At 52.5% G+C, this 139591-nt stretch overlaps 3 protein-coding genes and 1 long non-coding RNA gene across 8 annotated transcripts; 1 reads left to right on the forward strand and 3 right to left on the reverse strand.

Annotated features, from left to right (window-relative positions):
- Positions 1 to 681: 681 nt before the first annotated feature.
- Positions 682 to 5197, reverse strand: ZNF414 (zinc finger protein 414). The gene is made up of 8 exons (XM_004059931.4): positions 5059 to 5197; positions 4044 to 4356; positions 3619 to 3726; positions 3404 to 3509; positions 2629 to 2972; positions 2498 to 2548; positions 1836 to 2009; positions 682 to 1749 (listed from the first exon to the last, which is right to left on the reverse strand). The coding sequence occupies exons 1-8, from the start codon at positions 5059 to 5061 to the stop codon at positions 1676 to 1678; spliced, it is 1173 nt and encodes a 390-aa protein (XP_004059979.1). The 5' UTR covers positions 5062 to 5197; the 3' UTR covers positions 682 to 1675.
- A 6594-nt stretch (positions 5198 to 11791) lies between these two features.
- On the reverse strand, positions 11792 to 68787 carry MYO1F (myosin IF). Its single transcript, XM_055371536.2, has 28 exons — positions 68636 to 68787; positions 47120 to 47257; positions 46123 to 46212; positions 45946 to 46040; positions 44830 to 44917; positions 44619 to 44708; positions 43515 to 43646; positions 43222 to 43356; positions 42037 to 42169; positions 41635 to 41831; positions 39728 to 39808; positions 39527 to 39613; positions 37154 to 37240; positions 35809 to 35976; positions 33799 to 33884; positions 31824 to 31905; positions 28810 to 28916; positions 28360 to 28458; positions 28113 to 28257; positions 21694 to 21808; positions 21431 to 21600; positions 18356 to 18501; positions 17808 to 17954; positions 17478 to 17626; positions 16491 to 16574; positions 13640 to 13835; positions 13383 to 13552; positions 11792 to 12599 (listed from the first exon to the last, which is right to left on the reverse strand). Exons 1-28 carry the CDS (start codon positions 68636 to 68638, stop codon positions 12523 to 12525), a joined length of 3297 nt encoding a protein of 1098 aa, XP_055227511.1. The 5' UTR covers positions 68639 to 68787; the 3' UTR covers positions 11792 to 12522.
- On the forward strand, positions 17497 to 41678 carry LOC129528874 (uncharacterized). 2 transcript variants are annotated; one of them, XR_010131889.1, is made up of 4 exons: positions 17497 to 17569; positions 31609 to 31765; positions 37604 to 37701; positions 40461 to 41678. It is a non-coding gene; the product is annotated as an uncharacterized lncRNA (long non-coding RNA). The 2 variants fall into 2 exon arrangements; XR_008674140.2 differs by lacking the exon at positions 40461 to 41678 and adding an exon at positions 39495 to 39542.
- A 2932-nt stretch (positions 68788 to 71719) lies between the features above and the next one.
- On the reverse strand, positions 71720 to 102221 carry ADAMTS10 (ADAM metallopeptidase with thrombospondin type 1 motif 10). 4 transcript variants are annotated; one of them, XM_055371538.1, is made up of 26 exons: positions 102078 to 102149; positions 99589 to 99703; positions 97076 to 97262; positions 96466 to 96812; positions 95194 to 95350; positions 92431 to 92648; positions 88664 to 88747; positions 88414 to 88559; positions 87973 to 88016; positions 87738 to 87843; positions 87504 to 87650; positions 87193 to 87334; positions 84249 to 84356; positions 83426 to 83571; positions 83268 to 83331; positions 81363 to 81465; positions 80926 to 81059; positions 80716 to 80839; positions 78311 to 78391; positions 78053 to 78216; positions 77839 to 77965; positions 77618 to 77747; positions 76969 to 77173; positions 76620 to 76796; positions 76383 to 76542; positions 71720 to 72480 (listed from the first exon to the last, which is right to left on the reverse strand). In XM_055371538.1, exons 3-26 carry the CDS (start codon positions 97161 to 97163, stop codon positions 72371 to 72373), a joined length of 3312 nt encoding a protein of 1103 aa, XP_055227513.1. In that variant the 5' UTR covers positions 97164 to 97262; positions 99589 to 99703; positions 102078 to 102149; the 3' UTR covers positions 71720 to 72370. The 4 variants fall into 4 exon arrangements, with proteins under 4 accessions (XP_055227513.1, XP_055227516.1, XP_055227514.1 ...); XM_055371541.2 differs by lacking the exon at positions 99589 to 99703 and having other exon boundaries at positions 102078 to 102221; XM_055371539.2 differs by lacking the exon at positions 102078 to 102149 and having other exon boundaries at positions 96466 to 96602; positions 99589 to 102027.
- Between the last annotated feature and the right edge of the window lie 37370 nt (positions 102222 to 139591).

Consider the following 139591-nt stretch of genomic DNA (forward strand, 5'->3'; position numbering starts at 1 on the left):
CAGTATGGGCTTCAGGGTCTGGGGGTCTTCAGGCCATCCTGGCCAGTCCCTGCACTTTCTCAGGACCAGCCTCCCAGCCTGTCCCCGAAGCTCCTGGGATTTTTTCTTTTTTTGTCTCCCAGGCTGGGGTTGCAATGGTGTGATGATGGCTCACTGCAGCCTTGAACTGCTGTGCTCGTGATCCTCCTGCCTCAGCCTCCCAGGTAGCCACCACAGCTATTTTTTTTTTTTTTTTTTAAGACAGTTTCACTCTATCACCCAGGCTGGAGTGCAGGGTCTTGATCTCGGCTCACTGCAACCTCCATCCCACCGGGTTCAAGCGATTCTCCTGCCTCAGGCTCCCGAGTAGCTGGGATTATAGGTGCCCACCACCATGCCCGACTAATTTTCATATTTTTAGTAGAGATGGGGTTTCACCATGTTGGCCAGGCTAGTCTCCAACTCCTGACCTCAAGTGATCCACCCACTTCGGCCTCCCAAAGTGCTAGGATTACAAGCATGAGCCACCACGCCCAGCCATGCCTGGCTATTTTTTGTATTTTTTTTGGTGGGGTGGGTAGAGATGCGATCTTGCTAGGTTGCCCAAGCTGGTCTCGAACTCCTGGCCTGAGGCGCCCCTCCTGCCTCAGCTTCCTAAAGCACTGAGACTGCAGACATGAGTCACCTCTCCTGGTTATGGGATTGCTTTTTAATTTTCTTTATTTTTGAGATGGAGTTCCACTCGTATTGCCCAGGCTGGAGTGCAATAGCACAATCTCAGCTCACTGCAACTTCCACCTCCCAGGTTCAAGTGATTCTCCTGCCTCAGCCTCCCAAGTAGCTGGGATTACAGGGGCGCGCCACCACACCTGGCTAATTTTTTGTGTTTAGTAGAGATGGGGTTTTACCATGTAACTCAGGCTGGTCTCGAACTCCTGACCTCAGGTGCTCCACCTGCCCCAGCCTCCCAAAGTGCTGGGATTACAGGCGTGAGCCACTGTGCCCGGCCGGGACTTCTTAAAAGAAAACTGGAGGCCGGGCGTGGTGGCTCACGCCTGTAATTCCAGCACTTTGGGAGTCTGAGGCGGGCAGATCATGAGGTCAGGAGATCGAGACCATCCTGGCTAACGCGGTGAAACCCCATCTCTATTAAAAATACAAAAAATTAGCCGGGCATAGTGGTGGGCGCCTGTAGTCCCAGCTACTTGGGAGGCTGAAGCAGGAGAATGGCGTGAACCCAGGAGGTGGAGCTTGCAGTGAGACGAGATTGCGCCACTGCACTCCGGCCTGGGAGACAGAGCAAGACTGTCTCAAAAAAAAAAAAAAACAAAAAACTGGAGAGTCCCCATCCCATTTGGTTTCTGGACAAGGGAGAACGCTGCCACAGTGGGTACTGGGGACCTCAACCACAGCTGGAGGTGGGGACCTGGGTCCCAGGATTGGGGTGATGGGAAGATAGGACACAGGTGGGCTGTGAGGCCTGCACCTGTGGACCCAGGTAGTCCTCCCAAGATGTGATCGCTCCATGACTGCTGGGCTCGAGCCCACTATGCTTTGGATGGGCAAGGGATGGGAACACAGCATAGGCTGGCTCATGGCGCCTTCTTTATTGTCCACCCCAGCCCCCCTTCCCTGCAGCCCCCTCCAAATGACAAAACTACCCACATCCCATGGCCCATCCCCAAAGCGGCGGGATTCAGAGCTGCGAGAACACTGGAAGCTCCCCCTCTGACAGCAGCGGCGACACCTTGGGTGCAAGCGGGGCCGGATCTGGGTGGGGCAGAGGAGGGGGGCGCCTGAGCCTCAGCGCCTTGGGCCCCCGCCCCCCTCTCCACCCGCGCATTCCTCGGCCTTACCCGCGGGGGCGTCGGGGCGCGGCGGCCCGGGCGCGGGGGCCGCGGGGGCGCCGGGGCGGTGGTCCTCCAGGTGCAGGGTCATGGCGGGCCGCGAGGCCGTGGAGAAGGCGCACTGCATGCACGAGTAGCGGCCGCGTGTGTGCTCCCACACGATGCGGCTCGGGGCCGCGTGCCCTGCGGGCAGGCGGGACCCCGTCAGTCCCGGGCTCCCCCGTCAGTCCCGGGCTCCCCCAGCCCAGAAGACCCGTGCGCCAAGGATGGAGGACACCGGCGAGGGTGGGTGGGTGCGTGGGACTTTTTCCCGCCCCCCATCAGCTTCCGGGCGCCTAGTTCAGTTTCTCCCGGGTCTGTCTGCCCCTAGAGTTGGGGGCACCCAACTTGGCTTCTCCGCGTCCCCTACTATCATCCCCAGATTCACTGTTGGGGAGAAGCCCGCTCCGAGGTGAACCGTGAAAGGGGCGCAAGGTTTATACGGGAACGCCGGCGCAGATGAAGGCGCAGGTGCCAGTCATTTTTAAGGCAAAAATCCTGTATTTCGGGACGGTGGCATTTGTGCCCCCTGGGAAGGGGATGGGCACTGCTGCCTCCTGGTATCCACCGGACCCCGCAGGGCGCAGGAAAGAAAGCCCCTCCACCCCTCCCTGGTGGTCACCTGCACGCACCTGAGGGCGCGTCGGAGCCGCCCTGGGGTCTTCGGGGGCTGCTGCCAGCACCTGCGGTAAAGGGGCGGGTCCAGTTCAGAGTCAGGGCGAGCCCAGCCCGCCCTCCTGGAGGCCCCCGACCCCACACTCACCTTGGCCCTTTTTCCAGACGGCGGCGCTGGAAGCCGGCGGCCCGGGTGCAGCGGCCAGGAAGGGGCGCAGGCGCGGGGGGCTTAGGCCAAAGGGCGCAGGGTTCAAGTAGGGCAGGAACGGTCCGGTGGGGGCAGGGGCGGGGGTCGTGAAGGGTTCCAGCAGCGGGAACGGCAGGCCCGGCGCTGATGCGGGGTCAACCTCCGGGGGGCGCTCCGGCGCGGGCGGCTCTCGGTCCAGGGCCGGGGGTGGCGGCGGGGCTGGGCTCTGCGCATGCTCCGCGCAAACATGCAGGTGCTTGAAGAGCGAGCGGTGCGTGCGGAAGCGCAGGAGGCAGTTCTCACACCTGGAGGTGGGCAGAGGGCTGGGCTGGGCTGGGCTGGGCCTCCAGGGGGACCAGGGAGAGTGTCCTGTGCAATGCCACCCGCCCTTCGAGCGTGCGAACGGAGCCTGGGCACTAATCACCTCCCCGCTCCTGTACAACTGTGGCAGCGACCCTTCCTGACCACTTCGGGTGGGAACCTGGGGAAACCCGGAAAGAAGTCTCAATTTTAAGTTAGGCGGCCGGTTTTCCACTTGGGAGGTAAAGCCTGGCTGGGTGGGGCCACGCCCACGCATGCCCCGCCCCATCCAGGGAGTTGAGGGCGGGGCTTCCCCAAAGGCCCACCCACATCAAGTCCCGCCCTCCAACACCCTGACCAGGAAGGGAGGAAGGCCTGGAGCCCACACACAGGGTGAGGCTAGGGCAGGGCGGAGCTCAAGAGGTCAGGGTCTCACTTGAAGTAGCGATTGGGTTTGTAGTGCAGTTTGCTGTGAGCCACCAGCTCCTGCATGCTGGGGAAGGTCTCGGTGCAGCTCAGGGCTGAGCAGCGGAAGAGCTTGCCTGGTAGGGATGAAGGACAGAGAAGTGGAGACAGGTGGCCAAGGCTGGCTCCGAGGGGCCGCCTGTTTCCCACCCTAACCTGCCTCCCCATTACCGGTCCTGGCCCTACCTTCCAGGGACTGTGTGGGCGGGCAGTGGGTTCGCAGATGCTGTGCCAGGTCACGGACGCTGGGAAAACTGAGGCAGCAGCCAGGGCTGGAGCAAGGGATTTGCTTCCCTGCAGGACGCACAGAACAGTGGTCACTGGTCCCTTCCTCACTAGTGCTGTCCCTGACCCCAGGGTTCTGCCCCAGAGAAGCAAATATGATGTGCTGGGGCCTTTACTTTCTGCCTACCACAACAGACTGGTCTGCCACAGTGCAGGGGCTGGACTGGCCAGGCTCACCATTGGAGCCACAGCCCGGCATCCACCGGCTGCTCCGTAAAATGATGAGTGGCATCCCTCTAGAAAGGCCCTGAGGTTAGAGATTCTCTACGTCTCGCTTCTATTGTTTCAGGGACTGTGATTCCCCAGAAGACCCCATCACAGATCACCTGGAGGTGGGCGTCGTCTGGGAGGCCGCAGGTCCTCGCTGGTCCCGGAGACTATGCTGGTCAGGCCAGGGCTGGGTCCGGGGCCAGGCTGGCAGCTGTCTGGAGCTGGGGAGGAGCCCTGCTGCATCCCTCCAGCCCGTCCACGTTCCCACACTGGCGGTGTGGCTGCCTGCTCAGGGCCTGGCTCCTCTGACATGGAGGAGGAGGGGGCTGCAGCTGGCACAGCCGGGGACAACACCTCCTTGTCGGTCTCACTGGAGCTGGGCTCTGCAGTGGCCAGCATGTCCGGGATGGGCCCTGAGGGTTTCTCCTCCTGGAGGAAGGAAGAGGCGGAGAGAACCCTTCTGGGCTCTGGGTCAACCCAGTCGGCCCCCATCCTAAGGAATCGCCAGCAGGAGAGGATAGGGGAATACGTAAGGGTGGACTAAGCTCTTTTTTTCTTTTTATAAAGATGGGGTCTCGCCATGTTGCCCTCGCTGGTCTTGAACCCCTGGTCTCAAGTGATCCTCCTGCCTCAGCCTCCCAAAGTGCTGGGATTAGAGTCGTCAGCCACTGCACTGGCCCGGATTGAGCTCCTTATGCATATGGGAGAAACATCTGCTCTCCTCAACTAGGATAGGTGGGAGCCCCAGTATGCACACAAGCGTGGCCTAGAGGGAGTGGGCGGGGCCAAGGCTACGGAGACGGGGCTATGGGCAGGCATGGACTGGGAAGATGCTAGAGGAGCTAGACATGGATTGTCTGAGGACCGAGACCGGCCGGCCTCGAGCAGTGTGGACAATCTTGGAGGTGCTGGGGGCCCGGATGTAAGAAGTTTAGGGGCGGAGTCCTAGCCTGACGGGCGTGGTCCATTCCGGGCCGGGCCCGGAAGTAGGGCGCTCTCCGAGTGACAGCCAGCGGCGGACGGGTGCCCGGATGTGGGGGCGGGGTCGGCCGGAGGCTGTAGGCGCGACAGGGCCGCTCCCCGCCAGTCCCCGCAGCTGCGCCGCGCCCGCGACCCCGGTGCCGCGCTCACCATCTTCGACACGGCTCGGCCTCTTGTTTCTGCGGCTCCGGCGGCCGCAGCTTAGGCGGCGGCCACCCTCTGGGCAGTGCGAGCTCGCGCTCACGTCAGCGCCATTTTCCGCCTCTCAGCTCTCGCGAGACTGGGGGCGGGGCCTGCGCAGGGCGTTCGGAGAGGGGGCGGGGCCTGAGGGCAGAGTCATCCTGGAGCTCAGGTCGGACGCTGGTGCAATCTTGCTATCCCCGGGCAGTCAGCGCGCACTTCAGCAGACTCCGTGCACGGAGATCCGGGATGACCTCGCTGTCCTAGTCTTCAAAGTGGGCACCTTCATCCCTCTAGTCTTGTCCCAAGATCAGCCCTGGACAGGCGATAAACAGCAGTTCTTCTTTCTTTATATTTTTTATTTTTTTGAGACGGAGTTTCGCTCTTGTTGCTCAGGCTGGAGTGCAATGGCGCGATCTCGGCTCACTGCAACCTCCGCCTCCTGGGTTCAAGCGATTCTTCTGCCTCAGCCTCCCAAGTGGCTGGGATTACGGGCGCCCACGACCACGTCTGGCTAATTTTTTGTATTTTTAGTAGAGACTGGGTTTTACCATGTTGTCCAGGCTGGTCGTGAACTCCTGACCTCAGGTGATCCACCCGCCTCCGCCTCCCAAAGTACTGGGATTACAGGCGTGAGCCACCGCGCCCGGCCAGTTCTTTATTTTTTATAGTGTTGAGACAGGGTCTTGCTCTGTCGCCCAGGCTGGAGTGCAGTGATGCGATCATAGCTCGCTACAGCCTTGACCTCCTGGGTTCAGGCGATCCTCCCATCTCAGCCTCCCGAGTAGCTGGGATCACTGGCGTGCGCCACCGTGCCCAGCTAATTTTTAAATTCTTTTTAGAGACAGGGTCTCTCTGTGTGTTGCCCAGGCCGGTCTCAAACTCCTGGGCTCAAGCGATCCTCCCGCCTTGGCCTCCCAAGTGTTAGGATTGCAGGCGTGAGCCACCTCGCCTCCCCTTGCACTCACATTTTAAAATGGGGAAACAGCATCGCTCGAGCCAGGGACGTCGAGGCTGCAGTGAGCGTGATGGCACCACTGCACTCCTGCCTGGTCGAAAAAGCGAGATCCCCATCTCTAAAAGTTAAATAAAAATGGGGAAATAGTAAATCAACAAGTGCAAAAACAATCTTTTGTCTTATTCAGAGCAATGAAGGATACAATGAAATGTCGAAGTGATGGGTCAGGGAAGCCACTCTGAGGAGGTGACTTCGGAGCTGTCTCCAGATGATCAAGGAGTGAGCTGGTGGAAAGCCCGAGGAGCAGGGGGCTCTACCGGATAGCTGGTGGTGATGTCCTGGAGTGGGGCAGGACGGGCTTATTTTGGTCAAAGAGCAGCGAGGTGGCCAGGGCACCACTGGAGCAGAGTGGAGGCGGGGTGTGGAGGTCAGAAAGCGAATATGGTGCGCGGCAGGTCATGCAGGGCCATGGGAGTGGTGCAGAGAGAGGAGTGTGGTTTATGTTGTAACCACTGATGAATTTTTAGCAGGGGGAGGCGCATCATCTGATTCCTGGCAGTCACTTGGAGGAGGATGGGCTGTTGAGAGGGCGGTAAGGTAGATCTAACATCTTAGATCTCTCTGCTGCCATCTCATCTAAGATGAGATCATCTTAGATCTCATCATGCTGCCATTCAAGAGGTGTTCGTTGGGTTCTAGGCAACTGTAGGGTTTTTTTTTTTTTTTTTTTGGACGACGTCTTGCACTGCACCCAGGCTGGAGTGCAGTGGCGCGATCTCGGCTCACTGCAACCTCCGCCTCCTGGGTTCAAGCGATTCTCCTGCCTCAGCCTCCCAAGTTAGCAGGGATTACAGGCATGTGCCACCATGCCAGGCTAATTTTGTATTTTCAGTAGAGATGGGGTTTCTCCATATTGGTCAGGCTGGTCTCAACTCCCGACCTCAGGTGATCCGCCTGCCTCAGCCTCCCAAAGTGTTGGGATTACAGGCATGAGCCACTGCACCTGGCCACAATTGTAGGTTTTATGTGCAGTGTATTTCCATCTGCAAAGCAAGTTGTACCTATGCACTTTTTTTTTTTTTTTTGAGACAGAGTCTCACTCTGTCCCCCAGGCCGCAGTGCAGTGGCATGATCTTGCAAGCTCCGCCTCCTGGGTTCAAGCAATTCTCGTGCCTCAGCCTCCCAAGTAGCTGGGACTACAGGCTTGTGCCGCCACGCTCAGCTAATTTTTTTTTGTATTTTTAGTAGAGACGGGGTTTTGCCATGTTGGCTAGGCTAGTCTTGAACTCTTGGCCTCAGAGATCCACCTGCCTTGGGCTTACAAAGTACTGGGATTACAGGCATGAGCTACTGCATCTGGCCTTTTTGTTTGTTTGTTTTTTTGAGACACAGTCACACTCTGTTGCTCAGGCTAGAGTGCAGTGATGTGATCACAGCTCACTGCAGCCTCAACCTCCCTGGGCTCAGGTGATCCTCCTACCTCAGCCTCCCTAGTAGCTGGTACTAAAGGTGTGTGCCACCACACCCAGCTAGTTTTTATATGTTTTGTAGAGATGGGGTTTTGTCACATTGCCCAGGATGTTCTAGAACTCCTGGGCTCAAGTGATCTATCCGCCTCAGCCTCCCGAAGTGTTGGGATTTCAGGTGTGAGCTACTGTATCCAGCCCTCTGTGGGCTTTTATATGCAGAGAATACCTTTAGGAGATATTTAAAAACTGGGGAGAGGAACAGGGATGTTTGAGTGGGAGAGAGACTGAGTTTTCACTTTTGTGTTTTTTGAATTATTATTATTTTTTTCTGTCCAGGCATGGTGTCTCAAGCCTGCAATCCCAGCACTTTGGGAGGCTGAAGTGGGAGGATCACTTGAGGCCAGGGGTTTGAGACTAGCCTGGGCAACAGAGCAGGATGCCATCTCTACAGAAAATAAAAAGATTAGCTGGGTGTAGTGGCACATGCCTGTAGTCTCAGCTTCTTGGGAGGCTGAGGTGGGAGGATTGCTTGAGACCAGAATTCAGAGGCTGCAGTGAGCTGTGTTCATGCCACTGCACTCCATCCTGGGCAACAGAGCAAGACCATGTCTCTAAGAAAATAAAACAAAAGGCCAGGCACGGTGGCTCACGCCTGTAATCCCAGCACTTTGGGAGGCTGAGGCGGGCGGATTACGAGGTTAGGAGTTCGAGACCAGCCTGACCAACATAGTGAAACCCCCATCTCTACTAAAAATACAAAAATTAGCCAGGCATGGTGGCACGTGCCTGTAATCCCAGCTACTCGGGAGGCTGAGGCAGGAGAATCGCTTGAACCCAGGAGGCAGAGGTTGCGGTGAGCCGAGATCATGCCACTGCACTCTAGTCTGGGCAACAGAGCGAGACTCAGTCTCAAAAATAAATACATACATACATGCAAAAATAAAAAATAAAACAAAAACAAATTAAAAATTTTTCTTTTAATTATTCATTCAGTTAAAAAATCATTTGCTTTAAAAAACAAAGATCATTTTAATGCAGGGTAAGGATGTGTGTGTGTGTGTGTGTGTGTGTGTGTGCAGGGGAGGCTAGTGCAATCTGGGGAAGGATGGGGTGAGGTGGCAGAAGGGACAAGGACCCAAGGAAGGAAGGGAGAGGAGGGACTGGACTTAAGAAATTTTGTAAAAGAGTCAACAGGATGTGGGGGTGAGCAGCAGGCGGGGCACACATGACTGAGGTCTGCAGTCTGAAGATGCCTGTAACCTAGATAGGAGATGATATCTTTTAGCATATGCTAAACCTTTAAGATAATGGCCCATGGTGCCGTGCACAGTGGCTCACACCTGTAATCATGGCACTTTGGGAGGGTGATGCGGGATCATGATTTGATTCTGGGAATCCAAGGCTGCAGTGAGCTATGATCATACCACTGCATTCCAGTCTGGGACAACAGAGTGAAACCCTGTCTCAAAACAACAGCAACAAGAATCAGATGCTGGAGTGCAGTGGTGTGTGCCTGTAATCTCAGCTACTGCGGGAAGGCTGAAGTGGGAGGATCGCAGGAGCCCAGGTGGTTGAGACCAGCCTGGGCAACACAGTGAGACCCCATCTTCAAAAAAAGAAAAGGAAATTCAGAGACGGAAAGCACCAGGGCCATTCAAGAGATTGCTAAATGCTTTTGTGTCATCATTGAGCAATAAAAGGGCCCTTGAGACCCGGTTGCAGCCTTGAGAATTTTTTCCAGCCATGCTCAGCTTCCCAAGACAGGCACAGAAGGGAGAATAGATTCTGCAGAAGGTTCTGCTGGCCATTCTTGCTGTCTCTGTGTGTGTGTGTGTGTGTGTGTGTGTGTGTGTGTGTGAGACAGTCTTGTTCTGTTGTCCAGACTGGAGTGCAGTGGCACAACCTCGGCTCACTGCAACCTCCACCTCCCGGGCTCAAGTGATTCTCCTGCCTCAGCCTCCCGAGTAGCTGGGACTATAGTCGTGCGTATCTTGTCCAGCTAATTTTTGTATTTTTAGTAGAGATGGGGTTTCACCACGTTGACCAGGCTGGTCTCGAACTCCTTACTTCAAGTGATCTGCCCACCTCAGCTTCCCAAAGCCCTGGGATTACAGGCATGAGCCACCGTGCCCGGCTGCTAGTCTTGCTTTGATTCCTGGCTCTACTGGGGATTCCCGATGCCCCATTCTTCCGTTGGGTAGGTATTCTGTGCCCGAAGTTCGCTCATCACAGCTTAGATCACTCTGTGCAGTGCTTGTCAACCAAATCTGCTGAGACCGACCCTCTCCCACCTTCCTGGCTCCTGCTGCAACGCCTATTCCACCTCTGAATTCCCCTCGCTTCTGTGGGCCAGTCCTCACCTCACCAGTTAGCCCCATCTCTACTGGACTGGCTTCTCTTTGAGGGGCTGAGCACAGAGCGGGTGTCCATATTAGAAAGCTAGAATTAATTAATTATTATTATTATTATTATTATTATTAGAGAGAGACAGGGTTAACTCTGTTGCCCAGGCTGGAGTACAATGTTGCAATCAGCTCACTGCAGCCTCGACCTGCTGGGCTCAAGTGATCCTCCCATCTCAGCCTCCTGAGTATCTGGGAATACAGGCACGACACTAGCTTTTTTTTTTTTTTTGAGATGGAGTCTCACTCTGTCACCCAGGCTGGGGTGCAGTGGCGCCATCTCGGCTCACTGCAACCTCTGCCTCCCAGGTTCAAGCAATTCTCCTGCCTCAGCCTCCCGAGTAGCTGGGAGCACGGGCGCGCACCATCACGCCGGGCTAATTTTTTGTATTTTTAGCAGAGATGGGGTTTCACTGTGTTAGCCAGGATGGTCTCGATCTCCTGACCTTGTGATCTGCCCGCCTTGGCCTCCCAAAGTGCTGGGATTACAAGTGTGACCCACCGCGCCTGGCCAATTTTAAAATTTTTTTGTAGAGACAGGGTATTAGTAGGTTGCCTAGGGTGGTCAAACCTTAAGTGATCCTCCTGCCTTGGCCTCCCAAAGTGCTGGGATTACAGCTGTGAGGCACCATGCTTGGCCAGGATTTGGTTTATTTTAGTATTAGAGACAGGGTCTTGCTGAGTTGCCCAGGCTGGAGTGCAGTGACGCGATCATAGCTCACTTCAGCCTTGAACTCCTGGGATCAAGTGATCCTCCAGCCTCGGCCTCACAAAGTGCTGGGACTACAGGCATGCACCACCACTCCCAAAATTCAGGAATTTTTTTTTTTTTTTTGAGACAGAGTCTCACTCTATTGCTCAGGCTGGAGTTCCATGGTGCAGTCTTGGCTCACTGCAGCCTCCACCTCCTGCCTCAGCCTCTCAAGTATCAGGGACTACAGGCACGTGCCACCATGCCCAGCTAATTTTTGTATTTTTAGTAGAGACAGGGTTTCACCATGTTGGCGAGGCTGGTCTGGAACTCCTGACCTCAGATAATCCGCCCGCCTTGGCCTCCCAAAGTGCTGGGATTACAGGCATGAGCCACTGCGCCCAGCCCAAAATTCAGGATCTTTAGGCTCAGACCATAGCAGGACTCCAGTCTTAGTCCCAGTTAGGTGAAGACTAAGAGGGCACAGAAATGGGATTGGGGTGCAGGGGGCAGGAGTGACCCAGAGTGCATTGAGGGTGGGAGCATGTGGCATGTGGGACCTGCCTCTCTCCATAGGTCCCAGATGGGTTTGGCGGCTGTAGCTTCAAGACTAACAGGACCTGCTGGACCATTTGGGATGCAGATTTTGGAAGGGAAACTGAGACAAATTCTTTATTTTCTTTTCTTTCTTTCTTTTTTTTTTTTTGAGATGGAGTCTCGCTCTGTTGCCCAGGCTGAAGGGCAGTGGCGCGATCTCGGCTCACTGCAAGCTCCTTCTCCCAGGTTCATGCCATTTTCCTGCCTCAGCCTCCCGAGTAGCTGGGACTACAGGCGCCCGCCACCACGCCGGGCTACTTTTTTGTATTTTTAGTAGAGACAAGGTTTCCCCATGTTAGCCATGATGGTCTCGATCTCCTGACCTTGTGATCTGCCCGCCTCGGCCTCCCAAAGTGCTAGGATTACAGGTGTGAGGCACCGCGCCCACCTCCTCCCTCCCTCCCTCCCTTCCTTTCTTTTCTTCTGAGACAGGGTCTTGCTCTGTTGCCCAGGCTGGAGTGCAGTGGCATGATCTCGGCTTACGGCAGCCTCTGCCTCCCGGGTTCAAGTGATTCTCCTGCTTCAGCCTTCCCAGTAGCTGGGATTACAGGCAGGCACCACCACACCCGGCTTTTTTTTTTTTTTTAATTTTTAGTAGAAACAGGGTTTTGCTGTGTTATCCAGGCTGGTCTTGAACTCCTGGTCTCACGTGATCTGCCCGCCTCAGCCTCCCAAAGTGCTGGGATTACAGGCGTGAGCCACTGCGCCCAGCCCAAACTGGGACAAATTCAAGCTTTGTGGTCACATATGAATGCAAGGCATGGCTCTGTGCAGTCTTGGGTCAGTGAACCTCTCTGAACCTCCATTGTTCCACCTGTAAGATGGGGTCCTTCACAGCTCCTACCTCACAGGGCTGTGAAAACATCGTCCTTGTTGGGCACTTAGTAAGTCAACTCGTGCTTTCACCTGGCAAAGGTTTATTGCCTTAGTGATGACAGAATGAGCAAAGTCACACTTGTCAAGGACCCCCCCCCTCCCCAACTGTGCCTGGCACTTTGCCAACAGCACAGGACTCAAGACCCATTTCTTAATCACATGGCAGTTGGGAGGTAGATTCTGCTGTTAGTCCCCTTTGACACACACAGAAATGGAGAATGGGCAGCAGGTGTGATGTTGGAGGAAGACCAGGGCCCAGGGGCGGGGGCTGCAGCAGTGACCTGGTGACCCAGGGCCTGGGCAGGACTGGAGGCCACAGGACTGGACTTTTAGGCCATTGCAGCCCAGGTAAACGAGGCTCTCATTGGCAGGGCCTGGCTCCCCACCAGGCAGGCAGGCAGACAGGCGGGCGAAAGAGAAGACAGCATCCCAGGGCCCAGCTCAGATCTTCTCCACGTAGTTTCCTGGGAAAAGGCCCTCCTGGCCGTGAAGCCGGCCCTTCCACCAGCCCGAGGGATCTGTGGGAGAGAGGAAAGCTTGAGGTGCCCCTAGCTGGCCCTGGAGAAAGCTCTCATGCCTGGTCTGTCCATCTTGTTCATGGGGACTCCCTATGTTGTCCAGGCTGGTCTTAAACTCCTAGGCTTAAGCCATCGTCCTGCCTCGGCCTCCCAAAGTGCTGGGATTACAGGTGTGAGCCACTGCATCCGGCCATTTCTACTCTTTAAAAGTTTTTTTTTTTGTAAATCTTTTGCAGAGATGGGGTCTTGCTAGGTTGCCCAGGCTTGTCTCAAACTCCTGACCTCAAGTGATCCTCCTGCCTCAGCCACCGAAAGTGCTGGGATTACAGGTATGAGCCACCTCGCCCATCTGTTATCTCTGTTCTCCCGTGGGGAGGGTGTGCAGTGGTGGGGTCTGCCTGGCAATGTCAGTCAGGGTTCTTTTTTTTTTTTTTTTTTTTTTTTTTTGAGATGGAATCTTGCTCTATCGCCCAGGCTGGAGTGTGTTGGCGCAATCTCGGCTCACTGCAAGCTCCGCCTCCCGGGCTCATGCCATTCTCCTGCCTCAGCTTCCCGAGTAGCTGGGACTACAGGCGCCCGCCACCACACCCGGCTAATTTTTTGTATTTTTAGTAGAGACGGGGTTTCACCGTGTTAGCCAGGATGGTCTCGATCTCCTGACCTCATGATCTGCCCGCCTCGGCCTCCCAAAATGCTGGGGTTACAGGCGTGAGCCACCGCGCCCGGCCGATGTCAGGGTTCTTACCACTCCCCTCACCCCAGCTTCTGCCCTGGTACACACACCTTCCATGAGGATCTCGATGACCTCGTTCACGTTGAAGCTCAGCTCGTCCACATCTTGGCCCACGTACTGGTATAGGGCCCGGCACCTGGGACCATGTGTCCGAGGCTGGGGCTTGGGTCGGCCCACACCAGGCACTGGCCGTTGCCCCACGCTGCGCTTCCTCTGCATGCTGTGGGCACAGGGGGTTTGAGTCACAGCCCCAGACACTCCCCTACCCCCTGCCCACCTCCTGGAGCTGCCCTCCCACCCCACCTACCCGGCCATGCCCTGGTCAGGCACGTTGAGGAATTCTGTGTTGTGCTCTGAGGGCGGACGTGCCCGGGGTCGTCTGCTGGCTCCCAGGGATGTGGACGGAGGGCCCCGGGGAGGCCTGTGGGTGCCCCCTCCAGACATGATCTCCAGGGGCAGGGGGCCCCCTCTGGCAGAGGGGGGCACCCCATTGCGATCCATGCCTGTGGCAGGAGCAAGGATGAAGACATGTATTAGGGTGATGCTAGGAGGATTTGAGGAGGACTTGGCTCCAAGTTCTCAGGCTGAGCGAGGAGACTGCGACACTCTCAACCCAGTGTGGTAAGGATTGGGCCAGATGGAGGGACTCCGCCGCTAGGAGGGCCTAGACAGAAGCTTTTTTAAGCATAATTTTAAAATTATTTTTTACTTTTTTTTTTTTTGAGATGGAGTCTTGCTTAGTCGCTCAGGCTGGAGTGCAGTGGCGCGATCTCAGCTCACTGCAAGCTCCGCCTCCTGGGTTCACACCATTCTCCTGCCTCAGCCTCCCGAGTAGCTGGGACTACAGGCACCTGCCACCACGCCTGGATAATTTTTTAAATATTTTTAGTAGAGACGGAGTTTCATCATGTTAGCCAGGATGGTCTCGATCTCCTGACCTCGTGATCCGCCCGCCTTGGCCTCCCAAAGTGCTGGGATTACAGGCGTGAGCCACCGCGCCTGGCCAATTATTTTTTACTTTTATTTGTTTATTTTGAGACATGGTCTCACTCTCGCCCAGGTTGGAGTGCAGTGGTACAATCGTAGCTCACTGCAACTCTGACCTCCTGGGCTCAAGCAATCCTCCCTCCTTAGCCTCCTTTTAAGGGGAGCTGGGACTACAGGTATGCTCCACAATGCCCAGTTGATTTTTATAATTTTTAAAGTAGAGATGGGGTCTCACTATGTTGCTCAGGCTGGTCTCAAACTCCTGGCCTCAAGCAATCCTCCCACTTCGGTCTCCCAACATGCTGGTTTTACAGGCATGAACCACTGTACTTGGCCTTATTTATTTTTTATTTGTTTAGAGACAGGGTTTTGCTCTGTGGCCCAGGATGGAGTGCAGCAGTGAGATCATAGCTCACTGCAGACTCCAACTCTTAGGCTCATGATATTCTCCCCTCTCAGCCTCCCGAATAGCTGGGACTACAGGCACACACCAACATGCCCAGCTAATTTAAAAAGAATTTTTAGGCTAGGCACGGTGGCTCACGCCTGTAATCCTAGCACTTTGGGAGGCTAAGGCGGGCTGATCACGAGGTCTGGAGTTTGAGACAAGCCTGGCCAACATAGTGAAACCCCACCTCTACTAAAAATACAAAAATTAGCCAGGCATGGTGGCGTGTGCCTGTAGTCCCAGCTATTCGGGAGGCTGAGGCAGGAGAATTGCTTCAACCCGGGAGGTGGAGGTTACAGTGAGCCAAGATCACGCCACTGCACTCCAGCCTGGGCAACAGAGCAAGACACCGTCTCAAAAAAAAAAAAAAAAAAAAAAAAAGGCCGGGCACGGTGGCTCACACCTGTAATCCCAGCAGTTTGGGAGGCCGAGGCAGGTGGATCACGAGGTCAGGAGTTCCAGACCAGTCTGGCCAACATGGTGAAACCTTGTCTCTACTAAAGATAAAATTAGCTGGGCATGGTGGTGCATGCCTGTAATCCCAGCTACTGGGGAGGCTGAGGCAGGAGAATCTCTTGAACCCAGAAGGTGGAAGGTTGCAGTGTGCTGAGACCGCACCATTGCACCCCAGCCTGGGCAACAGGGCTAGACTCTGTCTCAAAAAAAAAAAAAAAAAAAAAATCTAGGTGTGGTGGCACACGCCTGTAGTCCCAGCTACTCAGGGGGCTGAGGCAGGAGAATCGCTTGAACCCAGGAGGTGGATGTTGCAGTGAGCCAAGATCATGCCACTGCACTCCAGCCTGGGTGACAGAGCGAGACTGTCTCAAAAAAAAAAAAAAAAAAAAAAGAAAGAATTTTTGGTAGAGACAGGATCTTGCTATGTTGCCCAGGCTGATCTTGAACTCAAGTGATCCTCCTGCCTTGGCCTACCAAGAGTGCTTGGATTACAGGTGTGAGCCATCTTGCCTGGCCAGGAGCAGCTTTGCAGGGGCAAGTTTCCCTCCTCCTATCCTCTGTAGGAGGGCTTCTGTGGGTAAGTCTTGGTGGATAAATAAGAGCTCAACGAATGGAATGGGAATTTGAGAGAGAAGCAGAGAAAACGGCCCAAAGGCCTGGAGGTAAGAATAAATTTGGTGAGTTGGGAAAAGAAGATGTAGTTTGAGGCCAGATGCCGTGGCTCATGCTTGTTAATCCCAGCACTTTGGGAGGCCGAGACGGGCGGGTCACCTGAGGTCAGGAGTTCGAGACCAGCCTGAACAACGTGGTGAAACCCTGTCTCTACTAAAACGATACAAAAATTAGCCGGGCGTGGTGGCGGGTGCCTGTAATCTCAGCTACTCGGGAGGCTGAGGCAGGAGAATCGCTTGAATCCAGGAGGTGAAGGTTGCAGTGAACCGAGATCGCTCCACTGCACCCCAGCCTGGGAGACAGAGTTGGATTCCATCTCGAAAAAAAAAAAAAAAAAAAGATGTAGTTTACAGGGCAGGAGTGTAGGGTAGGAGGAGAGAAGATGTCAGTGGTTAGCTGGGTTTGGGTTTTGAAGGGCTCTGAATGCCACACTAAGTTTAGCCTTTATTCTGCGGGAGATGTGGAGCTATGGAGAGTTCTGGACAGAGAAGTGAATGGTAAACTGTGTTTGTTAGATTTCGTTTGCTGAAGGTCTGGCTTAGGCCATGGGACCCACAACAGACAAGGGAATATAGCAAGGGATGCAGCTCCTCACCTCTCGGAGGCGCAGGGGCGGCCCGGGTAGGTGCCCGGGACGACCTCCGAGGTTTTCCCTTGGCCATTCCCTTCCGCGTAGGCTCTGAAAGAAAGAGTGTCAGGGATTTGAGTGACAGACAGACCACGCTCTTTGCCCCGCCTACAAGTCTAGTCCATTCTGAGGCTCCGCCGCACCCCGCCCCCTCAGGCTCTCCCATTAGCACCGCCCCTTAGGTACAGTTACACTGGCTCCGCCCACTAATTGGCCTCGCCCCCACCAAGGGCCCAACACCTCACTGGCCTTGCTCTTTGGGCCCGCCCACTTTAGGTCACTCCTTCATCACTACCCAGTTCCAGGGTTGCAGCTCTGGCCGCACCCCTCTACATTTCTCGCCCCCGCATTGGTCATGTCTTCTCCTTAACAGTCTTTCTCTCTCTCTAGACCCGCCCCTTCTCTAGACCCGCCCCTTCCTTGCTGTTGCCCACTCTGGTCCAGCCTGTTGGCACCGCCCCACTATTTTGATTGGTTTCCTCCATGGCCACGTCCCTCCTCCACATTTCACGCCTACTAATTGGTTGCGGCCTTTCTTTAAAAGTCTGTCTCTCTGGCCGGGCGCAGTGGCTCACGCCTGTAATCCCAGCACTTTGGGAGGCCGAGGCGGGTGGATCATGAGGTAATGAGTTCAAGACCAGCCTTGCCAAGATGGTGAAACCCCGTCTTTACTAAACTACAAAAATTAGCTGGGCGCGGTGGCAGGCGCCTGTAATCCCAGCTACTCGGGAGGCTGAGGCAGGAGAATCGCTTGAACCCGGGTGGCGGAGGTTGCGGTGAGCCAAGATCGTGCCACAACACTCCAGCCTGGGCGACAGAGTGAGACTCCGTCTTAAAAAAAAAACAAAACTCAAAAGCCTCTCTCTCTGTAGACACTCCCCTTCCTGGCCTCCGTCCACTCTTAACCAGCCTCGCTGGCCCCGCCTCCTCTGCCCTAGTTCCGCGCAGACTCACTGGAGCTCTTGGGCAGCCCATCGCCCACGCTGACCGTGAGAGTCCGACCGCCAACCTTGAGCACGGCCGAGTCGCCGAAGCCGCGGGAGAAGGTGACGCTGCGGGTGCCGCCACCGCCCCAGCCCTCCTTCTTCACCCGAAACTGTAGTCTATGGGGAGAGAAGAAAGCTTGGGGGCGCTGGCTGAGGTCCCCCGCCCCACCCAACTGTCGCTGGTTGGGGCGGGGGCGGGGCCGGGGCCGAAGCGCAGTTCGGCCGGGTCGGTGGGGCGGGAGAGGGTGCGCCGCGCCGAGACCACCCCGAGATGGTGCTGGGGTTGGCGGGTCCGTACGTGTCGCTGAAGGTGAGGGGCAGGGGCCTCCGCGTCGCCTCCTCGAAGCGCTTGCACAGAAGGCTGACAAACTCGGTCTTGAAGACGCTCTCCAGGAAGCTGTCGGCGGCATCCTCTTGGAGGATGAAGAAGTCGTCCTGTCGCGTGCTGGGGAGGGGCGGGTGAGACCGTCAGGTGGGACACAGGTGAGGGCGACAGGTGAGAGAGACAGATGACGGTGGCTGAAGGTGGATTTAGGGAAGGGTCAGCTAAGGGCCAAGTCAGCGGTGACCAGGTAGGAGAAAAAGGGGGATGTGGCAAGGAGTGGAAGAGGTGGTTACAGAAGAGGGCCAGGTGAGGTCTAGTAAGAGGGTAAGGTGCAGGACGGAAGCTTTTGGCATCTAAGGATCATGAGCATAGGGGGCAGGTGAACATGACAGGTGGGGCCAACAGAGGGCTACAGGCATGGCACCAGGTAAGATTGTCAGGGTAACAGACGGAGTACTAGAATGAGGGCAGCCAGGGGACAGGTGAGAGTGACTGTGCGGCAGGTAGGGACCTGGCTTCACCTGAGGGAGACTCCCCGCAGAGCCTGGATGTCCACTTTCTTCTTCAAGACTTCACACACCTGGCCCTTCTCAGGTCCCTTCTTCACTTTCTCTCGCCCAATCACATACACACACTTGGGCGTCAGGATCAAGTCCCGCTTGATGGGCTATGGGGATGCAGGATTAGAGGCTGATACCTGTAGCCTGGCCAGCCTGGCCACAGAGGATCCACCCCAGGCAGAGGGGTGGTGCTGGCAGGTCAGGTGAGGAAGGTGGGAGCCCTCCAGGTGAAGGTGTATGAGTCGTCTGTTTTGTAGACAGGGTCTCACTCTGTCGCTCAGGCTGGAGTGCAGTGGTGCCATCATAGCTCACTGCAACCTCCCCCTCCTGGGCTTGAGTGATCCACCTGCCTCAGCCTCCTGAGTAGCTGGGACCACAGGTGCACACCACCATGCCCAGCTAATTTTGGTATTTTTTGTAGATTCAGGGTTTTGCCCTGTTGCTCAGGCTAGTCTTGAGCTCCTGATCTCAAGCAAACTGTCCTCCTTGGCCTCCCAAAGGGTTGGGATTACAGGTGTGCGCCACCACGCCTGGCCATGAGTTGTTATATAAGAAACAGAAGGAGGGCTGGGTGCCGTGGCTCATGCCTGTAATCCCAGCATTTTGGGAGGCCGAGGCGGGCAGATCATGAGGTCAGGAGTTTGAAACCAGGCTGACCAACATGGTGAAACCCCGTCTCTACTAAAAATACAAAAATTAGTTGGGCGAGGTGGTGGGCACCTGTAGTCCCAGCTACTCAGGAGGCTGAGGCAGGAGAATCGCTTGAACCCAGGAGGCTGAGGTTGCAGTGAGCCGAGATCCTGCCGCTGCACTCCAGCCTGGGTGACAGAGCAAGACCCTGTCTCAAAAACAAACAAACAAAAAATAACAGATCGGGCGCGGTGGCACACGCCTGTAATCCCAGTACTTTGGGAGGCTGAGGTGGGCGGATCACGAGGTCAGAAGATTGAGACCATCCTGGCTAACACCATGAAACCCCATCTCTACTAAAAATACAAAAAATTAGCCAGGCGTGGTGGCACATGCCTGTAGTCCCAGCTACTCGGGAGGCTGAGGCAGGAGAATTGCTTGAGCCTGGGAGGCAGAGGTTGCAGTGAGCCGAGGTTGTGCCACTGCACTCCAGCCTGGGCGACATAACAAGATTCTGACTCAACACACACACACAAAAGAGCAAAACTCTGTCTCAAAAAAACAAAAAACAAAAACAAAAAAAGAAACGAAGTCAGATGGGAATGTGTTGGTTGGTTGGTTGGCTAGAAAAGGGTGTTTGGGTCAGTGAACAGGTGCTGGGTAGGTAAGGCACCTGCTGGACATGGGTTCCCGGGCCAGATGAGAGCACTTAGACCAGGTGAAAGTACTTGGGTCATGTGACTGTAGCCAGCTCAGGTAAAGGTATTATGGTTCAGGTGAGGGTGTACAAGTCAGGTAAATAGGAGTATCTGGATCATGAGAGGAAGTGAGCGGGTGTGTATCTGAACTCTGTGAGTTTGTACAGGAAGGCAGGTGAGGGTGTACCTGGTAGAAGGGTGAATGTGCAAGCCGGTTGAGCTGGCCTGCGGTCAGAGTTCTCTGGGTCTAGTGGGGATACCTGTCTCAGTGAAAACATTTTAGGTGATGGTATACAGGTCACCTGAGAGGGCATACCTGCCACACAGACCTGTCCAAAGCAGGTGGGTGGATCAGGTGAAGGTACCCAATAATGTATGTCTGGTACGTGAAGTTGTACAGATCATGTGAGGAGGCACCTGCCACATAAACTTGTCCAAGGTAGGTGAGGGTATCCAGGCCATATCCAGGTAAAGTTGGTATATAGGTGATCTCAGTGTGTACCTGCCACACATAGGCCTCTCTAAGGTGAGGGTAGGGTGAGTTACTGGGCTAGGTGACTCTCGGACATGAGATATGGGTCAAGTGAGTGTGTACCTGGCCCGCCCAGGTACAGGTGACGGTAAACAGGCCAAGTCTGGGTGTACCTGTGGACAGGAGAGTCCAGGCTAGGTGATTAGAGTACACCTAGGTTCAGGGCTGTCTGGGGCAGAAGAGGATGTGTCTGTTGGTGGAGGTGCCCAGCTGTCTATGCCAAGCATGAATTCACGGGTCAGGTGGTGTATCCCTGTAGACAGCATGTACCTATGGACTAGGCTGCCTGGGCCAGGTGAGAGTGTACCTGTGGACAGGTGTGTCTGGGCCAGGTGAGGTATATCTAATTTCCAGGTTGAAGGTAGAGTGTACCTAATGGATGGGTGTGTCTAGGATAGGAAAGGGTGGCCCCGTGGTTGGGGCTTCTAGACAAGGTGAATGAATGTGTGATTGTTGAGAGATGCATCTGGCCAGGTGAGGGTGTATCTGACAGGTGTGTCTGGGCTACAAGTGCATGTTTGATGGACAGCTGTGTCTGCTATACTTGAGTGTATACCTGTGGGCAGGTGTGTCTGTGCCAGGTAATGATGTACCTGTGATGGAACAGATTGATCTAGGCTGGGGGATAGATACCTGTGGGCAGGTGTGCCTGGGCTAGGTGAGGATATACCTGTGATGGAACAGATGGATCTAGGCTGGGGGATAGATACCTATGGACAGGTGTGTCTGTGCCAGGTGAGGGTGTACCTGTGATAGAACAGATGGCTCTAGGCTGGGGGATTTATGCCTGTGGGCAGGTGCATGTGGGCCAGGTGAGGGTGTACCTGTGATGGAACAGATGGATCTAGGCTGGGGGATAGATACCTATGGACAGGTGTGTCTGTGCCAGGTGAGGGTGTACCTGTGATGGAACAGATGGCTCTAGGCTGGGGGATCTATGCCTGTGGGTAGGTGCATGTGGGCCAGGTGAGGGTGTACCTGTGATGGAACAGATGGATCTAGGCTGGGGGATCTATGCCTGTGGGCAGGTGCATGTGGGCCAGGTGAGGGTGTACCTGTGATGGAACAGATGGATCTAGGCTGGGGGATATCTGGCTGTGGGCAGGTGCATCTGGGCCAGGTGAGGTTGCCAGGCTGTAGCCAGGGTCTTGCTGTGCCCACCCACTAGTGCCTCACCTTGAAGCGGCGGTCGTACTTGGTGACCGAATCGGCGAAGTCCACCCGCTCCCTCTTGCCCAGGAACTGACGCAGCTCGGGCCGCTCCTCCAGCCCCAGGTAGTCCCCGACGAAGTTCCGATTGATGCTGTTGCGCCTCCGCTCCTTCTTGTTCAGCAGGATGTTGGAAGCTGCGGAGACAGAGGGTGGAGGGCAGAGCTCCTGATACAGCTCCTCCAGGTCCTTGTGCCCCCACCCCGCGCCGTTTACCCGAAGCCTCTCACCTTCCTCCCGCATCTCCTCGTACTTCCGGACAGCCACGTGGCGCCGCCAGGCCTTCTGGATGGTTCGGGCAAAGCCATCGAACTTTCGCTCTCGCACCTCCTCCAGGAGGAAAAGCTGGGCGGGGGTTGTGGGGGGCAAGGGTGAGTCCTGGTGTCTCCCCAGGGGCTGCAGTTCCGGGTTTTCCCTGGGCTCACCCTACTCACACGCTTTTGCTCACCCACCCCCACGCATGTGCTAATTTTTTTTAAGAGGTGGGGTCTTTCTAGTGACACTCGTTCATAAAGAAAAGAAGAAAAAGGTGCCGGGCGCAGTGGCTCACGCCTGTAATCCTAGCACTTCGGGAGGCCGAGGCGGGTGGATCACCTGAGATCAGGAGTTTGAGACGAGCCTAACCGACATAGTGAAACCCCATCTCTACTGAAAATACAAAAAGAAATTAGCTGGGCATGGTGGTAGATGCCTGTGATCCCAGCTACTTGGGAGCCTGAGGCAGGAGAATCACTTGAACCCGGGAGGCGGAGGTTGCAGCGAGCTGAGATCGCGCCATTGCACTCCAGCCTGGACAACAAGAGTGAAACTCCATTTCAAAAAAACAAAAAACAAAAACAAAAACAGCTGGTGGCTCATGCCTATAATCCCAGCACTTTGGGAGGCTGAGGCGGGAAGATATCCTGAGGTCGGGAGTTTGAGTCCACCTGATCAACATGGAGAAACCCTGTCTTTACTAAAAACATAAAATTAGCTGGGCATGGTGGCACATGCCTGTAATACCAGCTACTCAGGAGGCTGAGGCAGGAGAATCACTTGAACCTGGGAGTTGGAGGTTGCGGTGAGCCGAGATTGTGCCATTGCACTCCAGCCTGGGCAACAAGAGCAAAACTTCATCTCAAAAAAAGAAAAAGACAGGGTCTCGCTCCGTCGCCCAGACTGGAGTGTGGTGGTGCAGTCATAGCTCACTGCAGCTTCAACCTCTTGGGTTCAAGTGATCCTCCCACCTCTGCCTCCTGAGTAGCTGGGACTACAGCTGTGAGCCACCATGCCCAGCTAATTTTGTGGTGATGTGGTCTTGCCATGTTGCCCAGGCTGGAAAAATCTTTATCTTCCTCCAAATGACTGGACCTCCCTGTGGGTCTCTCCCCATGTGGGGTACACACTTCTGCATTACATGATAACAGTGAGTCACTAGCTTCAGGTCACAGCTGTGCCACTTACTACCTGTGTGCTTTTGCAAGAAACGGTATGACATCATGGTTTCTTACACTGTTACTCTACACTATCCACGAGGTACACTGCCGTGTCAGAGATGGTAGAAATGGGAACCAGTGTGCATCTTGGAAAACCAATAAAATACAGTAAATATGAAAATGTGGCCGGGTGCAGTGGCTCAAGCCTGTAATCCCAGCATTTTGGGAGGCCGAGTTGGGCGGATCACCTGAGGTCAAGAGTTTGAGACCAGCCTGGCCAACATGGTGAAACCCCGTCTCTACTAATAATAATACAAAAGTTAGCCAGGTGTGGTGGCGCATGCCTGTCATCCCAGCTGCTCGGGAGGCTGAGGCAGGAGAATCGCTTGAACTCGGGAGGTGGTGGTTGCAGTGAGCGGAGATCGCACCACTGCACTCCAGCCTGGGCGACAGAGTGAGACTCAGTCCCCCGACCCCTGAAAAAAGGAAAGAATGAAGCTCCATCTCAAAAAAAAAAAAAAAAAGAAAGAAAGAAAGAAAAAGAAAATCTGATGTGTAGGACTGTGATGTGACTAGCAACCATGTGGTTGGGCAGTGTACAACCTGCACAGCCATCCGTGGCAGGCCCAGAAAGGAAGCTTTTGCAGAAAGCAGAGAAAAGGGTTTTCAGTTGTAAAAGTCTAGACCCAGAGGGGACTTAGAGAATGAATTACATTACAGCAAGTCAAAGTACAAAGTCTAAGAGGAATGTCTACTCATTTGTAATAATAGCAGGTGAACAAGGTGAGGAACCTACTGGATATTAAAATACTGTAAATCTATAGTAATAAAAACAATAGCATGCCTGTCAGAGAATAGAATGATTAACTGGAATAGGGCAGATGCTTGAGAAACATCCTAATTCAAAGAGAAACTGTGATCAAAGGGACAATATTGTCAATTAGTGAAGATGGGAAATAATGCAAATATAGGCTGGGTGCGGTGGCTCATGCCTCTAATCCCAGCACTTTGGGAGGCTAAGGTGGGAGCATTGTTGAGCCCAGGAGTTCAAGAGCAGCCTGGGCAACATAGAAAGACCCCGTCTCTACAAAAAATAAACAAAAATTAGCCGAGGGTGATGGCACGCATGTGTAGTCCCAGCTATTCCGGAGGGTGAGGTGGGAGGATTCTTTGAGCCCAGGAGGTTGAGGCTGCAGTGAGCTGTGATTGTGGACTGCACTCCAGCCTGGGAGATAGAGTGAGATCCTGTCTCAGAACAACAACAAAAATATATATAATATATATTTATATATATATAATATATATAATATATGATATACGATATATAATATATATAATATATGATATATGATATATAATATATATAATATATGATATATGATATATAATATATAATATATGATATACGATATATGATATATATAATATATGATATACGATATATGATATATATAATATATGATATACGATATATGATATATGATATACGATATATGATATACGATATACGATATATGATATATATAATATATGATATACGATATATGATATATGATATACGATATATGATATATGATATATAATATATGATATATGATATATGATATATGATATATATTATATATAATATATCACATATGATATATTATATATATTATATATAATACATATAATATACCACATATATAATATATGATATATAATACATATAATATATAATATATATAATATATAATATATAATACATATAATATATAATATATATAATACATATAATATATAATATATATAATATATAATATATATAATACATATAATATATAATATATAATATACATATAATATATAATACATATAATATATAATATATAATATATGTTATATAATATATATATAACATATATACATACACACACATGCACGTGTGCACACACACACACAATTGGGCTTTATTTAGAAAAATTAGCACTTCACCCAGAGTGCTTTCACAAGTCCATAGGTAGCACATTGCTGCTAAGAGCCTTGCTGCCTGCTCTGCTGACCAAAATAGTTTTAATTTTTTCAGAGACAGGGTCTTGCTCTGTTTCCCAGGCTGGAGTGCAGTGGTGCGATCTCGGCTCCCAGGCTCAAGGGATCCTCCCACCTCAGCCGCTCAAGGCTAATTATGGTATTATATATATACATTTTTTTGGTAGAGAGGTAGAGTTGGGGTTTTGCCATGTTGTCCAGACTGGTCTGGAACTCCTGGGCTCAAGGAATCTACCAGCCTTGACCTCCCAAAGTGCTGGGATTACAGGCGCGAGCCAGCGTGCCCAGCCTCAGATTCTTCTTCTTTTTTTTTTTTTTTTGAGACGGAGTCTTGCTCTGTCGCCCAGGCTGGAGTGCAGTGGTGCGATTTCGGCTCACTACAAGCTCCGTCTACTGGATTCACGCCATTCTCCTGCCTCAGCCTCCCGAGTAGCTGGGACTACAGGCGCCCGCCAGCATGCCTGGCTAACTTTTTTGTATTTTTTTAGTAGAGACATGGTTGCGCTGTGTTAGCCAGGGTGGTCTCAATCTCCTGACCTCATGATCCGCCTGCCTTGGCCTCCCAAAGTGCTGGGAATTACAGGCGTGAGCCAGCACGCTCAGCCTCAGATTCTTCTTTAAAACCTTTAGAGAGTATGGCCATGCCAACACCTTGATTTTGGACTTCTGACCTGCGGAACTGTGAGAGAATAAATTGCTGTTGTGTTAAGCCATGGAGTTTGTGGAACTTTGTTTCAGCCGTCCCAGCAGACTATTATAATATACCTGGGATGCTGGGCCACAAAGGCCAACAGGCAGATACAATGTTTGAGGATGGCCCAAACCATGTTCATAAGAAAATCAAAATAGGGGCCGGGCGCGGTGGCTCATGCATATAATCCCAGCACTTTGGGAGGCTGAGGTGGGCGGATCACTTGAGGTCAGGAGACCAGCCTGGCCAACAGGGTGAAAACCCATCTCTACTAAAAACACAAAAATTAGCCTGGTGTGGTGGCGGGTGCCTGTAATTCCAGCTACTTGGGAGGCTGAGGCAGGAGAATTGCTTGAACCAGGAAGGTGGAGGTTGCAGTGGGTCACGATTGCACCATTCCACTTTAGCCTGGGTGACAGAGTGAGACTCTGTCTAAAAAAAAAAAAAATTCATCCCAACATGAATGCATTTTTGGTTGAGAAAGGCTCCAACTCCATTAAGCTAATTTAATTTCTTGATTACTTTTTAAATATGGCACAGTTAAACCGTTGGCTATTTTTCTTTTCTTTTCTTTTCTTTTTTTCAGAGTCTCACTTTGTTCCCCAGGCTGGAGTGCAGTGGCGCAATCTCAGCTCACTGCAACCTCTGCCTCCCAGGTTCAAGCAATTCTCCTGCCTCAGCCTCCCAGGTAGCTGGGATTACAGGCACGTGTCACCATGCCCGGCTTATTTTGTATTTTTAGTAGAGATGGGGTTTCCCCATGTTGGCCAGGCTGGTCTCGAACTTCCAACCTCAAGTGATCCACCACCCTGGCCTCCCAAAGTGCTGGGATTACAGTTGTGAGCCACCGTGCCTGGCCTTTTCTTCTATTTTCATTTTACTAATTTTTTTTTTTTTTTGAGATGGAGTTTCGCTCTGTTGCCCAGGCTAGAGTGCAGTGGTGTGATCTCAGCTCACTGCAACCTCTGCCTCCTGGGTTCCAGTGATTCTCCTGCCTCAGCCTCCTGAGTAGCTGGGATTACAGGTGCGCACCACCACACTCGGCTAATTTTTTGTATTTGTAGTAGAGACGGGGTTTCACCATGTTGGTCGGGCTGGTCTTGAACTCCTGACCTCGTGATCCACTCGCCTCGGCTTCCCAAAGTGTTGAGATTATAGGCGTGAGCCACTGCACCCAGCTTATTTTACTAAAATTAAATTACTGTTGCCCAGGCTAGAGTGCAGTGGCACGATCTTGGCTCACTTCAACCTCTGCCTCCTGGGTTAAAGTGATTCTCCTGCCTCAGTCTCCTGAGTAGCTGGTATTACAGGTGTGCACCACCACGCCCAGCTAATTTTTGTACTTTTAATAGAGAAGAGGTTTCACCATGTTGGCCAGGCTGGTCTTGAACTCCTGACCTCAAGTGATCCATCCACCTCAGCCTCCCAAATTGCTGAGATTACAGGTGTGAGCCACTGCGCCTGGCCAGCAAGATTATTTTCATCAGGATTATTTTCTTTCTTTTATAAATATTCAGTCTGTCTTTGTTGTTGATGTTCTTATAAGATTTTACCACTAAGCATCTGCCGTCGTGAATTTCATTATTTCTACCCCGTCCGTCTTCTCCAAATCAAAATCTATAGACTGAAATTTTTGTCTAAATTAAATTTTACTTTATGTAATCTTTGCTGGTGATAGTTATTTTTCTTTTTTCTTTTTGTCTTTTGTAGAGACAGGGTCTCACTATGTTTCCCAGGCTGGTCTCGAACTCCTGGCTTCAAACCATCCTCCTGCCTCAGCCTCCCAAAGCACTGATATTACAGGCATGCGCTACCACACCTGACTTGGTGCTAGTTTTATTTTGCCTTTTTTCTGTTGTATGTCAAAATTTTTGGTCTGTTTCTTCCAGAGTGTCTCTCTCAGTCTCTCTCAATCTCTCAATCACAGTCTTTCTTTTTTTTTTTTTTTTTGAGATGGAGTCTCGCTCTGTCGCCCAGGCCGGAGTGCAGTGGTGCGATCTCGGCTCACTGCAACCTCTGCCTCCTGGGTTCAAGCCATTCTTCTGCCTCAGCCTCCCGAGTAGCTGGGACCACAGGTGCCCGCCACCATGCCCGGCTAATTTTTTTTTGTATTTTTAGTAGAGATGCGGTTTCACTGTGTTAGCCAGGATGGTCTCGATCTCCTGGCCTTGTGATCCGCCCTCCTCAGCCTCCCAAAGTGCTGGGATTACAGGCATAAGCCACCGCGCCCGGCAATCGCAGTCTTTCTTAATCTCTCGCTCAGTCTCTCTCAGTCTCTTACTTTCAGTCTATTAATCTCTCAGTTGCTTTCTCAATTTCTCTCTCAACCTCTCTCTCAATTTCTCTGTCAATCCCTCTCTCTCAATCTGTTTCTCAATTTCTCAATCTATCAGTCTTTCTCTCAATCTCTGTCTCCCTCTGTCTCTCTCTCTCTCTGTCTCTCTCAGTCCCTCTCTATACCTTTCTCTCTCTTCCCCTCTCCCTCCTTCTCTGCCTGTCCCTCAAACACACTCACCGACTCTGGGTTCTTGACAAAGACCTTGGTGCTCCCCATCTGGTATTGGTCGGGCTCCATGTTGACCGCCCGAAGCAGGTGCTGGACGCCCTGGCGTTCGTCCCCACGCCACCGCGGCCACGTCTCGGGGGTCAGAATGGCATACCTGGGGGCGGAGGGCTGGGGTGTGGGAGTGCTCATAGCAGACAGGCCTGGCTGGGCGTTCTGATGAGGGGGATGGCGAGGGCGGGGGTGGAGGGCTCCTCACCTCTGCAGGAACTTGGCGAACTGGCGGCGGTAGGCGAAGCCGGCTCTGCGCACCCTGATGTTCTCCTTCAGGCCCAGGTATTCCACCTGGTGCTTGACTCTGGTGGGGAGGGTAGGCTGAGTCCCCTCGGGGTGGGGAGTCACCAGTCCTGGGGGTGGGTGGGAGGTGCTGGAGGTGGGGGACCTGGGGGGATCTGGATTCATGCTGAGGGAAGTTTGGGGGATGAGTTCTGTGGTCTGGGGGGACTTCGGGGGTCAGCCTGGGGACTGGGGGGAGGGATCTTGTCCTGATGGTCCCTTCTGGGGTCAGTTCTGCAGGTGGGGGATTGTGGGAGGGGCTGTGCTAGTCCCTGGGTCATTCTACAGGAGGTCAGGGAGGTGTCTCGGTCAGTTCTAGGGTAACTGCAGGGCCAGGGGGGAATGAATCTTGGATTGGTTGGGGGGGGTTCACCTGTTCTCCTCCCAGTCTCGGGGCCTCTTGGTCTCGTTGGGTTTGATGCAGCGGATGTAGTGGGGTGTGCACCTCATCAGTGTGGCCACCAGGTCGTTGGCTTGTTTCTGAGGCAGAAGCGAAGGCAGGGGTGGGTGGGGGGCACAGAGATGGGACCCTCTGGCCCCTCTTTTTTCCACCCTGGATACAGTCCCAAGAGACAGAGACTGGGGGTGGGTGAGGGCTGGTAACAGATAAGCCACAGGGGCCTGATGTCCCTGGTCTGTGTGCACCTCCACTAGTGCACACCACACTAGTGGGACTGATGTGGGGTGTCTGCCTGACCCTCGAACCCAAGACAAGGAACTCTCACGTCTACCGCACTCACCACTTAGCTTGGCACATAGTAAGTGCTCAGTAAATGTTTGTTGACTGAGTAACAGAGCCCTTATGAGAGCATTTCTTTTTGTCCTTTGGGGAGATAGGTACCTTGGGTGTTTGTTTTTTTGTTTTGTTGTGTTTTATTTTGTTTTGAGATGGAATTTTGCTCTGTCACCCAGGCTGGAGCGCAATGGTGCCATCTTGGCTCACTGCAACCTCCACCACCTGGATCCAAGAGATCCTTCTGCCTCAGCCTCCCAAGTAGCTGGGAATACAGGCATGTGCCACCACACCCGGATAATTTTTAGTAGAGACAGGGTTTTGCCATGTTGGTCAGGCTGGTCATGAACTCCTGACCTCAGGTGATCCATCCGCCTCTGGCTCCCAAGGTGTTGGGATTACAGGCATGAGCCACCATGCCTGGCTGGGTGATTTTTTTTTGAGACAGGGTCTCCCTCTGTCATTCAGGCTGGGGTATAGTGGTGCCGTGATAGTTCACTGTAGCCTCAGCCTCCTGTACTCAAGCGATCCACTGCCTCAGCCCCCGGAGTAGCTAGGATTACAGGTCTGAGCCACTGTGCCTGGCTGAGACACGTACTTTGGAGGTAGGGAAACTGTGTGTATGCCTGAGAGGTTTGCCTTGGGTTTTGCATTTTGTTTTATTTTTATTTTTATTTGGAGACAAAATCTCGCTCTGTTGCCAGGCTGGAGTGCAGTGGCATGATCTCGGCTCACTGCAACCTCCGTCTCCCAGGTTCAAGTGATTCTCCCACCTCAGCCTTCCGAGTAGCTGCCACCACACTCAGCTCCTTTTTATATATATATATATATATATATATTTTTAGTAGAGACGGGGTTTCACCATGTTGGCCGGGCTGGTCCTCAACTCCTGACCTCAGGTGATCCACCTGCCTCAGCCTCCCAAAGTCCTGGGATTACAGGCTTGAGCCACTGTGCCTGGCTTGCATTTTTATTTTATTTTATTTTATTATTTATTTATTAATTTATTTGAGACAGGGTCTTGCTCTGTCATCCAGGCTGGAGTGCAGTGGCTCTCGGCTCACTGCAACCTCCACCTCCCAAGTTCAAGCAATTCTCCTGCCTCAGCCTCCTGAGTAGCTGGGATTACAGGCACATGCTGGCTAAATTTTGTATTTTTAGTAGAGATGGGCGTTCACCATGTTGGCCAGGCTGGTCTTGAAATCCTGACTTCAAGTGATCTGCCCGATTCAGCCTCTGAAAGTGCTGGGATTACAGGTGTGAGCCATTGCTCCCGGTCTGATTTTTTCTTTTTTTTTTTTTTAAGAGACAAGGTCTCACTCTGTTCCCAGGCTAAAGTGCCAGGGTATAATCATGGTTCACTGCAGCCTCGACCTCCTGGGCTCAAGTGATCCTCCTGCCTCAGCCTCCCAAGTAGCGGGGACCACAGGTGTGCACTACTATGCTTGGCTAATTTTTAATTTATTTTTTATAGAGACGGGGTCTTGTTTTGTTGCCCAGACTAGAGTTGTCACATTCATAGCGACAGAATGGTGAGTGCCAGGGACTTGGAAAGCAGATAGGCAGTGTTTCCTGGGGACACAGTTTCAGTTTGGGAAGATGAGAAAGTTCTGGAGATGGGTAGTGGTGATGGTTGCACAACCATGTGAATACACTTAATACCACTGAACTGTGACATTAAAACTAGTTAAAATATTATTAGATAGGCTGGGCACAGTGGCTCATGCCTGTAATCCCAGCACTTTGGGAGGCTGAGGCAGGCGGATCACCTGAGGTCAGGAGACCAGCCTGGCCCACATGGTGAAACCCCGTCTCTACTGAAAATGCAAAATTAGGCCGGGCGCGGTGGCTCACACCTGTAATCCCAGCACTTTGGGAGGCTGAGGCAGGCAGATCACCTGAGGTCGGGAGTTCGAGAACAGCCTGGCCAACATGGTGAAACCCTGTCTCTACTAAAAATACAAAATTTGCCGGGCATGGTGGTGCATGCCTGTAATCCCAGCTACTTGGGAGGCTGAGGCAGGAGAATCACTTGAACCCAAGAGGCAGAGGTTGTGGTGAGCCGAGATCACGCCATTGCACTCCAGCCTAGGCAACAAGAGTGAAACTCCGTCTCAAAAAAAAAAAAACAAACCAACAAAAAAACAAAATTAGCTGGGTGTGGTGGCGCATGCTTGTAATCGCAGCTACTTGGGAGGCTGAGGCAGAAGAATAACTTGAACCCAGGAGGCGGAGGTTGCAGAGGGCCCAGATTGTGCCACTGCACTCCATCCTGGGTGACAGAGCAAGACTCTGTCTCAACAACAAAAAAAAATTATTGGATATTATTAAGATGATAAATTTTATGTCATGTATATTTTACCACAAATTTAAAAAATGGTAAATGACTAAAGACCAAACAAAAATGTATTAGAATAATGGTCTACTTCTGCACTGAAGGAGTTGATGGAGACCTCCAAGAAGCTGGTTCAAGCTCCCTAAACCCAGAGCTGGAGGAAGACCCTGCTGAACAGATGACGTCACAGACAGAGGCAGAAGCCCCAGGATTGGTGGACAGACAGACATTGGAATGCGAGAAATGGAGTCCGGACCCCAGGTAGGGTGGAACTCAGCCCTCTGCAGGCCCAGCTCCCCGTTGTACACCCCAGGCCCACCTTGATCTTGGAGCCGGCGGTGGTGGGGCGCCCCTTCTTGTCTCCATCCAGCTTCTCGGGGAAGAGCATCCGGAGGAAGGCCCTGGGTAGGAAAGGGGAGAGGAGGAGTTGGAGGTATGGCTAGACCTTCGGGTACTCCCCTCCAGGGGTGGGGCAGCCTCAATGCCGCAACGCAAAATATGGTTCTCTCAATGTGGAGGGGAGCTGTGATGGGTGAGATGCAGAGGGTTGGTTTTTTGGTTTGTTTTTTGAGGCAGGGCCTCGCTTTGTCCTCCAGGTTGGGGCGTATTGGTGCGGTGATACGTACTGCAGCCTGGAACTCCTGGGCTCAAGCCAACGTGTGAATGTATTGAATGCCACTGAATTGTACATTTTATTTCATTTTATCTTATCTTATTTATTTATTTATTTATTTATTTCCTTTATTTTTTCTTTGTCACAAGAAGGGAACAACACGGATAAATTGTACATTTTAAAATGGTTAATAAGGCCGGGTGCAGTGGTGCATGCCTGTAATCTCAGCACTTTGGGAGGCTGAGGCAGGTGGATCACCTGAAGTCAGGAGTTTGAGACAAGCCTGACCAACATGGTGAAACCCTGTCTCTACTAAAAATACAAAAATTAGCTGGGCATGATGGTGGGTGTCTATAATCCCAGCTACTCGGGAGGCTGAGGCAGGAGAATTGCTTGAACCCAGGAGGTGGAGGTTGCAGTGAGGCGAGATCGTGCCACTGCACTCCAGCCTGGGCGGCAGGGTGAGAGACACTGTCTCAAAAAAAAAAAAAAAAAAAATCGGATTGTGGTGATGGTTGCGCAATTCTGTGAATTTGCTAAACGTCGTTGATTGAGACACTGCTTAAAGTGGGTGGATTTAATGGTAAGTGCTGCTGAAACCCTAATGTGCACATGGATCCTTGGGAGGCATGGGTGCATCCTGGCTTAAAGATCAGATTAGATTCCGATAGTTCTAAACCTGATTGTTCAGATTCTGATAGTTCAGAATCAGATGCAGATTCTGATTCTGGAGGTCTGGGGTGGAGTTTGAGGTTCTGCCTTTTTTTTCCCCTCAGAGATAAGGTCTGTTGTCGAGGCTGGAGTGCAGTGGTGCAATCACGGCTCACTGTAGCCTCCACCTCCTAGGCTCAAGTGATCCTTCTATCTCAGCCTCCCGAGTAGCTGGAACTATAGGCATGTGCCACCACACCCAGCTAATTAATTAATTATTATTATTTTTGCTGGCAGAGTAGACAAGTATTAAAAAAAAAGAATTTTTTTTTAAGAGACAGGGGTCTTGCTATGTTGTCCAGGCTGGTCTTAAACTTGGGACCTCCAATGATCCTTCTGGCTAGGGAGATTCTGCATTGGAAACAAGGTCCAAGGATGCTCAGGTTGCTGGTCTAGGAACCACATGTCAAACACTTTAAGGATTTAAGGATCCCCGTCTTATTACTTTACATCTAATACTACGTTCTTTGTGTGTGTGTGTGTGTTTTTTTTTTGTTTTTTTTTTTTTTTGGAGACAGAGTCTCCCTCTGTCTCCCAGGCTGGAGTGCAGTGGCACAATCTTGGCTCATTGCAACCTCTGCCTCCTGGGTTCAAGCGATTCTTATGCCTCCACCCCCTGAGTAGCTGGAATCACAGGTGCGCGCCACCACGCCTAGGTAATTTTTATAATTTTAGTAGAGACAAAGTTTTGCCATGTTGCCCAGGCTGGTCTCAAACTCTTGGCCTCAAGAGATTTGTCCACTTCGGCCTCCCAAAGTGCTGGGATTATAGGCGTGAGCCACTGCGCCCGGCCTCTGGAGTTACTTTTTACATCAGAACTAGTCCATAGAAACACCATCCTGGCCGCACAGCCACTCGCCTCGAGTTTGTGGCGAGATGGCAGTTCTGGGGAAGATGGGGTGGTGCCCGGTCCTCCCTCCATCCCCTTGGGGGGTTGTAGCCGGAGGTCCCCATGCCTGGGACCACTCACTGCTCACTGGTCTGCATCAGCTCTATGAGGTCGGAGAAGAGAACGTCTCGGTTCCTCTCGCAGAAGCCGCTGACGTCGTAGGAGACCTGGAGGGGACAGTGCTGAGGACAGTGAGGGACTGAGAAACCTGGCTGGGAGGGTGGGTGTGGGGTGCTTACAGCCCAGGTGGTCAAGGCTTTCCTGGGGCCTGCTGTGGGGTGAGAGGATCAGGGAGTGTCTACAGCACTGGCTGGGGGGTATCTACAGTTCAGAATAGGGGATGGGGGGCAGGCTTCCTGGAGAGCTGATGTTCAAGTTGAGGTTAGAGGATCGTGGCTGTATCCCAGGTCAGAGGTAAGGGGAGGTGGGGGTTACAACCTAGATGAGCCAGGAGAGAGCTGCAGCTTGCATCAGAGGCCGGGGGGCGGTGAAGGTTATAGCTCAGATTGGTGGGTGGGGGGCTGCAGACTGGCGGGGGGGTCCCTGGGAGTCAGAGGTTAGATTGGATATCTGTGACCTGGTCAATCAGGGGCCAGTGCAGGGGGCCTGTGTCAGGAGGGTAACAGCCCTGTCTCAGGGATCTCTGGGGGCATTTCAGCCAGGGCTGGGGGCTGGAGCTGCTACCAAAGGTTAGGGCCCTCTGTAGTTCTGAGCAGGGCTTTTGCAACCCTGGCTGAGGGAACATGGGAGCTCCAGCCGTTTTTGTTTTTGTTTGCTTGCTTTTTTTTTTTCTTTTTTTTTTTTTTTTGAGAAAGAGTCTTGCTCTATCACCCAGGCTGGAGTGCAATGACACGATCTCAGCTCACTGCAACCTCTGCCTTCCGGGATCAAGTGATTCTCCTGTCTCAGCCTCCTGATGAGCTGGGATTACAGGCGTGTGCCACCACACCTGGCTGATTTTTTTTTATTTTTAATAGAGACGGGGTTTCACTGTGTTAGCCAGGATGGTCTCGATCTCCTGACCTTGTGATCCGCCCGCCTCAGCCTCCCAAAGTGCTGGGATTATAAGCATGAGCCACTGCACCCGGCCCTGTTTGCTTTTGTTTTGTGAGATGGAGTCTTGCTCTGTTGCCCAGGCTGGATTGCTGTGGCACAATCTTGGCTTACTGCAACCTCCACCTCCTGGGTTCAAGTGATTCTCCTGCCTCAGCCTCCTGAGTAGCTGGGATTACAGGTGCCCACCACCACGCCCAGCTGATTTTTGTATTTTTAGTAGACACTGGGTTTCACCATGTTGGCCAGGCTGGTCTTGAACTCCTGACCTCAGGTGATCCACCTGCCTCGGCCTCCCAAAGTGCTGGGATTACAGGCGTGAGCCACCACTCCCAGCCTCTCCAGCCCATTTTAGGGGCACTCTTAGGAACTTCTGCTCTCATGTTGTGAGATCCTTGGATCACTGCCTGAGAGTCTGTAGTCCTGTCTTTTGGGGAGTGGGGCTGCGGGCATGGTTAGAGTCCAGTGGATTTCTGTAGCCCTCGGTAGGGGTCTGTAGGAGGCTTCAGCACATTTTGAAGGCTGGTGGCTCACAGGAGGGGCCTGGGGGCTTTGGGGATTTCCTCTCCAAATTGGGATCAGAAGGTGGGGGGCTGTGTCCTAGTCGGGGTTATGACTCACATTGGGGCTTATCTGTGAGCATAGGCAGTCTGGTACCCAAGCTGGTGTTAATCGGGGGGAATTCTGTTCCCTCTGTTAGGGGAGTTGATGTGTAAGGGAAGCTGTGGCCTGGATCAGAGGTCAGGGTTTCTGCAGCCCTGGCCCAGGGAACACGGTGGTGGTGGTGGTGGTGGTGGTGATGGTGGTGGTGTCCAGACAAGTTTGGGGCTTAGAGAGTTCCTGGGGGGTCAGCCGGAAGGGTCTGTAGTTCTGGTTAGTAGGGGGTGGATTGAGGCAGGGGGACAGTGGAATTCTACAGCCCTGGATAAGGGTCCTAGCAGGCTCTTTCCAGCCTGGGTGCTGGAGGGTGGGGGCTACAGCCTGGAGCCCTGGGGGTCTGCGAGGAGGCACAGGGTAGGGTAGGGGCAGGGGGCGCACCTTGCCAGCATAGTGGTGGATGACGAAGCCGGCGCTCCAGCTGTTGAAATGCTCGTGGGTCCCCACGGCCGCCTGCAGCTTCTGCAGCAGTGTCTGGTCTGCTCCCCCGCCCGTGGCGTGCATGGTGGCGCACACGTCGTCCAAGACGCTCATGATGCCTGGGGGGCTCTGCGGGGCGAGCGGGAGCCAGCAGCGGCTCAGTTTGGTCTGCCTTGCCTCCCCACAGCTCGTCAGTGCGGAGATTAGGGGAGGGAGGGGGTGGAGGAGTGGAGGGAGCTAGAGCTTTGGGGGTGGGGAGGGCACCAGGGGCTTCCAAATACAAGCACAAAAGGCGTTGCAGGGGTCAGGGATGGAAGGGATAGGGGGGCAAGGGTGTGTGGGGCTACTGTGGAAGCTCGCAGAAGTGGGTGGGGACCCCTCAAGAGATTCAGGCCCCAGACTAGAATCCCTTGGTAGGGGGACCTGCCTTATGTATTTATTTATTTATTTAGAGACGGAGTCTTGCTCTGTTGCCCAGGCTGGAGAGCAGTGGTGTGATCTCAGCTCACTGCAGCCTCCATCTCCCAGGTTCGAGTGATTCTCCTGCTTCAGCCTCCTGAGTAGCTGGGATTACAGGCATGCCACCACCACGCCCGGCTAATTTTTGTATTTTTTAGTAGAGATGGGGTTTCACCATTTGGCCAGGCTGGTTTTGAACTCTTGGCCTCAGGTGATCCACCTGCCTTGGCCTCCCAAAGTGCTGGGATTACAGGCATGAGCCACCATGTCCCGCCTAAATACGTCTTAAATTTAATTTTTTTTGAGACAGGGTCTTGTTCTGTTCCTCAGGCTGGAGTGTGGTGGTGCAATCATAGCTCACTGCACCCTTGACTTCCTGGGCTCAAGTGATCCTCCCGCCTCGGCCTCCCGGGTAGCTGGGATTACAGGCGCCTGCCACCACGCCTGGCTAATTTTTTGTATTTTTAGTAGAGACAGGTTTTCATCATATTGTTCAGGCTGGTCTCGAACTCCTGACCTCAGGTGATCCGCCCACCTTGGCCTCCCAAAGTGCTGGGATTACAGGTGTGAGCCACCGGCATGGAATCTGCAAATTTGACTCTAACTGTGAGCTGGGGTTCCCGGGGGAATGTTTATTGAATGATTAAATGAAAGGTGGACAAGTAGGCGGAACGAATGGCTGAGGGGCGGAAGGGACATTTTGGTTGTGCTCTGTCGCTGGAAGTCCTGAGTGTAGGGTAGAGAAGGGCCTGAGGATGCCATAACATCCTTGGCCGTCCCCCTCATCTTCCAGACTCAGCTCAGGGGCCCAGTGAGACGCCCCCGCCAAAGTTGACCCAGCCCTCACCAGCTTGTTTTCGATGAGGTCACAGACGACCTTGTTGTTGAAGTACTGGATTGGAGTCCAGCGGATGCCTTCCTGCACATACTCCTCCTGGGGTGGAAAAGGGGGTGGATGTGGGGGCCAGTGAAAAAGGTGTGGCCACCCTTCCCCCCATGTCCTCTCCGCTTCTCCATCTCATCACTTAGGACTGTCTCTGGTAACAAAGCCCGTCACTCCTATGTGGGCAAGGCTGGAAGTGCCAGGGAATTACATCTGGTTTCAGCAGTCCTTGACCAGTAATCAACAAGAGTAGGTGGATAAATACCCCAGCTCCCTTGCTTCTCTGCTCTATGAAGCCTCCTCGAGTCCCAGTGCAGTTGCATTCCGGTTGTCCACAGCATAACGTGCTCATTAACACACTATTTTGACTCTTTTTTTTTTTTTTTGAGATGGAGTTTCACTCTTGTTGCCTAGGCTGGAGTGCAATGGCACGATCTTGGCTCATCGCAACCTCCGCCTCCCGAGTTCAAGCGATTCTCCTGCCTCAGCCTCCCGAGAAGCTGGGATTACAGGTATGTGCCACTACGCCCGACTAATTTTGTGTTTTTAGTAGAGATGGGGTTTCTCCATGTTGGTCAGGCTGGTCTTGAACTCCCAACCTCAGGACATCTGCCCACCTTGGCCTCCCAAAGTGCTGGGATTACAGGCATGAGCCACCGCACACAGCTTGCTTTTTTTTTTGAGACCGGGTTTTGCTCTGTTACCCAGGCTGGAGCTCAGCGATGCGATCCTAGCTCACTGCAACCTTGACCTCCAGGGTTCAAGTGATCCTCTCATCTCAGCCTTCTGAGTAGCTGGGACCATAGGAGCACACCACCATGCCTGGCTAATTTTTATGTTTTTTGTAGAGATGGGATCTCACTATGTTGTCCAGGCTGGCTTTGAACCCCCAGGCTCAAGCGATCCTCTTAACTTAGCCTCCTAGATAGCTGGGACTATAGGTGTGAGTGATTGTGTCTGGCTCGGTCTGTCTCTCTCTTTTTTCTTTTCTTTTTTTTTTTCTTTTTTGAGACAGGGTCTCATTCTGCTGTTGCCCAGGCTGGTGTGCAATGGCACAATCTCGACTCACTGCAAGCTCTGCCTCCTGGGTTCAAGCAATTCTCCTGCCTCAGACTCCTGAGTAGCTGGGATTACAGGTGCCCAGCACCACACCTGGCTAAGTTTTATATCTTTAGTAGAGATGGGGTTTCACCATGTTGGCCAGGCTGGTCTCAAACTCCTGACCTCAGGTGATCCCTCCACCTCAGCCTCCCAAAGTGCTGGGATTACAGGCGTGAGCCACTGCGCCCAGCCTCTCTCTCTCTTTTTTAAAAAAATCCCTGTCTCAGGACTGGGCATGTTAACTCATGCCTGTAGTCCCAGCACTTTGGCAGGCCAAGGCAGGAGGATTGCTTGAGGCCAGGAGTTCAAGACCAATCTGGGCAACAAAGTGAAACACCAACTCTACAAAAAAGGTTTAAAATATTAGCCAGGCATGATGGTGTGTGCCTGCGGTCCCAGCTACTTGAGAGGCCGAAGTGGGAGGATTGCTTGAGCCCAGGAGGTGTAGACTGCAGTGACCTGTGATCACACCACTGCACTCCAGCCTGGACAACAGAGCGAGTTCCTGTCTCAAAAAAAAAAAAAAAAAAAAAAAAAAAAGTGGAGAATGGTGGCTCCCACCTGTAATCCCAGCACTTTGGGAGGCTGAGGTGGGTGGATCACGAGGTCAGTCTGGCCAATATGATGAAACCCTGTCTCTACTAAAAATACAAAAATTAGCTGGGCATGGTGGTGGGTGCCTGTAGTCCCAGCTGCTCGGAAGGCTGAGGCAGGAGAATCACTTGAACTCTGGAGGCGGAGGTTGCAGTGAGCCGAGATCATGCCACTGCACTCCAGCCTGGGTGACAGAACGAGACTTTGTCTCAAAAAAAAAAAAAAAAACCCTGACTTACTTCCTCAGTCTCCTCTTGGAGCTTCCTGGGATTGCCTCCCAGAAAAACCATTTGTCTCTGAATCCTTGCCTCAGGCTCTGCTTCTGGGGGAGGGGCAAAATGAAGACAGCAGGGACTATTGCCTTATAGTTCATGGCTGTGTCTCCAAGCACCCTAAACAGTGCCTGGCACACAACAGGTGCTCAATAAATAATTGCTGAATGAATGAACTAAGAGGCACGGTCCTCCCCAAAGCTTTAGAGGCAGAAGGAAGTATCACTATGGAGCCTGGGTAGGTTGGCACAGAGAGGTGGGAACGCGGTGGGGAGGGCTGGGGTGTCCCCTAGTTGCTAAGGGATCCTCATGGTCCTTCCACCCCACCCCCACCCCAGGATCCCCCATCCCTGACTGCTTGGCTGCCCACCTGCTCGGCCTTCAGGGTAAGTTCGATAAAGATTTGCTGCAGCTTCTCATTGACGAAGTTGATGCAAAACTGCTCGAAGCCATTTTTCTGCAGAAGGAGGAAAAGGGTCCTTCCCTCAATGTCCTGGTGCTGGAAGTTCTTGTGGCCACCCTGGGCTGCCCCAGGGAGGACAGGATGTGGGCTGGAGGCAGGGGGCCGTACCTGGAAGATCTCGAAGCCGTAAATGTCCAGCACACCGATGCTGTACTCTTCCTGGGGTTTCTGCATAGCACGGTTGATGGCCTGCGGTGTGGGTGGGGACAGGAAGTCAGTGGGCATCGGTCAGATCTGAAGCCCCTGCCCACCACTCCTTAGACACACGCCTAGCCAACTTCATGGGTGATGTCCCCTCATGCCAGTTTCCCTCCAGCCCTCTTTAGCTCTGCCCTTCCTGGCTCTGTGTACAGTCTCGCCACCCCATAATCAGTCACTCACAGGAGAAACCCAAGTGTCAGTGTATCAGGGTCCCTGACTCCAGAGCTGACTCTGCCCCTGAACCTCTCTGCACCTCTATTTTCTTTTTTTTTCTTTCTTTTTTTTTTTGAGACGGAGTCTCACTCTGTCGCCCAGGCTGGAGGGCAGTGGCATGATCTCGGCTCACTGCAAGCTCCGCCTCCCGGGTTCACACCATTCTCCTGCCTCAGCCTCCCAAGTAGCTGGGACTACAAGGGCCCGCCACCACGCCCAGCTAATTTTTTGTATTTTTAGTAGAGACGGGGTTTCACTGTGGTCTCGATCTCCTGACCTCGTGATCCGCCCGCCTCGGCCTCCCAAAGTGCTGGGATTACAGGAGTGAGCCACTGCACCCGGCCTTGCACCTCTATTTTCTTATCTTTAAAAGGGGTTGATAATAGCAACTACCTTATGGGGCTTTTTCTTTTCTATTTTTTTTGAGATGGAGTCTCATTCTGTTGCCCAGGGTGGAATGCCAGTGGCGCAATCTCGGCTCGCTGAAACCTCCGCCTCCAGGATTCAAGAGATTCTTCTGCCTCAGCCTCCCAAGTAGCTGGGATTACAGGCATGCGCCACCATGCCCGGCTAATTCTTGTATTTTTAGTAGAGACGGGGTTTTGCCATGCTGGCCAGAGCTGATCTCGAACTCCTGACCTCGGGTGATCTGCCCGCTTTGACCTCCCAAAGTGCTGGGATTACAGGCATGAGCCACTGCACCTGACCATACATTTTATACTTTATTTATTTTTATTTTTTATTTTGAGACAGGGTCTCAGTCTGTTGTCCAGGCTGGAGTGTAGTGGCTTGATCATGGCTCACTACAGCCTCAACCTCCTGGGGTCAGGGATTCTTCCACCTCAGCCTCCTGAGTAGCTGGGATTACAGGCACCAGCCACCATGCCCGGCTAATTTTTGTATTTTTGTAGAGACAGGGTTTTGCCATGTTGCCCAGGCTGACTCCATACATTAAAAAAGTTTTTATTTTATATTTATTTATTTCGAGACAGAGTCTCTGTTGCCCAGGCTGGAGTACAATAGCACGATCTCAGCTCACTGCAACCTCCACTTCCCAGGTTCAAGTGATTCTCCTGCCTCAGCCTCCCAAGTAGCTGGGATTAAAGGCATGTGCCACCACTTCCGGGTAATTTTTAGTAGAGAGGGGGTTTCACCATGTTGGCCAGGCTGGTCTCGAACTCCAGACCTCAAGTGATCCGTCCACCTCAGCCTCCCAAAGTGCTGGGATTACAGGCACGAGCCACTGCATCTGGCCAAAAGTTTTTTTTTAGAGACAGGGTCTTGCTCTGTCACCCAGGCTGGAGTACAATAGCACAATCATAGCTCACTGCAGCCCCAACCTCCTGGGTTCAAATGATCCCCCAACCTCAGCCCTCTGAGTAGCTAGAACTACACGTGCACATCACTACACCCAACTAATTTGAAATTTCTGTAGAGATGGGGGTCTTGCTATGTTGCCCAGGCTGGTCTTGAACTTCTGGCCTCAAAGAATGCTCCCAACTCAGCATTGGGATTGCAGCCGTGAGCCACTGCACTCAGCTTCCATAAATGTTTGTGACCCCAGAGCGTCCACTCTGCCTTCCAGCCCCAGCCCCACTCGCCTCCACGAGGAAGTCGAAGAGGCGGGCATAGAGCCCCTTGGCCAGGGCATCACGGGTGTAGGCTGCCTGCTCCACGTTGAGGGTCACATTGATGGACTCGCTGCGCCCACCCCAGCGGCTGTCCATCTTGCGGCTGGTCAGCTTCTCCTGCAGTCGCCCGCTGTCAATGCCCAGCAGGTAGGCGGGAAAGGCCAGGACTACCAGGGCAAAGGTCAGGGCAAAAATGGGACAGTTGGTTGGGCTCTTGTGCCTCCTGCACGGGCCTCCTATTATCCCCATCTTGCCCAGTGACACCCACGTTTTTTTCCTCCTGGGCTCTCAGCTTCCTGGGGGCTGAGCTAGGAGGACGCAGTTCACACGCCCACAGGCCTCCATCCCGCCCTCCCTGATACCCACACTCACGGTCCACACTCTCCACTCGGGCGTAATTCCCGTCTTCACAGAAACTGATGTTCCCCAGGTGCAAGATCCCTGCCACGAGCTGCAGGACCAGCTGCTGGACGCTGGGCGGGATCCCAATGACCTGCATAGCACTCTGTGGGTACAATGGGGGCAGAAACTGTGCCGCGAATCCTGGCCTCCAACCTGCCTCCAGGGGCAGGCTTGAGGGACCACAGCACGGACTCAGGGAGTGAGCACCCTTGGGTCCCTATCCTACCCCTTTCAATCACTTGCTGCGTGACCTTGGGTAAGTGCCTGCACCTCTCTGGGCTTTGTTTTTTATTATATTTTTTATTTTTGAGACAGAGTGTCCCTCTGTTGCCCAGGCTGGAGTGCAGTGGCGTGATCTTGGCTCACTGCAACCTCCTCATCCCAGGTTCAAGCGATTTTCCTGCCTCTGCCTCCCGAGTAGCTGGGATTACAGTCGTGAGCGTCATGTCCGGACTGGGCTTTGGTTTCCTATTTTTTTTTTTTTAGAGTCTCACTCTTTCACCCAGGTGGGAGTGCAGTGGCGCTATCTTGGCTCACTGCAACCTCCACCTCCCGGGTTTAAGCGATTCTCCTGCCTCAGCCTCCGGAGTAGCTGGGACTACAGGCGCATGGCATCACACCCGGCTAATCTTTGTATTCTTAATAAAGACAGGGTTTCACTATGTTGGCCAGGCTGGTCTTGAACTCCTGACCTCAGGTGATCTACTTGCCTCGGCCTCCCAAAGTGCTGGGATTACAGGTGTGTGAGCCACCGTGCCTGGCCTTTTTTTTTTTTTTTTTTTTTTGAGATGGAGTCTCACTCTGTTGCCCAGGCTGGAGTGCAGTGGTGTGATCTCGGCTCACTGCAACTTCCACCTCCCGTTTTCAAGCAATTCTCCTGCCTCTGCCTCCCCAGTAGCTGGGATTACAGTCACACACCACCACACCTGGCTAATTTTTGTATTTTAAGTAGAGACGGGGTTTAACCACGTTGGCCAGGCCGGTCTCAAACTCCTGACCTTAAGTGATCCACCTGCCTCGGCCTCCCAAAGTGCTGGGATTACAGGCTTGAGCCACGTGCCTGGCCTGGGCTTTGGTTTCCTAATTTGTAACTCAGGAGGGTTTCTGGGGCTGAGGTCTGCCTGGCCGGGGACTGGAGTGGAGGCCGGTGCTCACCAGAGTCTCACCAAAGTCGCTTCTGTCGTCTGTGCCGTCCACCTGATAGGTGTCCGATTGGTTGAGGTAGTAATAGTAGTCCGGTGTCATGAGGCCCAGGTTCTGCCTTTGCTCCTGGGAGGCCCCTTCCAGCAGCTGGAGGGTGTGCCATGTTCATGCATCTGGTGCTTGCCTGGCTCAGCCCCTGTGATCCCTCATCTGCCCTGCCATGCCCCCCTAGGTGTTTACCTTCCCATTGTCCACCCCGCTGGGCTCCAGGTGGGGCTCCCTCTCCCCCGGCCCCTTCCCTGCACCTGGTAGTAGATGTGGAAGTTCCTCTCATTTTCATTTTGCATGACCACGCGGGACTTCTCCAGCAAGAAGTTGGAGATCTTGCCCCCATCTGGCTCCCCACCTCGGCTGAACTGGATCTCAAAGTACTTGCCCTGAATCCGAGAGAACCATGTCAGCACCCCAGTATCCTGGGGTGCAGGTGGGGGAAGGATTGGGGATGGGTCTTATGAGCCTTGCCTCTCTTCCCTTCTTCCTTTTTTTTTTGAGACAGGTCTGACTCTGTTGCTCAGGCTGGGGTTCAGTGGCACGATGTCGGCTCACTGCAACATCCATCTCCTGGGTTCAAGTGATTCTCCTGCCTTAGCCTCCTGAGTAGCTGGGACTACAGGCACCCGCCACCATGCCCAGCTAATTTTTGTATTTTTGGTAGAGCTAATTTTTGTATTTTTCATCATGTTGGCCAGGCTGGTCTTGAACTCCAGACCTCAAGTGATCCGCCTGTCTCAGCCTCCCAAAGTGCTGGGATTTCAGATGTGAGCCCCCACTCCCAGCCCAAGGGTATGGAATTTATTAAACCATGTCCATGTGCAGGTGTAATACTGAAGTCTATGAGATGGATATTAACATCGTCCCCATTTTATGGATGAGCAAACAGAGGAAACTCAGGAAGTTGCATAGATTTTTTTCCCCCCAGGCTACACAGCTCACAGTGATAGAATCAAACCATGAATCCAGATCTGTTTACCTATCCTGACTTTCACTGGGCCCAGCGCAGCACCCACACAAAGAACGAGTCCCAGAACTATTGTCGAAAGAAGGAATGAATGAGGGAATAAATTGGACCTGAAATGTGAATGGGAACAATGTAGCATGGCTGCAGCCGGGGGAGCATTTAAGAATGTTACACAGGGGTGTCATGGCCTCCACAGTTCTGCCAATGGGGGACTCTCTTTTGAAAGGGACCATGAGCAGGAAGTGAGTCTCCCCTTCAGGAGTAGGTATTTCTTGCTGGGTTTCCAATGGACTCTTGTCTTGGCAATACGGGTGTGTGTATGTGTGGGTGCGTGTGTAGAAAGGTCAGCACGGAGGGAGCAGCTGCTCCAAGCAGGTCTGCAGAGACTTACAAAGCGGCTGGAATTGTTGTTGCGCACGGTCTTGGCGTTGCCGAAGGCCTCGAGCAGCGGGTTGGACTGCAGGATGATATCTTTGACGTGCTGGGGCAGAGGCAGGTGGAGTGGGAAGAAGTCAGACTGAGGCAGGAGTGCAGATGGGTGGGGCTGCACTACCATGCAGGTGAGGGCGACCCAGCTCATCCTTCTGTTTTCCTCGTCTCACCTGGACCTTCTCGCCTCCACCAGACACCTTGGAGATGTAGCCCATGATATATTTGGCTGCCACTGTCTTCCCAGCTCCACTTTCTCCACTGGGGATGAATGGAGGAATAAATGATCAGTGGATGGGGAAGAGCCCTTTTTAGTGCCTGACCATTCATTCATTGAGCACCTACTGTGTGCCTGCCAGTATTCTGGGTACTGGGGATACCGTAATGAACAAGACAGATAAAATCTCTGCTCTCAGCCGGGCACGGTGGCTCATGCCTGTAATCCCAGCACTTTGGGAGCCTGAGGAGGGCGGATCACTTGAGGTCAAAAGTTTGAGACCAGCCTGGCCAACATGGTGAAACCCAGTCTCTACTAAAATACAAAAATTAGCCGGACATGGTGGTGGGCGCCTGTAATCCCAGCCACTCAGGAGGCTGAGGCGGGAGAATTGCTTGAACCTGGGAGGCAGAGGTTGCAGTGAGCTGAGGTTGTGCCACTGCACTCCAGCCTGGGTGACAGACTGAGACTCTGTCACACACACACACACACACACACACACACACTCTCTCTCTCTCTCTCTCTCTCTCTCTCTGCTCTCATAGAGCTGGCATCGATTGATTGACTGAGATGGGGTCTCACTCTGTTGCCCAGGCTGGAGTGCAATGGTGTGATCATAGCACCTGTTCCTGCCTGGAACTCCTGGGCTCAAGCAATCCTCCCTCCTCAGCCTCTTGAGTAGCTGGGGACTACAGGCGTGCACCACCGTGTCCGGCTAATTATTATCTATACAGAGACAGGATGTTGCCATGTTGCCCAGGCTGGTCTTGAACTCCTAGCCTCAAGAGATCCTCTCGCCTTGGCCTCCCAAAGTGCCAGGATTACAAGCATGAGCCACTACACCTGGCCTGAGGTGACATGTAGAGGGGACAGACAGACAATAGCAGAATGAATCAATAAAATACATCGTGAGTCAGATGGTGACAAGGAAAATAAAACAGAGTGAGGGCCGAGAGGGACAGCAGGGCTCTGTTCAGATTGGGAGTTTCAGGCAAACCTCCCTGGGGGCGGTGATGATGTTTCAGCAGGGGCCCGGGCAGCAGGGTCTGTGGCCCCCCAACTCTGTCCATACCTAATGATGACACACTGGTTCTCACAGTCGATAAGCATGTTCCGGTACATGTTGTCCGTGAGGGCGTAGATGTGTGGGGGATTCTCATACTGGGCCTGGCGGGGGAGGTCAGGTCTCAGCCCCGGGCTGGGGGCCAGGAGTCTCGGGGCTGTGCCTCCCACCCAGCCCCAGCCTCACCGCGCCCTGATAGAGGTCGATCTCACGGTCGGTGAAGTAGGGCATCTGCTTGAAGGGGTTTACAGAGATGAGCACGGAGCCGATGTAGGTCTGAGGGATGGTTAAGGGTCGTGTGGTGTCCTGGTAGGTTTTGTCCTCCCTGTCCCCTCATCCTGCCCCCACCCAGGGCTTCCTAAAACTCCATTGCTTGGAGGTGGAAGAGATGGAGATAATGGATGCACCTCGAGTCTCTTGGAAAAAACAGGGCTGGCCGGGCGCGGTGGCTCATGCCTGTAATCCCAGCACTTTGGAAGGCCGAGGCAGGCGGATCACTTGAGGTCAGGAGTTTGAGACCAGCCTGGCCAACATGGCGAAACCTTGTCTCCACTAATAATACAAAAAATTACCCGGGCATGGTGGTGCGTGCCTGTAATCCCGGCTACTTGGGAGGCTGAGGGAGGAGAATCATTTGAACCTGGGAGGCAGAGGTTGCAGCGAGCTATCGTGCCATTGCACTCCAGGCTGGGCAACAGGAGCCACTCAGTCTCAAAAACAAAACACAAAACACAAAAAGCAAAAACAAAAAAATTAGCCAGGCATGGTGACGCATGCCTATAATCCCAGCTATTTGGGAGGCTGAGGCAGGAGAATCATTTGAATCCGGGAGGTGGAGGTTGCAGTGAGCTGAGATTGTGCCACTACACTCCAGCCTGGAACCTGGGCGACAGAGCAAGACTCCGTCTCAAAAAAAAAAAAAAAAAAGAAAGGAACAAACAGGGTTGGATCCGGAATGGGGGAAATGGAACACGCTGGGGCTGAGCTTCCCCAGGACAGAGGGAGCAGTGGCAGCCACAGCTGCCCCCAACCAGAGCCCTGCTGTCACTCCATCTGTCCTTTGTCTCACCGCCTGGTGCTCTCCGGCCCATTCCTCCCTCTGCTCCTTCACCCTCCTCTCCGTCCATGGCCCAGCCATTCATTCCTTCCCTGCCTGCCCGCCCCCAGCCTTGGCCCAGGGTACGAAGATGTAGTCGTCCATGAAGCGCTTCCGGAGGTTGGCGGCGATGGCGTCTTCGGTGATCTGGGGAAGAAGCACCATGTCATCCACGCCGCTCTGCTTCACGTTGTGGCTCTGCCAGTGGAAGCGCTCCTTGCTGCCCTGGGGGGTGAGAGGGGGGTCGGGGTGAGCCCTTGCATGGGGATGCGGCACCTGGCTCACTGACGCCATCAGCTTCTGGGTTCTGTCCCACCTCCCCCGCCCCACCTCCATTCCTCCTTCCCCATCTCCAGGAGAGGCTGGCAGGGTCCAAGCCAGGCCCCCTGCCCCAGACAGAAGTTGCACTTCTCGGATCCAGTCCTCAGCCCTCTATTTTTTACTTTTTATTTTTATTTATTTATTTATTTTGAGACAGAGTCTCACTTTGTCAGTCAGGCTGGAGTGCAGTGGCGTGATCTCCGCTCACTGCAACATCCACCTCCCGGGTTCAAGCGATTCTGCCTCAGCCTCGCGAGTAGCTGGGATTACAGGTGCCCACCACCATGCCCGGCTAATTTTTAATATTTTTGGTAGAGACGGGGTTTCACCATGTTGGCCAGGCTGGTCTGGAACTCCTGACTTCAAGTGATCCACCCGCCTCAGGCTCCCAAAGTGCTGGGATTACAGGCGTGAGCCACCGCGCCCGGCCTCTTTTTTTTTTTAATTAAAAAATTTTTTAATGCCAGGTGCGGTGGCTCATGCCCGTAATCCCAGCACTTTGGGAGGTCGAGGCAGGAGGATCACTTGAGGCGAGGAGTTCGAGACCAGCCTGGGCAACATAGTGAGGCCCCGTCTCTATAAAAAAAGAAAGGAAGGAAGGAAGGAAGGAAGGAAAGAAAGAAAGAAAAAGAAAGAAAGAAATGAGATCTCAAGCCATGAAAAGACATGGAGGAAACTTAAAGGCATATCACTAAGTCAAAGAAGCCAATCTGGGGCCGGGCACAGTGGCTCATGCCTGTAATCCCAGCACTTTGGGAGGCCAAGACGGGTGGATCACCTGAGGATGAGAGTTCGAGACCAGCCTGATCAATATGGAGAAACCCCGTCTATACTAAAAATACAAAATTAGCCGGGTGTGCTGGCACATGCCTGTTATCCCAGCTACTTGGGAGGCTGAGGCAGGAGAATCGCTTGAACCTGGGAGACAGAGGTTGCAGTGAGCCGAGATTGTGCCATTGCACTCCAGCCTGGGCAACAAGAGTGAAACTCTGTCTCAAAAAAAAAAAAAAAAAAAAGGAAGCCAATCTGAAAAGGCTATATACTGTCTTATTCCAACTATAGGATATTCTGGAAAAGGCAAAACTATGAGGACAGTAAAAGATCAATGGGGCCAGACGCAATGGCTCACACCTGTAATCCCAGCACTTTGGGAGGCCGAGGCGGGAGGACTGCTTAAGGCCAGCAGTTCAAGACCAGCCTGGGCAACATAGTGAGACCCCCATCTCTACAAAAAATAGAAAAATTAGACAAGAGTGGTGGCATGTGTCTGTGGTCCTAGCTACTCTGGAAGCTGAGGTGGGAGGATCACTTGAGCCCAGGATGTGGAGGTTGCAGTGAACTGATATTTCGCCACTACACTCCATCCTGGATGACTCCATCTCAAAACAAACAAACAAAAAACCAAACAAACAACAAAAAAAGTTTTGAGACAGGGTCTCACTCTGTCACCCAGGCTGGAGTGCAGTGGTGTGATCACAGCTCCATGCAGCCTCAACTTCCTGGGCTCAAGCAATCCTTCCACCACACCACAGCCTCCCGGGTAGCTGGGACTACAGACGTACACCACCATGCCTGGATAATTTTTGTATTTTTTTGTAGAGATGGGGTCTTGCTATGTTGCCCCGGCTGGTCTTGAACTCCTGGGCTGAATGGATTATCTGTCTCAGTCCCCCAAAGTGGTGGGATTATAGGCGTGAGCTACTGCGCCCAGCCCCTCAGTCCTCTCCTTTGGTCTCTCTTTCCATCTGTCACTCCACTTAGTACCCCTCACTTCCCATGAAGGATGCCAGGCTTGGCAGGCAGGGCACAGAGTGCTTGGGGTTCTGCAGGCTGTAGGAGCAGAGTGGGGAGACCGGGCGACTTGGTGGGAAGTGGGCGCATCCCAGTTCTCATTTCCTGCCAGCCTCCCAGCCTCTCCCTTTCACATCCCCCATCCCCTCCCCAGGCCCAGGCCAGTCCCTGACTTCTCTGTGGCATTTGACCCACTGCTGCCCGGCCCCTTCCTTCTCCCTCCCACCTCTCCTCTTCTCTTGTGGTCACACATACCAGCTGGTCCCTTTGAGCTCCTCCAGGCCACCATGTGCTGTGACCTCTGCCCTCTGTGCCTGTGTATGACTTTGTTCCTCAGCTCCACCCTCTACTCCCAGCCCTGCCTCCCTGCTGCCCCTGCCGCGGCCTTCTCCTCTGTGTCCCTTCATCTTGCCCCTCAGCAGTGCCAGCACCTTCCTAGGTTGCCATTTTTTTTCTTTTCATTTCCTCTCTCAGTTTTTCTTTTTCTTTTCTTTTTTTATTTTGAGTCAGAGTCTTGTTCTGTCACCCAGGCTGGAGTGCAGTGGTGGGATCATAGCTCACTGTAGCCCTGACCTTCTGGGCTCAAGAGATCTTCCCACCTCAGCCTCCTGAGTAGCTGGGACCACAGGTGTGTGCCACCATGCCCAGCTAATATTTAAATTTTTTTTTGTATTGATGGGGTCTTGCTCTGTTGCTCAGGCTGGTCTTTAACTTCTAGCCTCAAGTGATCCTCCCACCTCAGCCTCCCAAAGTGCTGGAATTTCAGGCATGAGACACCTTGCCTGACCCAGACGACACTTTATTTAGGCCCCATGGAGGAGACTGAGGCACATGCTCTCCAAAATCTCCTCTTCCAGGAAGCCTGCCCTGGTTGCTCTCCTTTTAGCCCGACTGAATTTATCTAGTGCCTTAAACACCCTGGCTTTCTCAGGCTCACTCTGTCTCTATTCAACACATCTCTGCAAAGGAGTAGTCTGACAGACAGTAGTGATGGCAACTTGGAGCTACCCCATTTGGTGAATTGATGGTCAGATAAGATGTCTCTCCTCCTGGAAGCCCCCCATCCCCAGGCCAGGAGCTTCTGGAGACAGAGACTGGGGCTGAGTCTTTTCTCTGTCAAATGAACAGCGGACAAAGGTAAAGAAATAAACCCAGATTCAGAGCAAAAACCACCAGAGCAAACAAAGCTGGGAATTGAAGTATTTTTGTATTTTTGAGATGGGGTCTCACTGCGTTGCCCAGGCTGGATGGAGTGCAGTGGTGAGACCACGGCTCACTGCTACCTCTGCCTGCGGGGCTCAAGCGAGCCTCTCACCTCGGCCTCCTGAGTAGCTGGCACTACAGGCACACACCACTAAGCCCAGCTAATTTTTTGTATTTTTGGTAGAGACGGGGTTTCACTGTGTTGCTCAGGCTGGTCTTGAACTCCTGAGTTCAAGCGACCTTCCTGCCTCGACCTTCCAAACTGCTGGGATTACAGGCATGAGCCACCGCTCCCAGCGCGGGATTGAAGTTTTTAAAGTGGACTGTGTTTGCCAGTGGATTCCAGGGATACAGGCAGGGCACAAGCAGAAGTGTCCACGTGGGCAACTGTAAGGCAGAAGTGGAGCCAGTCTCTCCTGGGGGTACTGGGGAGCCACGGAATGTTCTTGAGGGGTGGGGGGGGCGGGTGGAGGTGCATGATCAGATTCTGGACATACTGACAGTTAGAGGTTGTTGAGGGATGCCCATGGGCATTAAATAAGCCCAGCCTTTGGCATAAGGGTAGATCTGGGTTCTGATCCTGACTGGGCGAACAGATGCTGCTGTGAGTCTCCATCGTCTCATCTATAAAAAGGAAGAGGCAGCTCCACTTCCCAGGGTTGATGAGAGGATGAACTACTCTGGGGGGACAAGGTGGGATGGGAGGCTGGTGCCCCTCCCCAAGCCTGAGTGGTCGTGAGGATAGACCGAGGCTGAGGGGCATTTGAAAGAATTAACATGACCGGGCGCGGTGGCTCACACCTGCAATCCCAGCACTTTGGGAGGCCGAGGCGGGGAGATCATCTAAGGTCGGGAGTTTGAGACCAGCCTGACCAACATGGTGAAACCCCATCTCTATTAAAAATACAAAAATTAGCTGGGCGTGGTGGCGCATGCCTGTAATCCCAGCTACTCGGGAGGCTGAGGCAGGAGAATCGCTAGAACCCAGGAGGCGGAGGTTGCGGTGAGCCCAGATTGTGCCATTGCACTCCAGCTTGGGCAACAAGAGCAAAACTCCATCTCAAAAAAAAAAAAAAAAAGTAAAGAATTAACAGTCACCGAGCACCTATACTGTGCCTGGTTTGGGGGATGTAGATGGTTGATACTGGCAGCCATCATCACACCATCTCAGTGTGGGTAGGCTCCAAGGGAAACGGAGGCTGGAGAAGTATAGCAGCTTCCTTAAGGACACTGGACTAAAGATACAGGTATTGTTTCCAAGGGTGTGGGATTTGAACCTGGGTCTATTCAACAGCAAAGAACAGGTTCTTGGCTGGGCGCGGTGGCTCACGCCTGTAATCCCAGCACTTTGGGAGGCTGAGGCGGGTGGATCACCTGAGGTCAGGAGTTCGAGGCCAGCCTGGCGAACATAATGAAACCCCATCTCTACTAAAAATACAAAAAAGTAGCCAGGTGTGGGGGTGCGCGCCTGTAATCCCAGCTACTCAGGAGGCTGAGGCAGGAGACTCGCTTGATTCTGGGAGGCAGAGGTTGCAGTGAGCCGAGATTGCACCACTGCACTCCAACCTGGGCAAACAGAGCGAGACTTGGTCTTAGAAAAAAAAAAAAAGAACAGGTTCTTGCCTCTATCTACACGCACAGGAGGCTGGGCTGGTGCTGAGAAGGATTTTTTTGTTTTGTTTTGGTTTGGTTTTTGAGACAGGGTCTCACTCTGTCTCCCAGGCTGGAGTGCAGTGGCAAGGTCATGGCTCACTGCAGCCTTGACCTCCTGGGCTCAAGTGATCCTCCTGTCTCAGCCTCCTGTGTAGCTGAGACTACAGGCACATGCCACCACGCCTGGCTAATTTTTTTTTTTTTTTTTGAGACAGAGTCTTGCTCTGTCGCCCAGGCTGGAGCACAGTGGCACGATCTCGGCTCACTGCAAGCTCCGCCTCCTGGGTTCATGCCATTCTCCTGCCTCAGCCTCCCGAGTAGCTGGGACTACAGGCGCCCGCCACCACGGCGGCTAATTTTTTGTATTTTTAGTAGAGACGGGGTTTCACTGTATTAGCCAGGATGGTCTCAATCTCCTGACCTTGTGATCCGCCTGCCTCGGCCTCCCAAAATGCTGGGATTATAGGTGTGAGCCACCGCACCTGGCCACGCCTGGCTAATTTTTAAATATTTCATAGAGACATGGTCTTGCTCTGTTGCTCAGGCTGATGTCTATAACTCCTAGGCTCAAGTGATCCTCCCACCTTGGCCTTCCAAAATGCTGGGATTACAGGTGTGAGCCACTGTGCCTGGCCTGAGAAGGGTTTTGATAAACAGCTGGGAGAAAGGGTGCACCAGCCAGGGTTAACTGTCTGGGGAAAGGTGTGGAGGTGTGGCTGCAGCAGGGACAGAGAATGGAATATGGAATGCAGGGGTAGTCAGGGCTTCAACCCCTCACACTGCTCCTGGCCTGAGTAGTCAGCATGAATTCCCTCCCTCCCTCCCTCCCTCCCTCCCTCCCTTCCTTCCCCCCTTCTTTCCTTCCTTCCTTCTTCCTCCCTCCCTCCCTTCCTTCCTCCCTCTCTCCCTCTCTTTTTCTTTCTTTCTTTCTTCTTTCTTTCTTTCGTTCTCTTTCTTCTCTCTCATTCTTCTCTCTCTTCTTTCTTCCTCTTTCTTTCCCTCCCTCCCTCCTTCCTTCTTTCCCTCCCTCCCTCTCTTCTCTTTTTTCTTTCTCTCTTTCTTTCTTCTTTCTTTCCTTCTTTCCTTCCATTTTTTCTTTCCTTCTTTCTTCCCTTCCCTTTTCCTTCCTTCCTTCCTCCTTTTTTTCTATCTTTTTTTTTGTTTGTTTGAGATGGAGTCTCGCTCTGTTGGCCAGGCTGGAGTGTAGTGGCGCGATCTTGGCTCACTGCAAAATCTACCTCCCAGGTTCAAACGATTCTTCTGCCTCAGCCTCCCGGGCAGCTGGGACTATAGGCGCGCACCACCACACCCGGCTAATTTTTGTATTTTTAGTAGAGATAAGGTTTCACCGTATTGGCCAGGCTGGTCTTGAACTCCTGACCTCGTGATCCACCCATGTCGGCCTCCCAAAGTGCTGGGATTACAGGCATGAGCCACTGCACCCGGCCCTTCCTTCCTTTTTCTTTTGTTTTTTTTTGAGATGGAGTCTTGCTCTGTCGCCCAGGCTGGAGGGCAGTGGCACAATCTCGGCTCAATGCAAGCCTCGCCTCCAGGGTTCACGCCATTCTCCTGCCCGGCTAATTTTTTTTTTTTTTTTTTTGTATTTTTAGTGGAGACGAGGTTTCACCGTGTTAGCCAGGATGGTCTTGATCTCCTGACCTCGTTATCCGCCCGCCTTGGCCTCACAAAGCACTGGGATTATAGGCATGAGCCACCGCACCGGCCCTTTCTTTCTTTTTCTTGTCTTTTTTGAGACAAGGTCTCACTCTGTCACCCAGGCTGGAGTGCACTGGTGCGATCATACCTCACTGCGGCCTCGAACTCCTGGGCCCAAGCAATCCTCCTGCCTTGACCTCCTGAGTAGCTGGGCCTGTGGGTGGAAGCCACTGGGCCCAGCTGGGAGATTTTAGTTTTGTTCAGTGTGCTAAGAGCTCAACACTTTGTTTATTTTAAAAATTTATTTACTTATTTATTTTTTTGAGGCAGGGTCTTGCTCTGTTGCCCAGGCTGGAGTGCAGTGGTGTAATCATAGCTAACTATAACCTTGACGTCCAGGCTCAAGTGATCCTCCCACCCCAGCCTCCTGAGTAGCTGGGACCACAGGCAAGTACCACTGTGCCCAGCTACTTAAATTATTTTTTTACAGATGGGATCTCCCTATGTTGCCCAGGCTGGTCTCTAACTCTTGGCTCAAGCAATCCTCCTGCCTCAGTCTCCCAGAGTGCCGGGATTACAGGCATGAGCCATGGTGCCTGGCCAAGTTAAACATTTTGGAAGCTCACTTCGTTGAAAGTCATGCCGGTGGTGGCGTTAAAAATGACCTGTAGGTGGGACTGTCATACTTGTTTACAGGTGGGAGCACCTGGTGGCTCTCCTGGGACTTCTTGGACCGCTGACCTTAGCACCTTCTTTCCTTCTTTCCTTTTTTTGTTTTGATACCGAGTCTCACTCTGTCGCCCAGGCTGGAGTGCAGTGGTGTGATCGCAGCTCACTGTAACCTCTGCCTCCCGGGTCCAAGTGATTGTCCTGTCTCAGCCTCCCGAGCAGCTGGGACTACAGGCACCTGCCACCATGCCTGGCTAATTTTTTGTATTTTTAGTATGGATGGGGTTTCACCATGTTGGTCAGGCTGGTCTCGAACTCCTGACCTCAGGTGATCCACCCGCCTCGGCCTCCCAAAGTGCTGGGATTATAGGCGTGAGCCACTGTGCCTGGCCACTTTTTTTTTTTTTTGAGACACAGTCTTGCTCTATCGCCCAGGCTGGAGTGCAGTGGTGAGATCTCAGCTCACTGCAACCTCTGCTTCCCGGATTCAAGCGATTCTCGTGCCTCAGCCTCCTGAGTACCTGGGATTATAGGCGTGCACCACCACGCCCAACTAACGTTTTGTAATTTTAGTAGAGACAGGATTTTTCTTTTTCTTTCTTTCTTTCTTTTTTTTTTGAGATGGAGTGTCTCTCTTGTTATCCGGGCTGGAGTGCAATGATGTGATCTCAGCTCACTGCAACCTTCGCCTCCCGGGTTCAAGCGATTTTCCTGCCTCAGCCTCCCTAGTAGCTGGGGTTACAGGAGCCCATCAACACGCCCAGCTAATTTTTTTGTATGTTTAGTAGAGATGGGGTTTCACTATGTTGGTCAGGCTGGTCTGGAACTCCTGACCTCAAGCGATCCACCTGCCTCAGCCTCCCAAAGTGCTGGGATTACAGGCGTGAGCCACCGCGCCTGGCTTGAGACAGGGTTTTTCTATGTTGGCCAGGCTGGTCTCAATCTCCTAGCCTCAGGTGATCCACCTGCCTTGGCTTCTCAAAGTGCTGAGATTATAGGCATGAGCCACTGCGCTTTGGCCTGACCCTAGCACTCTCATATTTGGACACACATTTTATTGTAAGGTCTTCATTACAGGCAATCACATTGATTCTTTTTGAAACTATGGGAGTTGAGTGTGTCCATTGTCTGAGGTTAATGTCGGGATTTAAAGGAGGCCTAATTAGGTGTTTTTATAAGAAGTGGGTGCTGGCCGGGCATGGTGGCTCATGCCTATAATCCCAGCACTTTGGGAGGCCAAGGTGGATGGATCACTTGAGGTCAGGAGTTCGAGACCAGTCTGGCCAACATGGTGAAACCCCGTCTCTACTAAAAATACAAAAATTAGCCAGGCGTGGTGTCAGGCGCCTGTAATCCCAGCTACTCGGGAGGCTGAGGCAGGAGAATCGCTTGAACCCAGGAGGCAGAGGTTGCTGTGAGCCAAGATTGTGCCATTGCACTTCAGCCTGGGCGACAGGAGTGAAACCCTGTCTTGAAAACAACAAAAAAAGAAGGAGGTGCTGACTGGGATGCACTGAGAGTCACTGGGGTGCGTCGGGAGATGACAGAATCCTGGGGAGCAGTGGCGTGGAGGGGTTGAAGTTGACACCCACCACAGACTGGCTGAGTAGGAACTGCCAGGGAAGTCAGAGGCAAAACCCGGACCAGGCGGGGGAGGCCCAGATGGGACGAGGGTGGGTTAGGAGCCATCGACTCAACCCTGAAGAGCGTCTGAGCTCACTGGAGACTAAGAGGGGCCCCAGGGTCAGAAGCAGGATTGGGAGGTTAGGAGGTATAGACAGGAATGAGGATATGGCTGAGAAGGGGAAGAGGGAGAGAGGCTGTGGGGGAGAAGTGGGGTCAGGGGAGCCTGTGTTTCCTGTTTTTCTTTTGTTGTTGTTGTTTTGAGACAGAGTCTCGCTCTGTCACCCAGGCTGGAGTGCAGTGGTATGATTTCGGCTTACTGCAACCTCCGCCTCCCAGGTTCAAGTGATTCTCCTGCCTCAGCCTCCCAAGTAACTGGAATTACAGGCGCCTGCCACCAAGCCAGGCTGATTTTTGTGTTTTTAGTAGAGACGGGATTTCACCATGTTGGACACGCTCATCTCGAACTCCCAACCTCAGGTGATCCGCCCACCTCAGCCTCCCACAGTGCTGGGATTACAGGCATGAGCCACCGCGTCCGGCCAGAGACAGGGATTTCACCATGTTGGCCAGGCTGGTCTGTAACTCCTGACCTCAAGTTCAAGTGATCCACCCACCTCAGCCTCCCAAAGTGCTGGGAGTACAGGCGTGAGCCACCACGCCCGGCTCATTTCATTTTCAAGATGGGGAGACCAGATGGTTGATGAGAAGAGACAATAAAAATTGTGGGCAGGTTGGGTGCAGTAGCTCACGCCTGTAATCCCAGCACTTTGGAAGGTTGACTCGGGCAGATCAACTGAGGTTGGGAGTTTGAGACCAGCCTGACCAACGTGGGGAAACCCTGTCTCCACTAAAAATACAACATTAGCCAGGTGTGGTGGCGGGCGCCTGTAATCCCAGCTACTCAGGAGGCTGAGGCAGGAGAATAGCTTGAACCTGGGAGGCAGAGGTTGTAGTGAGCCAAGATTGTGCCATTGCAAGCTAGCCTGGGCAACAAGTGCGAAACTCTGTCTCGAAATAATAATAATAATAAAAATTAAAAAATAAATAATTGTGGGCAAAGTGGCATCATTCATGGGCCTAGTGGGGCAGGAGCAGGGTCGTGAGTGGTGAGGGTCTGTTCTTTTTCTAAACAGGTATTTGGGGAGAGGCTGGGGACAGGCACAGCTGTGTCAGTGGGTGGGGACACGAGAAGTGCATTTTGTCTCTGAAGAGCTTAAGGGTGGAGATTGGATGGAAATAACAACAATAGAAAACAATGACAACAGTTAACACCTGGCCGGGTGGTGGCTCACACCTGTCATCCCAGCATTTTGGGAGGCTGAGGTGGAAGGATCACTTGAGGCCAGGTGTTTGAGACCAGCCTGGGCAACATAGTGAGACCCCCATCTCTGCAAAAAAATAAATAAATAAATAAAAATTAGCCAGGCATGGTGGTATGCGCCTGTAGTCCCAGCCACTCAGGAGGCTGAGGCAGGAGGATCACTTGAGCCCAGGAGCTCGGAGTTACAGTGAGCTGTGATTGTGGCAGCACTCCAGCCTGGATGACAGACGAAGACCCAGAAAAAAAACCCAAACACCAAACTAGCACTTATTCTGTGTACCAGGCTCCAGTCTATGTCTTTTTTTTTTTTTTTTTTTTTTTTTTGAGACGGAGTCTTGCTTTCTCGCCCAGGCTGGAGTGCAGTGGCATGATCTCGGCTCACTGCAAGCTCCGCCTCCCGGGTTCACGCCATTCTCCTGCCTCAGCCTCCCATGTAGCTGGGACTACAGGCTCCCACGGCCATGCCCAGCTAATTTTTTGTATTTTTAGTAGAGATGGGCTTTCACTGTGTTAGCCAGGATGGTCTTGAGCTCCTGATCTCATGATCCGCCCGCCTCGGCCTCCCAAAGTGCTGGGATTACAGGCATGAGCCACCGCACCCGGCCTGGTCTATGCTTTTTTAAAAAAATTTTATTTTTATTTATTTAATTTAATTAATTAATTAATTTTTGAAACAGAGTGTTGCTCTTTCGCCCCGGCTGGAGTGCAGTGGCATGATCTTGGCTCACTGCAACCTCTGCCTCCCTGGCTCAAGCGATTCTCCTGCCTCAGTTTCCCAAGTAGCTGGGATTACAGGTGCATGCCACCATGCCCAGGTAATATTTGTATTTTTTTGTAGAGACGGGGTTTCACCATGTTGCCATGTTGACCAAGCTGGTTTCGAACTCCTGACCTCAAGTGATCCACCCACCTCGGCCTCCCAAAGTGCTGGGATTACAAGCATGAGCCACCATAACTGGCCTTTATTTATTTATTTTAATATATATATTAAATAATATATGTTTACAAACAGAGATAGAGTCTCGCTATGTTGCCCAGGCTGGTCTTGAACTCCTGAATTTCAAGTAATCCTCTTGCTTCAGCCTATGAAAGTGCTAGGATTACAGGCGTAAGCCACCAGGCCGAGCCTGGTCTAAGCTTTTTATGTGAATTACTTCATCTTATCCTTTCAACACACGCTGGCTGAGGTCAGTCCTATCACTGGGTCCAATTTTTTTTTTTGAGATTGAGTCTTGCTCTGTCGCCCAGGCTGGAATGCAGTGGTACGACTTTGGCTCACTGCAACCTCCGTCTCCCAGGTTCAAGCAATTCCAGTTCTTTGCCTCAGCCTCTCAAGTAGCTGGGATTATAGGCACCCACCACTAAGCCTGCTAATTTTTGTATTTTTAGTAGAGATGGGGGTTTCACCATCTTGGCCAGGCTGGTCTTGAACTCCTGACCTTGTGATCCACCTGCCTCGGCCTCCCAAAGTGCTGGGATTACAGGCATGAGCCACCGCGCCCGGCCCACTGGGTCTATTTTTTTTTTTGAGACAGAGTCTTGCTCTGTTGCACCCAGGCTGGAGCGCAGTGGCACGATCTCAGCTCACTGCAACCTCCACCTCCTGGGTTCAAGCGATTCTCCTGCCTCAACCTCTTGAGTAGCTGGGATTACAGGCGCCTGGCTGATTTTTGTATTTTGAGTAGAGACAAGGTTTTACCACGTTGGGCACGCTCATCTCGAACTCCCAACCTCAGGTGATCCTCCCACCTCGGCCTCCCAAAGTGCTGGGATTATAGGCGTGAGCCACCGCACCCATCCTGGGTCCATTTTATAGAAGAGAAAACTACAGCACAGAGAGGTTAAGCGTCCTCTTCAAGCACACACAGCAGTGCAGAGAGGACCTTGGGGAGGACCCACGAAGCTGTCGTTCCCCAGGCCGGTCTGTATCAGAGATCGCCGGGGTTGCTGCTGAGGTCAGATGAGGATGGGGTGGGGAGAAGATGGGTCATGTCTACAATTTCCCCTTTGGGGGCCAGTGCAGGCTTCAACCTGCCAGGCCACTCAGGCTGAACTAAGACCCAAGGCCACTTCCCCTCACTGGGGTCAGCTGTGTCTGGCTAGGCCCATCAGCCCTCCTGGCTCTCCCGGCTCTGACGACTTGGTTCCTCTTCCTGCCCTTCCCCTCTTCCCTCATCTGGCAGAGTGGCCCTCTTCTCTGACCATTCTCTCCCTCTCTATCCTGCCCCAGGCACTAGAGGCCCTCAGACACTCCATGCTCCAGCCAACTGTAAAATCACAGGCTGGGCCGGGCGCGGTGGCTCACACCTGTAATCCCAGCACTTTGGGAGGCCGAGGTGGGCGGATCACGAGGTCAGGAGATCGAGACCATCCTGGCTAACACGGTGAAACCCCATCTCTACTAAAACTACAAAAAATTAGCCAGGTGCGGTGGCGGGCGCCCGTAGTCCCAGCTACTCGGGAGGCTGAGGCAGGAGAATGGCGTGAACCCGGGAGGCGGAGCTTGCAGTGAGCTGAGATAGTGCCACTGCAGTCTGGCCTGGGTGACAGAGTGAGACTCCGTCTCAAAAAAAAAAAAAAAAAAGAAAAGAAAAAAAATTAATCACAGGCTGTTTGCATCAAAGGGAGAGAGGATTTTGCTCAAGTGAATATCGTGTGGGGAGGATAGTCGAGAATTTTGGCATGTGATGGATTGGGGTCAAGGCCTGGCTTGACAGTTGACTGACTGTGTGACTCTGGGGAGGTCACTTCTCTTCTCCAAGCCTCAATTTCTCCTCTTTGCAAGTGGATTTGGCCGCGCACGGTGGCTCACGCCTGTAATCCCAGCACTTTCGGAGGCAAGGCAGGCAGATCACTTGAGGTCAGGAGTTCAAGACCAGCCTGGCCAACATGGTGAAACCTCGTCTTTACTAAAAATACAAAAATTAGCCTGGCGTGGTGGCGGGTGTCTGTAGTCTTAGCTATCCGGGAGGCTGAGGCAGGGGAATTGCTTGAACCTAGGAGGTGGAGGTTGCAGTGAGCCAAGATTACGTCATTGCACTCCAGCCTGGGCAACAGAGCGAGATTCCATCTCAACAACAACAAATAACCAAATGGATTCCATAATGACCCTTGTGTGGGGTCTCTGAAACGAGTACAGGAGCGAACAAAGAGAAAAAATGTGCCGAGATGCCTCAGGAAATGTCATCTGTGACCTTGAGAGGATTTAAGGCATCAGTGTTGGACAGAAAGCCTGGTCAATACATACTTGTTGAATGAATGAATGAATGAATGAAGTCCCATTGGGATGAGACTGCCCCCTGCCCTGTCTCCCAGATATCTCTGTCATTCTGTGGCCTCCAAGTCTCCATGGGTCAAGTCAAAACTGTTTGTTTGTAAGTCTCTTCCTTGGGGGTGGGGATGCAACGAAGAGCTTGTGGTCACAGTTGACCACAAGCTGAATATGACTCAACCTGCTGGAGCTCTTGTGAAAGGCAGTCAGGGGCTTGAGGTGGGTGGGGTAGGAAGGACGGGTAGCTTCTTCCTTCAGCTCTTCAGAGAGGTCTCTCTACCCCAAGGCAGAAGGCAGAACTAGGGCAGGCGGGGACAACCTTCCTGGTATCACACCAGGGAGGGGCTGTTTGTGGTGAAGGTGATGGTGCCTCTGGGGCTGGGGGATGTGTGCCATGGAGGGAACACACTTCCTGGGCCCCTACTGTGCATGGAGGTAGGTGGAGACCAGGCTTAGGTGGACCAGGCCCAGAACCTGCCCTTGGGGGGCTCGGTGTTCCCCAAGTGGTGTCTCAGTTGCCCAGAGGAGACCATGGCTGGAAGGTACTGTGGAGAGGTGAGAGGGCTTCCTGTAGAAGGCACATCTTGCAACATGAACTTTCCAGGCAGCATCAGTGGTGGCTGCAAGAGACATCAGCCAGAGAGGCCTTGGGTGTGCGGTGGACACCAGGATTCTAGTCTGTTTGGAATGGAGGGTCATGGTCCTGGAGGGATAGACAGCCCAGGCCATGTGGGGTCAGCACATAGTCCTGCTGGCCTCTCATCGCTTAGGAGGACAGGAGGCTGTGGTCAAGGTGCCTGTTATTTTTTTTGGACAGAGTCTTGTTCTGTTGCCTAGGCTGGAAGGCAGTGGTTTGATATCACTGCAGCCTTGACCTCCCAGGCTCAAGCAATCCTCCTGCCTCAGCCTCCTGAGTAGCTGGGACCACAGGTGCACACCACCACACCTGGCTAATATATTTTTTTTTTTTGAGATGGAGTCTCACTCTGTTGTTCAGGCTGGAGTGCAGCGGCATGATCTAGGCTTGCTGCAACCTCTGCCTCCCAGGTTCAAGTGATTCTCCTGCCTCAGCCTCCCAAGTAGCTGGGATTACAGGCGTGCACAACGCCTGGCTAATTTTTGTATTTTTAGTAGAGACCAGGTTTCATCATGTTGGCCAGGCTGGTCTCGAACTCCTGACCTCAGGTGATCCACTCATCTCGGCCTCCCAAAGTGCTGGGATTATAGGCATGAGCCACTGCACCCAGCCACATTTTTTTTTTTTTTATTTGAGATGGAGTCTCGCTCTTGTTGCTCAGTCTGTGAGTGCAGTGGCGTGACCTTGGCTCAACCTCTGCCTCCCAGGTTCAAGCAATTCTCCTGCCTTAGCCTCCTGAGTAGCTGGGATTACAGGTGCACGCCACCACACCTGGCTAATTTTTGTGTTTTTAGTAGAGACAGGGTTTCACCATGTTGGCCAGGCTGGTCTTGAACTCCTGACCCCAAGTGATCTGCCCACCTTGACCTCCCAAAGTGCTGGAATGACGGGCACTGGGATGAGCCACCGCACCCAACCACATTTTTTTTTTTTTTTTTAAATAGAGACAAAGTCTAACTATGTTGCTTAGGCTGGTCTCAAACTCCTGGACTGCTGATCCTCTTGCCTTGGCCTCCCAAAGCGCTGGAATTACAGGTGCAAGCCGCTGTGCCCAGCCAAGATGGCTGTTAATAGTGTGGCCTTGGGAGTCACCGAGTCAAAATCCTCTTTCATTTTAGATTGTATGGGCAGCTCACCTAACCTCTCTGCCTCAGTTTCCTCATTTGGAAAATGGGAACATCGAGGGGTGCAAATCTCACAGGCTGCTCTGCAGATTCAACGAAGCAAAGGTTGTCCAGTGTAAATGCTAGCGTTCCTCACTGTCCCCATCAATGGTGGCCATGAGCTGGCCAGGAGGAAGGGCTGGAGGAGGGAGCTTTTGCAATTCACCCCATGGGCTCCAGGCTGTCTGCTTTTTCTGGGCGTGATGAGCAAGAGCTCTAGATTGAAGACAGCAACCAAACAGCCACTTCCTTCCTCACCCAGGTCCTGCGAGCTGTGGTTGCCGGGAGGAGAGCTAAGCCTCCATAGCTGCTTCTGGAGCCAGCTCTCAGCTCCCAGACCCTGCCCTGGTGCCTGAGGGTGGCCCTGGAGCCTTGCCCCCAGCTCAGTGGGGCTCTGGGGCCACACCCTGCGTCCATGCACTGTGCAAACAACATTCTCACCTCCAAAGGCTCCATCCCTCAGGGGAGCAGGGGGACTGGACTCTGTTTCTTTTCTTTTCTCTCTCTCTCTTTTTTTTTTTAGATAGAATCTCACTCTGTTGCCCAGGCTGGAGTGCAGTGGCATGATCTTGGCTCACTGCAACCTCCACCTCCTGGGTTCAAGCGATTCTCCTGCCTCAGCCTCCCGAGTAGCTGGGACTACAGGCGCCTGCCACCATGCCCGGCTAATTTTTTTTTTTTGTATTTTTGTATTTTTGTATTTTTATTGTTTTGAGATGGAGTCTTGCTCTTTCACCCAGGCTGGAGTGCAGTGGCGCCATCTCGGCTCACTGCAAGCTCCGCCTCCCAAGTTCACGCCATTCTTCTGCCTCAGCCTCCCAAGTAGCTGGGACTACAGGCGCCCGCCACCACGCCTGGGTAATTTTTTGTATTTTTAGTAGAGGCGGGGTTTCGCTATGTTAGCCAGGATGGTCTCGATCTCCTGACCTCATGAGCCACCCGCCTCGGCCTCCCAAAGTGCTGGGATTATAGGTGTAAGCCACCGCGTCCAGCCCCTGTATTTTTAGAGAGGGGGTTTCACCGTGTTAGCCAGGATGGTCTCGATCTCCTGACTTCGTGATCCGCACACCTTGGCCTCCTAAAGTATTGGGATTACAGGCGTGAGCCACCGCGCCTGGCCTTTGTATGTGGGGACCCTTGTCTTTCTGGAGCTGGGCTCTTTGTCTCGTTGCTGGAGATTGCTGACAATCGGTGGCTACCACCTCAAACATCTCCACGCAGAAGCTGGAGCTGGGGAACCCTGGTCTTGTCCCTCCTGCTTTTTGGGGAAGATCCTCTGGGATGTGGTCCCCAACCCCCAAGACAGAAACCTGCCTGTCTCTGATTCATTGTTACGTTCACTCTTTGCATCCAATCAATTACGGGCATTTTTTTTTTTTTTTTTCCCTCTGAGACAGAGTCTCGCTTTGTTGCCCAAGCTGGAGTGTAGTGGTGCGATCTCAGCTCACTGCAACCTCTGCCTCTTGGGTTCAAGCGATTCTGCTGCCTCAGCCTCCCGAGTAGCTGGGATTACAGGCACATGCCACCCCGCTTGGCTAATTTTTGTATTTTTAGTAGAGATGAGGTTTCACCATGTTGGCCACACTGGTCTCGAACTCCTGACCTCAAGTGATCCACCTGCCTCGGCCTCCTAAAGTGCTGAGATTACAGGTGTGAGCCACTGTGCCCATGCCCAGTTAGTGGTCTTACTGATTCTTTCTCCTAAATTCCTTTTGACTCCCAGCCTTTCCTGTCCATCCTCATGGCCACTGATTCTGGACCCAGCAGCCACTTCACTGGTCTCCCTGCTTTGTGGCTGTATCTTATTTATTTGTTTAGAAACAGTCTGTCTCTGTTGCTCAGGCTGGAGTGCAGTGGGGCCATCACAGCTCACTGCAGCCTGGAACTCCTGGGCTCAAGCGATCTTCCCACCTCAGCTTCCCAATTAGCTGGTACTACAGGTCCATGCCACCATGCCTGGCTAACTTTTAAATGCTTTGTAGAGATGGGGTATTGCCATGTCTCCCAGACTGGTCTCGAACATCTGGCCTCAAGTGATCTTCCCACCTCCGTCTTCCAAACTGTTGGGATTACAGGCATGAGCCATTATTCCTGGCCCTGTGACTGTACCTTAGAAACAATCACTATTGGCCAGGTGTGGTGGCTCACGCCTATAATCCCAGCACTTTGGGAGGCTGAGGCGGGCAGATCACGAGGTCAGGAGATCGAGACCATCCTTGCTAACACGGTGAAACCCCGTCTCTACTAAAAAAATAGAAAAAATTAGCCGGGCGTGGTGGCGGGTGGCTGTAGTCCCAGCTACTCGGGAGGCTGAGGCAGGAGAATGGCATGAACCTAGGAGGTGGAGCTTGCAGTGAGCCAAGATCATGCCACTGCACTCCATCCTGGGTGACAGAGCAAGACTCTGTCTCAAAAAAAAAAGAAGAGACAATCATATTATCCTCACATCACCACCATCACCAACCAAAGGCAACCAGTGAACGTCTTCACTCTCTCTCCTACCCTTCTCAAGGACAAACAGAAACTGCTGATAACTCCAATACCATCATGACTAGCCAATGTCAGACAGGTCCCATGAGCAATTCCAGCATCAGCCTTCCTTACATTCTCCCACTATCACCACCACCACCACCACGCTATAATAACCAACCACCATCTAGTCATCGGCCAGGCACAGTGGCTCACACCTGTAATCTCACACTTTGGGAGGCCAAAGCAGGTGGATCACTTGAGGTTAGGAGTTGGAGACCAGCCTGGCCAACATGGCGAAACCCCGTCTCCACTAAAAGCACAAAAATTAGCTGGGTGTGGTGGCGGGTGCTTGTAATCTCAGCTACTTGGGAGGCTGAGGCACGAGAATTGCTTGAAACCAGGAGGCGGAGGTTGCAGTGAGCCGAGATTGCACCACTGCACTCCAGCCGGGGTGACAGAGCGAGACTCTGTCTCAGAAACAAAACAAACAAAAAAGCAATACTAGCCATCAACAACCACACATAACCAACTACCATTAGCAACCACAGAAAGCAGCAGTCACCAGTCCTATCCTGTTCAAAAACCAACATTGAACCAGCACCACCATTGCTGATCATCATCTTACCAGAAACCAACAATAAACTACCAGCAGCAAATGAACGCTGCTACCAACACCTTTCCTCTCCAAATAACAGCAACCACCGACCGTCATCATTCCACCGGTCACCAAGCATCTCCGGCATTTCCAGCTGAAAACAGTCCGCCACCAACGAACAACATTAAACACCAACCGCCACCACCACCAGCCCACCTGCAAGAGCCATTATCACCACGAACCTGCAACAAGAAACAGCCACAACCACAACCAACAACCCAGCAATGACCACCTGCAGCAACTCCTCCCCAATTACCACGATCGTCACCTACGTCCATCCTCATTGCTGAATCCAGAAATGAATGGACATCCCAGCTAATGGCAGCTACCATGGATCAAGTGCATGTTATGTGCTCTGTAAAGCAATGGTCCCCAACATTTTTGGCACCAGAGACCGGTTTAATGGAAAACAATTTTTCCATGGACCATGGAGCAGGGCATTAGATTTTCTTTTCTTTCTTTTCCTTTCTTTATTTCTTCTTTTTCTTTCTTTCTTTCTTTCTTTCTTTCTTTCTTTCTTTCTTTCTTTCTTTCTTTCTCTCTTTCTTTCTTTCTTTCTATCTTCCTTTCTCTTTCTCTTTCTTTCTCTTTCTTTCTTTCTTTCTCTCTCTCTTTCTTTTTTTTTTTTTTTGAGATGGAGCCTCTCTCTGTGGCCCAGGCTGGAGTGCAGTGGCATGATCTCGTCTCATTGCAACCTCTGCCTCCTGGGTTCAAGTGATTCTCCTATCTCAGGCTCCTGGGTAGCTGGGGTTACAGGCGCGCACCACCACGACTGGCTAATTTTTGTATTTTTAGTAGAGACAGGGTTTTGCCATGTTGGCCAGGCTGGTCTTGAACTCTTGACCTCAGGTGATCCGCCCACCTCGGCCTCCAAAAGTGTTGAGATTACAGGCATGAGCCACTGCACCCTGCCAACGGCATTAGATTTTCTTTTTCTTTTCTTTTTTTTTGAGACGGAGTCTGGCTCTGTCGCCGATGCTGGAGTGCAATGGTGTGATCTTGGCTCACTGCAACCTCCACCTCCCGGGTTCAAGCGATTCTCCTGCCTCAGCCTCCCGAGTAGCTAGGAGTACAGGCACGTGCCACCACACCCAGCTCATTTTTGTATTTTTAGTAGAGAGGGGTCTCACCACGTTGGCCAGGATGGTTTCTATTTCTTGACTTCGTGATCCGCCCGCCTCGGCCTCCCAAAGTGCTAGGATTACAGGTGTGAGCCGCCGCGCCCGGCCGGGCATTTGATTGTCATAAGCAGCATGCAACCTGGATCCCTCGTGTGCGCAGTTCACAACAGGGTTTGCGATCCTATGAGAATCTAATGGCGCCCCCGAGAATCTGAGAGGAGGTGGAGCTCAGGCTCGCTTGCCTGCCACTCATCTCCTGCTCTGTGACCCGATAGGGCTCATGGTTCCTAACAGACCATGGCCCGATAGCAGTCCGTGGCCCCGGGGGTTGGGGACCCCTGTTGTAAAGGACTTCAGAAATATTGTTTCATTGAATCCTTCAGCCATCTTCCTGGCATTCACCACTCCTCCAGGAAGATTTCAGCATCCCCAGACAGAGGTGGGTGTCATTTTTTTCTCTTCTATCATCCTCTGCGATACGGGTGGCCCCTCCCAGACCTTGTCTGCCAAGCCGACTGTTGACTAAGCATTTTCAGAGGGCTTCCTTGGGGAGGGGTTGCCTTTCTTTCAAGTAGCAAATCACTTCCTGTGTTCTTTTGATCAAAGCCCTGCCCATCCCAGGACCTGAGCCTCCCTGGCTTGCTTCTCATCTTGGAAGAATTCCCACCCCAACAGTCTCAGAGCTCCAGCTGATGGTTTGGGTGTGAATTCCGGGATGCCCAATTTCTCATCAGCTTTCCTTTTTTGAGACGGAGTGTGCTCTGTCACCCAGGCTGGAGTGCAGCAGCAGGATCTCAGCTCACTGCACCCTCCGCCTCCTGGGTTCAAGTTATTCTCTTGCCTCAGCCTGATAAGTAGCTGGGATTACAGGTGTGTGCCACCACGCCCGGTTAATTTTTTGTATTTCTTAGTAGAGACGAGGTTTCACCACGTTGGCCAGGCTGGTCTCGAACACCTGACCTCAAGTGATCTACCCGCCTCAGCCTCCTAAAATGCTGGGATTACAGGCGTGAGCCACTGTCCCTGGCCCTCACTGGCTTCCTGAAAGAAGGTGTTGTCTCTCAGACTAACACCACCTCTGCCTCTTGCCCTATGTCCCTGACTCCACCCTAGTAAGCTGTACCTGCCAAGAATCCTGCAGTGGCGGCTGTCACAGCCACATGCTCTCATCCTCACTGACTGAATGACGAGAAATGAAAGCTGAAGTGGTCTACACAGCAGAGAGCTGTGGGGTGGGGTTTATAGTCAGCCCTGGCCACCTCTTACTTTGCGTCTTATGGTGGTACGATGCTGCTAGGAATAGCGCCATGATCACGACAGTCTCCCCATTGCTATCATCGACAGACCTCAAACTCGACAGGCAGGAACACCTCTGGCTGCCATCCTCCTCTTGGGATAAGGGATGGCCACCAAAGGGTGGCATGGACGTATTCAGCCTCTCCTGCCTCTGCTGCAGCCACACCGCCCATCACCGGCACAGGGAGGGCGTCAATCCACCCCATCGCTTGTTAGACATAGCTTCCCATCTCAGCTGAGGACTCTGTGGCAGAACCCACAGACCTTGAGAATGTTGCAACTGAAAGACCCCTGAAGAGCAACTTCCGCATCTAGACGGATTTCCAAATATGACATCTGTGGGAACCGGGGCCAAGAGAGGGGAAGTGACTAGCCCAAGGCTACACAGGGAGACGAGGGACTGGGCTGGACTGGGAAAGGGCTCCCTTAATTTGCAAGCAAAGGAGGCTATGTCCTTGTCCCTGCAGACTCTGTGATTCTCCCTGGGCCACCTTCTGTCTTCCAGGTCCTGCCCTATCCTTGGATCCAGGGATACCACCCTGGCATCCCCACCACCTACAGATGGGAGCTTTCTCCCTGGTAAAGGATGCTGGAGGCACCTGAGCTGCACTGAGAGACACCCCACCCCCACAGAAGTCCACCATGCCCCTCCCCTCACCCCAATTTCTGATGGTCATTTTCAGGACACCTCCACCTGGCTGGTGTCCCTCATCTTTGCACTTCCAGATCCCACCCTTGAAGGACTTACCATTGTGGGGGGCTGGTGTCTGGGCTCCTGGAGGCACCTGAATGGGTCGTGATGGAGGTGCAGGTTCAGGGGGATCTTGGGGGTGGCTTGGGCATGGCCCTGCTTCTGCCCGTTCACCGGACTCCCGGCTTTAGTTCCTCTTACAACAGCCCCTTCTCACTTCCTTTGGCGGGAGGGGCCGAGGCCATGGGGGAGGGAAGCTGGGTGTGGAGGGGGGCGGGGAGCTGGCTGTTTGGGGCTCTGAGCCTGAAGGGAGGGGTCAGAACTTGATGGCAGCCACTACTGGACCTCAGAGGCCTCTTCCCCAACTCCTTGGGGACAGGGCTGCTGCAGGAACATTTGGGTCAGCTGGCTGCAGGACGAACCACCTCTTTTCAGGGCAATTCAGGAAGCATTTGGGCTTCCCGGGTCTCTTTTTAAAACCAAGGAAGGGGCCCAGGGGAGGTGGCTCACGCCTGTAATCCCAGTACTTTGGGGGGCCAAGGTTGGAGGATCGCTTGAGTCCAGGAGTTCGAGACCAGCCTGGGCTATATAGCATGACCCCATCTCTACAAAAAATGAAAAGAAAAGAAAATTAGCTGGGCATGGTGGCATGAGCCTGCAGTCCCAGCTACTCAGGAGGCTGAGGTGGGAGGATCGCTTGAACCTGGGAGGTGGAGGCCTCAGTGAGCCGTGATTGCGCCACTGCACTCCAGCCTGGGCGAAAGAGTGAGACCCTGTCTCTAAAAACAAACCAGAAAAAACCAAAAAACCAAAAAAACAAAAACAGGGAAGGGTGCCTTCTTCAGCTGTGTCTGCTCTGGGCATCCCTGGGCAACCTCCTTCATTATTATTATTGTTATTATTTTGAGACGGAGTCTAGCTCTGTCACCCAGGCTAGAATGCAGTGGTGCAATCTCAGCTCACTTTAATTTCCGCCTCCTGGGTTCAAGCGATTCTCCTGCCTCAGCCTCCTGAGTAGCTGGGATTACAGGTGCCCACCACCACATGTGGCTAATTTTTGTATTTTTAGTAGAGACGGAGTTTCGCCATGTTGGCCAGGCCGGCCTTGAACTCCTGACCTCAGGTGATCCTCCCAACTCGGCCTCCCAAAGTGCTGGGATTACAGGCATAAGCCACCGCACCCGGCCCAACTTCCCTCTTTAGATGATCCTCAGAAGTCACACGTGTTTGTGTGCAGAAGTGGAGGGTACTGGGAAGCAGGTGCATCTGAAAGGTCCCTGACTTTGGATGTCACATCTAGATTTAACAGCCTCCAGTTTGGCTACTTCCTGGATGACTTAGTTACTCCCTTTTCTCATTGTAAAATGGGAACGTGGGTCCCCCCCAGCAGAGCCTGGCCCAGGTACGTGTCAGCCTATGAGCTGGTCTTTGGGACACCAGCCAACCACCTGAGGCTCCTCTTGACATGTGAGGAAATGGCAGTTCTAAGAGGTTGTTACTTCTCCACACCACCCAGCAAGGAGGTGGCCGAGGCAGGACCCGACCCTGGGAGACCCTGGGGGACCCATGTTCAGATCTATCTTTGGTCCAGGGCGATAAACCCGCATCCCCCTTGAAGATGTTAATATGCAGCGCCCCTAGTGGCCACAGCTGGGAAGGAGCCCGTCTCTGCTGGAATCTCCTGAGCGAGTTTGCAGAATTGACGGGCTTGGGGCATGCAATTCTCAGCAATGTCTCCAGGCACTCAAGAGTGAATATGAATGGGTAGGAGGACCCCACTTTGTTGGGGGCCATCAGGGGAGGCTTCTAGGAAGAGGCAACGTTCGTGCTGACACCGGCGAGTAAGCTGGAGTTAAAAAAGGTAAAGAGGGGCAGGAGCGTGCACCTGGCCATGCTAAACGCTCAAGCAAAGGCCCAGAGATGGGAAAACCATAGGGCAATTGAGGAAGTTCAGGGAGGCTGGTGTGGCTGGAGCATGCGGAGTGACGGGGAGTGTGATGGCCAGGGTGGCAGGTGCTAGACCGTGTGGCTTTAAGAGCCTCTGTGAGGGCCAGGCATGGTGGCTGATGCCTGTAATCCCAGAACTTTGGGAGGCTGAGGTGGGAGGATCGCTTGAGCCCAGGAGTTCCAGACCAGCCTGGGCAACATAGCAAGACCTCGTCTCTGCAAAAAATTAAAAAATCAGCTAGGTGTGCTGTTGCACCTATAATCTCAGTTACTTGGCAGGGTGAGGCAGGAGAATCGTTTAAGCCCAGGAGTTCAAGGCTGCAGTGAGCTGAGATCGTGCCACTGAACTCCAGCCTGGGCTACAGAGTGAGACCCTGTCTCAAAAAACAAAAACAAAAACAAAAACAAAACACTTCCAAGAGAAGCTGTTGTACTTTTCTCCTAAAATCCCTGGGTTCCTGTCTGCAATGTTAAAAGTCCCCTTCTGGCTGGGCACGGTGGCCCATGCCTGTAATCCCAGCACTTTGGGAGGTTGAGGTGGGAGGATTGCTTGAGCCCAGGAGTTCCAGACCAGCCTGGGCAACATAGCGAGACCTCGTCTCTACAAAAAATTAAAAAATTGGCCTGGCACGGTGGCTCACGCCTGTAATCCCAGCACTTTGGGAGGCCGAGGCGGGCAGATCACGAGGTCAGGAGATCGAGACCATCCTGGCTAACACGGTGAAACCCTGTCTCTACTAAAAAAGTACAAAAAATTAGCCGGGCATGTTGGCGGGCGCCTGTAGTGCCAGCTACTCGGGAGGCTGAGGCGAGAATGGCATGAACCCAGGAGGCGGAGCTTGCAGTGAGCCGAGATCGTGCCACTGCACTCCAGCCTGGGCAACAGTGCAAGACTCCGTCTCAAAAAAAAAAAAAAAAAAAAATAAAAATAAATAAATAAATCAGCTGGGTGTGGTCGTGCACGCCTGTAGTCCCAGCTGCTCAGGAGGTGGAAGTGGGAGGATCACTTGAGTCCAGGAGATCAAGGCTGCAGTGAGCTATGATAGGCATAGCTGGGCGACAGGGACCGTCTCAGGAAAAAAAAAAAAAAGAAGAAGTCCCCTTTTGGCTGCTGGGTAGACCTGGGAGAATGGGTGGTCCTTTCCAGACCTGGGTGGGGGCTACTGGATGCACTGACACACACACACACCGCAATTCGTAGAAATCTACACAAGACAGGACTTTATTGATGTAGGGCTTCCTGGCAGGAGTGTGTGGGCCCCAGGGCAGGGTCTGTAGCACCATGAGGGGGTGGCCTGGATGTCGGGGTGCCCCTGGGGCAGGCAGGGCAGAGGTTGGGGTGGATCCTCCCCCTGGTCAGGTCAGGGGAGGGTGTCAGGGAGGTGGTGCTACCCCCCCCTCCCATAGCAGACACAGACTCCCCCCCAGCTCGGAGTGGAGGGGTAGGGCAGTGCTGGGGGGCAGGGCACCGGCAGACCACCTCCCCACCCCTACTCTTCACAGTACATATTCCGATCAAAGGAGGGGGGGAATGTTGGGGACTCCCTAAGGGTGGGTTCAAAGAGTGCTGGGGTGAACAGCTGTCCCCTCCCCAGACCCACCCTGGAGGGGGGTCTCACTATGTGAACTGGAAGGGGGGGGATGCTGAAGAGGGGCTCTGGGGGGGATAGCCAGCCCCTCTCCATCCCCCAGCCAGGGCCCTGCAGGGGTTCCCAATAAATAACTTCCGGCTCCGTCTCACCCTTCCCTCCCAGTTCCCGCCCCCCCGGGGCCCCCTCTGGCCGGCCCGCTGCAGGGCTGGCGGCGGAGACCCCGCCAGCTGTGGCTCCGGGTGCCGCGCGCCCCCTAGTGGCCCTGGCAGGTTTTGCAGCACATCTGGCGGAAGTAGGCTCGGCTGCAGAACTGAAATTTGAGCACCAGGGGGCAGTAGGCGACCTTGTTCACATCCTTGCACTCTGCGGGGACGGGAGAAGGACGGAAAATCAGGTCTCAGCCGCCCTCCCCGCAGGGCTGCACACACGACCTGCAGTGCTTCCTGGCCAGTGACTTTCTGTGCCTTAGTTTCTTTCTTTTTAAATTTACTTTTTTTTTTTTTTTTTTTACAGATGTTATCTTGCTATGTTGACCAGGCTGGTCTCCAACTCTTGAGCTCAAGTGATCCTCTCACCTCAGCCTCCTAAGTAGTTGGGACTACAGGTGTGAGCAAACCACGCCTGACTTCTGTGCCTTAGTTTCCTCAACTATCAAAGGGGGCTTATAATAGCACCGATGTCACTAGGCTGTTTTGAGGATTTAAGAGAGAGAGTGTAGGGTTGGGGGCCAACACAGACACATTAGTAATGAGAAAAGGGCCGGGTACAGTGTATCATGCCTGTAATCCCAGCACTTTGAGAGGCCAAGGCAGGAGGACTGCTTGAGCCCAGGAGTTTGAGACCAGCCTGGGCAACATAGTGAGACCACTGTATCTACAAAAACTAATTAAAAGAAAAAAATAGGCTGGGCATGGTGGCTCATGCCTGTAATCCCAGCACTTTGGGAGGCCGAGGCAGGTGGATCACTTCAGGTCGGGAGTTTGAAACCAGCCTGGCCAACGTGATCAAACCCCATCTCTACTAAAAATATAAAAATTAGCTGGGCGTGGTGGCAGGTGCCTGTAATCCCAGCTACTCGACAGCCTGAGGCAGGAGAATTGCCTGAACCCGGGAGGCGGAGGTCGCAGTGAGCCGAGATTGCCCCACTGTACTCCAGCCTGGGAGACAGAGCGAGACTCTGTCACAAAACAAACAAAACAAAACAAAAAAAAAACAAACAAACAAAAGAAAAATTAGCCGGGTGTTAATGGCATGTGCCTGTAGTCCCAGCTACTCAAGAGGCTGAGGCTGGAGGATCGCTTGAGCCCAGGAGGTGGAGGCTGCAGTGAGCTATGATGGCACCACTGCACTCTAGCCTGGGCGACAGAGCGAGACCCTGTCAAACAAACAAACAAACAAACAAACAAACAAACAAACAAACACGACCCAATAAAACAAAAGAAGACAAATATTCCCTTTCCTTTCCATTGTTCCTTTTCATAGCACCCAGGAAAAAATGTCCATTTGGGGCTGTAATCCTCACTCGTTTTCTTTTTTAATAAAGTGAAGATAGGCCGGGCATGGTGGCTCACGCCTGTAATCCCAGCACTTTGGGAGGCTGAGTCGGGCGGATCATGAGGTCAGGAGATCGCGACCATCCTGGCTAACATGGTGAAACCCCGTCTCTACTAAAAATACAAAAATTAGCCGGGCATGGTGGCAGGTGCCTGTAGTCCCAGCTATTCAGGAGGCTAAGGCAGGAGAATGGCGTGAACCTGGGAGGTGGAGCTTGCAGTGAGTGGAGCTTGCAGTGAGCGGAGATTGCATCACTGCATTCCAGCCTGGGCGACAGTGAGACTCCGTCTCAAAACAAAACAAAACAAAAACAAACAAAACAAAACCTGAAGATCTTGAGTCCCAGCTGAGTGGGTGAGTCAGGGTATTTTTCAGAACATTGACTATTTTGTGTGATCATGATGTCTGTTGATGACTATGGATGGATATGGGCTTCCATCTAGCGGCCAGTGATTTATGGCAGGACAAGGGGCGAATTAAGAGCTACAGATGGAATTTTTTTTTTTTTTGGTCACCCAGGCTGGAGTGCAGTGGCACAATCTTGGCTCACTGCAACCTCCACCTCCTGGGTTCAAGAGACTCTCCTGCCTCAGCCTCCCGAGTAGCTGGGATTACAGGCACATGCCACCACCCCTGTCTAATTTTTGTATTCTTAGTAGATCTGGGGTTTCGCCATGTTGGCCAGGTTAGTCTCAAACTCCTGACCTCAGGTGATCTGCCCACCTTGGCCTCCCAATGTGTTGGGATTACAGGCGTGAGCCACCACGCCCAGCCTAATTTTATTTTTTGTAGATACAGGTGTCTTACTATGTCTCTCAGGCTGGTCTCCAACTCCTGGGCTCAGGCAATCTTTCCAGTTCAGCCTCCCAAAGTGCTGGGATTACAGGTGTGAGCCACCTCGCCCGGCCTGGGTGGATCATTTTATTACATCTCCCTTCTGGGGCACCCCTCAAGTGAATATATCATTTACATCCCGTGACAGATAAAGAAACAAAAACACAGAGGTGGAAGATGAACCCAGGTAGTTTGGTTGCAGTGCCCAGACTAAGGAATTAATTGTTCTCTATCAAAAATAAATTTATGGACCTGGCCCGGTGGCTCATGCCTATAATCCCAGCACTTTGGGAGGCCAAGGCGGGCAGATCACCTGAGGTCAGGAATTCGAGACCAGCCTGGCCAATATGGTGAAACCCCATCTCTACTAAAAATACAAAAATTAGCTGGTCATGGTGGCACGTGCCTGTAATCCCAGCTGCTTAGGAGGCTGAGGCAGGAGAATCACTTGTACCCAGGAGGTGGAGGTTGCAGTGAGCTGAGATCATGCCACTGCACTACAGCCTGGGTGACAGAGTGAGACTTTGTCTCAAAAAAAGAAAAAAAAAATTTACAGCCAGGCACAGTGGCTCACGCCTGTAATCCCAGCACTTTGGGAGGCCGAGGCGGGTGGATTGCTTGAGGCCAGGAGTTCAAGACCAGCCTGGGCAACATAGAAAAACCCCGTCTCTATCAAAGAATACAAAAATTAACTGGGCACTGTGGCTCTTGCCTGTAGTCCTTGGGGAGACTTGGGGGGCTGAGACAGGAGGATCGCTTGAGCCTGGGAGGTGGAGGTTGCAGTGAGCCGAGATCGCTCTACTGCACTCCAACATGGGTGACAAAGTGAGTCCCGGTCTCAAAAATAAATAAGTAAATAAGGCTGGGCATGGTGGCTCACGCCTTTAATCCCAGCACTTTGGGAGGCCAAGGCCGGCGGATCACAAGGTCAGGAGTTTGAGACCAGCCTGGCCAACATGGTGAAACCCTGTCTCTACTAAAAATACAAAAATTAGCTGGGTGTGGTGGCGGGCACCTGTACTCCCAGCTACTCAGCAGGCTGAGGCAGGAGAATCGATTGAACCCAGGAGGCGGAGGTTGCAGTGAGCCGAGATCAGGTCACTGCACTACAGCCTGGGTGACAGCGAGACTCCATCTCAAAAAAAAAAAAAAAAAAAAAAAAAAGTAAATAAAAAAATAAAATTACCTAGGCAGAAAAAAATGTGTATACTTAAAAGCAGTGGTTCTCAAGGGAAGTGATCGATTTTGACCCCCAGGGGACATTGGACAATGTCTGGAGACATTTTTAGTTGTCATAACTTGGGAGAAGGCTGCTACTGGCACCCAGTGGCTAGAAGCCAGGGATGCTGCTAAACATCTTACAGGCTGGCACAAATCCCAGCACTTTGGGAGGCTGAGGTGGGAGGATCGCTTGAGCCCAGGAGTTGGAGACCAGCCTGAGTAACACAGCAAGACCACATCTCTCCAAAAAACAAAAACAAACAAACAAAAAGCCCTACAATGCGCTGGACAGCTCCCCACGACAATCATCTAGCTCAAAATGTCACTAGTGCCTGAGGTTGAAAAACCGATTTAAAGGAAAAATATTCAGGAAATTGTGCTACAGGTGGAGATGAATAGGTACAGGTTATGAAAGTGACTGGGGAAATGTCACAAGTTTGGGTGCACAGAAGGGTCAGGTGCCTGAAACACTCAGCATACAGTGGCACTTAATAAATGCTTGCAGGGAGGGGATGGTGAAGGATGGCCTGGCAGAGACACAGCAATGCATTTCCGAGGTTCCAGAAGTTCTAGAATGAAGTCAGGACCCCCAATGCCCTCTGTGGCTGCCTCTGGCCAGGACCCTCCTGGCGCACCCTGGCTGGTCACCCACATACCTTCAGGGCCGTCCCCGGGGGTTGGGCTGTCGCACTTGGCCTCACACTGCTGCGTGGTGGGCGGCCGCAGGGCCTCCGTGCACTCGTGCGACGCCTGGCCCGTGTGGCTAGTGCAGCGCACCGAGCGCTGCCGCTGCCCGACGCCGCACTGTGCAGAGCACTGCGAGGGGGCACCACTCAGTTGCTGCCCCGCAGCCCCTGCCCTGGCCCCCACCCCTCTGGGGCGCGCCCTCCTACCTCACCCCACTCGCCAGCCACCCAGCGGGCCGGGGGGCAGCGGCGCAAGTTGCAGCGCATGGTGGCCGGTGGCTTGGCGGCGGGTGAGCAGTGCGCCGGAGGCAGCGTGGCGCGGTGGTCTGCGCTCTTGCAAAGGACCACGCGGTGGCGGAGGCCCGGCCCGCAGCTGGGGGTGCACTGCGGTTGGAAGGGGCGTTTCGTGCTCAGGGTGCTGCCCCAGTGCGAAGTGAGGAGGGGACAGCTAACCTGGAGACCGCGCAGAGGCGTCTCCGCGGACACCCCACCTGGGCATCCCAGTCCCTGCCCCTCTCTGCACAGGGAGTGGGCGCGAAGGAAGGGGGCGGCTGACCTCAGACCAGTCGAGGGCCGCCCACTCCGGAGGGCAAGTGGGGCCGTGGCAGGCCTCCAGTACAGGTGGGCGCGGCTGCGGGCATGCGCTGTCGTCCAGCGCCTTCTCCTCCGCGGCAGAGACGCGGCGCTGGCACACGACCGAGCGGCTGCGCACGCCTGCATCGCAGCTGCGGCTGCAGAGCGACCAGTTCCCTACAACCCAGCTGTAGGAGATGAAGGGGTCTGAGCAAGTAAGCAGGGCAGGGGGTCCCAACACAAGAGCACCGCCACCCTTCCAATCACCCAGCCTCATATGGAAACTGGCACTAGGCACCTCCACATTCCACACTTGGGGCATCGTTAGCCTGCACCCAGACTGGGGGCAGAAAGTTGCATTACCCTAAGGAGAAATAAATCTTTGTACAATGCGAGTGACCAGGCAGCGCCATTATTCTGACTCCAGGGCCATGCAACCTTGACGGCCACCTTGGAGGCACTATTACCTTGGACTCCCCCGTAAGTCCTATAGAACCATCACTGCAGCACTCGGCCCACTGTCACTCCGACTCTGCACAAATCTGGTCCCCACCCCCCTGGAACACTCGCTCTTGACTTCAGGCAATACTCTCCTCTCACCCTGAGCAACACTGCCCCCTGGCGGCACTCACTCTGGCGGGCAAGGCTCCGTGTTGCAGGCGCGCTGCCTTTTGGGCAGCTTGCTGTGGGCACTGCAGTAGTGGGGGGCGACCGCGGAGCTGTCCAGCTGGTTGCGGCACTCCACCGCCTGCACCTGGCTACCTGGGGGGAGGGTGAGAGGCCTGCTCAGCCCCTCCCGGCCCAGAGAACCTCAGCCCAGGTATCTTGTGCCTTCCCCCACCCCCGGCCTCACCGCCTGCACACTGGGCCGAGCACTTGGTCCAGGGCGCATAGTGCCAGGAGTAGGGGGGCAGCGAGTCACGGGCGATGGGGGCATTGAAGCGGTAGCGGAGGGCAGGCAGCTCGGTCCGGGCCAGCACCTGGAGGAAGGGGGCGGCAGCCAGTGGAAGGATCGCATGGAGTCTCTAATTCCAAAGGCTGCACCTTGCCCACAGTCTCCCTGTTACCATGACGATGAGAGATGCATTAATCGGTCCCAGGGCTTCGAGGCTCTGGACCTGGTCTGGCCCCTGTCGCAGCTGAAAGGTGGTCCCAGCCAGGGGCAGACGGTGGGGCTGGGGGGTCCCGGGCAGCCCCTCCAGCAGCAGGGACTCCTGGTCTCCCTTCAGGGCTGGGGGACGGTGCAGGGTTCAGAATTCTAGTCATGCTGAAACCGCCCTCCCCACTGGCCCCTAATCCTCATCCCCTTCCCACCATCTGCTCACCCAAGTGACTGAGAGAGAGGTTCAGATCCTGGATGAAGATGTGGACGGAGCCTTTGGGAATCCAGACGACATCCTCGTACCCTGAACAGCAGAGCTCAGATGTCACCCACTTGGCATGTCCCCAACACCTGCCTGCCTCCCCTGTCCCCGGCCCATGAGGATAACAGCTAACTCTTACTGCGCTAAACGCACATCTAACTGCACCCCTGCCCCACCCTTGTGAACCAGGTGTTTCATTATCCCCACTTTAGAGATGACAAAACTGAGGCTCAGAGAAGCTAAGGAACTTGACCAGCTTTTACAGCTAGGAAATGGCTGGGTTAGGATTTTTTTTTCTTTCTTTTTTTTTTTTTTTGGAGACAGGATCTCTCTGTTGCCCAGGCTGGAGTGCAGTGGAGTGATCTTGGCTCGCTGTGGCCTCAGACTCCTAGGCTCAGGTGATCCTCCCGCCTCAGCCTCTCGAGTAGCTGGGACTACAGGCGTGAGCCACCACACCTGGCTAACTAAAAAAAAACTTTTTTTTTTTTTTTGGTAGAGTTGGGGGTCTCCTTAAGTTGTTCAGGCTGGTCTCAAACTCCTGGGCTCAAGTGATCCTCTTGCCTCAGCCTCCCAAAGTGCTGGGAGTACCGGTATGAGCCTGGCCAGCTTTTTTTTTTTTTCAGACAGGATCTCACTCTGTCACCCAGGTTGGAGTGTAGTGGTGCGATCATAGGTTACTGCAGCCTTGACCTCCTGGGCTCAAGGGATCCTCCTGCCTCTCAGCCTTTCGAGCAGCTGGAACTACAGGTGTACACCACCATACCCGCCTAATTAAAAGAATTTTGTAGCCGGGCGCAGTGGCTCACGCCTGTAATCCCAGCACATTGGGAGGCCGAGGCGGGCAGATCATGAGGTCAGGAGATTGAGACCATCCTGGCTAACACGGTCAAACCCCATCTCTACTAAAAATACAAAAAATTAGCCGGGCGTGGTGGCGGGCTCCTGTAGTCCCAGCTACTTGGGAGGCTGAGGCAGGAGAATGGCGTGAACCTGGTAGGTGGAGCTTGCAGTGAGTTGAGATGGCACCACTGCACTCTAGCCTGTGTGACAGAGCGAGACCCCATCTCAAAAAAAAAAAAAAAAAAGAATTTTGTAGAGTTTGGCCGGGTGTGGTGGCTCACACCTGTAATCCTAGCACTTTGGGAGGCTTAGGTGGGTGGATCACTTGAGGTCAGGAGTTCCAGGCCAGCCTGGCCAATATGGTGAAACCCCATCTCTTCTAAACATACAAAAATTAGCCGGGAATGTAGTGCATGTCTGTAGTCTCAGCTACTTGGGATGGTGAGGAAGAGAATTTCTTGAACCTGGGAGGCAGAGGTTGCAGTGAGCCGAGATCAAGCCACTGCACTCTAGCCTGGATGACAGATTGAGACTCCGTCTCAAAAAAATTTTTTTTTTTTGTAGAGTTGGGGTCTCCCTAGGTTGCCCAGGCTGGTCTCAAACTCCTGGGCTCAAGGGATCCTCCCGCTTCAGCCTCCCAAAGCCCTGGGATTACAGGTGTGAGCCACCGTGCCTGTCTCACTTTTGATGCCAGCGGCCAGGCTGCTTATTATAAAACCCCAATGGGACTCTACCTGGGGACTGAAACTCACACTCTGCAACCTACTCCTGCCTCACCTGGACACACTCCCTCCCTCTGACAGTGCCTACGGCTTCCTCAGCCTTCCAGATATTTCCTGAGCCTCCTCCCCTCTTGCCCACTCCCTGGGCTCTCTGTCACTTGCCCAAAGCCCAAGCTGGAAAAGGTGCTTTCTACACTCTCTGAATATCCCCTCCCGTAGTAAGCCTTTCCCTGCTAGCACAGAACATTCTCGCAGCTCCTCTGGCTCACAGAGGATGGAAAGTGACGCTTGCTTCCACCCAGACGTGGCATGAGCTCCTCCAGGAGGCAGAGGAGACAGATTCGGGCTCCCATCTCCTGAGACACTCTTTTTTTTTGAGAGCCCCGCTCTGTCGCCCAGACTGGAGTGCAGTGGTGTGATCTTGGCTCACTGCAACCTCCACCTCCCAGGTTCAAGCAGTTCTTGTGCCTCAGCTTCCTGAGTAGCTGGAATCACAGGTGCTCGCCACCACGCCCAGCTAATTTTTGTATTTTTAGTAGAAACGGGGTTTCACCATGTTGGCCAGGCTGGTTTCAAACTCCTGGCCTCAAGTGATCCTCCTGCCTCGGCCTCCCAAAGCGATGGGATTACAGGCTTGAGCCACTTCACCTGGCTGAGCCCCCAGGACTTTTGGGGACTCCTGACACCCCACGGGGCCCCTGGGGTCTGAGGAGTTAGTGATCTCAGCTACTGCACTGGGATCAGTTCCACCCGCAGCCAGCTGGCCCATGCAGGGAGTGTGGGAGGGAAGCTGGAGACTCTCACCGGCCCCAGGTGAGGCTGGGCTGAAGACGCCCTCGATGGTCTCGCAGGCACTGCCGTCACCGCCACACACTCGGCACTTGTCCTCCCGCAGGTCGGAGCCCAGGACTCGGTCGCAGCCCACGTGCTGCATGGAGAAGGCATGAGTGAGGCGACCCCCTAACCCACCCCCGCTCCCCATCCCCTCTCCACCTCCCTGGGAGTCCCCTCCACCTTGCATTCGCCACTGACGCAAATGTCCACCGTGTCTGGACGGCAGGGTGTCCCGTCCACCACGGCTGCTGCCCTCTCCGTGTAGAAGTTGAAGCCTTCCGCTAGGCACGTGAGCGAGCAGGCCTTCACGCCCCCTGGGGGGCACGGCCCCGTCACACCACGGGCCAGGCCACCCCGGAACTCTTTGCTCGCTCCCTGGGGGAGTGAGGCCAAGAGGGACAGACCCCAGACCCAAGAGGAAGGGCAGCTTGGGCAGAGGGAGTGGGGGCTCCCAGTGTCACGTTGAACCCCCATGGTACCGTATCCCAGGTACTCTGTCTCCCTGGGTGGGGACAGGGCTCAGGGCAGACCCCGGGATGCTGCATTCATCCACCTGCTGCTGGACACTCCCACCGCTGCCCTTCACGGCCCCACAGCCTTCGGAGTCCCACACTCACCTCCCCGGTACGTTTTCCACGTGTAGAATTTCCCACGGAAAGGGATGCTGTCAAATTCAGAACACTGCACTTCTCTGAAGTCCTGGGAGCCAGGGGGACAGTCCTGGGGGCAGAAGAGGAGAGAAGGAGGGAGGCCAGGCTTGGGGGGATGGGGTCAGAGCAGAAAAGGGGTGCTCAGAGAAAGATGGGCTGGAGGAGGGAGGCTAGAGGCAGGGAGGCCAAGGAGGAGGCTGTGGTGGTCTGCGTGAGACTAGGCCTGGAAGGTAGCCTGGGCTGGGCGTGTGGACACATCTGGGATAGGACTGGATCCCTCATTAGAGGTCTGAGGGTGAGCTGGGCAGGACACACCTGGGTTTCTGGTTGCAGGCTATGGAATCTTTCTTTCTTGCTTGCATTTTTTTTTTTTTGAGACAGAAGCTCACTCTGTCACCCAGGCTGGAGTACAGTGCATGATCTTAGCTCATTGCAATCTCCATCTCCTGGGTTCAAGCAATTCTTTTGCCTCAGCCTCCCGAGTAGCTGGGATTACAGGTGCATGCCACTATGCCTGGCTAATTTTTGCATTATTTATTTATTTATTTATTTATTTTTAGACAGAGTTTCACTCTTGTTGTCCTAGTTGGAGTGCAGTGACACAATCTCGGCTCACTGCAACCTCCGCTTCCTGGATTCAAGTGATTCTCCTGCCTCAGCCTCCCAAGTAGCTGGGACTACAGGCGCATGCCACCACGCCTGGCTAATTTTTTGTATTTTTAGTAAAGACGGGGTTTCACCACGTTAGCCAGGCTGGTCTCGAACTCCTGACCTCAGGTGATCCACCAGCCTCGGCCTCCCAAAGTGCTGGGATTGCAGGCATGAGCCACTGCACCTGGCCTAATTTTTGTATTTTTAGTAGAGATGGGGTTTTGCCATGTTGGCCAGGATGGTCTTGAACTCCTGACCTCAGGTGATCTGCCTGCCTCAGCCTCCCAAAGTGCTGGGATTATAGGCGTGAGCCACTGCACCTGGCCACATGGAGTCTTTCTTGAGAGAGAAGGTCTGGAAGGGATCAGGGTTTATAGAAAGTGCTGGCATGTGGATTCTCTGAAGACCTGGTTCCCCCAAGCTGGGAGGCTGAAAAGTCCAAAGCTCTCACTGCCCTCTGAAACACCCCCTCCCCAGTAAACTTCTCACTGCTCACTGGTGGTTGCGGGTGAGCTGAGGGCACAAGCAGAGGACAGACACCTGTCACTGGGTTTGGTGAGAGGAAGCTTCAGCTACAACTTTGGGGGATGACAGAAGGCAGGGGTAGGACTCTTCGGGGGAAATTGGGCTGTAAAGGGAGGGGAGAGACTGGATGGTAGGGGGTTGTGAGGGCCAAGCAGTGATTTCAAGGTGGGGGCTTGTCTAAATGTAGGAGGAAAAGAGAGCTGGAAGGAGCCAGGTCTTTAAGGAGGAGGGGTTGGGGACGAGAAGGTGGTGGGGGTCAGGGAGAGGAGGGAAGAGAGGGGTGGCGGCTGCAGGTTCCCTAGGAGGCAGCAGGTGCCTGGATGAAGCACTCTGATAGTTTTTTTTTTTTTTTTTTTGAGATGGAGTTTCGCTCTGTCACCCAGGCTGGAGTGCAGTGGTGCGATCTCGGCTCACTGCAGCCTCCGCCTCCCGGGTTCAAGCGATTCTCCTGCCTCAGCCTCCCGAGTAGCTGGGATTACAGGCGCCCACCACCACGCCCAGCTAATTTTTGTATTTTTAGTAGAGACGGGGTTTCACTATGTTAGCCAGGATGGTCTCGATCTCCTGACCTTGTGATCCGCCTGCCTTGGCCTCTCAAAGTGTTGAGATTACAGGCATGAGCCACGGTGCCCGGCCTCTGATAGCTGTTTTTAATGCTTCCTCCCCCCACCCCTCAAGGGGTTTGGGGGAACTCACATCCGTGTTGCAGGAGCGGTGCCGCCTTCTCTCACCCAGACAGTACTTGCCCCCGATGGTTGGCCTGGAAAGGGTGGTGGGATAGGAGAGGGATGAGGCAGGGGGCGATGGGGGCAGGGGTCACGCTGCCCTCCCGGGTGGGGGTCCTGAGGGCTGACCTGGGGCTGTCGCAGTGACGGCTAGAAGAGGACACGCCGCCACCACAGGTCCGGCTGCAGTCGCCCCACGGAGTCCACGGCCCCCAGGCTCCGTCCACACCCTCTGGGCGCGACCCAAAGGGGACACAGACCCGTTTGTAGCACCACTGGGTGGGGGGAGACAGGAAGGAGTGAGTCCAGCGCGGAGGACACTCGCCGGCCCCGTGCACCGTTCCCCACTCCAGGCCCCAGCCAGAGAGATATCAGCCTCTCCGGCATGGGGCTGGAAGGGGATGGGCAGAGGCGGGGTCTGAACATGCGGACAGGATCAGGTTACGTAGGAGAGTGGTCTGGGAGACAGACAAGGTACAAGCGAGAGGCGTGGCCTGAGCACAGGGTGCTGAACGGGGAGGGGTGTAGACAGGACCACGACAAGCGTGGAGACGAGGTGGGGCGTGGCTTCAGGCTGGGGAGGGGAGGTCTACAGGCAGTAGGCGTGGCCAGAGCCGAGGGCAGCACAGGGGATGGGCGTGGCCAATGAGGGAGAGAGCAAACAGTAGGCGTGGCCAGAGCCGTGGGAATCCTTACACGGTGGGCGTGGCCAACGCGGGAGGGAGTTAAACAGTAGGCGTGGCCAGAACCAAGGGACGCATAGGCGGTGGGCGTGGCCAACGCGGGAAGGAGCAAGCAGTAGGCGTGGCCACAGCCGAGGGAGCACAGATGGCGGGCGTGGCCAATGTGGGAGGGAGCAGATAATAGGCCGAAGGACAGGCGGGTAGGCGTGGCCAACGCGGGAGGTGGCTCAGGGGGCGTGGCCCGGTTGGGGGCCCTGGCCGGCGCTCACCCCCTTGTCGATGGTGTGCGTCTGGCACAGCGTGCCCTCGGCGGCCGGGATGCTGTTGGTGATGCACCGGTTGCTCTTGCTCAGACACCACAGCTCGCTGCAGACCTCCTGCGGGCCGAGGCGCCCGCTCAGGCTCGCCCCCCTCCCTTCCTCCCTGGGGCAGCCCGCCCGGCTTGGGAGGACCCAGATGTCCGGCTCACTGCCGGTCCCAGAGCAGAGAGCCCCGTGCTCCCTTCCTGGCTCGCGGTGGGTCTTCGTGCATCCCCTTGCGGGGCATGGCCTGTGACTTATACTCTGCCAATAAGCTCCATTTATGGGACACTTTATACATGCCATATACCCCTTTAGGCAGTACTACCCCATCTTACTGGGAGAAAACCAAGCTTCAGACAGGTAAGGTCACTTGCTAGAGGTCACACAGCTACTAAGGGAATAGCCTGGAGTTTAACCCAGCTCTTTAATTCAGAGTCTGTGCTCTAACGAACTTTGCAATTCAGCTCCTGGTGCCTTCTGAGTTTCTGGAAGGAAACTTGGGACCTGCTGAGGAATGAATAGGAAGGATTTGGGGTTCTTTTATGGGATGGGCAAAGTAGCCGAAGAGAAAGTGGTGGTTCTGAGAAATCGGCCTGGATGATGACTAGGCCAACGGCCTCATCTCTAGTTTTTTCCAGCTGTTGGTTCTCTTTGTTCCCCCATCTAAACTGGAGAAGCCCCCAACACTTTTAAGCTATTTGGAGGGGTGGGAGTTTGGGAGGGGACAATGCCAAGTTAGGTCTGTGTGGGACATTCCTCTCTTTCTCCAGGTGAAAAATCAGCCCCACCTTCTTCCCGTCTGAATCCTGGATGGGCTGAACTAGTCCCAGGGACTCACTCTGACTCTTAAAGTCCAGGTTAATATCCCTGGAGAAGCCCCAGTGAGTTCAGGTGAAGCAAAATCTCTGACCCTCTTGGCCCACATCCTAAGCAACCTCCCAGCGTCTTTCCTCTAAGAAGTAGGTGGTTCTTCTGTAATTATCAAGTGTAATCCCCGCTTTGAACACAATTCTTGTAAGCTTTCCAGATGTGGGACTGGATCGATCAATGGCCACAGGAAAGGACCCTTCCTAGGTCAGCCCCTGAGAGATACCTGTACATATGTGAGAAGCTGGAAGAGTTGTTCTCAAATACATTCTCCCTCAAAGGTCCTCTAGAATCTCTGCCTTCTGCCTTATAGAGGACATTTCTCAGCTAAAAACTCAGACTGTGTCCTCCTGGCCATATCTAAAAATATCACATCAGTCCAGTCGCAATCCCACTTCTGACACCTCTTCAAGATAATGATTTCAGCCCTGCTTTTGTCCTCCTCTCCACAAGGAGGCACTGTGGCATATTTGAGTTGTGCACAGACCTCAATTCTGCTACCGACTTGCAATATATTTCCCCTCTCTGGGCCTCAGTTTACTCATCTACAAGATGGGCAGCCTAATGCCTGCCTTGCCTATATAAATGGCTATGAGGCACGTGACAGGATAGATAAGAAAGGACTTGCACCAATGCCATTATGGGGTAACAATGACCACCGCTATCTCTGGACCAGGCACCAGGCTGAACCCTTTACATATATTAACCAGTTCACATTTAGTAAATAAATCCCCCTTTGCCAAGATGGCCTGAAAGATGTTCCTTCAAAAACTAAAAGGAAGGCTCAATTCAACATATAGCCGGTGCCAGCCCAAGCTTGATATTTTGACAGCTCCTCCCCTCCCCTGCCCCTTTGTAAAATTTAGAGAGTCATGAGAGACCTGGATTTAAATCCCAGCTCTGTCATGGTCTCAAACTGTGGCCTTGGACAAGTCATCCTCCCTATGCTATGGCTCAGTCCCTTCCTCTGTAACTTGGGGGCTAACAGGATTGTCAGGAGTTTAGATGATGACACACTGCACATGCTTAGCCCATAGTGAGAGCTCAGTAAATGTCAGACACCATGATCATTGTTAGGATGCCTGGGTCACAGCAGATGTTGAGGAGTAGCTTCAGAATTCTTTAGGAATTCCTTAGAGGGTGCTGTAGTTACCAGCTAAGTTAGGGTGTCGGGGGGTGTCAAGGGTGGAATGTCAATGAAATAGAAATTGTTCCAGGGTTTGTCTCTGTCTTGCAGTGGAATGAAGGGAGGGCAATTTGGCAGGTGCTTGCCCTCTGCTTTGCATTAACATGGCATCACAAAAACTCTGATCCTTTGAGTTGTGATGGTGTGAAGAACTGGGGCTGAGCCTGGGCCCCTAGGGCTGAGACTGTGAGGAGCTTAGGGGTACATCTAGGGAATCGAGGCAGGTGGGCAGAGGAGGAGCAGATCCTGGCTGAACCTTGGTGGCTGAAGCAGGAAGCCAGCAGGTCTTCAGCTTCCTGGGGGGAGCTGGGAGTGGAACCCCCTGCCCCCAATGCACTTCTCTATGCACGAATGGGGCTTTGGGAATCTAAACCTCAGGAAAGGGTGGGGAGAGGTCAGGAGGCTCAGAGCTCCTCCAGACAGGGAGTCCCTGGAAGGTTCTGCCTAGTTCTTTGCCAAGTAGGAAAGATGGCTCATCCCCAGGGAAATTATTTCCGTCAGGACTGGATGTTTAGTTAAAAACTGCCCCGTGAGAGGTCTTGAGACTTTGATCCTGCTGTAGTCCACAGGGGGTGTGATGTGCCAGACAGAAGGTGGCCCCCCAGCCCAGCCCTCAAATCAGGGGTCTGGAGAAGCAGGTGATCCCATTTTTGTTTCCAAGCACTGTCTGATTGCTTAGGACATTTTGCACACTCCATGCACCTCTGTCCTCCCAGGTCACCACGGGGGCTCACCTCACCCCCCTTCCCGGCTCTCCCACCCCCTCACCTCCCAGGTGGGTGCCCTGGTGGAGTTCCCTCCCCCAGCCCCAGCGGCCCCCTCCCCTCCCAGGAAGGAAAGCAGGAAGGCTCTCTCTACCCCGTATTTACACTGACGCGATTTGACTCCATGCTGAAAGCGGCATTGCTCATCTGCATCGTAGGCTTGGCCCGGTGCCACTGTCGGGTACACAAAGTCCTGTCTGGGGGGCCGGTTGTTCAGGCAGAGCCCCAGGCCCGAGCTGCCTCGAGAGAAAAGCAACTGTCATGCTAGGTGGCTGCAAATCAAGAGCTCAGGAGCCTCAGCTGGATGGGGGTCCCAGGGAGCATCCCTGATTTCTATCATCTCCCGTGTACCCTGCCCCACCATGAGTGTGACCCGCTCTGAGGGACACCCAGGTGCATCCTCACTCTAGAAAGCTGGTAATGTAGTCACGGCTGCAGGATGACCACACGAATGGGTTGGTCTTCATGGTAATGTGGGCAGCCATGAGCTTGGCTGGGTCCTGACCACGGGCCCCACAGCTGTTTCCCACGCCGTCATGGTTCATGCCGAATCTGGGGAAAGGGGTGTCGGCTCTGCCGGGCGCTGAGGGACCCGCCCAGCTCCTCCCGTCCTCCCCCTCTTGTGTGCCCTGGCCTCACGTGTGCCCGATCTCGTGGGCAATGGTGAAGGCTGTGGCCAGGCCAATGTCCTCATTGACGCTGCAGCTTCTCTCGCGCTCACACATTCCGCCCACCGGGGCCAGGCCTGGGAAGACGGACATGTGGGGATGGGGCTGGGAGGCTCAGGACGGTGCTAGCTGGCCCCATCCACCTGCCAGGTCTCACCCCAGCCCATTGCCTTCACAGGCGCCTGAAACCTACGGGGCTTGGGTACCTAGTGTGCCGCAGGGTTTGTTCTTGTAGATGCAGATGTCATAGCTGTAAAAGGAGACAGGGTCGGTGAGGGGGCTGGGCTGCCTCCCTAAGCCCTGCTGATGCCACCATGCCCAGCTCTGGGGGTTGAGTCCTGCCTTGGAGGCGCCATCTGCCTCTCACCTGAAGCTGCATACAGGAGTGACTGACCACATGAATGAATGAATGCACGCATGCATGAGTGGGAGAGTGAGTGAATGAGGGCATCGGTGCCCAAATGGTCCCAAACCTCCCTTACCCATTATTCTCAAGCAGCCCCTCCCCATCCCTGGCTCCCTCATGGGCGGCCCAAACTTCTCTGCTCCTCCTGACCCCAGCAGAAGTGATCTCTGTTTGGACTCTCACGGTTCCCTGGACCACCTGTTTTCTCAGCCCTAGTCCTAGACCTCTCCTGTCCCCTCACCGTGTGATGAGCACTGCTGTGTCATGGTTAGCCACACCATTCTCTGGAATGGCATTGCCATGGCCGCTGTGGTTCACGATGGATTTCTGCCACTTACAGAAGCTGTCCAGGGACTTCCCGGCATGGTGGGTGATCTCCAGAGTGGGCTGGGGATGGACAGAGGGAAGTGCGTGGGCACCCACCACCCAGGGGACGATGGCAGGACATGCTGGTATGAAGGGGAAGGGGAAGGGGAGGGAGCCCCCCGCACCTGGTCCTCCGTGAGCAGGATGAGGCGAGTTACGAGGATGTTAACGGTGCTTCCCAGACTCGAGTCCTGGAAAAGTTTGGCAACCTGACCTCCAAGAAACAAGAGAGACCGAGTCTTAAGAGGAGCCCAGGGTAGAAAATGAAAAGCAAAAACAATAACAGCTTGCTTTCATCAGGCACCTACTGTGTGTCGGGTCTTAGGCTAAACCTGCTATTAGGGTTTTTTTTGTTGTTGTTGTTAAAGATGGGGGGTCTTGGTATGTTGCTCAGGCTGGTCTTGAACTCCTGACCTCAAGTGATCCTCCTGCCTGGCCTCCCATAGGGCTGGGATTACAGGTGTGAGCCACCACGCCCAGCCATGCATCAGTCTTTTCATGAATAGGTAGTATTTGTTGTTGTTACTATTTGTTGTTGTTGTTTTTTGAGATGGAGTCTCGCTCTGTTGCTCAGGCTGCAGTGCTGCGGTGCAATCTCAGCTCACTGTAACCTCCACTTCCCAGGTTCAAATGATTCTACTGCTTCAGACTCCCAAGTAGCTGAGACTACAGGTGCACATCACTATGCCCACTTAATTTTTTTTTTTTTTTGAGACAGAGTTTTGCTCTTTTTGTCCAGGGTGGAGTACAATGGTGTGATCTCAGCTCACTGCAACCTCCGCCTCCTGGGTTCAAGCGATTCTCCTGCCTCAGCTTCCCGAGTAGCTGGGATTACAGGCGTGAGCCACCGTGCCCAGCCATGCCCGCCTAATTTTTGTATGTTTAGTAGAGACTGGATTTCACCATGTTGGCCAGGCTGGTCTTGAACTCCTGACCTCAAGCGATCCTCCTGTCCTGGCCTGGCACAGTGCTGGGATCACAGGTGTGAGCCACCATGCCTGGCCATGCATCAGTCTTTTCATGAACAGGTGCTATTATCATCCCCAATTTACAGATGAGGAGACATGCAAAGAGAGGTTAGGACACAGCTGGTAGGTGTCAGAAGTGAGACTCAAGTCTGGATTGCTTACCAGAACATTTCTTTCAGACTCCTCCAAGCTCAGCTTATCTACTTGTCCCCCAGCCCCTGCTTACCCCCCTGACTGCCTCAAGCGTCTTTGTCCAGAGGCGACCTGAGGGATATACATGTCTCGGTTCATTCCACAGCTGTCTGAAGGTACCAATTTGCCCATCACCACAGGAAAGTAAAACTGTGAGGGCAGGAGGCTCTGGAGACAGTGGTCAGAGGAAAGGAGGAAGCAGCCCCAGGGATGAGCTGGCACAGAAGACAGAGGCCAGGCTGTGCAGGGATCTTGGAACCCTGGGTAATCATTTCCCTGTCTGGAAATCCCCAGAATTTTTTTTTTTTTTTTTTTTTTTTTTTGGAGATGGAGTCCCACTCTGTTGCCCAGGCTGGAGTGCAGTGGCGCAATCTTGGCTCACCTCCACCTCCCGGGTTCAAGCGATTCTCCTGCCTCAGCCTCCCGAGTAGCTGGGACTACAGGTGCCCGCCACCACGCCCAGCTGATTTTTGTATTTTTAGTAGAGACAGGGTTTCACCATGTTGGCCAGGCTTGTCTTGAACTCCCGACCTCAGGTGATCCACCCGCCTCGGCCTCCCAAAGTGCTGGGATTACAGGCATGAGCCACTGCGCCGGGCTGGAAACCCCCAGGAAATTCTGAAAGCCCTAGGGAGAGAGGCCAGGCTCAGGCACAACTGAGGGCCATCAGAGACGACACTACACAACATTTTGGACCCTCTGCCTGCCTGCTAAACTTTTTGTTTTCCCTTTTGCTTCAGTGAAACAAGAGCACCATTCATCAAGCCCTTACTCTGTGCCAAATAGCCTACCTGGCTTCCCTCCCACCAATCCTTACTCTCTAGGGTAGCTACCATTATATCTCCATTTGACACAGTGGTACGCTGAGGCTTAGAGAGGTCAAGAATCTCGCCTGAGATCTAGGATGGAAATGGACTATATCTGAAGGTGGGTCAGGGAGGTCAGCCTGTAGGAATTTATAAGTAGGTGCTTGTGCAAGAATGCTGCGTGAATACAGATGTGTGCCTGTGTGTGTACTGCTAACCTCAACGAGTACCTGTGAGCTACCTATCTATCATCTATCTATCTATCTATCTATCTATCTATCTATCTATCTATCTATCTATCTATCTAATCTATCTATCTATTTTGAGATGGAATTTCCCTCTTGTTGCCCAGGCTGGAGTGCAATGGTGCGATCTTGGCTCACTGCAACCTCTGCCTCCCAGGTTCAAGCGATTCTTCTGTCTCAGCCTCCCAAGTAGCTGGGATTACAGGTGCCCACCACCACGCTCAGCTAATTTTTGTATTTTTAGTAGAGACGGGGTTTCACCATGTTAGCCAGGCTGGTCTTGAACTCCTGACCTCAGGTGATCCACCCACCTTGGCCTCCCAAAGTGCTGGGATTACAGGCGTGAGCCACCGTGCCCAGCCTACTGAGATTTATTTATTTATTTATGAATGAATGAATGACAGGGATTATAACCCACTGCGTCTCAAACTCCTGGGCTCAAGTGATCCTCCTGCCTCAGCTTCCTGAGTAGCTGGGACTACAGGCATGTGCCACCACGCTCCGCTAATTTTTAAATGTTTTGTAGAGATGGGATTTCACTATGTTTCCCAGGCTGCTGTGTACTTATTTTTTTATTTTTTTTTGAGACAGAGTCTTGCTCTGTTGCCCAGGCTGGAGCACAGTGGCGTGATCTCGGCTCACTACAACCTCCACCTCCCTGGTTCAAGCGATTCTCCTGCCTCAGCCTCCTGAGTAGCTGGGATTACAGGTGCCCGCCACCACGCCCAGCTAATGTTTTGTATTTTTTAGTGGAGACGGGGTTTCACCATGCTAGCCAGGCTGGTCTTGAATTCCTGACATCAAGTGATCTGCCCACCTTAGGCATGAGCCACTGTGCCCAGCCTGTGTGTATTTTTACACACAGCAAACACTTATATGCCACCTACTGCATGCCAAGAACTGTTCTACATGCTTTATGAATGCACTGGATCTACCTTAGCTTTATAAGTAGGTACCACAATTATGCCCATTTTACAGATAGGTAAGACAAGGCAGAGAGGTGAAGTAACTTGCTCAAAGGCAGATAGTTAAAAAGTGGCAGAGCGGAAATTTAAGCCCAGGCAGGTTCCCTCTGCCCCAGGGCACCTCTGCATCTAGTCACTGTGCTTATGCTCTTTCTCCTCCTCATTCATTGCCATATGCAACCAACCTACCTACCTACCTTCCTTCCTTCCTTCCTTCCTTCCTTCCTTCCTCTCTCTTTCTCTCTCTCTTTCTTTCTTTTCTCTTTCTGTCTGTCTTTCTTTTCTTTTCTTTCTTTCTTTTTTTTTGGACAGAGTCTCGCTCTGTCGCCCAGGCTGGAGTGCAGTGGCGTGATCTTGGCTCACTGCAAGCTCTGCCTCCCAGGTTAATGCCATTCTCCTGCCTCGGCCTCCCGAGTAGCTGGGACTACAGGCGCCCACCACCACACCCGGCTAATTTTTTGTATTTTTAGTAGAGACGGGGTTTCACCGTGTTAGCCAGGATGGTCTCAATCTCCTGACCTTGTGATCCGCCCACCTTGGCCTCCCAAAGTGCTGGGATTACAGGTGTGAGCCACCGCGCACGGCCTGCAACCTTCCTTTCTACCCCTGTCCCCATGTCAGGGATTGGGGTGGGATGGTAGCCACCCCCTTGCCTAACACTGGAGGCTGGCTCCAAGTCCTCAGGGCTGCGTGCCCAGGGAGGGGAAGGCACTTACAATGTTCATGATGGCCAGCACATACTGCTCCACGTCCCGGCGCCCGTGATAGGCCACCATCATCTTGTCAGCCACCACCAGGGTCTCCACGTAGCGCTCTCGGCTGACCGATCGCTTCAGGCCTGGCTGGCCACGCTCTGTTTCATTCCCCAGGGGCCTGGCAGGCGGTGGCTTCAAGGTCCGCAGCCACCATGGCCGCCCTTTCCACGGTTTCTCATCTGGGGAACCCAGTAGAGCAATTAAGCCCTGCCCTGCTGGTGGGACGCAGAGCTGCCTGACAACTGTCTTGTCCAACCTCTGACTGGCTACCTCTCTACCCAACAGTCTGGACAGACAATTTCTGGTCATTCTGCTGCCTTCTCTTGTTGTCCAGCTACCTGTGTGATGGTCTGTCTGCCCAATGGGCTGCCAAACACCTCATTGTTTTTCTTATTCTTTTTTTTTTGAGACGGAGTATCATTCTGTCACCCAGGCTGGACTGCAGTGGTGCGATCTTGGCTCACTGCAACCTCCGCCTCCCAGGTTCAAGCGATTCTCCTGCCTCAGCCCCCCGAGTAGCTGGGATGACAGGCATGTGCCACTATGCCTGGCTAATTTTTGTATTTTTAATTGAGACTGCATTTCACCATGTTGGCCAGGCTGGTCTCGAACTCCTGACATCAAGTGATCCACCCGTCTCAGCCTCCCAAAGTGCTGGGATTACAGGTGTGAGCCACTGTGCCCGGCTGCCTCATTGTTTTGTCTATAGGGCATCTTGGCAGTACCATCTCTTTTTTTTGTCAATGTCCTACTACCTGAGAATATTGTAGTCTACCATGATGTCACTGTCCCTCTGCCAAACTGTTGAGTTGAATAACAGCCTGACTTCTCCCACTGTTGGTTGTATGGCTGTTCCACTGCCTGTTTGCCAACCTGTTCAGCTACCAGCCTGCCCCGTTGCCCAAATGTCCAACTGAACACTTGCATGACTGTCCCACAGCTAAGCTGGTTGGTTGAATCACTGTCCCATGATGACCAGCATGATTGTACAATCCACTGACAATTCCACTGCCCGAATGGAATGGTGTGAACCAGCCTGTTTTGCAATCTGAACTGTGTGCTTGGACAACGTGTTGTCCTTCTAGCTGAGCAACTTTCCAATCAACGCACTGACCAATTAGATCAGTTAGTTCTAACTGCAATGCACTGCAGTTAGAACAATCATACTGCCTGATGTACTACAACCAGATGGTCTCATGGACCACCCAACTGTGACATCGTATGTCATCCACCTTTTTTCTGTCTGTACTGCCGACTGTGGCTGTATGTCTACCACAGCATCCTACTCATAGAGTATCTGATTATATACCTAATTCAACATCACACTGTTCTGCTTTTCCATCTAACATTCATCTGATTTTCTTTTTTGAGACGGAGTCTCGCTCTGTCGCCCAGGCTGGAGTGCAATGGCGCAATCTCAACTCACCGCAACCTCTACCTCCCGGGTTCAAGCGATTCTCCTGCCTTAGCCTCCCAAGTAGCTGGAATTACAGGTGTGTGCCACCACGCCTGGCTAACCTTTTTGTATTTTTAGTAAAGATGGGGTTTCGCCATGTTGGCCAGGCTGATCTCAATCTCCTGACCTCAAGTGATCTGCCCATCTTGGCTTCCCAAAATGCTGGGATTATAGGCGTGAGACACCGTGCCTGACCCTGACTTTCTATATATATATTTTGAAACAGGATCTTGCTCTGTTGCCCACACTGGAGTGCAGTGGTGTGATCAAGGCTCATTGGAGCCTCAACCTCCCTGGCTCAAGTGATCCTCCTGCCTCAGCCTCTCAAGTAGCTGGGACTGCAGGAGCACACCACCACACCTGGCTTATTTTTTCTATTTTTGGTTGAGATAGTGTCTCACTATGTTGCCCACGCTGTTCTCAAACTCCTGGGCTCAAGTGATCTTCCCGCCTCAACTTCCCAAAGTGCTAGGATTACAGCACTTTGCCCGAACTGACCTGGTTTCCTAGCAGTACGATTGTGTTGGTAAGTATTTTGTTGGTATATAGCTTTCCTTCTCTCTCATTTCCTAAATGCCTGATTGTACAACCATCCTCCTACCAGTCTGATCATAAATCTGGCCTTTTGGCTGTATAACTGCTGGAGTATCTGATACACCACCACACTGTCTAACTGTCTGATCAGATGATAATCCTAGAGAAGGAATGGTTTTATACCTGAACACCTTGCTGGCTGTCTTACTCAGTGCTGGGCTAGGTGACTACAGCAGGGATAAGATTATTCCATAGCTCCACTGGTTCACTGTCTGAGGATATGTCTCTGCTGTCCCCTGGATAGAACTCCCTATTTTTTCTTTTTGAGACGGAGTCATGCTGTGTCGCCCAGGCTGGGGTGCAATGGCACGATCTCTGCTTACTGCAACCTCTGCCTCCCGGGTTCAAGCGATTCTCCAGCCTCAGCCTCTGAGTAGCCGGGATTACAGGCACCCACCACCATGGCTGGCTAGTTTTTGTATTTTTAGTAGAGACGGGGTTTCTTCCTGTTGGCCAGGCTGCTCTCGAACTTCTGACCTCAGGTGATCCGCCCACCTCGGCCTCCCCGCTGCACCGGGCCGGAACTTCGTAATTATATCACTGTGTCCCCTTCTCAACAGCTCCATTCTTCCCCTCACATAACTGCCTGCTGACTTTCTGGATAAAAAGACACTGCTGCCTCAAGGGAAAGATACTGTGTAGCCCTCTGCCCATCCCCAGAAAGACCGATGTACCTCTCACTCCACAGGCTGTGTCCAGGTGGGGGTGACGCAGAGAGGAACGCTTGTACACCACATGTGGTCCACTTTCCTCCGGGCCCCGAGAACCCTTGGGCCCACCGTGCAGGGGCTCAATCAGGTACTCTTCCTCATCTGCCACAATCAGGCCGTGCTGGGTTTTGAGAAGTGGGATAGAAAGCTCTCAGGATCAGGTTCTGGAGCTTAGGACCCCTGGGACCTTCTCTCTGTCTTTATGATTTCATTCTTATCAGGTTTATTTTGCTATTTCTTTTATTTTTTTTTGGCATAGGTAATTAGTATCCATGCTATTTATTTATTTATTTATTATTTCTTCTTTTGGAGACAAGGTCTTACTCTGTCATCCAGGCTGGAGGGCAGTGGTGCAATCATAGCTCACTGCATCCTCAACTTCCTGGGCTCAAGCGATCCTCCTGCCTCAGCCTCCCAAGGAGCTGGGACTATAGGAGCACGCCAATGTGTTTGGCTAATTTAAAAAATTTTTAATTTATTTTTCATAGAGATGGGGTTCCACTATGTTGCCCAGGCTGGTCTCGAATTCCTGGCCTCAAGTGATCCTCCTGCCTCGGCCTCCCAAAGTGCTAAGATTAAAAGCATGAGTCAGCATGCTCAGCCTCTAATTTCTTTTATTTTAAAATTATATATATGTGTATGTATATATTATGTATGTATGTGTATACATACACATATATAATTATATATATTTATAAATATAAAAAATATATATATATGTAAAGAGACAGGGTCTTGTTCTGTTGCCCAGGCTGGAGGGCAGTGTTGCGATCTCGGATCACTGAGACCTCTCCCTCCTGAGTTCAACTGATTCTCCCACCTCAGCCTCCTGAGTAGCTAGGATTACATACACACACCACCATGCCTGGCTAATTTTTATTTGTATTTTTAGTAGAGACGGGGTTTCACCGTGTTGGCCAGGCTGGTCTCGAACTCCTGACCTCAAGTGATCTGCCCGCCTCACCCTCCCAAAATGCCAGGACTACAGGCATAAGTCACTGTGCCCAGCCTCGAATTTTTTGAGACTGATGTTCAGCTCATTAATTTTCAGCCTTACCTAAGGCTATACATTTTCCTTTAAGTACTGCTTTAGCTGCATCCCCAAAGTACTGATTCGCTCAAAACACTTAAAAAATGTCCCACTATCATTCCTTCTCTGCCCTCTATGTAGAAGTGTTTTTCTTAACTTCCACACTTATGGGCATTTCCCCCCACTTTCCAGAATCCTCAGCTCACCAGGCCTCCACAGGTGCTGATGGCCACATGGGAGCTGCTGGCCTGGCCCTGCAGGTGACCAGCGTAGAGGCAGTGGGGCCGGGCCGCCCTCTGCCAGGCCAGGCCCTCCCGTGTCCAGTACTCCACGGAGACGTGCCCTGCCAGTAGACGGGAGCTGCGGGTCAGGTTCAGCAGGAAGTGGGTGCTGGGTGAGGCCACTTTGTAGAAGAGGCGGGACTCGGCTGTGGCCCCCGTGCCCCGGCGCTGCCTCCGGGGAGGAGGTGGCGAGAAGGCCAGCAGTGCCCCGTTGTGGTCCACGCGGGTGGGGAAGGCGATCTCATAGCTCTCCAGACTGGACAGGAACTCATCTGTGGGTGAGGGTCAGAGGCCTGGGGTGGGCCCTGGTCTTAGTGGACCCCCGTGTCCTGGCTGTTAGGCTGCTGGAGCAAGTGATGCTGGCCTCACTGACCCCCGAAATCCAGGGAGTTGGCTGCAAGGCTCCCGCCTATGACCCCAGGGCCTTCCCCCATTGACCCCCATCCCAGCCCCCTGATGCCTCTTTCTGTTGGAGCCCAACTGGTCTCTTACATTTTTTGCTCCCTCCCCACCGCCACCACCAGACTTCCCCTACCTTGAGACCGGAAGGCGTGCGTGACCTCGAACATGAGGCCCAGCCCCAGGGCGAGGGCCCAGCGGAGGATCTGGCAGGCGGGAGCCATAGAGGCCACGTGTCCACATGTCTCTCCCCAGCCCCGGCTGCCGGCAGCCCCCACAGTGCCGCCTCCCCCGTTCACAGCCTTCGCAGCATCACCGGGCTCCTGGGAGGGGGGAGCCAGGTAAGGGGGCGCCTGGTCCCGCTGTCCAGCACAACCAATGCCAAGGCCAATCATGGCCAAAGCTTTTCACCTGACTCTGAAGATTCTGAATGCATTTTCTCACTCAGCCACTCCCCTCTCCCCACCTCCCCTTCCAATCCTTCCTACACTCCTACAAGAGGACAGACAGGGACTGGGACGCTGGGAGTATCTCCTATGTGCCAGCTACTGGCCCTAGTTTTCACACCACTGCATTTCTGTTCTTTTGTTAAGAGACAGGGCGTTGCTCTGTCACCTAGGATGGAGTGCAGTGTTGTGATCATAGCTCATTGCAGCCTCCGCCACCTGGGCTCAAATAATCCTCCTGCCTCAGCCTCCCAAGTAGCTGAGATTGCAGGTGCAAGCCACCACACCTGGCTAATGTTTTTGTTTTTTTGGAGAGATGGGGGTCTCACTTTGTTGCCCAGGCTGATCTTGAACTCCTGGCCTCAAGGGATCCTTTCACCTCAGCCTCCCAAAGCACTGGGATTACAAGCATGAGCCACTGCACCCAGCCCACCATATTTAATTTCCAAAATAACTGAGAAGTCATGGTCATCACGCTCTTTTTTTTGAGATGGAGTCTCACTATGTGGCCCAGGCTGGACTGCAATGGCGCAATCGCGGCTCACTGCAACCCCCGCCTCCCGGGTTCATTTGATTCTCCCGCCTCAGCCTCCTGAGTAGCTGGGATTACAGGCACGCACCAACACGCCCAGCTACATTTTTGTATTTTTAGGAGAGATGGGGTTTCACCATGTTGGCCAGGCTGGTCTCGAACTCCTGACCTCGCATCACACTCGTATCCCTCATCTTTTTATAGATGAGGAAATAGACTCAGGAGTGATAGAGTTTGCCGTGGGTCACATTGCTAGAAAGTGGTAGAACCTGGGTTCATTCATTGGGTTATAGCCTCCGGTGGAGGGTGGACGGGGGCATGACAGCCAGGCATGCTAAGGATAGCAACCCCTACTTGCCCGAGCCCTGTGGGGTTCCATCTCTTAGGAGTGACAGATGACAGTCAAGTGAATGGAGAATAGTTCAGATTGTGACATGTTCTCTAGAAGGTATCAATGGGCAGACTGGGAAGCAGAGGTTCAAAGCATAAGAAATCAATGGTGTGAAGAGACAGGCGAAGGTGCACCAGGAGGGGAAACAGCAAGGTCAAAGGCCTGGAGGTGGAGTAGAGCCTGGCATGAGCCCAGACAGGGTGGATGCAGGAGAGCAAGGGGAGGCTGGCATCAGAGGCACTTGAAGGCTGGGCTGGTCAGTGTGAATTTTCAAGCCAGATTAGAGCTAAGGCTCCCACCTATGCATCTGCTGTCCTGGGCCCTGTCTTTGGATTCTCTGAAATGGGTAGCACCATTCAAGCCAGATTTTTAAAGCTAAGGCTAGTATTCCAGTCCTGCAGACTTTCATATGCCCACCCACGCACCGTCTTGGGCCATCTTTGGATTCTCTGCACCGGGTAGCGCTATTCACTCCCACCTCCCAGGCCTCTCCTCCACCCTGTTTCCAACCCCGTCCTCTATTCAGATTCTTTCAAGGCTCCAAGCCAGCCCGCCCCGCAGGTCTCAGTCTCTCCAGCATCTGCCCCAGGCCAGCCTGCCGCAGACACCACTTTGGGCCACCACCCTGTGCCAAACCCTCTTCCCCCACCCTGCTGTCTCCACCCTCCTCCTCCTCTGTGCAAAATCCCTTAATCACAGAGTCTTGTTTTCTTTGCAGCCCAGCCAAGTCTGAGAGTCCAAGTCTGAGAGTCAATCCCCAAACAGGGCAGTTCAGCCCCAAGGGAGGGAGACAGGTTTTTGCCAAGTTGCTGATGGACCAAGAAGCCCACATTCCCCACTTCTGCTTGGATCCCTCTAGTGACGGGGAGCTCACTCACAGATATTCTGTGACCCCCGCTGCACTCTTTAGCTGGGCTAATGTCCATTCCTTCTGTTGTTGTTCTCTCTCTTTTTTTTTTTTTTTTTTTTTGAGACAGAGTCTCACTCTGTCGCCAGGCTGGAGTGCAGTGGTGTGATCTCTGCTCACTGCAACCTCTGTCTCTTGGGTTCAAGCGATTCTCCTGCTTCAGCCTCCCGAGTAGCTGGGACTACAGGTGTGCGCCACCATGCCCAGCTAATTTTTGTATTTTTAGGAGAGACGGGGTTTCACTATGTTGGCCAGGATGGTCTTGATCTCTTGACCTCATGATCAGCCCGCCTTGGCCTCCCAAAGTGCTGGGATTACAGCCGTGAGCCACAGCACCTGGCCTCTCTCTCCTTTTTATTTTATTTTTTTTTACCTTTTGGGGACTTCGGTTGGTGGAGTAGTGTTGGGCCCCTGTACGGATCCTTCCCTCGCCTGCTCCCTGCACCTGGGCCTCCCTCTCTGGGCCTTGGTTTCTTCTTACTTGGAGCCTGGGCAGGGAGGGGTCAAAGAGGAGGAGCCGGGCTGGTCTTCAGCACTGAGCTGGGTCTGTAGTTGAGGGATCACTGAGGAAATTCTGACCCTCTCTCTGCCCCTGGAGAACTTCCTCTTAGACTTCTTCTTTCTTCTGTTCCTAATGAACCCCTCCAACAAAAACCCACCTCCTCTCCCTCTCCCTCTATTCTTGCTGCTTCTTCCCTATTCCTTCTTTGGAAGTGTCAACCAACTCCCAGATCAAGGCCCTTCCTGGTTGGGTACCTCTGACCCCCGCTCCTGCACTAAGCCACCCCTGAAAGGTAGGAACATTCTCATTGCAAGTGAAGCAGGGACCTCACCCCTTTCTCCCATTGGCTCCCTCCCTCCTCTCCTGTTCTTGCACTGCCAGGCCTGGTGCCCCATCCTCCTCCTTCAGGGGCTCTCTCTGGTCTTGTCTAGAGTGTCTTTGGGTCTGTCCCGGTCCCCCTAAGACCCTCAGTCCTCATCACTGTCCTCTGAAGTGAGGTGCTCCTCCCAAAACCCTCACACCCCCTTCTGTGCTTTGGGCTCAGGTGGGGTGTGAGGGACAAGGCTTGGGACATTGTGGAAGGACCCAGCATAGGGGGTGAGGACAGGGGAAGGGGACTCACCTGTGCACAGTGTATGGGGTAGGGGGAGGAGGGGGGTCTGCAGAAGGCTCACAGGCGTCTGAGCTGGGGCCCAGCCCACAGGGTGGTGTCGAGGTGTGACACAGCCCAGGGCACCGGGTGGTGGGGGGACATGAACAAGGCAGTGGGTCTGGGGCCAAAGATGAAGCTTGAGAGAGGCTCAGGGACAGAGACGGTGGTGGCCAACAGGATGTCAGTGAGGGATCTGCACTGTGGCGTGTGTGTGTGACTGCATGTACATTACAGCATGTATGTGAGTGTGTGTGACTGTCAGCGTGTGACTGCATGTGCATTATGGCTTTTGAGTGTGTGTGACCCTGTGTGTGTGTGTGTGTGTGTGTACCCAGGCCTGGCCATTCCTCCAACCCCTCCTCCCCGAAGGCAGGAGGGAGGTGGCCAGTGTGGGGGAGGGTGCCAGGCCTGGAGGAGGAAATGCCTCCGGGAAATGGAAATGGCTTAGAAACAGAGGCTCTGTCCCATCCCATCCCATCCCGGGGATCCTGAAGGGACCCTAAGCTCCACACCCAAACCTCTCCGGCCAGGCTGCGGGGCAGGGCCGACGGACGGTCCCCCGTGGAGGCCAAGGCCGCGTCTCCCCAGGCAGAGGCCCCAGCCTGCCGGCCTCCTCCCGGCTGCACATCTGGCCGGGCCGGCAGGAGGCAGTCCCTGCCGGAGAGCAGACAAAGGCCCAGCCGGGGCCTGCGGGAGGAGGGGGCCGGCGCCCGGGCTGGTCCCCCACAACCGGCCGCTAATTAAAGGCCCTGAGCCCGACCGCTGGAGACACCCTGAGACAGACGGCTGTGGCCTCACTGACCAACTCAGGGGAAGTGGGCGGCGCCACTCCCACACCCAGACACACAAACACACACTGGCAGCGACACACACCCCGCGCAACCAGAGACCGGCGCTCGGGCACTGTAGACCCACAAAAGACGTAGGACGCCTCCACCGCAGACACACACGCCGACAGGCTCAGTGCACACTCACACACCCGGAGACAAACACATGGAGACACACAACCACACACTCCCAGACATGTGTAAGCACACACTCATTTACACGCGCACACACGGGACAAGACAGAGAAACACGCGGACACACAAATACACGCACCCGGGGCCTACACAAACAGAAACACACACATACATACACAGACTACTCAAGGAGACAGACACACAGGCCTACACGCTGACACATACACACTCATTTGCATGCTCACACCAAACCAGAGACAAACTCACAAGTCCCACAGACCTAGACACCCCCCCACACCAGACACACACACACAGGTATTTACACACTCATCACGCTCAGAGACAAACGCACACATGCTTGGGGACACACACACAAACCCAGTCACACACACACTCGCCTTCAGATCTGCGCGCACATAGCAAACCCCTATGCGCACACACTGTCCAAACACACAGACACACAAGAGACTCATCCCCAGGCACTGACACACACATGTAATGCACAACCACTCTGCCCCTACGTGGACGGACACACACACACACACACACAGCGCAAACAAACCCACGGCAACCCCGGGCGTGATCAGTGGCGCGCGCACTTGGGGACCTCAGGCACCGACCGGAGTCGCACAGCGGGATGCCCTCCCCCATCCAGGGCACCACAGCCCCACGCCCTCACAGCCCGATGCGGACACACAAAGTCCCACTGAGTCACGTACCCCCGGGCCCCCCGCCCGCGCCGCTACCTGCGCCGCGCCCGGGGCCTCCGCGCCGTCGCCGCCGCTGTCTCGCCGCCCCGCGCGCGCAGGAAGGGAGGGAGCGAGCGAGCGCGGCGGCGTGGCCGGGGGAGGGGGCGCGGGGAAGGCACTTCCTGAGCCGCCTGCCAGGGTTATAAAAAAACCCCCAAACCGCGCGCGGCCAGAAACCCCGCCCGCCCGCCGCCGCCCGGCCTGGGCCGCGGGCTGGACCCCAGCCAGGGACCCGGGAACTCGGGCCGCCCCGCCCCGGACCAGCGCCCCCGCCGCGGGGGAGGGGGCTGGGGAACCGCGGGGGGCGGGGAGGGGACGAAGCGGGAGAAATCGAGTGGCGGCGGGGAGAATGGGCGGGGGAGGGGAGAAAGAATCAGGTGGGGGATGGGGATGGAGGCAGAATTGGGTGGGTGGGGGTTCGGGGAAAGGGAGGAAGAGGAGAAGGGAGAGGTTGGGGGAGGGGGAAGTTTGAATGGGAAGGGGTAGGGGGAGATGGAGGCCTGGAGGAAGGGGCTGAGTGAGGTGGGGGGAGGTGGGGGCCTGGAGGAAGGGCTGAGTGGGGTGGGGGGAAGTGGGGGCCTGGAGGAGGGGCTGAGTGGGGTGGGGGGAGGTGGGGGCCTGGAGGAAGGGGCTGAGTGGGGTGGGGGGAGGTGGGGCCCTTGAGGAGGGGCTGAGTGGGGTTGGGGGAGGTGGGGCCCTGGAGGAGGGGCTGAGTGGGGTGGGGGGAGGTGGGGGCCTGGAGGAAGGGGCTGAATTGGGTTGGGGGCTACGGGAAAGAATGGTGTGGGGTAAGGAATGGGGCGGGAGGGGGGATGGGAGCATGAGATGCTGGGGTTGGGGAGGGGAGAGCCCACTTCCTCGCCAGCCTCTGCGGCATCAACAACAGCTGTTATTTATTGAGGGCTGGGCCTGGCTCAAACAAGCATTTATTGGGCGCCTCCCGTGTGCCAGGCACGGTGCCCGGGGCGGGAAATAAGTCCCAGCTCGGCCCCGCCCTCTCCGAGCTCTCAGGGGGGTTTGATCGGTCCTGGGCCTGGCCTTGGTCTCTGTGCCTTAACTCCTTTGCGGTGACGTAGGCCCAGCTGGTCCCATTTCACAGATGAGGAAACTGAGGCCACAGAGATGGGGAGAGTGAAAATTCTGTTGGAACCGGAGCCCTCTTGGTCTTGATCACTCTGGGTCTCGCTCCATAAAATGAACGAATGCGTGAATGAGGAGGACCTGGATGGTTGGGGCAGGGCTGGGATTTGAATCCCAGGTGCCTGGTACAGTGCCTGGTTCCAGGGAAGGGCGGTGACCCCCAGGCCTCACAATTGCAGGCATTTCCCAGGAACGCCCCCCCAGGGAGCTGGGCAGAGCCTTGGCCTTGGCTTTGTCTGAGTCTGGGTTTACTCATCCACACAGTGGGGGTAATAACAGCCTTCCCAGGGCTGGAGTAGGGGGTGGAGGAGGGGTTTCATTCTGCAGCAAAGATTTGTTGTTATGTGCTGGGTTCCAGGGACACAGCTGAGACCAGGAGGGCAGCTTCCCAGCTCGGAATTTTTCCTTTTGAACTTGGAATGACATGTCATTACTCACGCATACAGCAGGTGCTGCATAAATACCAGACTCCTGGAGTTCCCACCACACTACCTTACCCCAACCTCCTGGGACTCCAGGCTAGACCAGAGGTGCAGCCCCCACCCTCCTGTTTGCTCCCCACACTCCCTCCTTCCCACCAGGGCCTCTCAGGCCCCCATTTGAGGAACGAGTCTAAGTCAGCCATTTCTGGCCTCTGTTAGCTGTTCTTCTACACTACCTATGGGGCCCTCTTTCCCCATCAAAGAGGTGGTGGCTTCCTTTCTTTGCTGTAGATACTAAAGGCTCCCACTGTTAGCCTAGTGACTGGTCCAGCCACCTGTCCCTACTTTTTTTTCTTCTTTTTTTTTTTGAGATGGAGTCTTGCTGTGTTGCCCAGGCTGGAGTGTGGTGGTGTGATCCTGGCTCACTGCAACCTCCGCCTCCCGGGTTCAAGCAATTCTCCAGCCCCAGCCTCCCGAGTAGCTGGGATTACAGGCACCTGCCACCATGCTCGGCTAATTGTATTTTTAGTAGAGATGGGGTTTTACCATGTTGGCCAGGCCAGTCTTGAACTCCTGACCTCAAGTGATCCGACCACCTTGACCTCCCAAAGTGCTTGGATTACAGGCATGAGCCACTGCGCCCAGCCCACCTGTCCCTCCTCTTAAGGATGGGTGGTTTCCAGACCGCACTGGGAATTTCAGGGTTGCTTTGAGCCAGGCGCTCCTAGGTTCTGGCACTCCTAGCTGTGAAACCTCTCATAATTACCCTGTGAAACTTTGACAGTTCTACACCCACTACTTCCCACCACAGCCCCAGACTTCCCTGGGGTGGGGGGGGGGGGTCTCTTTTTTTCCTCGAGGGCATGTGGCCCTCTAGGGCCTGGCCGATTGTTTAGGGGATGCACCTTCCCCAACTGAAGCCTCCAGTGAGCTGTGTTGAGGCTTTTGTGATGAGTCTTGGGAAACAAACTTTTGTGTCTTTTTCTTTTTCCTTTTTTTTTTTTTTTGAGATGCAGTCTCACTCTGTTGCTCAGGCTGGAGTGCAATGGCGCGATCTCGGCTGACCACAACCTCTGCCTCCTGGGTTCAAGCAATTCTCCTGCCTCTGCCTCCCGAATAGCTGGGACTACAGGCACGTGCCACCACGCCTGGCTAATTTTTGTATTTTTAGGAGAGATGGGGTTTCGCTATCCTTGGCCAGGCTGGTCTCAAACTCCTGACCTCGTGATCTGCCTGCCGCGGCCTCCCAAAGTGCTGGGATTACAGGTGTGAGCCACCACACCCGGCCCTTTTCTGTCTTTTTCTTTTGAGACAAGATCTTGCTCTGTTGCCCAGGCTAGAGTGAAGTGGTATGATGATAGCACACTGCAGCCTCGAACTCCTGAGCTCACATGATCCTTCTGCCTCAGCTTCCTGAGTATCTGGGACCACACATGTGAGCCACCATGCCCGATTAAGTTCTTTTTTTTTTTTTTTTTTTTGAGATGGAGTCTCGCTCTGTCGCCCAGGCTGGAGTGCAGTGCCGCGATCTCGGCTCACTGCAACTTCCACCTCCCGGATTCAAGCGATTCTCCTGCCTCAGCCTCCCAAGTAGCTGGGATTACAGGCACAAGCCACCCACGCCCGGCTAATTTTTGTATTTTTAGTAGAGATGGGGCTTTGCCATGTTGGCCAGGCTGGTCTTGAACTCCTGGCCTTAAGTGATCCGCCCACCTCAGCCTTCTAAAGTGTTGGGATTACAGGTGTGAGCCACTGTGCCTGGCCTCAAATTGTAGAGACAGGGTCTCTCTCTGTTGTCCAGGTTGGTCTTGAACTCCTGGCCTCAAGCAATCTCCCTGCCCTGGCTTCCCAAACTGCTGGGATTTACAGCTGTGAGCCAACAAGTCTGGCCTGACTTCTGTGTCTTGAGTGGGATGGATTTGAAGCTGAGTCCCTATCTTAGACAACAGAGGGAGGCCTCTTATAAGAATGAAGCCAGCTGGGAATGTGGGTTCACTCCTGTAATCCCAGCACTTTGGGAGGCCAAGGCAGGTGGATTGCTGGAGCTCAGGAGTTCGAGACCAGCCTGGACAACATGGCAAGAGCCCATCTCTATTAAAAAATACAGAGAAATAGCCAGGGCGTAGTGGTGCATGCCTGTGGTCCCAGCTACTCGGGAGGCTGAGGTGGGAGGCTTGAGTCCAGGAGGTGGAGGTTGCAGTGAGCTGAGATTGGGCCACTGCACTTCTGCCTGGGTGATGGAGTGAGACTCTTTCTAAAAAAAAAAAAAGAAAAAAAAAGTTAAGTAAATAAATAAAATAAAAATAAAAAATGAACGAAGTCACCAGATGGAGCAGATGGAGGAGAGTAATGGCCCTGGGGCCATCATAATTTGAGCCCTGAGCAAGCTGTTCCTGAAGCCCATAGATGGGCTTTAATCCAGTCACACTCTTTATTGAGCACTATATTGTATCAGGTGCTGATCCAGGTACTGGGGACATGGCCAGGAACAACAATCTCCATCCCACAAAGGTCACCGTCCTGCCTCAAGGCCTTTGCACTTGCTGTTCCCTGTGCCTGGAACACCCTCCCTCCCCAACCCCCTTATTCCATGGCCAGCTCTGTTTTGTCTTGGATAATTTTTTTTTTGTTTTTGAAACAGAGTCTTGATCTGTCACCCAGGCTGGAGTGCAGTGGCGTGATCTCAGTGGAGTGCAGTGGCACGATCTCAGCTCACTGCAACCTCTGCCTTCTGGGTTCAAGCGATTCTCCTGCCTCAGCCTCTTGAGTAGCTGGGATTACAGGCGCACGCCACCACGCCTGGCTAATTTTTGTATTTTTAGTAGAGATGGGATTTTGCCATGTTGGCCAGGCTGGTCTCGAACTCCTGACCTCAAGTGATCTGCCTGCCTCAGCCTCCCAAAGTGCTGGGATTATAAGCGTGAGCCACAGCACCTGGCCATCTTTCAAGTTTTGACTCAAACATCGTTTCCTTAGGGAGGCCTGCACTGATCCCCTCACTTCAACATGACACCCCAACGGGCTTCCTTTCCCGCTCCCTGATTTATTTTACTCGTAGTGTGAGTCACTACTGGACGTACTCTATGGAATACTTACATCTGCTGACTTCCTGTGTCTCCCACCGGAATGCCGGCTCCGTGAGGGAAGGGGTTTTCGTCTGTGTGGTCCACAGCAGTATCCTTGGTGCCTAGCAGGGTCTCACCCACAGTTAGTGCCCACTGTTGAATAAATAGGCTCACTAGTAAATAAAAGGGCTCTCAGAAGAGGTGACAATGACGTTGTGGTTTGAATGTTAAGAAAGAGAGCCTGTTACTGGAAAAAAAAAAATTAGCTGGGCATGGTGATGCGTACCTGTAGTCCCAGCTACTTGGGAGGCTGAGGCGGGAGGATCACTTGAGCCAGGGAATTCGAGGTTGCAGTGAGCCGTGAAGGTGCCGCTGTACTCCAGCCTGGGCGACACAGTGAGACCCTGTCTCAAAAAAAAAAAAAAAAAAAAGGCAGTGTGAGGGTGAAGGCGTTCTAGGAGGAGTGCACAGTAACTGCAAGGTTCCTGTGCCCATTCTCTTTTTATTTAAACCAGCCTGGACTGACTTAAAAGAAAAAATTGTTTTTCAGATTCTTGCAACCTTTAGAACCCGGAGTGGTTGTGCCTAGGGATGCAGTACTGCAGCTCTGCCACAGGAGGGCGCAATGGAACGCCATTGTTGCCCTTGGAAAGTAGGAACTAGGAAAATAGAAGTAGTGATAATCGGCAGGGCGCGGTGGCTCACGCCTGTAATCTGTAATCCCAGCACTTTGGAAGGCCGAGGCGAGCGAATCACGAGGTCAGGAGTTTGAGACCAGCCTGCCTAACATGGTGAAACCCCGTGTCTACTAAAAATACAAAAATCAGACGGGCGTGGTGGTGTGCACCTGTAATCCCAGCTATTCAGTAATCCCAGCTACTAAGGAGGCTGAAGCGAGAGAATCGATTGAACTCGGGAGGCGGAGGTTTCAGTGAGCCAAGGTCGCGCCACTGCACTCCAGCCTGGGTGACAGATTGAGATTCCGTCTCAAAAAAAAAAAAAAAAAAAAAAAAGCAGCAATGATAATGGTGATAATGATGGTGATGGCGATGGAGCAGGGGCTGTGAGGTCTGTCTTAACTTCACGACAGCCTTACAAGGTAGGTGCCCATTTTGCAACTGAGGAAACTAAGCCCAGAGAGGTTGAGTAACTTGTTCAAGGTCTCTCAGCTAGGGTTGGTAGAACCAGAATAGAGCAACCAAGGTGAAAGTCACCCATAATTTGACCATTTAGGGGGAAGGCAGGTGAACTTTGAGGCTGAAGACCTTCCCCTAGGATCGGGGGAGGTGGGAGTCCTGGGGGGGCCCTGGGATCATTGTGCTGAGGGCTGACTCTTTTCCCAGTGGGTAGAGCTCCCATCTCTCTCTTTCTCTTTTTTTTTTGAGACAAGGTGTTGCTCTGTTGCCCAGGTTGGAGACGAGTGGCACACTCGTGACTCACTGCAGCCTCAATTTCCCAGGCTCAAGCAATTCTCCTACCTCAGCCTCCCAGGAAACTGGGACTACAGGCATGCTCTATTTTGTCTGGCTATTTAAAATTTTTTTTTCTTGTAGAGATGGGGACTTGCTATGTTCACCAGGCTGGTCTCAAACTCCTGGGCTCATGAGATCACCCCACCTCAGTCTCCCAAGTAGCCGGGACTGCAGCATGCGTCACCATGCTTGCTTAATTTTTAAATTTTTTTTTTTGTGGAGATGGGGTCTTGCTGTGTCGCCCAGGCTGGTCTTGAACTCCTAGGCCCAAGTGATCCTCCTGCTTTGGTCTCCCAAAGTCCTTGGATCACAGGCATAAGTCACTACACCTGACAATGGAGCTCCTAACCCTTAGCCCATCTGCTGGGCGTTTTCCCCCAGCTCTGTGGCTTGGTATCTTCTTAAATATGGAGATAAATCATGCCTTCTCAAGGTCATTTGAAATCAAAATTCATCTCCAAGTTTCAGGGGCAGGGAAGACTTACGCAGTTAAAGACGGGGAGGAAGGGAGTTTCAAGCTGGGGGCACGGCCTGCCCAAAATCCTGGACGTGGGAGAGAGGGAAGGGCAGGTCTCAGTTTCCTATGGGATTCTCTTGGAGTGAATATTTATTTACTCAAACCCCTCCTGGCAGAGGCAACGCAACTCTCCCACCCCCACCCCCCTTCCTCTTGAAATTCAAAACACACATTTGGCCAGGCGCAGTGGCTCACGCCGGTAATTCCAGCACTTTGGGAGGCCCAGGCGGGCGGATCACCTGAGGTCAGGAGTTCTAGACCAGCCTGGCCAACATGGTGAAACCCCTGTCTCTACTAAAAATACAAAAATTAGCTGGGTGTGGTGGTGCGCGCCTGTAATCCCAGCTAATCGAGAGGCTGAGGCAGGAGAATCGCTTGAACCCGGGAGGCAGAGGTTGCAGCAAGCTGAGATCGTGCCACTGCACTCTAGCCTGGGGGACAAGGCGAGACTTCATCTCAAAAAAAAAAAAAAACAAAAAACACATTAATCGGCCTTCATTTGGATATCACAGATAATCTTATCTTGCAAGCTGAGCCCAGAATGATCTGAGGGCTGGATCCACCCCCTTCACCCCTGCCCCATGCAGTTTTGGGGCCCAAAAGGATTCGGTGGCTGCCAGGTCAGTGTCCTACAACAGTTGAAAGTCCCCATGGCCGGAAGCCCCCAGCTATCTGGAGGTTTCTCAACCCACATAGCGCCTAAATGTTCCACGTGCAACATACTTGCCTCAAGCCCATCTAGACCTAAACCTTTACACCTCTGTAAGGCTGGTCCCTCTGTAGGGTGATATTTCACAACTAACGTTTCACCCTCCTTCATCTTTTAATACTGAGGACTGGGGGTTCAAATCCCACCTTGCCGATCTTTGTCCATTATTTAAACTTCTCCACACCTCAGTTTTCTCATCTGGAAAATGGGCTTAATCAGGTGGCTGTGAGGATTCAACGCTATTAATGGTAAAGTGCTTATTACCATAGTGCCAGGCACAAAGTAAGTGGTAGCTATTACGATTAGTTCTGGTTTTGTTGTTACTATTTATTATTTTGTTTTGATTTTTAATTTTTTAAAGTTAAAAAATTTTTTCTTTATCTTTTTTTTTTTTTTCCGAGACAGAGTTTTGCTCTGTCACCCAGGCTGGAGTGCAGTGGTGCGATCTCGGCTCACTGCAACCTCTGCCTCCCGGGTTCAAGTGATTCTCCTGCCTCAGCCTCCCAGGTAGCTGGGATTATAGGCACCCGCCACCACGTCAGACTAATTTTTCTGTTTTTAGTAGAGAAGAGGTTTCACCATATTGGCCAGGCTGGTCTTGAACTCCTGACCTCAGGTGATCCACCAGCCTCGGCCTCCCAAAGTGTTAGGATTGCAGGCTTTTTTTTTTTTTTTTTTTTTTTTTTTGAGACAGAGTCTTACTCTGTCGCCCAGGGTGGAGTGCAGTGGCGCCTTCTCGGCTCGCTGCAACCTCCACCTTCCAAGTTCACGCCATTCTCCTGCTTCAGCCTCCTGAGTAGCTGGGGCTACGGGCACCTGCCACCACACCTGGCTAATTTTTTTTTTGTATTTTTCGTAGAGACAGGGTTTCACTGTGTTAGCCAGGCTGGTCTTGATCTCCTGAACTCATGATCTGCGCGCCTCAGCCTCCCAAAGTGCTAGGATTACAGGCATGAGTCACTGCGCTTGGACTGTTTTTTTTTTTTTTTTTTTTTTTTTTAAAGAGACAAGGTCTTTCGCTGTCACCCAGGCTGAGGTGCAGTGGCACCATCACAGTTCACTGCAGACTCCAACTCCTGGGTACAATTAATCCTCCTGCCTCAGCCTCTTGGGTAGCTGGGATTACAGACATTCACCACCACAACTGGCTAATTTTTAAAAATTTTTTGTAGTGACAAGGTCTCACCTACCCAGGCTGGTCTCAAACTCCTGGCCTCAAGTGATCCTCCCACCTCAGCCTCCCAAAGTGTTGGGATTACAGGCAGGAGCCACTGTGCCCAATCTGTTTTTGGTTTGATTTTTTTTGTTTATTAATCTTACTTGTTTTTTTGTTTTGATTTTTAAAATGCTTTGTTTATTAACATTTGTTTTTGTTTTGATTTTTAGAAATGTTTCTGTTTATTAATCTTTATTTTTCTTTTTTTGGGTTTTAATCTTTGTTTAAATTTTTTTTTGTTTGTTTTTAAATATTTGTGGTTATTATTATTCTACTCTGTTCTTTCCCTGAGCAAGGGCACTGGTCTCATATCCCCAAGAAGGGAGTGTCCACCTCGGAAAAAGAGAGGCATTTTCTGGACCCGAAGTTCCACAGTGCCTACGGGGACAGGGAAGGCTTCCAGCAAAAACAGCTTTGAGAGAATGTTTTTATTTTTATTTTTTTTGGGATGGAATCTCGCTCTGTCGCCCAGGCTGGAGTGCAGTCCTGGTGCAATCTCAGCTTTCTGCAACCTCCACCACCCAGGTTCAAACGATTCTCATGTCTTAGCCTTCCGAGTAGCTGAAATTACAGGCATGCACCGCCATGCCTGGCTAATTTTTGTATTTTTAGTAGAGACGGGGTTTCACCATCTTGGCTGGGCTGGTCTCAAACTCCTGACCTCAGGTGATCTGCCCGCCTTGGCCTTCCAAAATGCTGGATTATAGGTGTGAGCCAGAGAGAATCTTATATAGGAAACAAGTAGGCCAGGTGTGCTGGCTCACGCCTGTAATCCCAGCACTTTGGGAGACTGAGGCGTGTGGATCACTAGGTCAGGAGTTCGAGACCAGCCTGGCCAATGCGGTGAAACCCCATCTCTACTAAAAATACAAAAATTAGCCGGGCATGGTGGCGCGCCTGTAGTCCCAGCTACTTAGGAGGCTGAGGCAGGAGAATAACTTGAACTTGGGAGGTGGAGGTTGTGGCAAGGCAAGATTGTGCCACTGCACTCCAGCCTGGGCAACAGAGCCAGGCTCCGTCTCAAAAAAAAAAAAAAAGCAAGTATCCCAGCCCAGAGTCCAGGAAAGAGATTTTCTGCGTGGGGAGAGGAAGAATAGAGACTTGGGGAGGAAGTCTCTGGATGGGGGGCTGGAGTGTGGGCATGGAGAAAACCTCAGGCAGGCTGGGGACCAGGTCACAACAGGTGGGCTGGACAGCTCTGTGCAGGTCCCTGAGGCCACATGGAGGGAGCAGTGCTGGTGAAGTGGATAGAAAGGGCAGAAACAGGTCGTGGAGCGGGGCGGTCCCTACAGGTCCCTCGTCCCAGGGAGCAGACGTGAGGTTTGTGTGCCTGGCCCAAGTGTGAGGTGGATGCTGTCACAGTTCGGGGGTGGGGGTGTCCCAAACCGCCCAGGTGTCCAGGCTGCATGGGACAGGAGGAAGATGAGGATGAGGCAGAAGGGGATGTTTGATTGGGTGCAGCTGTGTTGAGGAGGTCCATGTGCTGGGTACTGGGGAGATGCCCTGTCTCTGCGACTTCATGCAATGTTAATTTCTTCTGATCCTTCTTTGATATCCTCCTGATTGCATCCGGTCTCTTCTGGGCATCCCTGGCTTCCCAGTCTCAGCCCGTCCCAGGAGATGCTCTGATCCTGCTTCACGTGTTTCCCTGCCCTGGCTGGCTCCCATCTTGGCTCCTGGTGTGATTATCCCACAGACCTGGCCTGGGGTTGGCTTCAGTTTCCCCTCTGCACCTGGGGCAGATGCGGTGCAGCTCCCGGCATCCCCCATGATTTTCCTCGATTTCCCAGCGCTTTGTGATTTCGATGTAAAGTTCAAACACTGCTCCCTTTCTTGTCCTGTTCTGGGTGGGCCTCTGTGCCGCCCCTGGTGCACCTGGTGGGGTGGCTGTCTTTGCACCCTCTGGTCCTGTTCTGCCACCTTGACCACCCCAGAGATTTCAGGGGACACTTGGCAGAAGGTGACTAAAATTTCCCATCCCCAGCTGGGTGTGGTGGCTCATGCTTGTAATCCCAGTACTTTGGGAGGAGGAGGCGAGAGGATTGCTTGGGCCCAGGAGTTGGAGGCTGCAGTGAGCTGTGATTGCACCATTGCATTCCAGACTGGACAACAAGCAAGACCCTGCCTCAAAAAAAAAAAAAAATCCCCCACCCCTGAGTGAGAGAGCCCGGGGTGTGACCTCCTTACCCCTTGCTTGGGGTGGAGGGGTGGTGAGTGAGCGGGGAGGAAGGTATCAGGCTGTGGGTCCAACTTCAGAAAAACCCGAGTTGGCTTCTGGGGCTCCAGTTCTTCGTCTAGAACCAGCTGTCTGTTGATGCTGAGGACCAGAGATGCCCAAGTGGTTTGCTTGCCCGGACATCCATCTCCCGGTCCTCCAAGGAAGTCATGCCTGGATGGAGTAGCCCTTGGCCACCTTTTCTGGGGTGGCCTGGGTCTGGTAGAAGGGGCCAAGTATTTTTATTTTTTTGAGATGGAGTCTCGCTCTGTCGCCCAGGCTGGAGTGCAGTGGTGGGATCTTGGCTCACTGCAAGCTCCGCCTTCTGGGTTCAAGCAATTCTCCTGCCTCAGCCTCCGGAATAGCTGGGATTACAGGTGTGTGCCACCACACCCAGCTAATTTTTGTAGTTTTAGTAGAGACGGGGTTTCGCCATGTTGGTCAGGATGGCCTTGATCTCCTGAACTCGTGATCTGCTCACCTCCGCCTCCCAAAGTGCTGGGATTACAGGTGTGAGCCACCATGCCTGGCCCAAAGGGGCCAAGTATTAACCAGGCGTCGGGAGGCTGCTGGGGAGGATCAGGAGGGATGAGGGAGTCTGGGGTTGGTGGAGTCTAGCTGGGAAAAGAAGCAGACATGGTGGGCTGGGTGCGGTGGCTCACGCCTGTAATCCCAGCACTTTGGGAGGCCGAGGCGGGCAGATCACAAGGTCAGGAGATTGAGACCATCCTGGCTAACACGGTGAAACCCCGTCTCTAGTAAAAAATACAAAAAATTAGCCGGGCGTGGTGGCGGGCGCCTGTAGTCCCAGCTACTGGGGAGGCTGAGGCAGGAGAATGGCGTGAACCCGGGAGGCGTTGCTTGCAGTGAGCCAAGATTGCACCACTGTACTCCAGTCTAGGTGACAGAGCGAGACTCTGTCTCAAAAAAAAATAAAAAAAAAAAAGAAGCAGACATGGTGGACGCCCCGAGGGAAGCAGCTTCCTCTCCAGAGGGTCCCCCGAGGGGTAGCGTCTAGGAGACCCCAAAACTCCTCCCCCCAAGTCTATAGCCTTTTGCTGGGCCCCAATCAGGAGAGAAAAGCAAACACATACTCTGGACTCAGACCCTGCCAACACCGAGACAGTTCCCCAGGGCTGTGGACTTGAAAAGTGTGGATCGATGATTGCCAGGACGGTCAGGGCTGCTGTAGGGGCCGGGGAAGCTGTAGATTCTTGCTGACAATTGATCACAGGTGAAAGAGGGACCTGGCGAAATGGATGGAGAACTTCTTAGTTCCTGCCCGACCGCTGTGTGTCCCTGGCAAATTGCTTGGCCTCTCTGGACCCCAGTGCGTGCATGTGTTAAATGTGGATGCAAACATTGGCACTTAATAGGTTCTCCGCTCTTTTCTGGCTGTTGGATTGAGAGGCTGGGAAAAGAATCCCAGACAGAAGAGGGTTTGGGCAGGAAGGTGAACAGCTCAAGATCAGCTTTGTCACTCTCTTTTTTGGCCAGGGCGTGGAGCACACAGTTGGTCCCTAATAAAATCTAGCGGAAGGCTCTGCTCTTGCAAATTTAGAACTTCTTTTCCCTCGTTCTCACCTGTCTTGACCAGCATCACCTCTGCAGTCAGGCAAACGTGTCCTGATCTCAGGGGAATCCCTCCTCCTCCTTCTGCTCCTGGTTCTGCGCCTGCAAATGGGATTCGTTGTCCTCCTCCCTTGGCAAGGTCCTCGTGAGGATGACATGAGGGAAGAGACTTCAAGGGCCTGGCACATTGTAGTGCTATATCACTGTATTGTCATCATGCTGATTATTATTATTATTATTTTTTGATACAGAGTTTCACTCTTGTCACCCAGGCTGGAGTGCAATGGTGCAATCTCGGCTCACTGCAGCCTCTGCCTCCCGGGTTCAAGCGATTCTCCTGCCTCAGCCTCCTGAGTAGCTGGGATTACAGGTGTGTGCCACCACGCCCAGCTAATTTTTGTATTTTTAGTAGAGAGGGGGTTTCTCCATGTTTGCCAGGCTCATCTTGAACTCCTGACCTCAGGTGATCACCCACTTCGGTCTCCCAAAGCACCAGGATTACAGGTGTGAGCCACCACGCCCGGCCCATGCTGATTATTATTACTGGCTCACATGGCAGGCTCTAGATTATTCTGGGGCTGCAGCAGCCAGACCTCAGCCATATGAATTACTCCCTGCCTCATCCCAAAGCACAGGGTTAAGGCAGTGGTGCTCAACCAGGGTGCAATTCTGCCCTCCAGGGGACATCTGGCATTTTTTGGTCATTGCAACTGGGGGCGGATCCTCCTGGCATTTAGTTGGTAGAGGCTAAGGATGCTGTGAAACTTCCTACCATGCACAGGACAGCCCCTGTCACAAAGAATGACCCAGCTTCAAGTGCAAACAGCAGATGGACATGGAGAAACCCTGGGTGAGGCTGGGTGTGGTGGCTCATGCCTGTAATCCCAGCACTTTGGGAGGCCGAGGTGGGCAGATCATGAGGTCAAGAGATCGAGACCATCCTGGCCAACATAGTGAAACCCCGTCTCTACTAAAAATACAAAAAGTAGCCAGGTGTGGTGGCGGGTGCCTGTAGTCCCAGCTGCTCAGGAGGCTGAGGCAGGAGAATCACTTGAACCCAGGAGACGGAGGTTGCAGTGAGCCGAGATTGCGCCACGCACTCCAGCCTGGTGACAGAGTGAGACTCTGTCTCAAAACAAAAACAAAAACAAACACACAAAAAAAGCAGCCCTGGGCGAAGAGCAGGAAACTTGGAGCCACATCCTCTACCGCGTGGCTCAGGGCAGGTGGCTTGATCTTGTTGAGGTTCAGTTTCCTCATCTGTAAAGTGAGGCTGATGAATTGTATCGATTCCACAGGGCTTTGGGGATGGCTGAGTTAAAAACCTAAGGGATATCGGACAGGGCTGGGTTCATGGTAGGTGCTCAGTTAGTGTGAACTGTTGTTATTGTGGAGTTAATAATGATGAGGATGATGAGGATGAAGATGGCAGCATGTGGGTCCTGCTGCACTGTCCCTCACACCCCCCAATTTCTTTCTTTTTTTCTTTTTTTGAGATAGAGTCTCCTTCTCTTGCCCAGGCTGGAGTGCAATGGCACGATCTTGGCTCACTGCAACCTCTGCCTCCCGGGTTCAAGCGATTCTCCTGCCTCAGCCTCCTGAGTAGCTGGGATTACAGGCGCCCACCACCACGCCCAGCTAATTTTTGTATTTTTAGTAGAGACGAGGTTTTGCCATGTTGGCTAGGCTGGTCTCGAACTCCCAACCTCAGGTGGTCCGCCCACCTTGGCTTCCCAAAATGCTGGGATTACAGGCATGAGGACCGTGCCACACCCCCCAATTTCTGAACTAGCTCCTGGAATAACTAGCCCCATGTTTAGTCCTAACACAGACCCCTATCGCCCTACAGCCAAGCAAGATTATTTCTATAATAGGAAGAGCTCAGCTTTTTCATAGCTGGAAAAAATGTCCCACAAGTACCAATGTGAGGGCTTGGTACTCCCAGAGGGAGGCACATAGTCATGAATCCTAAAGCTCAGGTGTGCAAGAAATAGGATGAATATTTTATTTTGTTACTTCATTATTATTATTATTATCATTTTGAGGCAGAGCGAGTCTTGCTCTGTCACCTAGGCTGGAGTGCAGTGGTGCAGTCTTGGTTCACTGCAACCTCCACCTCCCAGGTTCAAGCGATTCTCCTATCTCAGCCTCCCGAGTAGCTGGGATTACAGGCATGTGCCAGCATGCCTGGCTAATTTTTGTATTTTTAGTAGAGACGGGGTTTTGCCATGTTGGCCAGGCGGGTCTTGAACTCTTGACCTCAAGCAATCTGCCCACATTGGAATCCCAAAGTGCCCACCTTGGCATCCCAAAGGTGTAAGCCACTGCGCCCAGCCCTGTTATTTTATATTTTTGAGACAGGATCTTGCTCTGTCACCCAGGCTGGAGTGCAGTGGTGCAAACATGGCTCACGGTAGCCTCAACTTCCTGGGCTCATGTGATCCTCCTACCTCAGCCTCCTAAGTAGCTGGGACTACAGGCATGTGTCCCCATGCTTGGCTAATTTTTAATTTTTTGTAGAGATGGGGTCTCATTATGTTGCCCAGGCTGGTCTCGAACTCCAGGGCTTAAGCAATCTTCCTACCTTGGCTTCCCAAAATGTAGGGGTTACAGGTGTGAGCTACTGCATCTGGCAGAATGAATATTTTATAATCCCTCTTAACTCCTATTCCAAGTCCTCATTCAGCTACAGGAGAAAAAATGTAAGCCCAATTGATCCAATTGTTTTAGGGTATTCTGCCACTCCTACCTGGGGATGGCCAGGCATCCGAGTTGGAATCTGTCTTTGCTGTTTACCAGTTGAGTGACTTTTGCTTACTGTAACAAACTACCATAAACTGGGTGGCTTATAAACAACACAGATTTATTTCTCATTGTTCTGCAGGCTGGGAAGCTGAAGATAAAGGTGCCAGAAACCTCTGGTTAGGGTCCACTTCCTAACCAGTTCAAGGGCAGCGCCATCTTCTTGTTGTAGCCCCACATGGTGAAAGGGGTGAGTGAGCTCTCTGAGGTATCTTTTATAAGGGCACTAATCTCATTCATGAGGGCTCCACCCTCATGACCTAATTACCTCTCAAAGGGCCTGCTTCCCAGTAACATCACCTTGGGGGTTAGGATTTCAACATATAAATTTTGGGAGTACATAAACATTCAGTCCATTGCAGCCAGTTACTTACCCTCTCTGAAAATGAGGACTGTAATAGTACCCACCTTATAGTGTTGTTATGAGGGTTAAAGGGTCAATGTATGTAAAGCACTTAGAACAGGAGTTGATATCCAGTAAGTGCACAGTAAATCTCATCAATATAATGATGATGGTGATGGTGATGGTGATGATGATCATGGTGCTGATGGTGCTGACGAGGGTGGTGCTGCTGCTACTGATGGTGATGATGGTGATGGCCATGATGATGGTGATGATACTGATGATGGTAATGGTGATGATGATGGTGATGGTGGTGATGATGATGGTGTTAATGGTACTGCTGCTGATGGTGATGATGGTGATTATTATAATGATGATGGTGATGGTGGTGATGATGATGTGATGGTAATGGTGGTGGTGGTGACGATGATGATGATGGTGATGATGATGGTGCTGATGATGGTGATGATGGTGATGGCAATGATGATGGTGATGGCGATGATGGTGGTGATGATGGTGGGGATGATGATGGTGATGATGATGGTGATAATGGTGCTGCTGCTGCTGCTGGTGATGGTAATGATGATGGTGATGATAATGGTGATGATGGTAGTGATGATGGTTATGATGATGGTGATGGTGATTATGATGGTGATGATGGTGATGGTTGTGATGATGACGGTGATGGTAGTGATGGTGATGAAGATGATGGTAATGGTGATGATGATAGTGTTGATGGTGCTGATGATGACAGTGATGATGGTAATCATTATGATGATGATGGTGATCATAGCGATGATGGTGATGATGGTGGGGATGATGATGGTGATGGTGATGGTGCTGCTGATGGTGATGATGGTGATGGCCGTGATGATGGCGATGATGCTGATGATGGTAATGGTGATGATGATGGTGATGGTGGTGATGATGATGGTGTTAATGGTGCTGCTGCTGGTGGTGATGATGGTGATCATTATAATGATGATGGTGATGGTGGTGGTGATGGTGTGATGGTAATGGTAGTGGTGGTGACGAGGATGATGGTGATGATGATGATGGTGCTGATGATGGTGATGATGGTGATGGCAGTGATGATGATGGTGATGATGATGGTGATAATGGTGCTGCTGCTGCTGCTGGTGGTGGTGATGGTAATGATTGTGGTGACGATGGTAATGATGATGGTGATGGTGATGATGATGGTGGTGATGATGATGGTGGTGATGATGATAATGGTGATGATGATGGTGATGATGATAATGGTGATGATGATGGTGATGGTGGTGATGATGGTGATGATAGTAATGGTGATGATGATGACGGTAATGGCAATGATGATGGTGTTGATGGTGCTGATGATGACAGTGATGATAATGGTGATCATTATAATAATGATGGTGATCATAATGATGAGGATGGTGATGATTGTGATGATGGTGGGGATGATGATGGTGATGGTGGTTGTGATGATGATGATGGTGACAATGGTGATGATGGTGGTGGTGATGACAATGATGGTGATGATGGTGATCACGATAATAATGATGGTGATGATGATGATGTTGGTGATAGTGATAATGATGATGATGGTGATGATGTTTATGCCTGTGGTGGACCACATGATTTCCAGCATGTGGTTTCTCACCCTTAGCACTGCTGATGTTTTGGGCCAGATAGTTCCTGGCTGTGGAGGGCTGTCCTATGCATTGTATGGCGTTCAGCAGCATCCCTGGTCTCTACCTACCAGATGCCAGTAACACCTCCAAATGTGACAACGAAAAACATTTCCAAACACTGTCCAATGTCCCCTGCAGGTGTGGGAGTGGGAGTGAGAACAACCAGTCTGATCCTGGGTCATCTTCTGCCTATGCTGCCATCCGCTAGGAAGAGTAGATTTCCTCTCAGCCCAGGGTTGTTAATTATTTCAGTATCCCTATTTTATTATTTTATTTTTTGAGATGGAGTCTTGCTCTGTTGCCCAGGCTGGAGTGTAGTGGCATGATCTCAGCTGACCGCAACCTCTGCCTCCCAGGTTCAAGTGATTCTGTTGCCACAGCCTCCTGAGTAGCTGGGATTACCGACACCTGCCACCATGCCCGGCTAATTTTTTTTTTTTTTTTTGTATTTTTAGTAGAGATGGGGTTTCACCATGTTGACCAGGCTGGTCTCGAACTCCTGACCTCAAGTGATCCAACTGCCTCAGCCTCCCAAAATGCTGGAATTACAGGCATGAGCCACCATGGCCAGCCAGTAGCTCTACTTTAGACATTCACAAGACATTTTGTTGTTGCTTTTTGCCTTGCTAAGGCAGCCTCTCTCTAAGAGAGTAGAAGCCAATCATTGGCTGTTACTCAGATGAAGGAATGGGACCCAGAACGAGACAAAACTCAGTGAGTTTTGTTTTTTTTTTTTTGAGATGGAGTCTTACTCTGTCGCCCAGGCTGGAGTGCAGTGGCGCAATCTTGGCTTACTGCAACCTTCGCCCTCCAAGTTCAAGTGATTCTCCTGTCTCAGCCTCCCAATTAGTTGGGATTACAGGCATCTGCCACCGCGTCTGGCTAATTTTTTGTGTTTTTAGTAGAGATGGGGTTTCACCATCTTGGCCAGGCTGGTCTTGAACTCCTGACCTCGTGATCCACCCGCCTTGGCCTCCCAAAGTGCTGAGATTACAGGCGTGAGCCACCATGCCCGGCCTCTCAGTGAGCTTTTTTTTAAATAATTAGTTTTATTTAAGAGGAAGGGTCTTGTTTTGTCACCCAGACTGGAGTGCAGTGGCACAATCATAGCTCACTGCAACCTTGAATTCCTGGGTTCAAGTGATCCTCTCCCACGTCTCACCTCAGCCTCCTGAGTAGCTGGGACTACAGGCCGAGCTAATTTTAAAATTTTTTATAGAGATAGGGTCTCACTATGTTGCCCAGGCTGGTCTCAAGATCCTGACCTCAAGCAATCATCTTGCCTTAGCCTCCCAAAAGTGCTAGGATTACAGTGAGCCACAAAGTCTGGCCTTTGTGAGCATTTAAAACCCTGCTGCACCAGCCCTCCAACAACGACCAGGTGAAGACACAGAGAGAAGGTGGCCATCTACAAGTCAAGGAGAGAGGCCTCAGAGGAAACCAACCCTACTGACACCTTGAACTTGGACCTCCAGCCTCCAGAACTGTGAGAAAATGAATTTCTGTTGTTTTAGCCAGGTCTGTGGTGCATTTTCTTGGCAGCCCTAGCAAGCTCATATACTTTTTTTTTTTTTTGGAAACAGAGTTTCGCTCTTATTGCCCAGGCTGGAGAGCATGGTGTGATCTCAGCTCACTGCAACCTCCACCTCCCAGGTTCAAGCAATTCTCCTGCCTCAGCCTCCCAAGCAGCTGAGATTACAGGCACCTGCCATCACGCCTGGCTAATTTTTGTATTTTAGTAGAGATAGGGTTTCACCATATTGGTCAGGCTGGTCTTGAACTCCTGACCTCAGGTGATCCACCCGCCTCGGCCTCCCAAAATGCTGGGGATTACAGACGTGAGCCACCATGCCTGGCTGCTCATACATGTTTTAAGTTTGAATGATATTCCATTGTACATATAGACCATGATTTGCCCCCTCTTGCTTCCACGCCAGTGTCCCCTGGAGCTGTCTCCCTGCTGTCTCCTGCTGTATCTGGGCTGGGCTGGGACCTAGTCTCAGCTGCAACTGTCTCCTCTGAACCCCCATCTCCAAAAGGCTCTGACCTCCAGACCCACCCCCCCTTCCACAGCCCCTAAGCCTTTTCCTATCTCCACTTTTCAGCCACAGAATCCGAGACCCAGATTGGAAGCTCCTTGTGGTGAGGGTTAGATTAAATATGTAATTCTTATAAGAGACTTAGAATGGTGCCTGGCACAGAAGCTGTTATTACTATTATTATTATTTTGTGTGTGTGTCTGTGTGTGTGTGTGTGTGTGTGTGTGTGTGTGTGTGTGTGACAGAGTCTCTCTCTGTCTCCCAGGCTGGAGTGCAGTTATATGATCTTGGCTCACTGTAACCTCTGTCTCCCGGGTTCAAGCAATTCTCCTGCCTCAGCCTCTCATGTAACTGGGATCACAGGTGCCTGCCACCGTGCCCAGCTAATTTTTGTTATTTTTAGTAGAGACCAGGTTATATTTAGTAGAGACTGGGTTTCACCATTTTGGCCAGGCTGGTTTTGAACTGCAGACCTCTGGTGATCCACCCGCCTCAGCCTCTCAAAGTGCTGAGATTACAGGCATGAGCCACTGTGCCTGGCCTTTTATTTACTATTTTTTTTGAGACAGGGTCCCACTCTGCCACCCAGAGGCTGGAGTGCAGAGGTGCCATCATAACTCACTGCAACCTCAGACTCCTGGGCTCAAGTGGTCCTCCAACCTCAGCCTCCTGAGTAGCTGAGATTACAGGTGCCCACCACCATGCCCAGCTAATTTTTGCATTTTTATTAGAGACAGGATTTCACCTTTTGGCCAGGCTGGTCTCGAACTCCTGACCTCAGGTGATCCACCTGCCTCCGCCTCCCAAAGTGTTGGGATTACAGGTGTGAGCCACCATGCCCGGCCACTCTGATATTATTAATTAGTTGATTGGTTCAACAAACATTTATTGGGCCCCTACTCTGTGCCTTGTTCAGGCAGAAGAAGAGAACAACATCTCCACTCTCACAGCAGGAGAAAAAGACAAAAGAATCAATAAATGAATACACACAGAGTAGATTCTCTTTACTTGTGGTAGTTCTGTTCTTTAATGTGCCATGGACACTGAATTAGGGAACACTAAACTGTTGTTCCTGGGGAAATACAAGGTTAGGTTCCTATGACTCTCTGGTCACAGCATTTTAATCAACTGATCAGTACATAACCTTGGTTTATATGTGTTATTTAATTTAACTTAATTTTATTGAGACAGAGTCTCGCTCTGTTGCCCAGGCTAGAGTGCAGTGGCAGGATCTTGGCTCACTGCAACCTCTGCCTCCCAGGCTCAAGTGATTCTCATGCCTCAGCCACCAGAATAGCTGGGACCACAGGTGCGCACCACCATGTCTGGCTAATTTTTGTATTTTTAGTAGACATGGCATTTCGCCATGTTGGCCAGGCTGGTCTTGAACTCCTGGCCTCAAGTGATCTGCCCACCTTGGCCTCCCAAAGTGATGGGATTACAGGCGTGTCAGCCATTGCACCCGGCCCTATATGTGTTTATTTATTTTTTATTTTTTGAGACGGAGTTTCGCTCTTGTTACCCAGGCTGGAGTGCAATGGTGCAATCTCGGCTCACTACAACCTCTGCCTCCTGGGTTCAAGTGATTCTTCTGCCTCAGCCTCCCAAGTAGCTGGGATTACAGGCACCTGCCATCACCCCCGACTAATTTTGTATTTTTAGTAGAGACAGGGTTTCTCCGTGTTGGTCAGGCTGGTCTCGAACTCCTGACCTCAGGTGATCCGCCTGCCTCGGCCTCCCAAGTGCTGGGATTACAGGCATGAGCCACTGCACCCGGCCTATGTGTGTTTATTTTTAAAGACACCTTGTTAAATATATATAGTTGCTTCATTCACATTGAACTCACGGCTAACAGCAAGACCACTCGCGCCTGAATGAAGCTTCTCTACACACGGATTTTCTCTGTGAGATTCATCACAGTCTTCTGTGTACTGTGGTTTGAATGTGTCCCCACAAAAGACATGTGTTGGAAACTCAGTCCCCAGTGCAACAGTGTTGGGAAGTGGGGCCTAAGGGGAGGTGTTTAGGTGATGAAGGTTCCACCCTCATGAATAGATTAGGACCAGTTTGAAAAGGGGTTGAGTGCTGGGTGCAGTGGTTAATGCCTGTAACTCCAGCACTTTGGGAGGCTGAGGCAGGAGGATCCTTTGAGGCCAGGGGTTTGAGACCGGCCTGGGCAACATAGCAAGACCCTGTCTCTACAAAAAAAAAAAAAAAAAAAATTAGCTGGGTGTGGTGGCATGAGTCTGTTGTAGTCCCAGCTACTTGGGAAGCTGAGGCAGGAGGATCACCTGAGCCCAGGGAGGTTGAGGCTGCAGGGAGCTGTTATTACACCACTGCATTCCAGCCTGGGCAATAGAGGAAAACTCAATCTCAAAAAAAGGGGAGGATTAGGCTGGGTGCGGTAGCTCATGCCTGTAATCCCAGCACTTTGGGAGGCCGAGGTGAGTGGATCACCTGAGGTTGGGAGTTCGAGACCAGCCTGACCAACATGGAGGAAACCCGTCTCTACCAAAAAAATACAAAATTAGCTGAGCATGGTCATGCGGGCCTGTAATCCCAGCTACTTGGGAGGCTGAGGCAAGAGAATCGCTTGAACCCAGGAGGTGGGGGTTGCAGTGAGTTGACATCGCGCCATTGCACTCCAGCCTGGGCAACAAGAGTGAAACTCTGCCTCAAAAAAAAAAAAAAAAAAAAGAGGAGGATTGAGGCTATGAGCCTGATTTTTCTTGTTCTCTCACACTCTCTCTTTGCCCTTCCAACATATGAATTTTGGGGGACACGTTCACACCATAGCACCATCTAATGGAGCTGTGGTAAGGATTAGATTAAATACATAATTCTGGCCAGGCGAGGTGGCTCATGCTTGTAATCCCAGTGCTTTGGGAGGCTGAGGCAGGAGGGTTGCTTGGGGCCAGGAGTTTGAGATCAGCCTGGGCAACATAGCGAGGCCCCATCTCTACAAAAAACAGAAAAATTAGCCAGGCGGGGTGGCACGTGCCTGTAGTCCCAGCTACTTGGGAGGCTGAGATGGGAGGATCACTGGAGCCAGGGAGGTCAAGGCTGCAGTGAGCCATGATTTTGCCACTGCACTCCAGCCTGGAGGACACAGTGAGACCCTGTCTCTGAAACAAAACAAAACAAAACCAAACCAAATGGAAAAGTGTGATTTTTCTTTTTATTTCTTTTATTTTTTAATTTTTGAGACAGAGTTTTTGTTCTGTTGCCCCAGCTGGGGTGCAATTGAGTGATCTCGGCTCACTGCACTCTCTGCCTCCTGGGTTCAAGAGATTCTCCTGCCTCAGCCTCTCGAGTAGCTGGGATTACAAGCATCCACCATCATGCCTGGCTAATATTTGTATTTTTAGTAGAGACGAGGTTTTACCATGTTGGCCAGGCTGGTCTCGAACTCTTTTTTTTTTTTGAGACGGGGTCTTGCTCTGTCGCCCAGGCTGGAGTGCAGCAGTGCGATCTCGGCTCACTGCAAGCTCTGCCTCCCGGGTTCACGCCATTCTCCTGCCTCAGCTTCCCGAGTAGCTGGGACTACAGGCGCCCGCCACCACGCCGGCTAATTTTTTTTATTTTTAGTAGAGACGGGATTTCACTGTGTTAACCAGGATGGTCTCGATCTCCTGACCTTGTGATCTGCCCGCTTCGGCCTCCCAAAGTGCTGGGATTGCAGGCATGAGCCACCCGCCTGGTCTGGAAAAGTGTAATTTTTCTAAGAAACTTAGCCATGGGATGATGGGACAAGAAGGCCCTTGCCGGGTGCAGGCCCCTTGACCTTGGACATCCCAGTCTCCAACTGTAAGAAATAAATCTCTGTTCTTCATAAACTACCCAGTCTATGGAATTCTGTGATGGCACCACAAAGTGAAATAAGACATTGTGTGCAGGGACACAGGACTCCACACCAGCATTGTGCTTGGAGCCAATGTGAACAGCAACATCACCAAAAAAAAAAAAAAAAAAGCACAAAAATGAAAAAAAAAAACCAACCCCAAAACCCAAAAAAACCCAGCACCACTCGATAGACTCCAAAAGGGCACTTGTTTATATGATGAGAGCTGAGACAGGAAGGCAGAGTGTCGCCTTGTGTGACCTCAGCTGGGTACGGGTGTGTAGCGCCACTCAAAGTTTTTGCTGCTCCATCTGCACATGACTGAGAATGGCTTTGAGAGCCCCACCAGTAATGATGTGGGGGTTAAATACATTTTAGCAAGCAGGCCAATTTGTTTTGTTTTGTTTTTGTTTTTTTGATGCTTTGTCACCCAGGGTTGGAGTGCAGTGGTGTGATCTCGGCTCACTGCAATCTCCACCTCCCGGGTTCAAGCGATTCTCCTGTCTCAGCCTCCCAAGCAGCTAGGATTACAGGCACCTGCCACCATGCCCAGCTAATTTTTGCATTTTTAGTAGAGACGGGGTTTCGCCATGTTGGCTAGGCTGGTCTTCAACTCCTGACCTCGGGTGATCCGCCTGCCTTGGCCTTCCAAATTGCTGGCATTACAAGCATGAGCCACCACACCCGGCCAAGCAGGCCAATTTGTGATGCCAGAATCCATGAATAATGAGTATCAACTGTATCATATTACAGGTGGAAATGAACGTTGTGCGGGAAATAAAAGGCTGGGTTGAAAACAGACTCATGCCTTTAATCCCATTGCTTTGGGAGGCTGAAGTGGGAGGATCATTTGAGGCTAGGGGTTTGAGACCAGCCCAGGCAACATAGCAAGACCATGTTTCTGCCAAAAGAATGTTTTTTAGAAGAATAGCTGGGCGTGGTGGCATGTGTCTGTAGTCCCATCTACTTGGGAGGCTGAGGCAGGAGAATCGCTTGAGTCCAGGAGTTTGAGGCTGCAGTGAGCTATGATTGCACCACTGCACTCCAGCCTGGGTGACAGAGCAAGCCCCTGTCTCTAAAAAGATAAAAATAGGCCGGGTGCGGTGGCTCACGCCTGTAATCCCAGCACTTTGGGAGGCCGAGGTGGGCAGATCACGAGGTCAGGAGATTGAGACCATCCTGGCTAACATGGTGAAACCCCATCTCTACTAAAAATACACACACAAACACACACACACACACAAATAGCCGGACGCGGTGGCCGGGCACCTGTAGTCCCAGCTACTCTGGAGGCTGAGGCAGGAGAATGGCATGAACTTGGGAGGCGGAGCTTGCAGTTAGCGGAGATTGTGCCACTGCACTCCAGCCTGGGGGACAGAGCAAGACTCTCTCTCAAAAAAAAAAAAAATAAAAAGGTTGGACGCGGTGGCTCATGCCTGTAATCCCAGCACTTTGGGAGGCCAAGGCTGGTGGATCACCTGAGGTCAGGGGTTGGAGACCAGCCTGGTCAATATGGCAAAACCTGTCTCTACTAAAAACACAAAAATTAGCTGGGCATGGTGGCACGCACCTGTAATCCCAGCTACTTGGGAGGTTGAGGGAGGAGAATTGCTGTAACCGGGAGGCACAGGTTGCAGTGAGCCGAGATGGCACCACTGCACTCCAGCCTGGTCGACAGAGCGAGATTCTATCTCAAAAAAGAGAGAAAGAAAAAAAGGATAAAAATACATAAAATGAAAGAAAAGAAAACAGGGAGACAAGGGGAGAGAGTGTATGTTAGTTACCTAGGACCGCTGTAACAAAATACTAGTAACTGGTGATTTTTGACAATAGAACTTTATTGTACAGTTTGGGAGACCAGGAGTCCAAAATCAAGGTGTCGACAGGGCCATGCTCCTTCTGAAGGACCCTTCCTTGCTTCTCCCTGGCTTCTGGTGGTGGCCAGCTATCCTTGGCTTGTAGCTGCATCACTCCAATCTCAGCTTCCGTCGTGTAGCCTTCTCAGAACTTTGCGTGTGTCTGCCTCTGTTTCTGAATTTCCTCCTTCTTTTTTTTTTCCTTTTTGAGATGGAGTTTCACTCTTGTCACCCAGCCTGGAGTGCAATGGTGCGACCTCGGCCCACTGCAACCTCTGCCTCCTGAGTTGGAGTGATTCTCCTGCCTCAGCCTCCTGAGCAGCTGGGAATACAGGTGCCCACAACCCTGCCTGGCTAATTTTTTTGTATTTTTAGTAGAGATGGGGTTTCATCATGTTGGCCAGGCTGGCCTTGAACTCCTGACCTCAGCTGATCTGCCCACCTCAGCCTCCCAAAGTGCTGTGATTACACAGGCATGAGCCACCAAGCCTGCCATTTCCCTCTTTTTTTTTTTTTTGAGATGGAGTTTCGCTCTTGTTGCCCAGGCTGGAGTGCAACAGTGCGATCTGGGCTCACTGCAACCACTGCCTCCCAGGTTCAAGTGATTCTCCTGCCTCAGCTCCCAAGTAGTTGGGATTACAGGCACCTGCCACCATGTCTGGCTAATTTTGTATTTTTAGTAGAGACGGGGTTTCTCCATGTTGGTCAGGCTGGTCTTGAACTCCTGACCTCAGGCGATCTGCCCGCCTTGGCCTCCCAAAGTGCTGGGATTACAGGCGTGAGCCACTATGCCTGGCCATTTCCGTCTTCTTATAAGGACATGAGTCACAATGGATTAGGACCCACCATAATGCTGGAGGACCTCATCTTAAGTTGATTTCATCTGCAAAGACTGTATTTCCAAATAAAGTCTCATTCACAAGTTCTAGGTGGACATGAATTTAGGGGAGGGGACACTATTTAACCCAGTCCAGGGCGCTCTTTTAGAGAGGGAGTTCATGGAAGCATGGAAGGCTTCTTGGAGGAGGCAATATATGATCAGAGGCCTGATTGAAGTCAAGGGGATCTGGGGCAGGAGCATTCTAAGTGGAGGGAACAGCGTGTGCAAAGGTCTTGGGGTTGGGCTGTGCCTGTTTTGTTATCTGTTCTGGCATCATAACAGGGTCTGTGTGTACAGCTGGAAGGAAGTGAGTTGATGTGGGAGAGGTGAGGACAGGGAGGTGACAGGGACAGGTCATGAAGGGCCTTGTGGGCTGCAGGAAGGACTTGGGCTTTTACCCTGAGGAGGTGGGAGCCATGGAGGACTGTGGACAGAGGAAGGATGTGAGACCCCAGAGAAGGACAAGATAGCACAAGGGCAGGCTAGGGTCCGGGTTCAGTATCTCACAGAAACCCCACAATCTCCTGGTGTTGGACACTTTATCTCACTCAGATAAAAATACATAAAATGAAAGAAAAGATAAAAATAAATAAAAAGAAAGAAAAGATAGGCCAGGTGCGGTGGCTTACGCCTATAATCCCAGCAGTTTGGGAGGCTGAGTCGGGTGGATCACCTGAGGTCAAGAGTTAGAGACCAGCCTGACCAACATGGTAAAACCCCGTCTCTACTAAAAATACAAAATTAGCCAAGTGTGGTGGCACATGCCTGTAATCCCAGCTACTTGGGAGGCTGAGACAGGAAAATTGCTTGAACCCAGGAGGCGGAGGTTGCAGTGAGCTGAGACTGTGCCATTGCACTCCAGCCTGGGCAACAAGAGTGAAACTCCATCTCAAAAAAAAAAAAAAAAAAGAAAGAAATGATAAAAATAAATTAAAGAAAAGAAAACAGGGAGAGAAAGGGAGAGAGTGTATGTTAGTTACCTAGGACTGCTATAACAAAATACTACAAACTTCCAGATGAGGTCTGGTGAGTTTAACTCACTCCCCAGGATCACACAATTGCTCAGTGGTAGATGCACAGTTCAAATCCACACTGGTGTGTGGCATCAGGAATAACCTATGAGAGTGTTCATAGTGTCCATGAACATTGTATTCACTAGCTTCAAACTCCTGTCACTGATATTTATTTATTTATTTTTGAGTTGGAGTCTCACACTGTCACCCGGGCTGGAGTGCAATGGCGTGATCTCCACTCACCGCAACCTCTGCTTCCTAGGTTCAAGTGATTCTCTTGCCTCAGCCTCCTGAGTAGCTGGGATTATAGGCGCGTGCCACCACGCCTGGCTAATTTTTTGTCTTTTTAGTACAGATGGGGTTTTACTATGTTGGCCAGGTTGGTCTTGAACTCCTGAGCTCATGATCCACCTGCCCGGGCCTCCCAAAGATCTGGGATTACAGGCGTGAGCCACCGCACCCAGCCTATCACTGATATTTATGTTGTCACCTCCATGGCACTTTGTTGGTTGACAATACCTGGGATATCTCCATTATAGCCCTGTTCGTGGGCACAGAGTTCTCTGCCATGGCTGGGGACTAGGAAGTGGGAGAGAGCTCTAGGGGAACCTGAGGGCTTGGGTGGAAGACTGGAGAGCCAGGAGGAGCAAGGAGCAGGAAGCAAGGTGGTAATGATGAGAGGCTGAGTCTTCCTTCCCATGTCTTGGGTGGGACATTTCTGGTCTCTGACACAGGAGGGCATGCAGACCTGGGTTAGGCTCCCCTCACCCCCACACAGGTCCGGTTGGATCAGCTCATTCCCCCTGCAGCTTAACTACCTCCATCTCCCTTCTGGGATCTCATGATTGCCTTTAATTGGGGCCTTGGATGCCCGGGTCGTGTTGCATGGAACTGCGGCCAAGTGAGAGGATTAAGCAAAGCTGACTAGGATCGTTTCATGCAGATCTTTTCAGAGCCTTTAATAGACACCTGTGCTTTGCACAGCTTTCTAAAACTTACTTAACTCCTTTGATGTTTTTTCCTCTGTAGCATTTTGGGGTACCAGGGGTTTCTGGAAGGGATACAGGAATCATTGCTTTAACTCAAAGAGGGTGCCTGAATGGTGGAATCTCAGGCAGGGACTTCTGGCTAAGCATCAAAGGTTTCCTCCTGCTCCTCCCTCTCTGCTTTCCCCTCCCAGGACCCGGGCACTGAGAACAAGGCTGGCACCCCACAGCTCTCTCGGGGGTGGCCCAGTGGGGTTGCAAATTCTAGGCAGGCCAAATTAGGAGCTCACAGGGAGGCTGGAGGGGATCAGCCCAGGCAGGGCTGGGGGCTGGGCTTGGGATGAACAGGGGGACCGAACAGAGAGGCAGGGTTCTGAACTGGAGTTCTGTGCCTGTCCCTTGATCTCTGGGGGGTCTGGAGGCAGGCATGTCTTCTGGGAAGGCAGCGGAGTCCCCTGGGACAAAGCCCAGGGATTAGCTCAGTAGACAAACATCTGAGTCTTGGCCCCCTCTTCCCCCAAGTCCAGGGTCACAGTGGGAGGCCGCAGATTGGCCCTGTTCTTCTGAAAGTAAACAGGCGGTGCTGGCCTGGCTTCCCCTACATCCAGCCGCCAGGCCTTCGTGTCCAGCCCCTTTGTGCGGCGGCTCCAGCCTCTCAGCCTCCTGGCCTTTCACTTTCTGCCGCCTCTGTCTACACCCGCTGACCTCTTGAAGCATCTCTAGTGATGGGGACCCTGGGGGCTTGGTCACTCCAGTCCTCGCTTTTATGTGTGTGTGTGTGTGTGTGTGTTTTGTTTGTTTGTTTTTTTGAGATGGGGTTTCGCTCTTGTTGCCCAGGCTGCAATGCAGTGGCTTGATCTCAGCTCACTGCAACCTCCGCCTCCTGGGTTCAAGCAATTCTTTCGCCTCAGCCTCTCCAGTACTGGGATTACAGGTGCCTGCCGCCACACTCGGCTAATTTTTGTACTTTTAGTAGAGATGGGGTTGCACCATGTTGGTCAGGCTGGTCTCGAACTCCTGACCTCAGGTGATCCACCTGCCTTGGCCTCCCAAAGTGCTGGGATTACATGCGTGAGCCACCACGCCCAGCCGCCCTTGTGTTTTATCACTGGGATGCTCTAGAGGAGCCAGAGGGAGGCAGGTTCAGGGCTGACTGCCCCGCCATACTGTGTGTGTGTGTGTGTGTGTGTGTGTGTGTGTGTGTGTCGGGGGGTTATTTTTACCGCTGTTGTGTCAGAGACTTGTGAACCAGAGTGACTCCATCTTGAATAGGGGCTGGGTAAAATGAGCCTGAGACCTACTGGGCTGCACTCCCAGACACTTAAGGCATTCTAAGTCACAGGATGAGAGGGGAGTTCGGCACAAGATACAGGTCATAAAGACCTTGCTGATAAAACTGGTTGCAGTAAAGAAGCCGGCCCAAACCCATCAAGACCAAGATGACGACATGAGTGACCTCTGGTTGTCCTCACTGCTACACTCCCACCAGCGCCCTGACGGTTTACAGATGCCATGGCAACATCAGGAAGTTACCCTCTATGCTCTAAAAAGGGGAGGTATGAATAATCCACCCCTTGTTTAGCATATCATCAAGAAATAACCATAAAAATGGGCAACCAGCAGCTCTTGTCTGTGGAGTAGCCATTCTTTTATTCCTTTTTTTTTTTTTTTTGAGACGGAATCTCGCTCTGTCCCCCAGGCTGGAGTGCAGTGGCACGATCTCGGCTCACTGCAACTTCCGCCTCCCAGGTTCAAGCAATTCTCCTTCCTCAGCCTCCTGAGTAGCTGGGATTACAGGCACACACCACCATGCCCAGCTAATTTTTGTATTTTTAGTAGAGACAGGGTTTCACCATGTTGTCCAGGCTGGTCTCAAACTCCTGACCTCAGGTGATCCGCCTACCTCAGCCTCCCAAAGTGCTGGGATTACAGGCGTGAACCACTGCGCCTGCCTTTTTTTTTTTTTTTTTTTTTGAGACAGAGCCTTGCTCTGTCACTCAGGCTGGAGTGCAGTGGTGTGATCTTGGCTTACTGCACCATCTGCCTCCTGGGTTCAAGGGATTCTCCTGCCTCAGCCTCCTGACTAATTGAGATTACAGATGTGCACCACCATGCCCAGCTAATTTTTTGTATTTTCAGTCGAGACGGGGTTTTACCATGTTGGCCAGACTGGTCTTGGATTCCTGACCTAAGGGCGATGCACCCACCTCGGCCTCCCAAAGTGCTGGGATTATAGGTGGAAGCCACTGCGCCCGGCCTCCTTTACTTCCTTAATAAGCTTGCTTTCACTTTACTCCGTGGACTCTCCCTGAAATCTTTCTTGTGGGGGACCTAAGAACCCTCTTTTGGGGTCTGGATCGGGACCCTTTTCCAGTAAAAGTTGGTGTTATTGGCAGTGAGGTAGGGAAGCTGCGGCTAAGCTGAGGATGCACAGGGAAGGTGTCTTGACCTTGAACTTGACACCTTGACCTTGGACCCTTGCCTAGGCTCTGAGGGCCAGCTCCTTTCCCTCTCTCTACCTTCCCCCACCTCTGGCTCTTGGAAGTGCACCTGCAGCTGCCGTGGGAGGAGCCCTCCAGCCGCCCTGAGGATGGTTTCCTGCCTCCCTTCCTGCCCCCTCTGAAGACCAACTTAGCTACGCCCAACTCAGCTCTTGTCCTGGGACAAGGCCCCCTGCCTCCTGGTCAAGGGAGCAGGGTCCTGGGGAGGGAGAGACAGATGTCGAGGCTGGACAGGAGGTTGTGGAAGGGGAGGAAGTGGATTTGGGGAGTATAGCTTTCTTTCTTACTCAGTTATCATTAGTATAACTTTTTTCCCTCCCTTCTTTCCTTCCTTCCTTCCTTCCTTCCTTCCTTCCTTCCTTCCTTCCTTCCTTCCCTCCCTTCTTTCCTTCTCTTTCTCTCTCTTTTGCTTTCTTGCTTGCTTGCTTCTTTCCTTTTTTTTTTTTTTTTGAGATAGAGTCTTGCTCTGTCACCCAGGCTGCAGTACAGTGGCGCCATCTCAGCTCATTGCAACCTCCACCTGCCAGGTTCAAGCGATTCTCCTGCCTCAGCCTCCCAAGTAGCTGGGACTACAGGTGTGTGCTATCATGCCCAGCTGATTTTTGTATCTTTGGTAGAGAAGGGGTTTCACCATGTTGGCCAGGCTGGTCTTGAACCCCTGGCTTCAAGTGATCCACCCCCTTGGTCTCCCAAAGTGTTGGGATTACAGGCGTGAGCCACCCTGCCTGGCCTCTTTTTTTTTTTTTTTTTTTTCTTTTTGAGACAGGGTTTCACTCTGTTGCCCAGGCTGGATTGCAGTGGTGCAATCCAGCCTTGAATGCCTGGGCTCAAGTGATTCTCCCACATCAGCCTCCTGAGTAGCTGGAACTATCGGCGCATGCCATGACACCCAGCTAATTTTTATTTTTTGTAGAGATGGGATCTCTCTCAAATTCCTGGCCTCAAGTAATCCTCTTGCCTCAGCCTACCAAAATGCTGGGCCTTATTATTGTAATGTTTCTTCCTTTCATCTAAGTAAAAATTAAAGTGTAATTTACTGGCCAGGTGTGGTGGCACAGGCCTATAGTCCCAGCACTTTGGGAGGCTGAGGCGGGCGGATCGCTTGAGCGCAGGCATTGGAGATCAGTCGGGGCAACACAGTGAGACCTTGTCTCTACAAAAGAACAAAACAGAAAATTAGCTGGGCATAGTGGTGTGCATTCATAGTTCCAGCTAATTGGGAGGCTAAGGTGGGAGGATCACTTGAATCCAGGAAGTTGAGGCTGCATCAAGCCAAGATGGCCCCACTGCATTTTAGCCAAGACCCTATCTCAAACAAACAAACAAACAAACAAAAAAACCAGTGTAATTTACTGACAGTAAAACCCATACATATTAGTATACGATTCTGTGATATTTGACAAACCACACAACCATATAACCACAACCTCAATAGAAATACAGAATACCGGCCAGGCCTGGTGGCTCACACTTGTAATCCTAGCACTTTGAGAGGCTGAGGCGGGTGGATCACTTGAGGTCAGGAGTTCAAGACCAGCCTGGCCAACATAGTGAATCTCTGTCTCTACTAAAAATACAAAAATTAGCCGGGCATGGTGGTGGGCACCTGTAATCCCAGCTACTCAGGAGGCTGAGGCAGGAGAATTGCTTGAACCTGGGAGGTGGAGGTTGCAGTGAGCCGAGATCATACCACTGCACCTCAGCCTGGGCAACAGAGCGAGACTCCATCTCAAAAAAAAAAATTAAAAAAAAAAAAAAGAAATACAGAATACCCTTTTCCCTCCCAATTCCTGCAATTCCTGCGTGCCCCTCTGGAGTCAATTTCTCTCCCTCAGTCCCAGCCCCTGGCCCCTGCTGACTTCCTCTCTGTTGCTATATTTCTGCCTTTTCCCAGGATATTATGTCAATGGAATCGTACCACAGGCAGCTTTTGGCGCATACTTCTTCCAGGCAGCAGAATGCATTTGAGGCTTATTCACGTTGTTGGGTGTAGCATTTTTTGTTTCTTTTACTGTTGAGGAGTCCCTGGTTTGGATGTGTCACCATGCATCCATTCATTTGTTGACAGACACGTGAGTTGTTTCCAGTTTTGGCGACGAATGCCCAAATTCATAGGCGATGTTAAATAATAATGTGCCAGACGTTGATGTGCAAGTTTTGGTGTGAAGGTAAGTTTTCATTTCTCTACGGTGAATACCTATGAGTCCTTATTCTCTCTCTCTGTCTCTGACCTTCTCTTTCTCTCTCTATTTATTTGTTTATTTATTTTTATTTATTAGACAGGGTCTTGCTCTGTCACCCCAACTGGAGTGCAATGGTGCAGTCTCGGCTCATTGCCACCTCTGCCTCCTGGGCTCAAACTATTTTCCTGTCTCAGCCTCCAGAGTAGCTGGAATTACAGGTGCGCACCACCACACCCAGCTGATTTTTGTATTTTTAGTAGAGAGGGGGTTTCACCATATTGCCCAGGCTGGTGTTGAACTCCTGGCCTCAAGTGTTCTACCTGGCTCGGCCTCCTAAAGTACTGGTAGTACAGGCATGAGCCACCACACCCAGCCAAAACCAGCCTTTTAAAAAAATTTTATTTTCGGCTGGGTGTGGTGGCTCGTGCCTGTAAACTCAGCACTTTGGGAGGCCGAGGCGGGTGAATCACGGGGTCAGGAGTTCGAGACCAGCCTGACCAACATGGTGAAACACCGTCTCTACTAAAAATACAAAAATTAACTGGGCATGGTGGCACACGCCTGTAGTCCCAGCTACTTGGGAGACTGAGGCAGGAGAAATGCTTGAACCTGGGAGGCGGAGGTTGCAGTGAGCCGAGATTGCGCCATTGCACTCCAGCCTGGGCGACACAGCGAGACTCCATCTTTTTTTTTTTTTTTTTAAGCAGAGTCTTGCTCTGTCGCCCAGGCTGGAGTGCGGTGGTGCAATTGCAGCTCACTGCAACCTCCGCCTCCCAGATTCAAGCAATTCTCCTGCCTCAGCCTCCCAAGTAGCTGGGATTACAGGCGCATGCCACCATGTCCAGCTAATTTTTGTATTTTTAGTACAGATGGGGTTTCACCATGTTGGTCAGGCTGGTCTCGAACTCCTGACCTTGTGATCCACCTGCCTCGGCCTCCCAAAGTGCTGGGATTACAGGCGTGAGCCACCATGCCCGGCCCCAATTCCATCTCAAAAAAAAATTTTTTTTTTCATTTTTGTGGGTACATAGTAGGTTTATATATTTATAGGGTACATGAGATATTTTGATACAGGCATGCAATGCATAATGATCACATCATGGAGATGGGTCTCCATGTCCTCAGGGGTTTATCCTTTGTGTAACAAACAATCCAATTGTACTCTTTTAGTTATTTTTAAATGTACAATCAAATGATTATTGACTATAGTCACCCTGTTATGCCGTCAATACTAGGTCTTATTTATTCCTTGTAACTACTTTTTTTTTTTTTTTGATAAAGTCTTGCTGTTGCCCAGGCTGGAGTGCAGTGGCATGATCTCAGCTCACTGCAATCTCTGCCTCCCGGGTTCAAGCAATTCTCCTGCCTCAGCCTCCTGAGCAGCTGGGATTACAAGTGTGCGCTACCATGCCAAGCTAATTATTTTTATTTTTATTTTTTTTTGAGATGGAGTCTTGCTCTGTTGCCCAGGCTGGAGTGCAGTAGTGCAATCTCGGCTCACTGCAAGCTCTGCCTCTCGGGTTCACGCCATTCTCCTGCCTCAGCCTCCCGAGTAGCTGGGACTACAGGTGCCCGCCACCACACCCGGCTAATTTTTTGTATTTTTAGTAGAGACGGGGTTTCACTGTGTTAGCCAGGATGGTCTCGATCTCCTGACCTCATGATCTGCCAGCCTCGGCCTCCCAAAGTGTCGGGATTACAGGAGTGAGCCACTGTGCCTGGCCTAGTTATTTTTAAATGTACAATAAAATGATTATTGACTATAGTCACCCTGTTATGTTGTCAAATACTAGGCCTTATTTATTCCTTGTAGCTACTTTTTTTTTTTTTTTTTTTTTTTTTTGAGACAAAGTCTTGCTCTGCCACCCAGGCTGGAGTGCAGTGGCACAATCTCGGCCCACTGCAATCTCTGCCTCCTGGGTTCAAGCAATTCTCCTGCCTCAGCCTCCTGAGTAGCTGGGATTACAAGTGTGAGCCACCATGCCCAGCTAATTTTTCTTTTTTTTTGAGACAGAGTTTTGCTCTTGTCGCCCAGGCTGGAGTTCAATGGTGCCATCTCGGCTCACCGCAACCTCTGCCTCCTGGTTTCAAGCGATTCTCCTCCCTCAGCCTCCTGAGTAGCTGGGATTACAGGCACGCACCTTCATTCACAGCTATGTTTTTTTTTTTTTTTTTAAATTTTTATTTTTAGTAGAGACAGGGTTTCACCATGTTGGTGAGGCTGGCCTTGAACTCCCGACCTCAGGTGATCTGCTTGCCTTGGCCTCCCAAAGTGCTGGGATTACAGGCATGAGCCACCACGCTTGGCTAATTTTTGTATTTTTAATAGAGATGAGGTTTCACCCTGTTGCCCAGGCTGGTCTTGAACTCCTGACCTCAAGTGATCCGCCCACCTTGGCCTCCCAAAGTTTTGGGATTACAGGCATTAGCCATTGCGCCTGGCCTATATGGAGGCTTTTTTATGGAGAGACAGGACACTGGTCCCCTGGGTACTGGAGGGGGACAGTCAGGGATAGAGCTGGGGTCAAGGGGAAGATATAGAAGTGCGAATCAGGTGAGGTATAGGATAAGGTGCCTGGAGGGGAGGCCAGAATCTTCATTCTAACCAAATCCTTGCCTAGTTTTTAAAAAAATGGGCAAGGCTGAATGTGGTGGCTCATACCTGTAGTCCCAGTACTTTAAGAGGCCAAGGCAGAAGGATCACTTGAGCCCAGGAGTTCGAGGCTGCAGTGAGCTAGGACTGTGCACTCCAGCCGAGTGTGATGACGCACACATATAATCTCAGCTCCCAGAAGGCTGAGGCAGGAGAATCACTTGAATCCAGGAGGCAGAGATTGTAGTGAGCTGAGATCACACCACTGCACTCCAGCCTGGGCAATAGAAAAAAAAAACCAAAACCAAAACAAAACAAAACCTTAAACACAAAGTTACCATAGAACTCAGCAACTCCTGAGGTCAGGAGTTCGAGACCAGCCTGACCAACATGGTGAAGCCCCTTCTCTACTAAAAATACAAAAATTAGCAGGGAATGGCGGTGCACACTTGTAGTCCCAGCTACTCGGGAGGCTGAGGCAGGAGAATAGCTTGAACTGGGGAGGTGGAGGTTGCAGTGACCCGAGATTGCACCACTGCTCTCCAGTCTGGGCGACAGAGTGAGACTCCATCTCAAAGAAAAAAGGCCGGGTGCAGTGGCTCACGCCTGTAATTCCAGCACTTCGGGAGGCTGAGGCGTGTGGATCACCTGAGGTCAGGAGTTTGAGACCAGCCTGACCAACATAGTGAAACTCCATCTCTACTAAAATACAAAAAATTAGCCGGGCATGGTGGCAGATGCCTGTAATCTCAGCTACTTGGGAGGCTGAGGCAGGAGAATCACCTGAACCAGGGAGGTGGAGATTGCAGTGAACTGAGATTGCGCCACTGTACTACAGCCTGGGCGACAAGAGCAAGACTTAAGATGATCTCAAAAAAAAAAAAAAAAAGAAAAAGAAAAGAAAAGAAAAGAAAAGAAAAAGAAAAACAAAAAGCCTCCACATAGTCCCCTTGCTCTTGTAGAACAGAGAAGGACTTCATAGACCTTTCCCCAACACAGGTTAGTGCCAGCATGACCTTGCCGGGCCACCTTAATAGAGAAAAGATCAGTAGATGCTATGGGAAGTCAGATTTTCTCAACATTAGAAACTCTTTCCAACACACAGAAAAATGGAAAGAATTGGGCACAGGCACACCCACCCCTAGATTCTACAATGAAGTCATTGCCATTCCGTGGTAAACGCTAAGCCAGGCGTCACACGCTACGCTGTGTGATGCTAGAAGTGCGCACACTTATCCTGTTGGCGGTGGAATTTACACGTGCGTTCGTGAGTGTGCACGTGCGTTAGCCGCTGTGTGCATTTGTGGGCGTGCAAAGTGATGTGCCTGGGGGAAAACCTCACACGGTGGTTAGGAAGCCTGTGCAGTTGAACTGTGAGGGCTCCCGTCTTGCTTCTGCCACTTAAGGACTGTGGGGCCTTGGGCGAATTGCCCAATTTCTCTCCTGCCCGTTTCCTCTTTCAGTGTGGATTCATTCATTCAACAAATATTTACGGAACGAACACCTCCTGCGTGCCAGGCTCCATTCCAAGCACTGGGGGTTGCGGCGGTGAACAAAACAGACCCAAATGCCTGCCCTGGTGGGCCAGGAAGGCAGAAATAAAGATGAAGAGTTGGTCAAGTCTGCAGTATGTCACAGGGTGGTAGGGCTGCGTTTGTGTACATGGGGAGGAGGCTGCAGCTTTAGAGGTGGGGGGGCCTCCCGGGGAAGGTGAGGAGAGTGAGGTGCTTCTAGGGGGATGGAGGGGAGGGGAGAGTCTTTCTGGCAGAGGGAAAAACAAGTGCAAAGGCCCTGAAGCAGGAATTTACTTTGCTGTTTTTTTTTTTTTTGAGATGGAATCTCGCTCTGTTGCCCAGACTGGAGTGCAGTGGCACAATCTTGGCTCACTGCAACCTCTGCCTCCTGGGTTCAAGGGATCCTCCTGCCTCAGCCTCCGAGTAGCTGGGATTACAGGCGCACACCACCATGCCCAGCTAATTTTTTGTATTTGTAATAGTGACAGGCTTTCACCACATTGGCCAGGCTGGTCTCAAACTCCTGGCCTCAAGTGATCTGCCGGCCTTGGCCTCCCGAAGTGGTGGGTTTGCAGGTGTCAGCCACTGAGCCCGGCCTACTTGGCTGTTTAAGGAACAGTGAGGAGGTCCATGTGTTTGGAGCAGAGTGATAGAAGGGGTGAGAGGAAGGAGGGCAAAGGCAGGGAGGTGACAGTGGGTGTTGTGGGGAAGGAGAGCTTGCAAGACCTCAAGAGTTACAGGCATGGCAGGCCAGGCATGGCGGCTCACACCTGTAACCCCAGCACTTTGGGAGGCTGAGGCAGGAGGATCATTTGAGCCTGGAAGTTTGAGACCAGCCTGGGCAACATAGCAAGACCCCTGCCTCTACAAAAACAAAACAAAACAAAACAAAACAAAACAAAACACAACAATTAGCCAAGCATGGTGGCATGTGCCTGTAGTCCCAGCTACTCAGG

Source organism: Gorilla gorilla, chromosome 20, assembly GCF_029281585.2.
Source record: "Gorilla gorilla gorilla isolate KB3781 chromosome 20, NHGRI_mGorGor1-v2.1_pri, whole genome shotgun sequence".
NCBI lineage: Eukaryota > Metazoa > Chordata > Mammalia > Primates > Hominidae > Gorilla > Gorilla gorilla.

Coding starts and splice junctions, on each gene's coding strand:
- ZNF414 (XM_004059931.4), bottom strand. Junction 3,510..3,618: donor GCCCACACAGTCCCTGGAAG/GTAGGGCCAGGA, acceptor CATCCCTACCAG/GCAAGCTCTTCCGCTGCTCA. Junction 2,973..3,403: donor AAACCCAATCGCTACTTCAA/GTGAGACCCTGA, acceptor GCCCACCTCCAG/GTGTGAGAACTGCCTCCTGC.
- ADAMTS10 (XM_055371541.2), bottom strand. CDS start 97,163: ATGGCTCCCGCCTGCCAGATCCTCCGCTGGGCCCTCGCCCTGGGGCTG. Junction 76,543..76,619: donor TGGCTGGCGAGTGGGGTGAG/GTAGGAGGGCGC, acceptor GCCCCCTCGCAG/TGCTCTGCACAGTGCGGCGT. Junction 72,481..76,382: donor CCCCGGGGACGGCCCTGAAG/GTATGTGGGTGA, acceptor CCGTCCCCGCAG/AGTGCAAGGATGTGAACAAG.
- MYO1F (XM_055371536.2), bottom strand. Junction 46,041..46,122: donor TCGACCTCTATCAGGGCGCG/GTGAGGCTGGGG, acceptor CTCCCCCGCCAG/GCCCAGTATGAGAATCCCCC. Junction 16,575..17,477: donor TGGGCTGCCCAAGAGCTCCA/GTGAGTCTGCGC, acceptor TCTTTCTTTCAG/AGCCTACGCGGAAGGGAATG.